Below are 144,179 nucleotides of genomic sequence, written 5' to 3' on the forward strand. Positions count from 1 at the left end.
CGTGCCAATGGCTTCTACAAGTAAGTAAAGAAGGCAGCATCTAAAATTGTTGCCAGCTGTTAGTAACCACACACCCCCCCCCCCCCGCCATGTTTCATGGTAGGACAGATCTGGGCTGGGGACAGCAGGACATGGGACTGGTACCTTTGTTGCAATAATATTAGCAATTATTATGCACATCTATTTATGTGCCAAGCACTATTTTTAGCACCATACATACATTAACTCATTTAATGCCCATAATATCCCAACCGTCTCCTTATTTTTATGTCACAGAGGAGGAGACAGAAGAATGGAGAGGCGAAGTGAAACTTACCCAAGGAAACCAATCTAGTAAGTGGTGGAACTAGGATGTGTACTCAAGAAGTCTAGGCTCAGAGCCCATGGTCTTAAACATTATGCTATTTTAGAAAAACACTGGAATTGGAGTTAGCCCCGGTTCTGCCATGAGTAAGTTGTTTTAACCTGGGAACGGTTCTGCGTCTCATAAAGATAGCATGCTGCTTTTACCTGTGTGGTAGATTGTTAAAGTAACCTATAATCTGCTCAAGCCTCCTTGTATTCAGAGCCTTGGGCTGCTCCCTCAAACACTGACTCTGAACTTTGTCTCATGACTTGCTGTGGTCAATACAACCATAGCAAAACTGATGCAGTCGGGGGCTTCCCTGGTGGCGCAGTGGTTGAGAATCTGCCTGCTAATGCAGGGGACACGGGTTCGAGCCCTGGTCTGGGAGGATCCCACATGCCGCGGAGCAACTAGGCCCGTGAGCCATAACTACTGAGCCTGCGCGTCTGGAGGCTGTGCTCCGCAACAAGAGAGGCCGCGACAGCGAGAGGCCCGCGCACCGCGATGAAGAGTGGCCCCCGCTCACCGCAAGTAGAGAAAGCCCTCGCACAGAAACGAAGACCCAACACAGCCAAAAATAAATTAATTAATTAATTAATTTTTAAAAAAAAGGAATGAGGGGTAGAACCTTTAAAAAAAAATGACGCAGTCATAAACTTGAAAAGTGCTTGTGCAGTGGGAATTGTCCTCTCTTGCGCTCTTGCAAACCCTGCAACCATTATATGAACGAGTCTTGACTAGCCTGCTAGATGATGAGACACACATACACCACCCCAGCTCACATGGAGACCAACCTATAGACATGTGAGTGCTATAGTGCTAGTTCATCCAGTCCCAGGTGAGCCACCAGCACACCCAGAGATCAGTCACGCCAATCCAGACCAGAAGAACCACCAAGACAATCTATAAAATTGTAAGAAAAAGAATACATGTTTGTCATTAAAGCCACTATGTTTTGGGGTTGGTTTGTTATGCAGCAAAAACTGTACGATACAATCAGTTACGATTAGTTTCTGCTGTGATTGACAGATAATCCCAAATAGCAGTGATTTTTTTTTTTTAATTTTAAAAACGGAACACTTATTTAGGTTGTTCCACACACAGCCTTTAGCGGTAAGGGTTTTGTTGTTATATTTCTTTTTTTTTTTACATCTTTATTGGAGTATAATTGCTTTACAATAGTGTGCTACTTTCTGCTTTATAACAAAGTGAATCAGTTATACATATACATATGTTCCCATATCTCTTCCCTCTTACATCTCCCTCCCTCCCACCCTCCCTATCCCACCCCTCTAGGTGGACACAAAGCACCGAGCTGATCTCCCTGTGCTATGCGGCTGCTTCCCACTAGCTATCTATTTTACATTTGGTAGTGTATATATGTCAATGCTACTCTCTCACTTCGACCCAGCATACCCTCCACCCTCCCCGTATCCTCAAGTCCATTCTCTATATCTGAGTCTTTATTCCTGTCCTGCCCTTAGGTTCGTCAGAACTATTTTATGTTGTTTTGTAGATTCCATATATATGTGTTAACATACAATATTTGTTTTACTCTTTCTGACTTACTTCACTCTGTATGACAGATTCTAGGTCCATCCACCTCACTACAAACAACTTTATTTCATTTCTTTTTATGGCTGAGTAATATTCAGTTGTATAAACGTGCCACATCTTCTTTGTCCATTCATCCGATGATGGACACTTAGGTTGCTTCCATGTCCTGGCTATTGTAAATAGAGCTGCAATGAACATTTTGGTACATGACTCTTTCTGAATTATGGTTTTCTCAGGGTATATGCCCAGTAGTGGGATTGCTGGATCGTATGGTAGTTCTATTTGTAGTTTTTTAAGGAACCTCCATACTGTTTTCCATAGTGGCTGTACCAATTCACATTCCCACCAACAGTGCAAGAGTGTTCCCTTTTCTTCACACCCTCTCCAGCATTTATTGTTTCTAGATTTTTTGATGATGGCCATTCTGATTGGTGTGAGATGGTATCTCATTGTAGTTTTGATTTGCATTTCTCTAATGATTAATGATGTTGAGCATTCTTTCATGTGTTTGTTGGCAGTCTGTATATCTTCTTTGGAGAAATGTCTATTTAGGTCTTCTGCCCATTTTTGGATTGGGTTGTTTCTCCTCCGTCTTTTATAAAATCATTGTCTGTGCTTGACAAACTATAAGTTAATTGCTCTCTGAAAGAGAGGATTATGATTGGTGAGTTTTCTGGGTGAGGAGAGGGTCCAGGTCCCCTTGTATAATTCCCAAAGTGTACACTGAGGGCTTCTGCCACCTGGTGGACCAGCCTGTGTCTCAGGACATCGGAAAAGACTATAAAGATCCCTGCATAACTGGGTAGGACAGAAAAAAAGAAGGGAGAAGGAGGAGGAGAGGAAGCAGGAAGGGACCTGCACCCCAGGGCAGGGGAACTGAAGAAGAGGAGAGATTCCCAAATTCGGGAAACCCCCTCTCCGACGGGGAAATCGATTGGGACAGAAGGGAAGCATTTGAGGCTGTTGGAAGAGGGTGAAGCGGCCAATCTGTGGCAGACAGGACAGAGTGAGAAATATACAGATGGTCTATACCACAGCCCTACATGTCCCAGACTGGGACGTGTGTTCACAGGTGTGCAAGGGGCTGGGAGCTGGTGCGTGGGGACTGGAGAACAGGCCTGGGGTGAGAACTGCTGTTGGCTGTGGGGAGACGGACTGGGGGTCGGGAGGGAGGAAATCCACAGCAGGGAATGCCTGTGGAGGAAGATCGGACTGCCCTGGAAGCAGGGCACGACTGCTGAGTCACACGCAACGGGAGGAGCCACTGCTGTAGCCTCTCTCTCCCCACATGTTGGCACCTGCCGACGACAATAAAAGAAGCCCGCTCAGGGCTGGCTCTTGTGTGCTGGCTGCCAAGCAATAAAAAGAAGCCCCCTCAGAGCTGGCCCTCATGCACCTGCTGCCAGGCGCCAGGAAAAGCCTGGCCAGGGCCAGCCCTCACACGTCTTATGCCGGGTGCCAGGAAAGGGCCTCACCAGGGCCATATCTCTTGCGCCCATGGCTGCCAGCTTCCCTGAGCATCTGGTGCTGCTGGGGCTCCCCTGATCAAAGCAGTCATACTACGTCTGCAACCCTGTCCTCACAGGGCAGACCCAAGAGCTCCAAGGCAGCCTCAGGCCCAGAGTCCTGTGGGTGGACCACACACAGAACACAGAAGTAGGGATAAAACCAAAGCTGGACCCCAGGGACGGGGTGACTAAGGAAGAAGATCGAAAATCTTTCCATCATCTGTACCACCTGCAGGTAAAATCCCTGTGATCAGCTAGGTAGACCCTGTGTCTATGGAATATCTGAGTAGACAATGAGTGTTCCCACAAATGAAAACGGTCCAGCTCTGGCAGCTGTGGACTTTGGGGGCAGCACACGCGGGAACTGGGCCACATCAGAGTCGGAGGGGTCCCCACAGGGCCCACAGCAGGTCCAGAGACCAGCCCAGAGGCAGAGGAGGGGCTCCTGGGGAGGCGGAGGTGGGCTGTGGCTCACGGTGTGTGCAAGGGCCCTTACAGTGGAGATCCCAGGGAAACATAATTATTACTATTAATTTTATCATGTTTTGATTCATTTTGTTGTTGGTTCTGGCTTTTTTTTTTGGTTTCTTTTTTGTTTGTTGTTTTTTCTAATTTCTTTTTATTTAGTCTTTTGGGATCTCTGTGTTTTATAACATATTTTTTATTTTTATTTTTTAAACATTTTTCTACTTTTACTTTGCTTTTCTGTTGTTCTGTGTTCTTTTCCCTATGTTTTCGTCTTCTTTTTCTTTCACATATTTTTCTTTTTTAAAATATTTCCATTTCTCCTTTGCTTTTCTGTGGTCCTCTGTTTTTTCCTTTTTATATTATTATTATTTTAAATCATCTTATCCGTTTGTTCCGTTTCCTTGCTGTATTCTTCGGTTGGCACACGGCTTTGGATTTGGTTTCAGGTTGTGTGTTTTTGTTAGTTTTAATCCTCATTGATTTCATTTTTGAGTTCTTCTACTTGTCTGGTTTTCTCTTGCTTTTTATTTTATTTGACTCTGTTTCTTTTATGTGTGTGTGCTTCCTTATTTCTGTTTTTGTTTGTTTGATTTTTTTTACCATTTCTCTGGGGTTTTGTCCTTTTTTTTCTTTAAGATATTTCCTATTTTTTTGATATATTTCTATTTCGATGTTACTTTGCTGTCGTTCTGTCTTCTTTCCCCTTTCTCTTTCTCTTTCCTTTTTTTTAAATCCTGTTTGTGGGTTTCTTTTGTTTCCTTGCTTCATTCTTCAGCGGGCACTCTGCTCTGGTTTTGTTTTCTGGTTTTGTGGTTTTGTCAGCTTTCTTTTTAATTGTTTGATTTCGCTCTTGGGTTCTTTTGTTTGACTGGTTGTTCTTTTGCTTTTTGATTTATTTGGTTCTGTTTTTGTTTCTTTTGTGTTTGTGATTGTTTCCTTGTTTCTCTTTCTGTTTGATTTTACTTTTTACCATTCCTCTGGGGTTTGTTAGTCTTTTTTTTTTTTTTTAATCCCCTTTATTGCCGAGATGAGCGACTAGCGGGGTCTTGGTCCCTCTACCAGAAGCCGGGCCTGGGGCTCTGGGGTGGGAGCACAGAGTCCAGGATGCTGGAACACTGGAGAATCCCTGGCCCCAGGGAAGATTAATCACTGAGAGCTCTATCTGAATCCAAGACCCAGCTCCTCCCAACTGCCAGCAGCTCCCAGCGCTAGACACCTGACACAAAACAACAAACAAGACAGGAACACAAACCCACCCATCAGCACACAGACTACCTAAAGTCATACTAAGCTCACAGACACCCCAAACACACCACCTGACACAGCCGGGCTCATCAGAGGGAAAAGACTCAGCTCCACCCACCAGAATTCAGGCACCAGTCCCTCCCATCACAAAACCTATGCAAGCCACTGGACCAACCTCACCTCCAGAAGCAGAGAACAGAAGCCAAAGGAACTATGACCCTACAGCCTGAGGAAAGGAGACCTCAAATACTGTAAATTAGACAAAATGAGAAGACAGAGAAATATATTGTAGGCAAAGGAGCATGCAGCTCAACATCAAAAAAACAAACAACCCAATCCAAAAAAGGACAGAAGACCTCAACAGACATTTCTCCAAAATAGACATACAGATGGCCAACAAACACATGAGAAGATGCTCAACATCGCTAATTATGAGAGAAATGGAAATCAAAACCACAATGAGGCATCACCTCACACCAGTCAGAATGGCCATCATCAAAAAATCTACAAACAATAAATGCTGGAGAGGGTGTGGAGAAAAGAAAACCCTTTTGCTCTGTTGGTGGGAATGTAAATTGATACAGCCACTGTGGAGAACAGTATAGAGGTTCCTTTAAAACTAAAAATAGAATTGCCATATGACCTAGCAATCCCACTACTGGGCATATGCCATGAGAAAACCATAATTCAAAAAGAGACATGTACCACCACGTTCATTGCAGCACTATTTGCAATGGCCAGGACATGGAAGCAACCTAAGTGTCCATCAACAGATGAATGGATAAAGAAGATGTGGCACATATATACAATGGAATATTACTCAGCCATAAAAAGAAACGAAATTGCGTTATTTGTAGTGAGGTGGATGGACCTAGAGTCTGTCATACAGAGTGAAGTAAGTCAGAAAGAGAAAAACAAATACCGTATGGTAACGCACATATATGGAATCTAAAAAAACAAACAAACAAACAAAAAATGGTACTGATGAACCTAGTGGCAGGGCAGGAATAAAGATGCAGACGTAGAGAATGGACTTGAGGACACAAGGGGTAAGGGGAAGCTGGACGAAGTGAGAGAGCAGCATTGACATATATACACTACTAAATGTAAAACGGATGGCTAGTGGGAAGCTGCTGCATAGCACAGGGAGATGAGCTTGATGCTTTGTGACCACCTAGAGGGGTGGGATAGGCGGGTGGGAGGGAGGCTCTAGAGGGAGGGGATATGGGGATACATGTATACATATAGCTGGTTCACTTTGTTGTACAGCAGAAACTAACACAACACCGTAAAGTAATTATACTCCAATAATGATATAAAAAAAATACAGATTCTAACTCAGTAGTTCTAAACTGTCTCTCTGGAATTTGTATTTTTAACATTCTCCCAAGGCAATTCTCATGCACACCAAAGTGTGAAAACCAGTGATGTCTATACAGACATCTCTCTTCTCTCTTGCTTCATGCTTCCATGCTATGGGCTCTTTCTCTCTCTCTCTTCACCTTCGTCCATGTACATGATATAGTGCACTCGTTTCAAGGCTGGGGGCCAGCCAGTGATAACACTGGTATTTCTGTATAGAAGGCAGTATAAACCTTCATAGTTCTTTAGAATGTGCTACCTTCTCTATTATTCCAACTCTTCCTAAGATCCTCCCACTGGATATTGCCCATTGGGGGCCATTGGGTCCCCTAAGAGCAAAGCAATGCTTTGTGTGTTGTTGATATTGTTTTTTGTGTAATGACCTCTCAGGAATCCTGTGAAGAGGCAACAGAATTGTAAGAGCAAGAGGCAGACACCCTGCACCCTAGCTGCATTCTATCAGAACCCCTATTATTTTTATCAGTACTGTCTAGCCTGGTTTGTCAGGTGGTGGCCAGAACTTGGACTCTGTGAAATATAGATCATGCACCTCATGGAATTAGGAAGGATGTCATCACCCATAGGAGGCAGCAGACTAAAACTGGCAATTGTGGATCTCTGCGAGATCCCTATCATGCTAATATCTGGTGCAGTTCAGCAGAAGGAAGGGTTGTATTTGGTCTCACATCTGTGTCCTAGGCAAAGTCCCTTGAAGAGAGAGCCTAGATCTCAATTGGGAGATCTTGTTCACTGCTTATAGTGTGATCAACCATATTCCTTTGTAACCTACCCAGGCTAGGTTCACTTTAACCCAGCCAGGACTATGAATAGGAGCTAGGGATTTGGGGTGTACCACATGGAAATACCTACCTCGTGTTCTTCTCCTCCTTCTCTCTCTCTCTTTTTTTTTTTTTGCTTTTATTCACATCTGAGGAGCTAACACACTACTAACCCTTATTCAGGATGGTGGGGTTGGGTGATCCACAGGGTAGGTTCAAGCACACAGGGTGGAAGATTTTATAAATAAATGGATAAATTGGAATGCGGATATTATTGTAGGCAGAATCTCTTTTTCTATTAGACTGACCCCCAGGGTCCGCATTTGTAAAGCAGGGCCAAAACTGCCTACCACAGAGTGCTTAACTCAGTACTTGGCTCGTAACTAGCAACAGACGGCACCCTGATATCGTGGTTGTGATTGCTGTTAAATTTTCAACAGAGTTATCTCAAACCCAAGAGATGAAACAGAAATAAAGCGGTAAGTTCTTGTACCACTTTGGCTCCAGAGGGCAGGTTTGCCCAGGAACCTGGAAAAAAATGTAGTCAGCAGAGGAGAAGTCTTCAGTGCTAGTAGGCAAACAGAAAACCATGGCTTGGACTTTGAAAGGAGCATTCTAATGAATGAAGTTAATTTAAAAAAAAAAGTTTTATCTTGTAGTTAGAGAAGAAACAGCAGGAAAGAGAAATGAAAGGGAAAGCCGATGCGGCAGATCCTAATAGGCTCCAGCAAACAGCCTTAGCCCTGCATGTGGGATAGGAAAGATGGGGCCAATTTGAGAGGCAGCTTTTAGTTTTGAAATCCTAGCAGGAGTCCCATGAAAGAAGTAGAATGCCAGAGGGATACTGAACTGGAATGTCAGAGGAAGTAGAGAAGAACCACTCTGCACAGGAAAAGAGCTGGCCACAAAGAGTGTACATGCTCACATCTAAGTAAGGAAGCTTTCCCGAGGCCTGAGAAATTCAGAAGTTAAGAGAGACAAAGTTGTAAAGTAAAAGAAGTCATAGAGAAAATTGACCCTCGGGAAATCCAAGGAAGTGCCTACTGGGAACGCGTCACCCAACGATAGCCCTGAAATCGGAGGACCTGGGGGCCAGGACCTCGGACAGCGCTCACATACACAGCTTGGCATTGGGATGCCATGAGTTCAGGGGACAGAGGAAAAGATCATTTTAAATATAAAAAATACGCAATATGAGAGACAAGGGTCAAAAGGAAGATGGGAAATCGGAGGCATCCCCGTTGCACATTTCCAAACGTGGCTAGACTCATAACCAAGAATAGCTAATATGCACTGAGTGAGCATTACTAGGTATCTGACACTCTTCTAAGCCCTTACATGGATTATCCAATTTCATCTTTAGGAGTATGCAATTTACACATTTCAGTAGAAAAAGCAGACAGGTGGTAAAATGTTTCTCTGGAATGAGAAGTGTGATGTCACAATCAATCTTTTGATTAGAGATGTTTGCTTGGGTTTTAAGTTCACAAGGTTCCTGTCAACTCTGGACAATTGACCCAAATGTACTGAAACCAAAATATTCTTCTCTTTTCACTTACTCTGTTTTTCCCATCTGGTTGCTGCCCTCAAATAAAAATGAGATTTAAAAAAAATAACTTATGGTTGGTAACAGCAATCAGAGGGAAATTGTTAGCAGCACTTAGAGTCTGTCTGGAAATAGCTTCTTTTCCCCTTTCTGAGAACGATTCTATTGTACAAGGAAATCTGTATTCACCTTATGGTCCTAATAGTTCCAAAACTTTGGAAAGCTGGAGTATATAAGAGACATGGATTTTGGAGTATCTAACTTTAGGAGGCTAAAGGGATAATATCAGTTCAAAGGGGGAAATAGTAAGATTCCAGCTGCCCAATAAGGCAATCAGAATCTTACCACATATCAGGGTGAGGCAACTTTGGGTGTGACAAAAGCAAAATAAGAAGGTTAGGGGGTAGGAGAAATGACTTCGTATATTAGTTGCATCTTTGATGCTTCCCTGGAAAAAGAGGACTATTTTGAAAATGTATAGTGTTAGCTTTAATAAAGTAAAGAAATATAGTGTGCATCTTATATTGCTAATATCCTATTATAATTCGGCCATTCTGTTATTTCAAGAACATCGTATAACTCTCTCTGGAGAATTTGCACAGCTATATAGCTGAGCCTAATTTGTACAAACATCCCGGATCATTACTATTACCTTGAAATGCAGAGTAGAATCACCTGGAAAACTTTTCTCAAGTTAGAAAGGAGTTAAAACCCAAATAGATTCTAGGGCTCCATGTGCTCAGGCTTGACATGAGGTCACTTTGAGATAATCGTAGTTGCCATTTGTTACATGCTTACACTACACAAAGCATCATTCTAAGACCATTCACACATTATCTCATTTAATCCATACAACCACCCTATGAAATAGGCACCATTATTAGCTCTGGTCCAAGTCACCTGCTATCTCTTGCCCAAATTACTGTAACGGTCTTCTAATTGGTCTCCCTGATTTCCCTCATGCCCTCCTAAAGGTTTTTGACAATGCATTTCTCAGAAGGATCCATTTAAAACACAAGTCATAGCATATCCACCCCACGCCCAATCAATAAAACCCTCCGATGACTCCTGACTGCGCTCAGCATAAAAGCCAAATTCCTTATTTTGGCCTACAAATCCCTGTATGATTAAATTCCCCATGACCTGCCCAACCTCACCTCCTAATGCCCTCCTTGCTCGCCCCACTTCAGCTTCACTGGCTTCCTCACTGTTTCTTCAATGTGCTCTGATGTTAGGGCTTCCTGGCTTCCTGGGTGGCACCCCCATCCGATAGCCACATGGCCAACTCACTCCGCTCTTTCAATTCATTGGCTCAAATGTCACCTTCAGAATAAGGCCTATTCAAATAACTCTACTTTTAATATCTAATTAAATATTCTAATATTTAAAATTACATCCCACCTGCTAGGCCTTCTCATTTTCTTTACCCTGCTCTATTTTAGCATAGCACTTAATTTACTAATTTATTATATTTGTTACTCATTATCTCTCTCCCCATATAAGCATATAATTTCCAAAAGAATAGAGATTTGGGTTTGCATTATGCAGCAATGTATCCCAAGCACCTAAAACAATGCCTGGCACATAAAGATATTCAATAATCATTTGTAGGAAGAATGAGCTAATTCCAGTTTTTAAATGAGGACAAACTGTGGGACTACAGCATGGAATGATTTAAGAACGGGCCAAGATCAAAACTCAGGCTGACCCATAGAAACTGCACATTTATCCCCTCAAAGAATGACAATCCAGGGCTTCCCTGGTGGTGCAGTGGTTGAGAGTCCGCCTGCCGATGCAGGGGACATGGGTTCGTGCCCCGGTCCGGGAAGATCCTACATGCCGCGGAGCGGCTGGGCCCGTGAGCCATGGCCGCTGAGCCTGCGCGTCCGGAGCCTGTGCTCCGCAGCGGGAGAGGCCACAACAGTGAGAGGCCTGCGTACCGCAAAAAAAAAAAAAAAAAAAAACAACAATCTATTGACCAAAATGTGAGTTAAAGGTGATTCCTACCAAAAATCCCCTTCACTCCATAATCTATCTCCATAGACTCCTATCTTTTCTCCTTCTTGCACAGGTAAGGATCTATGTCTTGTATAGAGATAGGAAGATAGATAGATAGATAGATGATAGATAGATAGATAGATAGAAAATGGATATAGACATTGATAGAGAAATTCTTGGCTCTTTCATAATCACCCTGATTTATACAAAAGGACCCAGACTCACCTAGTGAGAGAGCTGGAGGCTGAGAATGAATGAGGGGTAATTAAGGTCAGATACTTAGTGGGACAGGAAGGAGACTATGAATACCAATAAATTTTAAGAGTTTTTTCCTTTTAAACTTAAAAATTTAAAGTTTTGTTCACGTATACTCGTATGCTGATTCAGCAGGTCTAGAGCGAGGTACAGGCATTATTTTTTTTAGAAAATTCACGGGTGGATCTTGAGTGTACCTCTGACTGAAAAGCCCTAGAGAGAGAGTGGCCTCCTTATTCTTCTCTATAGTACCTGTGGAGTGGCCTTAATTGAACTAACCAACTGGTGACTTTTAGAGACTTCTTGAGACAGAGTCACCGAAGTACATGAACACTCAACTCATTGACATGCATATAAGGTTCGCTGTAAAGACTGGAGAAGAATCCCACAAAAGAGCAGGTAAGACTATTCTAGGGTTCCATCCGTCTCCCTCCCTGAAGGGGCAGCAACACACCTGGCTGGTCAATGCTCTGGTTGATAAGACCACATCGATCATAGGAGAGAATAAAATATGGGTAGAAATTTCAGTCCTCCTTTCAACCCGATTCCAAAAACAAGGAGGGCTGCTGTGTGGAGTTAAGACCTAACTGGATCATGGTCCAAGGATGTGGAATGTTTGATTAAACATCCTTTCTGCCATGGAGAATGCTACCTTGAATGCAGCCTTCCCCTGTGGTTTGCTTCTCTGTCTTATCAACATGTCCATCTGCAGCTGATTCTAAGAGAGAAAAGCTCGCCTTCCTCCTTAGCTTTAGAGAGCCAGGCAGGAAGCAAATAGGACTTGAGAGCAAAGGAAATCTGGGACCAGCCACCTAGGGGTTTCATGACATTTTCCTCGTCTCCCAAATTGAGGAGAAGGTTCACCCTTCAGCTGGGCTTTCTCAGTTCTACACAGACCAGAATAATTAGGTGTTAAACCATGTGCAGTCCAGCACATCCAAATGACCTGGGGGCTCCTCAGCACAGCTCAGCAGGATGGCTGGTGATCGACCCATCTAGGAGCTGTCCTCCCTCATTCCTGAGCAAATTCCGACCAGGGAAGGGGCCAAGGAGGCAGCTTTGCCAGGGAGGTAGGGACCTGAATTAGTTTTGTGGTCACAGGTCTGCTATCTTTGTGCCTAGAGTGGGTCCTGAACACTAAGAACTTAGCAAACTATAGTCTTCGCCACCGACACAAACATACAAACCTGGGAATCCTGAACCCATGCCGACCAGCTAAAACCACCCCCCATAACATAACACACATACAGCCTTCGCTGGTCACCTCCTTCCTACAAGGGGTAGCTTTCCAATGCAACTAGCCACCAATGGATGCCTAATCCAAATTGGACTGGAACTCCAGGATGCTTTCAGCCAGCCTGACATTGAAAACCTCATGCTGCGGCCCTCACACCCTGGACCCAACATTCTGAATATTGATGCCTGCACAGTCAAACCCAGAATCAGATTCCTTCCCACTTATTCGTATACAGCTCCTGATGCTTCTTCCACGTCTCCCATAGCCCAGCAGTTAAAGCTGTGACCACTCCCATAAAGATACTCAGTTCACCCAGATAGAATAACTTCCCTCCAGAAAGCTGCAAATCCTCCAGCCCCCAGCCCTTCCTTCTCTTCGTCCCAGGAGCTTGGAACCATCAAGCCGCCCAGATGGAAGGTTTCTCCTAGAAGCGTCCTACAGAGTGCAGTCTCGTACGGGGAAGCTGACACAATGTCTTCAAACATTTTTAATTGCCCTGTCAAACTGACAATTATCGAACTAATTATTGAGGAGACAACACCAGATACACTGACTGAATCAAGCATCAACTGAGTTTTTATGTAATTATGCAATTTAATGAATTGAAGGCTGCAGTAATGGACGATTACTAGTTAATTAGGAACTCCCTTTATGCTAATAATGCCGTTTATTTTCGACTCACGGTATTTATTTTCAGCGTCTAAAGCATGGGACACATCTTCCTCTGACACGGGCATGATGAGTGTTTTTCGGGGGGTTTGGCTGCCAATTGTGCTATTTATAAGCAGCAAGTTTCTTCCATTCACTGACTGGAGAGCTCCAACTGGTTCCTATTATATTACAAGCATCTCATTTAGACCTAGATTTTAATTATTCTGCTTCCGGATGAGGTTCCTGTGTCTTCCTTCTCCTGAAATCTGGGAGAGAGAAAAGTAAGGGACTGTGGCAGATGGTCCTCAAGATGCACCTCATCAAGGTCACCTTGTGAAAGGTACAGAGGTATCCCTCTTTCGTGATTTATTTTTATCCCCAAGCCCTTCCTCGTGTCTAAGTATTGCTTTCCTAGCACAACACATGGCTAGAAACCAAAGTGCATAGCAGTGGTTCTCAATCAGGGGAAACTTCCCCCCTCAACCGACACTTGGTGATGTCTGGAGACACATTTGTTTGTCCCAACTGGGAGCTCACTACCAGCATCTAGTGGGTAGAGGCCAGGGCTGCTGCTAAACATCGTCCCAGGCACAGGACGGCTCCTCACAACAAAGAATTCTCTTGCGCAAAATGTCAACAGGGCTGAGGTTGGGAAACCCTAGCACAGAGCATCAGTAATCAAGAAGCAAGTGGATTTTCACCACCCCAGCTTCACAGAGGAAAACAAATATTTCGCAGCATCTAAAACATGATAGAACTGTCAAAAGCATGTGAAGCGGCTACATAAATTGTGAAACATGAGTCACAGTTATGTTTGTTCTGCAACAGTGTAAAGACTTGGAGGGTTTTTTTTTTTTTCTCTTTATGAAAATAGAGAAGTGACAAGCACTCTCTCCTGGAAGAAGCTAAGGTCCTTGCCTTGTCCTTTGGTCTGCAAACACCCATCAATCCAGACCTGTCTGTGAACAAGTTGTTCATGGTCTGAAGCAAAATGAGGAAATAGAGGAGAATGTGGTCAGACCCTCATAATGCTAGATTCAGCCAATTTTTCACTTTCAGATGATGGCTTTTTTACTCTTCGGGAAGACATCTTGTGTTTTTGTCGGGCCAGCATCCTTTTTTACTCACTGGCTTTTTTTAGAATTATCCCTCACTCGTTTTCAGTCTGTGGGTCTGGGTGGTGCTGTGCTCGCTCCCAGGATCCATGGTGGGTATAAGATCCAGGGTGACCTGATTAGTCAGGCAAGCACGAGAGACCCAAGAGTCAACCTGGGACTTGTGATGGGGTAAGTGAATCCCACTCTTGTCTGTTGGGATGAAACGTGGGATGATGAAAACCTGAGGCCACCTTTGCCACCTCACGAATGAAACGTACGCAAGGTATGTAGTCAGCACAAGGATGGTAAAGAGGAAAGGTAAGGAGGAGAAGGAAGGGGAAGAGGAGGAAGAAAAAAAAGAAAATTTTATTTTACCTTTATTGTATTGTACTGTATTGTATTGCATTTTAGGTCCTGGTTCCAGTGATGTCTACAGCCTGATAATTGCCCGACTTTTCAGTATCATGGATGAATACATTATCTTCTGGTTTGAGCATCACCTCATTCTCCTCCTTTGGCTTCTCCTCCTCTGCCAAGCCCCTAAACATCTGGTTCCTCAGGGTTCTATCAAGGGTCCTTTTCCCTCTTCACTTGGCCCCTTCCTCAGTGAGGTCCTGTCCTCACCTCTTTCCTCAGCCACTATCCGTGTGCTGAGGACTCTCTCATAACCCAAGGCTTCATCTCTGTCTGGATATCACCACTGCCTACTGGGCATCTCCAGCTGGAAGTCCCACCAACACCACAAAGCCCACGTGACAGCCGCAATCCTCACCTTTCTTCCACCCTGTCTTGCCCTGCAATTCTTTTCTCATGGGCAGAACTGTGATCCCCCAGGGACCCAGATCAGGAAACGGGTGTCCTCCTCCCTCAAATCTTTCTTTTGTTCCATCAATGATGTCTTGCTCTGCCACCACTTCGCGCTTAATTCCCTCACCTCTATGCCCCTTCCTTACTCCTCCACAAAATAGAACCTTCATTCTCATCAAACATTCCCTTCCTCCCCCACAATGCTCACAGCTCTGCTTGCAGTGCCTTCGTTTTTATCCCCTTCTCCCTGAAACCTTCCCAGACTCCCCAAAATGGATTAGGTGCCCCTCCATTACACTCCCAACACATATCACTTTTCATGGAAATTACTTTGAAAACTAGTTACTGAACTTGCTATATATTGAGCATTTTACCCAAATTATCCTTGAAGCTCATGACATATCCTCAAAGGAAGACATTACTACGTCCATTCTACAGATCAGGGAAATCAGATTAGAGAGCTTGAATCCATTTCTCAAAGTTGGGAGCCAGGAGACAAGCAGGCCTGGGATGTGATCCAGGCAGGTCTGGCCACAAATCCTGGGTAGTGACCACACCACCACACTGCTGTTCAGCCCCGCAGGTTGAAAAATCAGGTCTTTGGGGATAAACTCTATAACTTTCATCTCAGGTCCCCACCAGCCAGGGCTGCCATATATTGGCTGTCAACGAATCCTGACCTGCTTAACTAAGAATGATTGCACGAGATTCTATTCCTCTCACTAAAGCTAGGTTTTCTTGTTTGCTTGTTTTGTTTTGTTCTGCAAAAGCAGGGCTGGGTCGCAGTCAACTTTCAGATTCTATGACACTGTAGTTCTAACAAACTCTATCCAGCTAATAACTTGCAAAAATAAGTGACTCATCTGTTTCTGTCCTTGTATCAGTCATTTTCTATCAAAAAAGAACTTGATCATGTGTAGTTTGCATTGTCCAAGGAGACACATGAATCAGCTTTAAGAAATCACTTTCTCTGCCTTCACTCCTTTCTACCTCAAACGTGGTAATCAATGAAACAAATGGTACTCAAAGTTCCAGATCACCTGGGCTTCCTCCTCCCAATACCTACCCTTTCTTTTATTAAAAAAAAAAAAAAAAGGCACAGAGAAGAAAAAACCAATATTTATCATAAAAGGTGGAGAAAAGTGATATTTGCTTGCTAGATTGGCAATGTCTTTTCTAACACTGGATTCAGAACAGATCTAATTAGCTGGGCTCCGACCAGGAAAGAGAATTCTTGCATGGTTTGCACCTTCACAGAATTCCATGGCAACAAAACCATCTGGAATGAGGGTGACAATTATAATATATTTAATGTTAGCAACCTTACTGGATCCAGGTGCAAAGCATGTTGGGATTTCAGCAGCATGAGTTGATGGGAAGTGGAGAAGCCTGAGGTGGAAGGAATGGAGAATTCTAGACATAGGTACAAGCCTAGTGCATCTCCCAAGGACATAGACCCATAGTCTAATATACATAATCCCAAGTGCCCTGCTGTCTTGGGCTCTAGTCTGGCTGGCATCAAAATCCAAACTTGCCCACAGTAATTAGTGGATAAAGGCAGCAGGAGCCCAGGTGGCAGGTGGCACTTAAAAGTCTGGCTTGTGGGAAGATCATAATTTCTGTTCATTTATAACACAACTTCAGTAAACAGTTAAGAAAACAAGAAGCACACTCCTACACCCCAGGTAGAAGAGGCCAGCAAAATCCAGAGAGAAGATTAGAAAGAAAACAAAGGGATGGAAAGACAAGACAGCCATCCAGTTCCAGTAGACAAGTGAGCACACAGGCAGGGAAAATGAGGCAGAGGCAACAGAGCAGGGGCCAAGGAAGGCAGGGCAGGGATAGCAAGCTCAAGTGCCCATGGAGACCAGGGAAGCAATCTAAGTGGGTCTGGTCATCCAGTGGAAACTGGCCACCTAGAAAACACGTGTCCCAACTAGGTGGCGGGGGGGCAGCTGCTACTAGCTCCAGCCCACTGATACCAGGTGGAAATATGATTCCCACATTTCTAGGTCTTGCAGTTTTTCAAGAGAAGCCAGAATTCCAAAGTTTGTATGAACATCCCACACATTGGAAATGCTGGCAACTGGTTTCAAGTATTTTAAGACATTTGCAGACCAAACAAAACTGTCTGCAGGCTAAATATGAACCCATAGGTTCACAGACTTCTGCAGCAAGGGCTTAGGAGAGCTCAGTGCTCCCCGTGGCACAAGGGATACCAGCGCTACAGTGACAGCACTAATATCAGAGGTTACAGCTGCTGGTGACTAAGGATTCGATGTCTAGACTACCCTTGGGGAATTGAGGGGAGAGGGCATCCTCAGACGAAAACCTCAGCGACTTTAGAAATATAAGACAAGAGGGCAAGGCTCCCACTAAGCCTGAACACAACTGGGTTAAGGAAAGGGATATTGGGGGAAACTGGAAAATCACGGCAAGAGAACGTGCTCGTAACTGACAGTCAAAAGAAAAATAGTTGTAGCAGGTTCTGAAGGGCTCTGCCCAGATCCACTCACCACTCACGCCTTACGCCATTTCTGTGCATGCACAGAGAACATTAATCCCCCTAAAGGAGCAGCCCCTCACTGACGACTGATGGGGCCTGATGGACAACTGCTCTAGATCCCTTCCCTCTGCTGAGATGAGGGCAGGGCAGTCCACACTGCCTCCCAGAGTTCTCTGCTGGGACTCAGCCTCAGTTGCTCACAGAAGTAGCCTTCTTGATGATACACTTTTACTGACTTTCTTCTCTTCCCCATTTCCCCGTCACTGCTTCCTAGAATCACCTCCCCGATAAACTACATGCACCCACATCCTTGTCTCAGGGGCTGCTCTTGGGGAGGAACCAACCTCAGCAGTAGCTTTTCATGTGTGAGGACCCTACCTTAGAGGCAGCGGATTGACTGGGTGCCTGGTGTCCACGATTCTATGGATTGCAGATGATGTTCTGGAAATAAGGGACTGGGTATAAAGCATTTTCCTGGGGATCCTAAGAGTAAACCCTAGGTTTTAGTGTTTATCCTACCAGCCCTGAGGAATCTTCTTGGTCTGGTCTGGATTGTTTCTCTCCTTCTCTGAAGAATATCTGAGCCAGTGGCATGTAATACACTGTCTTTAGGTATTTTTGCCTCTGGTTTCTGTGTAAATGAGTCTTTACGCACGTCAAGGAAGATCCTGCTCAAAAGAACCCGAAGGCGATCCCTTCTGCAACGGGTCAGAGACAACGATTGAGCAAATAACTCCTCTTCAATGTATTGAACTTTACATAATCTGTTCTAGGACAAGGGTCGTGTGTTATGAGCTGGTCACTGACACCCATCACTTATCTGAACTCAGGTGACCCAGAGAGTCCAGGAAAGTTCTCCAGGAAGCCAAAATTCATGCCACAAGTCCCTCCTCTCCCTCAAAGACTTTGCTCATGTGTTACACAGAATTCTAGCAACTTGGTTTTCTTATTTCCTTCAGAGATAATGTAAGTGAATTTGGCAGTGGGTATCCTAGAAGCAGGCATGGTGGCAGCAGGCAAAAGTCAGAGTTGGGTAGTCAACAGCAGAGAAGAAAAGCAGAAAATCCATGTGGAACAGAAAGAAGACTTCAAAAATCATAACATTTCTGAGCTATTTGTGTAGATGCAAACATCCCTGTGCACTTTCCCAGCACAAGTGTAGCAAACTATATAGAGAGTCTGTGAGGTTGCTGTACACACATGCACACACACACACACACCACTCACATTCGCACACATCACAGACACACATGTCACACACATGTGCCCCAGTCACCCACGCAGCCTCACTGGTTTCTTTCCACAGACTGAGAGGAAGATAGAGGCAGGGCAGTAACCTGACAGCTCCGACACAGCTGTGGCAGGAACAACAAGGCTCTAGTGAGCGGTTTACAGGGAAGTGGGTGGGAAACCAAGGGTATAGTTCTAGCACCTTCTTGCTGGGTGGGAGGGGGCTGGGGACTGCAATCAGAGTCCAAATCCTGAAATGTCTGGCAGATCCTGTCAGGCCCAGGACATGCCAAGCAGCCATGGTAGGAGTGTCCTGCCTCTGCTCACACCACACTTGTCCCAGCCCTGTCCATGGATGGGACTGGAAGTGGCAACAGTTCACTGGTCCTTATTCACCACATGCCTGGAATCTTGCGCACGCCAAACATGCAGTCCTGCTATCCGCCCAGTGCTCAGCGGCGAGGGGGCCACATCTCCATGTTCCCCCATCACCACCAAATAGATGCAAATCTCTGGAATAAAATCCTTTGCAAGGGTTGAAAACAGGAGGTACAGAAAGCACCTGCTGGGAGGCATTCTTGAGGCAGAGCCCAGGAAATGTAGCAATGATAACCTTTCTAGGAGCAGAAGCAGGAGGAGACCTTTCTGTTTCTAATTACACCAGGTAACAGGAGCAAAATACCAGAGAACCTTCTGCATCTGCTTCTCTGTTCAGCCCCCCTCCTCTGAGGACACACCAACCCCTCCAAGAATACACCGCATGTTCTCATCTAATCACCTGCTGCCTGAGCAAGAAAGTTAATTTCCAACAGTGGTATCTAGGCCATGGATAAGTTCCTCTGTTACCCTTTTTCCAGAACATTTGTCCCTCCCTGACGGGGGATAAGGCTGAATGTGTCCCACCTTGCTAATGCCTCATTCATCTCCTCCCTCTCTCTTCCCTCTGCCCACCATGGTGCAAAGTCAGCGACAGGGCCAATGTCAGTGTAGGAGGGAGCCACGGGACTCCGTGACATCTGCCTGGCCCAGAAGCTGCAGAAGCTGACCTGATTCTCATGGTGCTGCAGGAATGATGAAGGAAGATGGGAGAGAAATAGGGGAAATACAGCAGCAGTCATCAAGGGTGGACAGTCCAGGGCTTCCCTGGTGGCGCAGTGGTTGAGAGTCCACCTGCCGATGCAGGGGACACGGGTTCGTGCCCCGGTCCGGGTAGATCCCACGTGCCGCGGAGCGGCTGGGTCCGTGAGCCATGGCCGCTGGGCCTGCGCGTCCGGAGCCTATGCTCCGCAACGGGAGGGGCCACAACAGTGAGAGGCCCGCGTACCGCAAAAAAAAAAAAAAGAGTGGACAGTCCAGTGCAACCCAAGAAGGAAACTTGAGGCAGACAGATGGGAGACAGATCACTAGAGGCAGTGAGTTCCTTGACACTGGAATTGTGTGAGCAGAGTCAGTTCAACTCGCTGTCAAAGCTGTAGTGAGTATATCTGCTTTGGCTCTTCCTTGACTCCAGATTTTTCTGGGCTCCGATAACAGCATTTCCTCCATCTGTGACTCCAACACTAAGCACTGGCTTCTCACTGTAGGAAGACCCTGGTTGCCTCACCATTACTTTCTGCTCCCAGCCCTGCCTGGCCCTGTTTCAAAGTCCCCATGTTTACTTCTCTGCATTTCCCTAGAAGTGAACTACGTTTCCCACTCACCCTTGACTGATCTGACCCTGTACAGTGAGGCTACATCAGTCTCCTTCAGAGAAAATAAGTATGATTGTTTTATTTACTGTTAGGAGGAGTAAATTGACTCAGATTATTCCACATGCCTGGTAAAGTCACTTAATCTCACTGAGTTTTTGCATCTGCAAAATGGCCATAAATACCTCATCTCTTTTGCTCACAGAGGAAAAAAAATGGAGGATTTGAATATCGCTGGGGAGGGGGTGGATGGAGAAAAGCAATTAAAAGAAAATGTTTCTTACTGGAAAGGAATTTCAGCTGCTAAAACATGACCAGCAGCCCAACCCCAAGCCCAAGTGCCAAGTCTGAGGCCAGAGAAAGGAGAGAAAGAATTTGTAGCTTTTTTAAAGAGACTATTTGAGAGACTGAAGGTTCTTAATTCTTCATTGTGGAGGGAAAATTGACCCCTAAATTATTTATTGTATTTTAAATTTACTGATGGAAGCAGTTTTTAAAACTTTACTGTTCTTTTTGAAAAGAATTAACCTACTTAAATGTTTTAAATCTTTTAAAGTATTTCCTGTTAATGGTAAAATCAGACAGAAATTCTATTCACTGGAATAGGCTGTTAAGAACTGAGAAGGGAGGAATCCATGCCCCCATTTCCTCCAGGATCCTTGAGTAGGGGGACGGAGGGGTAAAGGTCATTCCCGGCCTTGATCTCTTTGCTGGGTCAATCTTAATCAGAACCAGTGAATAGCGGGGAAGACACTGCTATTTTTATGGAATTCAGTGGAAAGAACTAGGACTTCTGGGACCTGTATTCCAGGTGAAGCAACCTTTTCGGTTGCAAATAGAAAACCCAACACAAACCAGAGTAAGCAAAAAGATGATTGGTTGGTTTCTATACCCAGAATGTCTATGGGTACGGCTGGCTTTATCTTATTTCCCTGGCCACGGTGATTGGTTCAGAGATACACGCATGAGCCACTCAGAGGGGAGAAGCTCTGAAGTGCCTTGCCTTCAGAATCTGGCCAAAGACTTGCTCTCTCCTCCTGAGCTTCCTGTAGGGAAAAGTGGTGCAAATTTTGTCCCCAGGACATACTTCCCCTCCTTTCATCTTTCAGCCCTTCCTCCTCTGGGAGAACCAAACTCTCATACAAAGTTTCCTCTCCCTGTTACAAGATGGCAACTTTGTATAACTTTGTTTTAGTCTTGACTTTCTATAGACTGCTCTGCCACAGACTCTTGGGAAGTGGAGTGTGTCCTGAGCAAAATGAGGAACCTCTGAAGGTGTAATAGGTGTGAATTTCACATCACCATCATACTCAGGCACAAGAAATATCATCTTATTTCCCTTTTGTTTCAATAATCAAATTAAATCTGACTCTGACCCCTCACCTGGAAGGAAATTCAGTCTTAGTTATCACTGGGGCTTCTACTCCAACTCCTCAAAAAATTGTACAAATGTTCCCGGAGGCTTACACCATCCAGGCTTCTGGGTCACACTTGTCACTGACATCAGGACCAGTTACATGATTTGTGCAAAATAATAATCTTGTTTGAAGATTATTAAGAATTTTCAGATGATGACACAAAAGTATTAAACTAAGCCCAGGGCTATGTTTTTCCCAAAGCTATGAGATAAGGTCTTTGCCAAGGCTGGTGCCCCGGCATTTGAGCCCAGTGTCCCTAGATGTACCATGTGGCATCCTCCTTCTAAGTCATCTGCTTCCCAAGGGTACCACAAGGAATCAGGGTTCTGATAGCAGAACCCCAAAACCCTTCTTCACCCCAATCTTTGGGAAATTCTCTCCCAACTTAGGCTCCTTCTATCTCCAGGCACCAAGCATCGTTGCAGCTCCTAAATATTCCCTTAAGCAAAAGAAGCCCCAGGCTGCTAAGACTCACTTCAGACCCTGTTTACACATCAGTTCAAGAAGGTAGGCAGGGCTTCCCTGGTGGCGCAGTGGTTGAGAGTCTGCCTACCAATGCAGGGGACGCGGGTTCGTGCCCCGGTCTGGGAGGATCCCACATGCCGTGGAGCAGCTGGGCCCAAGAGCCATGGTCGCTGGGCCTGTGCGTCCGGAGCCTGTGCTCTGCAACAGGAGAGGCCACAACAGTGAGAGGCCCGCGTACCGAAAAGAAAAAAAAAAAAAAGAAGGGAGGCAAATAGTTCTCATTTTTTCTTTAACAGCAGAAAAAAATAAAAATAAAATGCATAGTACTAACTCAATACATTATCCTTCAGGGGAATGACATGGTCAGATTTCTGTTCTATAAAGTTCTCTCTGGCCACAGTATAGGGAACAGATTAAGTGGGAGGAAGGGGGAGTTAAGAGGGAAAGTGGAAGTACAAGCCAGGAAGATATTTCAGAGTCCAAGAAAAAAATAATATTGGCCTGGAGTGTCAGTGCAGATAAAGGGAAATGGACACATATAAAAGATATTTAGAAGACTGTGGCAGATACCAATAGTTGCCTACTCCAGTACCCACTTATTTATTACTAATATAATCTCAGAAATGTTCTGGTTGGCAAGGTGTGTATTTAAAAATATTCACTTCCCAATCTTCCTTGCAGATAAGGGTGACGTAATTCAGCCATGGCAAGTAAATAAATAAATACACTGGATGAGGTTTCTGGGCTTTTGAAAAGGAAACAGATTTGACTGGCTTTAGTTTTCTCATCTTCCCTTCATGTCATGCCTGAAATCTGATGTCTTGCCAAGAGGTGTGGCAGCCATCTTGGGACCATGAAGTCATAAGCCTAAAGCCAAATTCCATAAGCTAAGAATGGGAGAGATGAAAGAGAGTGTGAGACAGTGATCATGTTAGAGCTGCTTAAGCCATGATTTGACTCCCTCCAGATTTCTTGTCGCTTGCTCTTTGTTTGGTAAGTGTGATTGAGTTTTCTGTTACATGCTTTAAGATGCAACCCCTAAGTGATCCAGATATAGACCCAACAAGACTTAGGGTAAATTGTGGAAAGGGAATTCAGAAGTGGGCAGCATCACCTTTGGAGGACCCCAGCCAAACTCACTGCAGAAACCCCAAACCAACCATAAAGCAATGTTAAGTCAAATGCAAAGCTCAAAGAAGCTGTAACATTTAACAGGGAGAAATATATTGAGGTCATAAACCTATTTCCTCCAAAATTTTAAATGAATAGCAGGAGGACCCTCCAACTCTCTGGACCGATGTGTTTACGAGCAGGGAGAGGATTGTGATCCAAAGCTCTGGCAAAGAATGGATTTACTAGAAAGCCCCAGAGCTGCATTTTACTGGCTTGGAGCACAGGGTTTGGAGTCATAAATAGCTGGATTCTAATCCCAGCTCCGTCATACCCTAGTTGTGTGACCCTGGAAGTCAAGTGACCCTGTCCCTTTAGCACTCTAGATCCAGTTTGCTCACCTATAAACTGGATCTTGCAATAGTGACATTTCACAGCATTGTCTTGAGAATTAAAAGAACTAATGCATATGAAGTTAATAACTGAATCTCTGGCACATGTAAGTTCTCAAAAAAAAATACGATTCCTTCCTCCATTCCTTCTTTCCATTAGCTTCTTCCTCCCTTCCTAGATTTCTCCCCCCTCCTCACCTATCACTAAAGACTGAACTATCAATAATAAGGCAGAGCTCAAACCCTTCTAGGAATAAAAATGTCATCATTCCGTATTACAAAGAAACAAGACTCAGATAATTACAATGGGGACTAGAACTCAGACCTCCTGCCTTTCAGCCTCGTGTTCTTTATGCCTTCAGATGCTGCTTCCATTACCATTCCCCTACTGAGAGGTCAGAAAGCTGGGTACAGGGAGCAGATGCTGGGAAAGGACATGAGGAATGCTGAGAGGACCTCAGACTATTCATTGAACTTCATTCCTGCAGGAGGCTTTGAAAAGCTTGACTCAGTGAATATTTCTGAGTGTGACTGTGCACTAAAACTGTTAGAGACTATTGGCTATACATGGAACACATCTTCTTTCCACCTATGCATCAGATGTACTACAATTCCCAGACTCCCTTTCAGTGTGTAGCCATGCAATGAGTTAAAGCCAACAGAATGAGAGAAGTAAAGTGAGCCACTTCAGGTCTAGTCCATAAAGCCTCCCATGCTTGCTTCTCCATCTTTTTTCCTCCCTTCTGCTGAATGCTTAAGACTAGTTCTAAGATCTTAAGGGAAGGAAAAGCCACAAGATGGAAACAGTCTGAGTCTCTGATTGATTATGTACAGAGAAACCACCCTGCTGATTTGAATGCTCAACCAAGACTGCTACATAAATGGAAAATGCACATCTAATGCGTTGATCCATTACATGTTTGGGTCTGTTACTACAGTACAGCCTAGTTTAACTAACACATATGCGAAAGCCTGCACCAAAATAAGCTGAAAACGTGAGCATGCCCAGGCAAATTCTAATTTGGAGTCTTTTTTTTAACTTTTATGGTTTTGATTTTTTTTTGCGGGGGGGGGGGGATACTTTAAAAAATCGGTTATATTTGTGTAAAGTAAAAACATCAGGGGACTTCCCTTGTGGCGCAGTGATTAAGAATATGCCTGCCAATACAGGGCACATGGGTTCGAGCCCCAGTCCGGGAAGATCCCACATGTCGCAGAACAACTAAGCCCGTGCACCACAACTACTGAGCCTGCGCTCTAGAGCCCACGAGCCACAACTACTGAGCCCGCATGCCACAACTACTGAAGCCCACGTGCCTAGAGCCTGTGCTCCACAGCAAGAGAAGCCACCACAATGAGAAGTCTGTGCACCACAATGAAGAGTAGCCCCTGCTTGCTGCATCTAGAGAAAGCCTGCGCACAGCAACGAAGACCCAATGCAGCCAAAAATTAATTAATTGATTAATTAATTTTAAAAAAAGATCAGAATTACAAGTCCATATGCAGTAAACCTGAGCTTCCTGTCTATCCCTAACCCCAGTTTTCCCAGTTTCCTGTCCAGAAAAAGACCACAATAAATAAGTTATTGTATATTCTTTTTAAATTTAATAATTTTTAAACTAAAGTATAATTGACCTACAAACACTATGTTAGTTCAAGGTGCACAATATAGTGATAACAATACTTCTATACATTGCAAAATGATCAGACCAATAAGTCTGGTTACCATACAAAGATATTACAATAATATTGACTATATTCCCCATGCTGTACATTGCATCCTAATGACTCATTTATTTCGTAACTGGAAGTTGTACCTCTTAATCGTCCTCACCTATTTCACTCACCCCTCACCCCTTCCCCTCTGGTAACCACTTGTTTGTATCTATGAGTCTGTTTCTGTTTTGTTATGTCTGTTCATTTGTTTTGCTTTTTTAATTTCACATATAAGTGAAATCATATGGTATTTGTCTATCTCTGTGTGACTTATTTCATTTAGCATAATACCCTCCAGGTCCATCCATGTTGTCACAATGGCAAGATTTCAACCTTTTTTTATGACTGAGTAGTATTCCATTGTGTGTGTGTGTGTGTGTGTGTGTGTGTGCACATGTGTGTGTATCACTTCTTCTTTATCCACTCATCTACTGATGGACACTTAGGTTGCTTCCACATATTGGCTATTATAAATAATGCTGAAACGAACCTAACGTGCATACATCTTTTTGAATTAGTGTTTTTGTTTTCTTCAGAAAAGTGTCCAGAAGTGGAAATGCGTGATCATATGGTAGTACTATTTTTAATTTTTTGAGTAACTTCCACACTGTTTTCCATCGTGACTGAACCAATTTACATTCCCACCTACAGTAAGCAAGGGTTCCCTTTTCTTCACATCCTCACCAACACTTGTTATTTCTTGTCTTTTTGGTAACAGTCATTCTAACAAGTGTGAGGCGGTATCTCATTATGATTTTGATTTGCATTTCCCTGAGGAGCATCTTTTCATACGTCTGCTGACCCTCTGATGTTCTTTGGAAAAATGTCTGTTCAGGTCCTCTGCCTACTTTTTAAATTGGGTTGTTTGTTTATTTGATATTGAGTTGTACGAGTTCTTAGTATATTTTGGATATTAACCTCCCATCAGCTATAATATTTGCAAATATCTTCTCCCATTCAGTAGGCAGAGTTTTCCTTCTTTCTGTTGACAGTTTCTTTCACTGTGCAGAAGCTTTACAGTTTGCTGTAGTCCCATCTGTTTATTTTTGCGTTTTTCCCTTACCTGAGGAGACAGCTATATATATATAGTGCTAAGACTGATGTCAGAGAGAGTATTGCCTATGTTTCTTCTAAGAGTTGTATGGTTTCAGGTCTTACATTTAAGTCTTTATTCCATTTTGAGTTTATTTGTGTTTAGTGGTGCTGAACTCCTTTAGCTTTTGCTTACCTGTAAAACTCTATCTCTCCTTCAAATCTAAATGATATCCTTGCTGGGTAAAGTATTCTTGGTTGTAGGTTTTTTCCCTTTCATCATTTTAAATACATCACTCAACACAATTTTTATTTTTAACTGCATTGCTGCATGGATCAATAGCTTGTTCATTTTTACTGCTGAATAGTAGTATGTGAATATACCGTGATATGGTTATATCATAATCTGTTTATCCGTTCACCAGTTGATGGTGATGACAAATAAAAATGCTGTGAATGCACATGTAAAAGCCTCTGTATGAGCATATGCTTGTTAGGAGATACACAGGAATATAAAGTCCAACCACTTAACATTGCCATCAACAGTGTATGAGCATCCCAATGGCTCTATGTCTTTACCAATATTTAACACGCCTTTTGAAATGTAGGCGTTTGATTATCCCCCAATGACAAATGATGTGCATCTTTTCATGTGTTTATTTACTGTCTGTCTTTGCTAAAGTGTGTGCTCATTATTATCAGATTGTTTATTTTCTTATTTTTGAATTTTGATCGTTCCATGCTTATTCTAGATCATGTCCCTTTCAGATGTGTGATTTGTAAATAGTTCCTCCTCCTATGTAGCTTGTCTTCTCATTCCCTTAACAATGTCTTTCAAAGAGCACACTTCAAATTTTTATGAAGTCCTATTATTGATTATTTTCTTTTATGGATAGTGCTTTTAGTGTCATGCCTCCCCCCCTTCCTCCCCCTCTTCCTCCCCCCTTCCTCCCCCTCTTCCTCCCCCCCTTCCTCCCCCTCTTCCTCCTGCCCCTTCCACAGTCAGGGCAGGGGAGGAAGGATGATATCGATATTCCCTAAAAATATATATGCTTCAGACCCTCTGGGTACATTATCCATCTCATTCACTTCCAGGTAGGAGCCTTTATCCACCCATTTTACAGATTTAAGAAACTGAGGTTCAGATATCTTGACGTGCTTAGAGGTGCCCAGCCCAGGAATGGGAGGCCAACAGGCTTGGACCACACTGACTCAGAATTATGTGAGACATCCATGAGTCCACACAGTCTCCAGAAACCAGCATGACGCAGCCTCTGTCCTCTCCCACCAGGCCCGCACCTTGGCCCAGAGGGGCTCTGACAGAGCTGGCCTCAGTGTCAAACAGAGCTGGGTTCAAACTCCAACTCTGCCACTCGTGAACAGGCTGAGCCTGGGCAAGTACCCTCACATTTCTGACAATCCTGAGCAAGATTTTCTGAGAGAAAACAAAAGAGCTTTTTATAAACTGCAAAAAAATGCCACAGGAAGGGTGTCATAATAAAAATACCAATCTCATTACTATGTCATGGAAGGGAAAGTGAATTTTTAAAAGTAGATTAGGTCAGTATTCCCAGGCTTGCCATTATACTTATAATAAAGTTCAAATTCGGCAGCCTGGCAGCATAATCCCATATGTCCCTGCACCAGGGGTGCCTCCCCACCCCCCCTGACTTCAATCCTTCTCTTTTCCATTCCCACCAGGCCTTTGCACCAGCTGATTCCCCAACCCCACCTGGGCTGCTCTCCCTGCAGATCCTTCTCTGTCTGGCTCCTACTCATCATTCACATCTCAGCACAAATGTCACCTCCTCAGGGAAGCCCTTCCTGACCACCTCTCAACACTGTCATACATACACACCATCATGCTTTCTCACACTGGTTTATATTCTCCAGGATCTATATTGCTGTCCGAAACTCTCTTGCTTATATATTTCTTTGGATACTTGGTTATTGTTCGTCTTTCTCTTGTGGCAGATAAAGCCAGGGCCTCCACTGTCTTGTTCAGCATCTCAACCTCAGCACCTAGAACTATGTCTGACTCAAAGTAGGTGCTCAATAAGTATGTGTTGAAAGAATGCTTGAGATGAAATGAAGTATATTGAATGCTTGACATAAAGCAAGCACTCAGCTTAAGACAAGCCTGGAGAGGCTTCCGGGAAGGTGGCGGAAGAGTAAGCTGCGGAGATCACCTTCCTCCCCACAGATACACCAGAAATACATCTACACGTGGAACAACTCCTACAGAACACCTACTGAACGCTAGCAGAAGACCTCAGACCTCCCAAAAGGCATGAAACCCCCCACGTACCTGGGTAGGGCAAACGAAAAAAGAATAAACAGAGACAAAAGGATAGGGACGGGACCTGCACCAGTGGGAGGGAGCTGTGAAGAACGAATGGTTTCCAGACACTAGGAAGCCCCTTCGCGGGCAGAGACTGCGGGTGGCGGAGGGGGGAAGCTTCGGAGCCGCGGAGGAGAGCACAGCAACAGGGGTGCGGAGGGCGAAGCGGAGAGATTCCCGCGCAGAGGATCAGGGCCGACCGGCATTCACCAGTGCGAGAGGCTTGTCTGCTGCCCCGCCGGGGCGGGTGGGGCTGGTAGTTGAGGCTCGGCTTCGGTTGGAGCGCAGGGAGAGGACTGGGGTTGACGGCGTGAACACAGCCTGCAGGGCGTTAGTGCGCCACGGCTAGCCGGGAGGGAGTCCGGGGAAAAGTCTGGACCTGCCGAAGAGGCAAGACACTTTTTCTTACCTCTTTGTTTCCTGGTGCGCGAGGAGATGGATTAAGAGCGCTGCTTAAAGGAGCTCCAGAGACGGGCGCAAGCCGCGGCTAAAAGCGCGGACCCCAGAGACGGGCAGGAGACGCTAAGGCTGCTGCTGCCGCCACCAGGAAGCCTGTGTGCGAGCACAGGTAGCGCTCCACATCCCCCTTCCGGGGAGCCTGTGCAGCCCGCCATTGCCAGGGTTCCGGGATCCAGGGACAACTCCCGCGAGAGAACGCACGGCGCGCCTCAGGCTGCTGCAACGTCACGCTGGCCTCTGCCGCCGCAGGCCCGCCCCGCCCTCCGTGCCCCTCCCTCCCCCCCCGACCCCGATCTGAGTGAGCAAGCGCCCCCGAATCAGCTGCTCCGTTAACCCACTCCACTCTGAGCGAAAAACAGACGCCCTCCAGCGACCTACACGCAGAGGCGGGGCCAAATCCAAAGCTGAGCCCCTGGGAGCTCTGAGAACAAAGAAGAGAAAGGGAAATCTCTCCCAGCAGCCTCAGGAGCAGCGGATGAAAGCTCCACAATCAACTTGATGTACCTGCATCTGTGGAATACCTGAATAGAGGACGAGTCATCCCAAATTGAGGAGGTGGACTTGAGAGCAAGATTTATGATTTTTTCCCCTTTTCCTCTTTTTGTGAGTGTGTATGTATACGCTTCTGTGTGAGATTTTGTCTGTATAGCTTTGCTTCCACCATTTCTCCTAGGGTTCTATTCGTCCGTTTTTTTTCTCTTAATACTTATTTTTTTATTTTAATAACTTTATTATATTTTATCTTACTATATTTTATTTTACTTTATCTACTTTCTTTCTTTTTTCCTTACTTCCCTCCTTCCTTCCTCCCTCCCTCCCTCCTTTCTTTCTTTCTTTCTACTTCTACTAATTCTTTCTTTCTACTTTTTCTCCCTTTTATTCTGAGCCATGTGGATGAAAGGCTCTTGGTGCTGCAGCCAGGAGTCAGTGCTGTGCCTCTGAGGTGGGAGAGCCAACTTCAAGACACTGGTCCACAAGAGACCTCCCAGCTCCACATAATATCAAATGGCAAAAATCTCCCAGAGATCTCCATCTCAACACCAGCACCCAGCTTCACTCAACGACCAGCAAGCTACAGTGCTGGACATCCTATGCCAAACAACTAGCAAGACAGGAACACAACCCCACCCATTAGCAGAGAGGCTGCCTAAAATCATAATAAGTCCACAGACACCCCAAAACACACCACCAGACGTGGACCTGCCCACCAGAAAGACAAGATCCAGCCTCATCCACCAGAACACAGGCACTAGTACCCTCCACCAGGAAGCCTACAACACACTGAACCAACTTTAGCCACCGGGGACAGACACCAAAAACAACGGGAACTACGAACATGCAGCCTGCAAAAAGGAGACCCCAAACACAGTAAGATAAGCAAAATGAGAAGACAGAAAAACACACAGCAGATGAGGGAGCAAGATAAAAACCCACCAGACCTAACAAATGAAGAGGAAATAGGCAGTCTACCTGAAAAAGAATTCAGAATAATGATAGTAAAGATGATCCAAAATCTTGGAAATAGAATAGACAAAATGCAAGAAACATTTAACAAGGACCTAGAAGAACTAAAGATGAAACAAACAACGATGAACAACACAATAACTGAGAAATACTCTAGATGGGATCAATAGTAGAATAACTGAGGCAGAAGAACGGATAAGTGACCTGGAAGATAAAATAGTGGAAATAACTACTGCAGAGCAGAATAAAGAAAAAAGAATGAAAAGAACTGAGCACAGTCTCAGAGACCTCTGGGACAACATCAAATGCACCAACATTCGAATTATAGGGGTTCCAGAAGAAGAAGAGAAAAAGAAAGGGACTGAGAAAATATTTGAAGAGATTATAGTTGAAAACTTCCCTAATATGGGAAAGGAAATAGTTAATCAAGTCCAGGAAGCACAGAGAGTCCCATACAGGATAAATCCAAGGAGAAATATGCCAAGACACATGTTAATCAAACTGTTAAAAATTAAATACAAAGAAAACATTAAAAGCAGCAAGGGAAAAACAACAAATAACACACAAGGGAATCCCCATAAGGTTAACAGCTGATCTTTCAGCAGAAACTCTGCAAGCCAGAAGGGACTTGCAGGACATATTTAAAGTGATGAAGGAGAAAAACCTGCAACCAAGATTACCCTACCAAGCAAGGATCTCATTCAGATTTGATGGAGAAATTAAAACCTTTACAGACAAGCAAAAGCTGAGAGAGTTCAGCACCACCAAACCAGCCCTACAACAACTGCTAAAGGAACTTCTCTAGGCAAGAAACACAAGAGAAGGAAAAGACCTACAATAACGAACACAACACAATTAAGAAAATGGGAATAGGTACATACATATCGATAATTACCTTAAATGTAAATGGACTAAATGCTCCCACCAAAAGACACAGATGGGCTGAATGGATACAAAAACAAGACCCATATATCTGCTGTCTACAGGAGACCCACTTCAGACCTAGAGACACATACAGACTGAAAGTAAGGGGATGGAAAAAGATATTCCATGCAAATGGAAATCACAAGAAAGCTGGAGTAGCAATTCTCATATCAGACAAAATTAGACTTTAAAATAAAGACTATTAGAAGAGACAAAGAAGGACACTACATAATGATCAAGGGATCGATCCAAGAAGAAGATATAACAATTGTAAATATTTATGCACCCAACATAGGAGCACCTCAGTACATAAGGCAAATACTAACAGCCATAAAAGGGGAAATCGACAGTAACACATTCATAGTAGGGGACTTTAACACCCCACTTTCACCAATGGACAGATCATCCAAAATGAAAATAAATAAGGAAACACAAGCTTTAAATGATACATTAAACAAGATGGACTTAATTGATATTTATAGGACATTCCATCCAAAAACAACAGAATACACATTTTTCTCAAGTGCTCATGGAACATTCTCCAGGATAGATCATATCTTGGGTCACAAATCAAGCCTTGGTAAATTTAAGAAAATTGAAATTGTATCAAGTATTTTTTCCGACCACAATGCTATGAGACTAGATATCAATTACAGGAAAAGATCTGTAAAAACTACAAACACATGGAGGCTAAACAATACACTAGTTAATAACGAAGTGATCACTGAAGAAATCAAAGAGGAAATAAAAAAATACCTAGAAACAAATGACAATGGAGACACGACGACCCAAAATCTATGGGATGCAGCAAAAGCAGTTCTAAGAGGGAATTTATAGCAATACAATCCTACCTTAAGAAACAGGAAACATCTCGAATAAACAACCTAACCTTGCACCTAAAGCAATTAGGGAAAGAAGAACAAAAAACCCCCAAAGTTAGCAGAAGGTAAGAAATTATAAAAATCAGATCAGAAATAAATGAAAAAGAAATGAAGGAAATGATAGCAAAGATCAATAAAACTAAAAGCTGGTTCTTTGAGAAGATAAACAAAATTGATAAACCATTAGCCATACTCATCAAGCGAAAAAGGGAGAAGACTCAAATCAATAGAATTAGAAATGAAAAAGGAGAAGTAACAACTGACACTGCAGAAATACAAAAGATCATGAGAGATTACTACAAGCAAGTCTATGCCAATAAAATGGACAACCTGGAAGAAATGGACAAATTCTTCGAAATGCACAACATGCCAAGACTGAATCAGGAATAAATTGAAAATATGAACAGACCAATCACAAACGCTGAAATTGAAACTGTGATTAAAAATCTTCCAACAAACAAAAGCCCAGGACCAGATGGCTTCACAGGCGAATTCTATCAAACATTTAGAGAAGGGCTAACACTTATCCTTCTCAAACTCTTCCAAAATTTAGCAGAGGGAGGAACACTCCCAAACTCATTCTACGAGGCCACCATCACCCTGATACCAAAACCAGACAAGGATGTCACAAAGAAAGAAAACTACAGGCCAATATCACTGATGAACATAGATGCAAAAATCCTCGACAAAATACTAGCAAACAGAATCCAACAGCACATTAAATGGATCATACACCATGATCAAGTGGGGTTTATTCCAGGAATGCAAGGATTCTTCAATATACGCAAATCAATCAACGTGATACACCATATTAACAAATTGAAGGAGAAAAACCATATGATCATCTCAATAGATGCAGAGAAAGCTTTCGACAAAATTTAACACCCATTTATGATAAAAACCCTGCAGAAAGTAGGCATAGAGGGAAATTTCCTCAACATAATAAAGGCCATATATGACAAACCCACAGCCAACATCGTCCTCAATGGTGAAAAACTGAAAGCATTTCCACTCAGATCAGGAACAAGACAAGGTTGCCCACTCTCACCACTCTTATTCAACATAGTTTTGGAAGTTTTAGCCACAGCAATCAGAGAAGAAAAGGAAATAAAAGGAATCCAAATCGGAGGAGAAGAAGTAAAGCTGTCACTGTTTGCAGATGACATGATACTATACATAGAGAATCCTAAAGATGCTACCAGAAAACTACTAGAGCTAATCAATGAATTTGGTAAAGTAGCAGGATACAAAATTAATGCACAGAAATCTCTGGCATTCCTATACACTAATGAAAAATCTGAAAGTGAAATCAAGAAAACACTCCCATTTACCATTGCAACAAAAAGAATAAAATATCTAGGAATAAACCTACCTAAGGAGATAAAAGACCTGTATGCAGAAAATTATAAGACACTGATGAAAGAAATTAAAGATGATACAAATAGATGGAGAGATATACCATGTTCTTGGATTGGAAGAATCAACATTGTGAAAATGACTCTACTACCCAAAGCAATCTACAGATTCAATGCAATCCCTATCAAACTACCACTGGCATTTTTCACAGAACTAGAACAAAAAATTTCACAATTTGTATGGAAACACAAAAAACCCCGAATAGCCAAAGCAATCTTGAGAATGAAAAACGGAGCTGGAGGAATCAGGCTCCCTGACTTCAGACTATACTACAAAGCTACAGTAATCAAGACAGTATGGTACTGGCACAAAAACAGAAAGGTAGATCAATGGAACAGGATAGAAAGCCCAGAGATAAACCCACGCACATATGGTCACCTTATCTTTGATAAAGGAGGCAGGAATGTACAGTGGAGAAAGGACAGCCTCTTCAATAAGTGGTGCTGGGAAAACTGGACAGGTACATGTAAAAGTATGAGATTAGATCTCTCCCTAACACCATACACAAAAATAAGCTCAAAATGGATTAAAGACCTAAATGTAAGGCCAGAAACTATCAAACTCTTAGAGGAAAACATAGGCAGAACACTCTATGACATAAATCACAGCAAGATCCTTTTTGACCCACCTCCTAGAGAAATGGAAATAAAAACAAAGATTAACAAATGGGACCTAATGAAACTTCAAAGCTTTTGCACAGCAAAGGAAACCATAAACAGGACCAAAAGACAACCCTCAGAATGGGAGAAAATATTTGCAAATGAAGCAACTGACAGAGGATTAATCTCCAAAATTTATAAGCAGCTCATGCAGCTCAATAACAAAAAACCAAACAACCCAATCCAAAAATGGGCAGAAGACCTAAATAGACATTTCTCCAAAGAAGATATACAGACTGCCAACAAACACATGAAAGAATGCTCAACATCACTAATCATTAGAGAAATGCAAATCAAAACTACAATGAGATATCACCTCACACCAGTCAGAATGGCCGTCATCAAAAAATCTAGAAACAATAAATGCTGGAGAGGGTGTGGAGAAAAGGGAACCGTCTTGCACTGCTGGTGGGAATGTAAATTGATACAGCCGCTGTGGAGAACAGTATGGAGTTTCCTTAGAAAACTACAAATAGAACTACCATACGACCCAGCAATCCCACTACTGGGCATATACCCTGAGAAAACCAGAATTCAAAAAGAGTCATGTACCAAAATGTTCATTGCAGCTCTATTTACAATAGCCTGGAGATGGAAACAACCTAAGTGTCCATCATCGGATGAATGGATAAAGAAGATGTGGCACATATATACAATGGAAGATTACTCAGCCATAAAAAGAAACGAAATTGAGCTATTTCTAATGAGGTGGATAGACCTAGAGTCTGTCATACAGAGTGAAGTAAGTCAGAAAGAGAAAGACAAATACCGTATGCTAACACATATATATGGAATTTAAGGGGGAAAAAATGTCATGAAGACCCTAGGGGTAAGACAGGAATAAAGACACAGACCTACTAGAGAACGGACTTGAGGATATGGGGAGGGGGAAGGGTAAGCTGTGACAAAGCGAGAGAGAGGCATGGACATATACACACTACCAAACGTAAGGTAGATAGCTAGTGGGAAGGAGCCGCATAGCACAGGGAGATCAGCTCGGTGCTTTGTGACCACCTAGAGGGGTGGGATAGAGAGGGTGGGAGGGAGGGAGACGCAAGAGGGAAGAGATATGGGAACATATGTGTATGTATAACTGATTCAGTTTGTTATAAAGCAGAAACTAACACACCATTGTAAAGCAATTATACTCCAATAAAGATGTAAAAAAAAAAGAGAACACTTAAAAAAAAAAAAAGACAAGCCTGGGTTGGCCAGAGGATGCTCTGGTCCTTCCTTACTGCCCTGCCACAGGGTCTGGGATTCTTCTGTTCTGTCACAAATGCAGCCATAGACAATACACAAATGGATGGGCGTGGCTATATCCCAGTAAAGCTTTATTTTAAGGAATGGGCTGTGGGCTGATTTGGCTAGCAGGTTCTAGTCTGTTGATTCCTGGTTTAGGGGAGTCCCCCTCTGGGATACCTCTTGAACACGATGCAGGTTACAATCCAGGAACCAGCATTTACAAAGTGGTTGCGTCTTAGTCGAGGCACCTGAAGCAGCCTGCGTCAGCAGGACCCTGGGCCCGAATTTCAGCAGAGGTACAGGCATTAAACTTTATTTTTCAGCAGGACATCGCCCCCCCACCCGCAACTTAGCTTTCTGCTGATTTTCCAAAGAGCAATGGAGGTGGGCCCAGCACTGTGATCACTGATGCGTCAGGGAAAGGGAGCCTGCACATTTAATTAAATGTTATTCAAGAAATAAAATTCAGGCCCTCAGCTGACAACGCAGAATATTAAAGCATCAATTTCCTGAAGGAAACCTGCCTTAATGAGATCCTCCAAATAAATGGAAAGGGAAAAAAAACGGATTAATCCCAGCTGCTAATGTTAGCCCCATCAACACAGAGCAATGTCTTGATCTACAAAAGCTGATGATATTGGTTTATCGGGAAAAAGAAGGCATGGAGGGCTCTGTCAGGTCCACTAGATTCCAGAGGCAGCCAGAGCCCTGGAAAGCAGACCCTTTCTTCTCATGAGCCCCTAGAATGAGAAGCCATACAAGTCATACCCTCCTGGCCAAAGGCGCTAATAATTGAGTAGAGTGGAACTGGGAGGTCTGTAGTGGAGGGTCACAGTGCTCTGTCCTTGGTCCTGTCCCAGGCAACCTTTCCATTAGCAACTTGGAAATGTACAAGGGGAGATATTGACCTCATCTGTTGAATAAGCTAAAGTTGGAGTTCAATTAATTTATGTAAGATACCTGAAATCCTTAGAACAAAATAGATTCCTTTTCTTGTCTAACCCTTCAGTCACCTCTTTGCTAGAGAAACCAATGTGAATAAGATCTATTTACTCAACTGACTGCAATTTTCATGGTTTTTACCATTCTTTCACTCCCTGTTCTATTATGAACAATACGTTACCTCTAATTTGACTCATTCATTATCTCAAATAAATATATTTTTAAAGGACACTTGAGATCACTACTGTAAATGAAAAACTGGTATAACTTTCCACCAGCCAAAAGCAGCCGTAAATACGATGAAAACTAGCATTGTTATTGTGGCTCAATATCATTGCCAGAAAAAGCCTGGGATTCACTCTCCTTGTTAATTAGAGAGATGAGGAAAAGTTAGAGAAGTGTTAACCACATACAAGAACCAACTGAGATTTCCATATTATATGCTCAGCTATTCACTGACATTTAATGTCATGTCCCTGTACCATGATCTATGCCTTCAGGCAGCCTGAATCTGCTTCTGTTGCTTACAGTCAAAAGTCCCCTAACTGACAGTCTCCTGATGACCAGCTCTTCCCGTATCCCTGGTCCTACGACTCTTGCTTGCAAATGCCATAGAGAACCTTCATTCTGGGACATGAAATAAAACAACGTTCAGTTTTGAGCATAGCCAGTTAACAGTAAGAGGCTACTAAGGTCTTTCTTGCTGCAAGTCAAATTGGCCGGGGAGCCAGGGCAGGGCTGAGCCCTTTCTGAATCGTTCAGTACTCTCTCCCTCTATGCAGTGGCTGCCACCGTGAGCATCAGATCTGCGGGTGTTGGATGATGATTGACTAAACACAGCAATGCACTCCTCTACTGCAGAGCCAAAGATGACTGCTGGTGTTTGGGAGGAAAGTCTCTGTGTATGTATTTTCCCATCTAGTTTTGTACGTAGAGACTGGAAACATTTCCCAGAATGACTGGAGAAAATGTCAGTCTTTATTATGGGCGAGATGAATCTGCTTTGGGGAAGTTTTATTGAATGTCCAATAGTCACGATTAGTCTTCATTGAATACTAAATATAAACACGAAGAATCAGAAAAGACAACCAGATTGTGAAAAATCTCATAAATTTATTTTTGCAGTGCTGATAAACCCACTTCTGATTAAAATAATTCATCACTTATCTATAGCAAGCAATACTGGGTGGTTATCCATATGTGAATTTGTCTTAGAAATATGTACCAACTTAAAGTGATTTTTAATAAAAATACATTATTTTTAGCCAGCAATTTGGTTCCAAGGGCTGGTTGCTGACAGAGGGAAGGGAACTATTCTATGAGTCAGTGAATGTTTTCCAGAAAATAAATGAAGGAGAAAACAAGAGAGGCAGCTAGCTCCCGGTGTGATACAAATTCATTGTGATTACCTTTGCCTTGAGTTTCATTTTTCTTAATTTTTTTTGGGGGGGGTGGGAGTGGATTGTGGCTGTGGTTTTGTTTTTAATCAAGTCAATCGGACAGCTCCTGATAACTCTGGCTGGGTTTGTAGTTTCCTTGAAAGTGTCATGACTTGGAGAAAAATCTGAGAAATGGCCTAGAATATGCCCACACTCGAAAGGTCTTTAGGATGACATTCAAGGCCCCTCACAACCAAATCTCCACCCACTATTCCCTGCTTCCCAGGTCCCCCAAAGCTATGCTTCAGCTGCATTAAATTCTCATCTTTCTTCAGAGTAGTAGGCATGTTCTCTGTGAAATAAAAGGGGGAGATAAGAAAACTTATTTATATTTGCTTGCATTTGCGTAAAGCTACTCTGGAAGGATGCTTAGGAGACAAAAGAAAGTGGTGATATGTGGGTGTGGGGGGGGGAGTAGGGTGGGAAATGAATGGGTGGAGGTGGGGATGGAGAGGGAGGAAGATATTCACTATACACATTTTTTTGCCTTTAAACTTTTGAACTATGTGAAAATATCACCCATTCAGAAATAAAAGGGAAGGAAGGAGAGAAAAAAGGAGGGAAGGAAGGAAGGATGAAGGACAAGAGAGAAGCAGGGAGGGAGGAATTCTCATTATTCTAGGAACACATTTCCAGGCCTTTGCCCTTGCTATTTCCACTTCCTGGATGACTTCTTCAACCTCGCACCCACACACATACTTCCATATTTTGCCAGGAAAACTCCTGCAGATGCTTCAGAACCCAATTCACATGCCACCTTCTTTGTGAATATGTCACCCAAGAAGAGTTCCTCTGTGCTCCAAAGAACCCTGGTCGGAATGTATACTCCCCATAGGCACAGAACAGGAGATGCCTTGTTCTCTGTTGTAGTATCTGCCTTTATTATGGTCCCCAACACATAGTAGGAGCTTTATAAACATCTATCGAATGAATTAGGAGACATAAGGAGGCTGCATAACATAGTGGTTAAGAGCACGAACATGGATGTCAAGCAGACCTGACCGATAAGGGCTGTGTGACCTTGGAAATGTGAACTACCCTCTCTGAGATTCAACTCCTCCCCCCAAGGGGTGTAGCAAAGACTCAATAAGGTAACTTACGTGCGATGAACATGCAGTGTTAGCTATATTATAGTGGCTGTACTTGCCGTGTCAGTTGGCACACTGTATGACAGTCCCCTGCCACATTTCTGCCTCCACCTCCAGGCTAGAGGTTCTTGAGGGTAGGGACTCTGTTTGCTCCATCTCTGTTGCAATTCTGCAGCACCTAGGCTAGAAGCCCTAGGCAAGAAGTCAGCCAGAAAGCAGTTCTCAGAAGGGTTTGTCGACTGACTTTAAAAGGGAGCAAATGAATGAGGAGCCTTCTACCAGAGGGGAAGAAGGAAGTGAAACAAATGAACAGGTAGGAATCACTCTTGCTGATAACTGGGACCCCAGAAGCACAAAGCACCCAGAGCTGGAAGAGAACAGAAGCCAGACGTCGGCCCTGAAGCCATCCCCTTAATGGGGATTCAAGATGAGTTGAGAGCTGGAGCCTGAGCTTGCCCGTCCTTCAGTAGGAGCCCTGCTCAGCCAGCCCTCACCCACTCACTTCCTTCTGCAGGGCGGTGCCTGGTGCCTCCTTGCCCTGGCACCCCTCTCCTGCTATGGCTTTTCCCCAGGTGCCATCTGCCCCAAACCCAGCATGTGCAGCCTTCCTTACCCCGCTTCCCCATCCACTGGGCACCGGTCCGTTTCCTGCATTGGCCTTTGATCTTTTACAAACAGCATGGGTAGCTCCCGTTTGTCAAGCCCGTACACCATACTTTGCAGGTGTTATCATGTAAGTGTCATTTCCCCCGTTTTACAAAGGGGAAAACTAAGGATCAAAGAAGTTCAATGGGGGCTTCCCTGGTGGCGCAGTGGTTGAGAGTCCGCCTGCCGATGCAGGGGACACGGGTTCGTGCCCCGGTCCGGGAAGATCCCACGTACCGCGGAGCGGCTGGGCCCGTGAGCCATGGCCGCTGAGCCTGTGCGTCCGGAGCCTGTGCTCCGCAACGGGATAGGCCCCAACAGTGAGAGGCCCGCGTACCGCAAAAAAAAAAAAAAAAAAAAGAAGTTCAATGACTTCCTCACTATTGCACAACTATTAAGAGGTTAAAGCCAGGATTTAATCATACAAGTCTGTTTGATTCTGAGACAAGGGCTCCTAACTATACCCCAAGTCCCCTTCCCTATGAGACCCACGGCAGAAGCTTGCTGAGTTTCACACTTAGCCCATCCCAATAGCTCTTTCAGATTGCCTATTCCAACTGGGAATGCAGCATCTCGGGCAAGGCATCTTCTATGATCTTCTTGAATACCTTCCTAGATGGGGAGCTGACTCCCTCACTGCCTCTTCCCCTCTAGTTTCCTTCCACTGCACTGGTGGGCAAGCTGATGCTCCTTGGAGCTTCCTAGACCAACTGGAGGGTCTCTGCTGCCCTCGCCCTGTCTCCTGTCTCCCAGAGTTCAGCCTGCCACTCAGCTTCAGAGGGAAGCCTCAATCCCTCGTGCCCTGGGCACAGTGCTACACATATAACAGATGCTTGAGATGGCTGTCTCTGAGTTTTTGCCTGGGCAACCAGACCTCCAAAAGAGGGACCCTCCCCTGCCCAGGCTGTATCCGATGTGCCCAACTATTCCTTCAAATGACTGTGTTGACACATCACAACGTACCTTGGGTAGCTTGGGATGGCAGGCAGCTCTCTGGATGAAGAAGTATTCATTGTCCTGGGTGTGTGAATCCAGCTTTCATTTACTCCATTCACTGTTTTTCATTAAATAGTCACTGTGAATATACTGTGCTGGACACCGAAGACCCAGACATAAATCAGACAGTCTCTGACCTCAGAGAGATTCCCATGGAGTCAGAGTCCTAGAATTGGAAACAGAGACACAAATGCAACGTGGAAAGAAGAACTGATGACGCTGTAATTAACAACACTTTGCATCATTCTTAACGCTGCCGCCTTGCCCTGCAGACTGTGCCCTGGCGCAGACCGTGTCCGCCTTGTTGATCACCGTTTTTTCTTGCGCAGAGCCGTGCTCAATGGGAACTCAATGCTGATCTGGTGAATGAATGAATGAACAAACAAACAAATGAATGAATAAATGTCCTAGAAGTTTACACAATGTGTTGCTGGAACACGGGGGCTGACACCAACTCCTTGGAAAAAGAGTGCTGAGCAACGAGTTTAACTTCATGGCTCATGTGCCAGTGGGGGTGGGAACTGGGGGCTCAGGAAACTGCAACGAGCAGAAGGAACTGCCCAGACGAAGGCAAAGAAATTCAGCAAAGGCTGAAGTGTTTGGGGAGCTACAAGTGTCTTCGTGTGACTGCGAAAGCAATTCAGGGCTGTGCCAACGCACTTAATTATCTGAATTTTGAGCACAGCACTGAGCCTGAAATAGAAGCCACTGTGGTTTACACGTAGGAAAGGGGAGGGGCTGTGTCCACACCCGTCAGGAGTAAACTCCCTACCTATTCCCTCTCCTTTTGCCCAGCCTGGGTCCCTGGACCTGCAGACATGACCTTGAGCATCTGCCTCCCATGGGAGGGAGACTGCCAGTGCCTCTCAAGCAAACAGGCGTGTGCTTAAATTCACGGCACTCTCTCCAGTGACTGGGCAAGTGACGCGCCCTTTCCTGGGGCTGACAGATCCCTGGGCTGCTCATCGACCAGCGTGCCTACCCCCAAGCACTGTGATTAGCCAGGGTGTGGTGACAGCTGGCTGACATTAATTATCTGTGAGTTAGAGGCATCTGAAAGCACAGGCAGAGGGCTGTCAACAGAGCAAGACAACAATGATGATTGCTCCTGGGCTTTGCAGCGGGGACCATGACCGGGGACAGGGGCTTTCAGGTTCAAGGAGGGGTGGGCAAGGCCAGCAGCCCTTCCCAGCAGTCTCCAGGGCTGTCCACCAGCAATCTTTGGGTTAATTCACAAGTAGGTCAGGCATGCGGTGGCGATCAATGCATTACCCATCACCCTGCCCCAACACCCCGTCCATCACCACATCCTGGCAGTTTGGCCTCCTAAATAGTTTTCACATCTGTCCACTTCTCTGCAGCCCAGTGATGCCAGCCCAGTCTCCTTGCATTGCAATTGCCTCCTCTCTTGTCCTTTTCTGTACTCAGGCCCCCCTCTACACAGAGCAGCCAGAGCAGACCTTCAAAGTCCAAGTCAGACCCTGCCACTGCTCTGCTCAGAACACACCCTCCCTGCAAACCCAGCCTGTGGCCCTGCTGGACCCTCCAGCTTCATCTCCACCCCAGACCTCTGCTCTCCTATCACAGTCACTTTCAATCGTTTTCCCAACCATGCCTCTTGCCATGTGGCTTTTGCCCATGCTGTTCCGCCTGAGTGAAATGCTCTTCCCTCTCTCCCCTATGCTCTAGTGTTCCTTAAATCTCATATCATGTGTCTCTTCCTCCACAGAGCATCCCTCAACCCCAAACCAGGACAAGTTCCTTTGTCTCACAAGGAGGCAGTGCAAGGTAGTGGCCAAAGGCAGGGAAGCTGGTGTCAAACAGCCTAGAATTCAAGTCCCAGTCCCTCCTTGACTGTGTGACACTAGATAAGGTACTTAACCTCTCTGAACCTCAGTTTCCTCCTCTATATAATTGGAGATGACAATAATGCCAATCCCACCGGGTTGTTTTAAGGACTAAGTTAGTAGAGGTAAAGGCACTTGGAGCCAAGCCTGGCAGTGTGCGCTATAAAAGCAATGGCTGTTGATGTTTATACATTTCTTGTTTCTCTGTTTGTAACCACACCCTCCTGAATGGAATAATTTGATGAATTCTGTCTTCTTCAATATGCTCTAGGCCAGGGCATCTCAATAATCAGCACTATTGACATTTGGGGATGGATAACTCTTTGTTGTGGGGCTGTCCTGTGTATTGTAGGGTGTTTGGCAACTTATGTGGCATCAACACAGGAGATGACAGTAGCATCCTTCTCATTGTGACAACCGAAAATGTCTCCAGACTCTGTGCAATGTTGCCTGGGGAAAATCAACCTGGGCAAGACCCCTGCTCTGGTCCCTCTGACCAGGGAGTGTAGGTGGTCTCCTTCACAATATCCTCACAGCACCTCACGTTTAGCCCGCGGTAGGTGCGCACTCAGTAGATATTAAATGAATCAATGAATGAGGGAATGAATGAACACATCCCCAGAGACATCTGTAATATAAGGGTCTCAGGGGATATGAAATCAGAAGGTCTGGGGCCAAGTCTTGCCTCCACTAGTCCAAGACGGGGGGCACCTAGGGCAAATCATTTCAGTCCTCTGAGCCTCAGTGTTCTCCTCTATGAAATGGGGGTGTTGACAATGATGCTGATCTCTCCCATCACATGGGGAGGTAGTTGGCCCGTTTGAAACTGATAGAATGACTTTGCTCCTATCACCGCAGCCCGCCTTGTCTGGCATCATCTGGGCCGTGATGGGCATGGGCATGTAATATATGTAGTACATAAGGAACGTAATATATCCCTTCCTCTCCCTTTTAATATTGCTGTAAATACGTCTTACGGGGGAGATAATCGAGATACAGCGCGAGTAATGGTGATGATGGAGTCAGACGGATAGAATCTCTCACCTGTCAGGAGGGCAGTTCCCCTGTCATTGCTCCATTATGAATGGTGTCTTGGGTAGATTGCTGTGTAGTGTATTTTGAATTATGGCAAGCCCCGAGCACTTAATTACATTGTGTTTCTAATAAGGGGAGGAGCCACATGGTAGCGGGAGAGCATTGTGCTCCAGAGTTTTGCCCACCCAGTTTCAAATCCTGGCTGTGATGCTCCCCACTGTGTGAGCCCAGGCACACCACCTACCTTCTCTGGACCCCAGTTACTTTACCTATTAAATGGGGGCAGAGATGAGTGTCACAGCACAATAAGATATTTGGAAAGGACATGGGTTTAGAGGAGGGGCAAGGCTGGGTGGGAAAACGGGATGACTCCAGTAAATTCCAAGTATCTGTCAAATGTGCTAACAGGGTTTATTTGCAGGAAATGATCCCATCCAGGGGACCTAAAAGATCAATGATTTGACTTCTAAGATGAGCTGATTCTTCAGCTCTCCACTAGTTCTTCAGGGGTCACATGGCGCAGTTTCTAACATCCCTAGAAATTGGGCATTGGGCTGGTCTCTGTTTTCATGTTTTCATCACCCTGGTCTCTGTTTTCATGTTCCCAAAATGTGAACTGGAAACGATAAGGACTTCTGTGTCGCATGGTTTTAGTCCAATGGCGTGGAAGGTACTCCAGTCAGTGGAAGATTGGATGCCCCACGTGTGAAACCTCTTCCATCCCGTAACAAAACTTACCTTTCCTGTCTTCCTTGCAAGCCCTTAGCCCCTTCCCAAAAGAACAAAATACAGAGCTGACACACACACCCAAAATTAAATCTGGGGGGCTCTCGTAAAGGCTCAAGCTACCCAAGATTTTCCTGTCCGTGTCCAGAAGTAAGTGTCTCAATAATTCAATTCTAGTACCTGGTTGCAGCCCAGAATTAATTCAAGACACTCTAAGTGGACACCCCAGGGCACAGGGCTGCTCGCTGGGCTTCCTGGGCCAGAGTCATCTCATTAAAAACCAGGTCCACTGCTCCCTGGGCTCCCCCACTGGGCTGAGGCCACTCCTCTGAGCTTCAGGCCACTTAACCAGCACAATGCCCCAATGTCCCACCCAAAGGAGGGGGCACAGCCCACAGTTTTGCTAAATGTTACCATTGAGGTAAAACTGGGAAAAGTATACAAAAGATTTCTCTGCATTGTTCCTTACAACTATGCGAATTTAGAATCATCCTAAAACAAAAACTGATCACCGGGCCCCATTTCCAGGGTCTGATCCAGTAAGTCTAATGTGAAACTTGCATGTTTCATCACATTTCTCTTTTCCCCAGCTTTACTGAGATTTAATTCACATATAACATTGGGTAAGTTTAAGGTGTACAACATGATGATTTTTTTCACATTTCTTTTATTTTTTAAATTGTAGTTGATTTCCAAAGTTGCATTAGTTTCTGGTGTATAGCAAAGTGATTCAGATATAGATACAGATATAGACATAGATATAGATACTTTTTCAGATTCTTTTGCATTAAAGTTTATTACAAGATATAGTCCACATATAAGTGATATCATATGATATTTGTCTTTCTCTGTCTGACTTACTTCACTTGGTATGATACTCCCGAAGTCCAGCCATGTTGCTGCAAATGTCACTCTTTCATTTTTTTTATGGCTGAGTAGTATTCCATTGTGCATACACATACCACTTTGGAGACCAATCTGGAGTCCATGTTGTCACCTGGGCTTCGGACTTACCACTGTGACTGACTATACATCCAGAGGTTCCAACAGCCCCCTCCTTGGGTTTGATCAATTTGCCAGAGTGGCTCACAGAACTCAGAGAAACATTTTCCTTACTAGATCACCAGTGAGTTACAGAAGCATTTAATTCAGGAACAGCCAGGGGGAAGAGAGGCACAGGGCAGAGTATGTGAGAAGGGGTGCAGACCTTCCATTCCTCTCCAAGAGCTCCACTCTCCCTGAATCTCCATGTGTTCACCAACCCAGAAAGTCTCCAAACCCAGTCCTTTTGGGTTTTACGATGACTTCATTACATAGGCATGATTGATTCAATCACTGGCCATTGGTGGTTGAACTCAATCTCCAGCCCCTCCCCTCCCTTCCCTGGAGTCTGAGGATGGGCCTGAAAGTTCAAAGCCTCTACTCGCAAGGTTGGCTCAACTAATCATCAACCCCCAAAAGTCACCTCGTTAACATAACTCAAGACACCTTTCTTGCTGTCATAGCTTAGGAAATTCCAAGAGTTTTAGGAGCTCTTTGGCCAGAAACAGGGACACAGTAACAGAACAGAAACAGTAACACAGAAACGTAACCAAATATATATATATATATATATCGTATTATAAATCACCATATCACAGTGATGGTGATGATAAAGAAGAAGCTAACAATGACAATGACAGCAACCGTTATAGCATTTATTGGTTACATACTGTGCACCAGGCTCTTTACATTGTGAGTACACCGTGCTCTACGTACCGTCCTTATAAGTGGAGCCTCGGAAGTTAAAATACGTGCCAAGGTCATGCAGCTGGTAGGTGATGGTGCCTGGACATTGATTCCAAGCGTTCACTTTTCACCAACATGTCAGGGATTGAAAACCAGTGTCCACTGCTACACTCCAGCCTGCAGATGTATGTTGTTTGACCAGCAAAGTGATTTAAATGTTTGGAAATTTGTTTTCAATATTTAAATATAAGATTTGGGTGTTTTTTTTAAATTTTCGTATTACTCGAAGTCCTTGTTTCTGGCTTTTGGAAAATTCAGGACATTGGCCACAGCAAGCCAGGGTTCCCACGTGATAACTATTGGCCTAAAGGGCTGCCCACTTTAGACCCAGCTTGGATCCACCATTTTGCCAAAGTCCATACGCGGGCTATTTCTCTTCTTAGGTTGTAGGCCGGCTCCAAAAGCATTTGCATTTTCAAACTTACCATTTCCACAACATTGACCACAGGCCGGTGGTCAGCCATCTGGCTTTTAGATCCTACTGAGTGACCTTCCTCTGGCCCAGGGATCAGAGGCTGGCTCTGGGACCTCACTGACTTTCCATATCTCTGGGAAGGCCCGCTGGAGGTCCGGTGTGGGCTGTGCCTGATGGGAATCCAAGGAACTGGTCCAGAAGCTGCCACGGCATCGCCCTTAAAAAGCATGACATGAACTTAGATCCGAAGATGAAATTGGTTTGGGAGGTGGCAGGTCCTGTGCTCTCCGCACCGTGGCTGCTGGGAGAAAACAATCCATCTGGCACGAACAAGATCAATGCCAGCTCAGTGAATTCCCCCAGAAACTGTGAAATTGCGTAAAAGATTTGATCAAAGTCCCCATCAGCCACCAAGCTGTAATGACTTCTGTGATTTTTCTTAACCGGATTTTAATGTTTATGTTTATTATTTAGGGACTGATGGAGCACAGGAAATGCCTCAGCCTCTGGACGCCTCTCACCTCTCCCGTGAAGCACTTTAAGAACTCGGAAAAACTCAATTGCAAAGGAAAAGCATTTGGCTCTCAATGTTTCATGTTCTGTTCCCGCTCCCCAGGCTTGGAGACAGCTCAGGAACTTAATTAAAATCAGCGGAGAAAAAGAATTGAATAAATCACAACATGAATATCTCTGAAAGTCTATATCACAGCGCAGCGGCATGGAGGTGAACAAAAGATGCTCTGTTCCCTCTCTCCCTCTGGAAAGGGGAAATATTAAAATTATCTCAGAGCACACTTGATCTCTCTCTCTCTCTCTCTCTCTCTCTCTCCCCCTCTCTCTCTCCCTCCCTCCTCTCTGATAGCAGGAATAGGAGACAGAGACTGTCAAAGAGGTCAAGGGCATGGATCTGGCCCTCATTCCCAAAAGAGGTCACTAGACACAGAAAAGACCCCCAACCGTCACTGAACGTAAGACATGTGACATATTTCTCCCTCCAGCAACGCTACAGAGTCATCGTGCTTAAGCCCCATTTTGCAAATTAGGTTAAGAAATTTTCCCCAAGTTTACCTGGCCTTCAGGTGGCACCTGATGCCCATTATTTACCTTGAATTCAGCAAGACATCCTTCCCCAAATAGCCCAGTAGATTCTTCCTAGCACTTGTGGACAAATTACTTCCAGGGCATCTGAGTCACACCCAGAAAGGGATGGGAGAGGACTCCACAGGACCACCAGCCTGGCCCCTGCCTCTCGGCACAATCACTTCACCACTCAGTCCCCACGAGAACTGGGCTCACTCCTTACAATTGCCAGAGGAGGAAACTCTCCTCCAGCCTTGAAAATGCACTCAAGCGTCTAACATCCCGCATTGTCCGTGGAGCAGACCTTGCTCACATCTAATCTGAATCTCTTGGGCTGCAGGCTGGATCTCGTCCTTAGGGTAAATCGGAAAATGAGCGATGGATCTTTTCCTTCTTTCATCCCTCCCTCCTCCATCCTTGTCAAAGTTCTGCCCTCTTGCCTCCCAAAGCAGGTGAAACACCCAAACCAGTGCCTGGCACAAAGCTTGTGTTTCTTAAATATTAATTCCTTGTGTTTGTTTCTTCCTTCCACCGTGCCTGTGCTCTGGGGTGGGGGGCACTCACCGGCCACCCCATCCTTCTCTTGGAGTTATTCACAGTCTCAAAAGAAGGACCATGCTTAAACACAGAGCTGCAAGGCAGGGACGCAGATGTGATAACAGAGCTAAAACTACTGTGGGATCCCAGGGAGAGACCTGCTCTGCCTTTCATGACCCAGTCTCCAGCATGCCCCTACCTAAAACCTTCTGGTTGCCTTTAGGACAAATGTTGGATCCCTGGGTCCCCCCCCCACACCCCGATCTGGCTCCACCTTAGGGCGTCCTCCCTTCTCTCACGGCAACCTCACTCCCTGCCCTGAGGGTCCTCACACAAACTCTTTCTTCCTCCTGAAGTATTCTTGCCTCTCCACTTTATCTGGCCATATCCTATTTCTCATCCATACTCTGCTTTAAATACCACTTTCCCAGGAAGCCCTGCGGGACCCCCAGCCCAAAACAGGTGCAGGTTCCTTGCTCTGTGCTCAAGCTAGTTTCCTTTTTAAACACTTGCAACATTGAACGAATAGTTACTCTTCAATAGCTGTTTTCTGCTTGACCAGAAGCACCCTGAGGGCGGGGAAGACGTCATACCAGCTGATATTTTAGCTGGGGCTTGACGGTTAGATAGAACAGACCAGTGGGAGAGGGACAGATGAAGCAGGAACATAAAAGGTGTTCCTGGGCTTCCCTGGTGGCGCAGTGGTTGAGAGTCCGCCTGCCGATGCGGGGGACACTGGTTCGTGCCCCGGTCCAGGAGGACCCCGCGTGCCGTGGAGCGGCTGGGCCCGTGAGCCATGGCCGCTGAGCCTGCGCGTCCGGAGCCCGTTGCTCCGCAACGGGAGAGGCCACAACAGTGAGAGGCCCGCGTACCGCAAAAAAAAAAAAAAAAAAAAAAAAAGGTGTTCCTGGGGTTGGATCATTGCATTTGTGTTAGTGAACCCTTGCCCCAATAACGCCATAACACAAACAGCTCGACGCTCAGCAGCTTACAGCAAAAAGCATTTATTCTCATGCTCCTGGGACTGCAGCTAGGCTGATCTAGGCTGTCCTTGTGCTCTGCTGCAAGCTGTAAGTAGGCTGCACTTGGCTCCAGGCTCCAGGTCGGCTTCAGTTCACACCTGGCTCAGGCTCCAGGGTTCGTTCAGGGTCCAGACGGAAGGGGTTGTAGCCACCTGGAGCACGTCCTTCTCATGGCAGATCATGTTATAGCTAAAACCGACTGGACTAGCTAGGTCTCCATCGCCTTACGCTTCACTTGCACGCCCTCTTTCCATATGTTTTTTTCCTTCTTTTGTTAATGATTCCTTTGCACCTAATAGCCTAGAGTAACTCATTTGTTAGTTAAAGCTATATCAGGCACCCGGTGTTTATCCTCTTTGAAACAATCCCTTACATTCTTCTTCTTTGAAGCTTTCTTCATTCCAGAAGAGAAGGTCACTGTACAATAACCCCAAAGACCACCAGAGCCCATCTCTCGACCTCCCGATGCTGGCCTTGACGGCTTTGAAATGTTCCATGAGAAGAGAAGAATGCAGACCCCACACCTGCCCCGATCCTTATGAAGAACCCTATTTTGAGCTAACACTGTAAGTTTTACTCACTGAACGCTTTCAGGGAGGACACAGTCTTGAGGGCATTAGCCTGCTGTGGCCTCCTTTGCCTGGCAAAGCAATAAAGCTACTCTTTTCTTCTTCACCCAAAACTCTGTGTCCATGATTTCGATTCAGCACTGGTGTACAGAGACCAAGATTTCGGTAGCAATCACCTGAGCGAGGCGAACACTCGGGAACATGCGAGTGTCCAGCCTTGGCCCAGAATGGGCAGTCGACACTCTCACCCCCGCTCCAGGCCACGCCCAACATGGATGGGGTGGGGCAATGTGTTCTGCCTCTACTGGGAAGAACTCAGAGTCATGTGGCCAAGAGCACAGATATAGAATTTAAACCTGGGAGGGTGTGAACACTGGGAAAATGACTCCATCCCTCACAGCAAGAGCAGGGTGAGCAAGACAAGGACTGAGACGGCATCTAGGTTTTTATTTGTGGCAGAAATGTGGGACATGCTGGAAAACGTGGGAAGAAGCACACACTTGAGGACGACGTTGAGTTCTGCTCTGAGCATGTGGACTGCGTACAGTGCCCAAGACTTACCCAGCTAGAAAGGTCTGACCTCCACTGTTCTGTATCTCAAAGGAAAGGTCTGAACTGAAATCTGGGAGCATTAGTGTAAAGATGGCAGCCAAGGCTTTGGGGGACGGAGAGGGCTGTTCAGGGGCAGTGTGTGGGGTGGCAGACTTCACTGACTGACTACCCCCTTCCCTGCTGCCTTTGCAGCCAGGGATAGACATGTGACCCTGTTCTGGCCAATAAGGTGAAAGGAAAGTTTTCCCAGGAGGATTTTTGAAAGGTTTTGTCCTACCTGTAAAAGGGCAGATTCACAGAGTGAGATGCTGGCATTGTTCTTCATCACTGTCCCTGCTTTAAACTCAATAAAATGCTCATCACTACAGTATTTTGTAATTATGAGATTGACAAGTATAGGGGAAAAGCTAACAAGCTAAAAATGTTGAGGAAAAAGCATAGAAAGAGCCCGAGTCCTTAATGACACCACTGGGTAGCTCTAAGACACCCAAGGTCATTTCAAGGAAACAATGAGTATCCTTATGGCTTAAGCCACTGTTCCTCAAGCAATCTGTCACTTAAAGCTGAATGCATTTCTAATGGATACAAGGGCTATGAACTAAACCCGGGGAAATAACAACAAATATTTAATTGGTGGGAATAAAAGGAGGAGCTAGTAAAATAGGAAGGAAAGTGAAAAGAGAGACCTTGGAATGTGGAGAAAATATTAAAATATAATCAGAGCCCAATTCTGCAGGGAATTTCATTAAGATAATGCATGAAAATTATCCACTGGATTTCACAGGCAGGAGGCCACTGCCACAGACTAAAAGTTTGTGCCCTCTCAAAATTCATAGGTTGAAATCCTAAATCCCAATGCAACGGTACTTGAAAGTGGAGCAGTTGGGAGGTGATTAGGGCATGAGGGTGGAGCCCTCATGAATAGGATTAGTGCCCTTATAAAAGAGACTCCAGAGAGACCCCCTGCCCCTTCTGCCATGTGAGGACATAGTGAGAAGATGGCCATCTATGAGTCAGGAAGTGGGCTCTCACCAGACACCAAATCTTCTGACACCTTAATCTTGGACTTCCCAGCCTCCAGAATGGTGAGAGACAAATGTCTGTTGTTTATAAGCTGCCTAGTCTATGGTATTCTACTATACAGCCCAGACCAACTGAGACAACCACTGATGTCCTTAGTGAGAGAAAGGTTGTTGCAGGCAGGAGATAAATGGAATGAAAGATCACAGGGAACGGGCGTTTGGGGAATATCAGCGTTCATTCACTCCCTTCTCCATTTTGTGTGGGACCTTGCCCATGACTCTGGGGCTGAGGCATGTGACCCAGAACTGGCCATTTAGCCCAACCAAATCCCCCTAACTATAGCCATTAATTCAGAGGTTGGCATGTGCCCCATCTTGGGCTAATCAAAGTGGAATTGGGGACTCTGTTAGGTGACAGGAAGAGAGAATCCCTCTATACATTTGTAACTGGTTACATATTTAATTTAGGAAAGATTGCTATGGTAACAAGGGAAAGAAATAAGAAAATATATTGCTCTTTATAAAAATGCAGTAAAAGATAAATCACAAAGAGCCCCTCTGTTGTACTGAAATATTGTTGCTCTGTGATTAACACTCCACACATCAACCTGGTTTTGCAGATACTCTTTTTTTCCTCACTGGACTTGAATTTGGAAGGATGGGAGGATCGAGCCATGTTGCCAACATGTAGGTAGAGACTCTGAAAATGGATCCAACAGTAAAAGCAAGAAAGAGGAGAGATCTTGTGACATTATGTGAGCATCTGAATCAAGCCATACCTGAAGCCAGACAAATCCCCTGACCATTCTCCTTCCAGTTTGGGCTAGAGTTCCCACCACCTGTATAGAAAGAATGATGATAAAAGGAGTGAAATGGAGTGGAGGAAGTGGTGATTAGTAACTGTCCTTTTTACTCAAATGCTGGAACTAGCAGGCAATGATTAAATCCCTCTTCAGCCCTCTCAAGGATTACCCTGTTTAGCCACCATTATTCAGTCAGCAACTGTCATTTCTGCCTTACATGATGGAAAAGGAGGGGAGAGGCTGTTGACTCTTTTAATCTCTTTCTGTCTGAGCACACTGGGGTCTCATGTTCCTTTCCTCCAATTGGAGAAGATGAGCCATCCACCTGATTTATCTCTCCCTGTTTTTATTTGCTTTTGTTTTCATCAGCCTCCAGCAAGATGCTACAAGTGTTCCCCCAAAGTACGTCCAAGAGAAAGTACTGATTTCAGAGTAACCAGCAGTCTCTGTGCTATGATGCAGTCCCACCAGGATTGTCCAGTGGGGCCAGAGGCTTTTTGCCAAGACCTCCCGATACTTCTCTGAGCATGGTCTGCATTGAGCTCTGAGTCACCATGGGGCTGCTGCTGGGGGCTAAGTGGCTGCAGCTGAGCAGGTCAGAGGTTTGCAGGGGCAGGGAGCAAGCAGATCGTTACAGTCATAGGGACCCTAGATGTGTTGTTGGTGCCCCACCCATCACCCCAGGACCCTGCTCAGGAGAGAGGTGGGGAGAGGTAAAGGGGCCAGGAATATGCAGATGCCCTGATGTGAGAACCTTCTGATTTGCCCAGTCATCCAGCCCAATTGAGATAAGCCTGGAGAAACACAGTCTGATCTGTTTTTAGCTTCACAAGGGAGATCAAAGACACCAGATCTGGACTAGAGAGAGAGGGAGTGCTACATCTGTCATGATATGGCTCAGAACTAGGAGTCAATTATGAGACCAAATACAAAACAATAAACCCAGGCAGGTCAGAGAGGGGAGGGCTGGGAGAAGAGCAAAATCTAAAGTAAGAATCACAAACTCAAATGACTCCAGGGCTAAGGTAAGAAAAATAAGAGGATGAGCCATGCTGGGAATAGATCATGGAGAACCGGACAACATATGTCCCGCCAAGATAAGCATCAACTCAACTTGCTATTCAACTCAAACTTGGGAGAAATAAAGGGTAGTGTTGTCCAATTATTCTAGAGAAGCCAGAAAATGATTGGATGTTATTAACTGGAATTACTTCATTTTTAAATACTGGTCACTAATTCTATTCCTCTTCTTTTTTTTTTTTCTCAACAATATGGACTTTTGGTTTCTAGCTGGGCATGTAAGAAGTTTAGAAATCACCACTCAATTCTAACAACAAGTAAAAAGCTGAACAAACTGAGAAATCAGCAACTCTTCCTAAATTCTTCAGAGACACAAGGTCACAGGGAAAATTGCTGCCCCCCAAACAGACAGGCTGATACAGAGAATCACAACTTACTGAGCAGAAACCCAGGCACAGCAACCGCCCTGAAAGTAGTGCCTAGAAAAAAAATTTATGGTATTGAATATATCAGAAAAGAGAAGTATCTAAAATCAATAATCTAAGCTTTTACTGTAGGACACTAGAAAAAGAAAAGTAAATTAAATTCAGAGTAAGTAGAAGAAAATAAATAATTAAAATCAGAGCAGAAATGAATTGAAAATGAATATTGAAAATCAATAGAGACTATCAACAAAGTTGTAAGGTGGCCCTTTGAAAAGGTCAGTAAAATTGATATGCCTTTAGCCAGGTTGACTAATCAAAAACAGGGAAGACACAAATTACTAATACCAGAAATGAAAGAGGTGACATCACCACAGATCTCATGGACATTAAAAACATAATTAAGGAATATTATTAACAACTCTATGCCCACATATTTCATAACCTAGATGAAATGGACCAGTACCTTGAAAGACACAATCTGCCAAAAAATACACAGGAATTAACAGGTAATGTGAATAGGTTTATATCTACTAAAGAGATTGAGTCAATAATTAATAACCTTCCAAAACAGAAAGCACCGGGCCCTGGTGGGTTCACTGGTGAATTCTTCCAAACACTTAAGGAAGAAATTATACTAATTCTCCACAATCTCTCCCATAAAATAGAAGCCAAAGGAATACTTCGTAACTTATTCTATCATGCTATCATTACCCTACTACACCCCAAGATCAAACACATTACAAGAAAAGAAAACTACAGACCAACATCACTCATACACATAGATGCAAAAATCCTCAACAAAACATGAGCAAGTAAAATCCAACACTGTATAAAAGAATTATACACCATGACCAAGTGGGGTTTATCCCAGGTATGGAAGGCTCGTTCAACATTTAAAAATCAGTAAACGTAATTCATCAAATCAGCAGGCGAAAGAAAAAAATTTTCATGATCATTTCCATTCATGCCTTTGACAAAATCCAATATCCATGCATGATAAAAACTCTCATAAACTTAGGAATAGAGGGGAACTTCCTCAGCTTGATAAGGAACATATATAAAAAAAGAAAACTTACAGCTAATAATGGTGAGAAACTCAAAGTTTTTCCACTACGGACTTCCCTAGAGGCACGGTGGTTAAGAATCCACCTGCCAATGCAGGGGACATGGGTTCAAGCCCTGGTCTGGGAAGATCCCCCATGCTGCGGAGCAACTAAGCCCACGCGCCACAACTACTGAAGCCTGCACGCCTAGAGCCTGTGCTCCGCAACAAGAGAAGCCACTGCTATGAGAAGCCCACACACCACAACAAAGAGTAGCCCCAGCTCACTGCAACTAGAGAAAGCCAGCACACAACGAAGACCCAACACAGCCAAAAATAACTAATAAATAAATAATTTTTTTAAGAAAACTCAGTCAACAGCAATGCCACTGAACAGCATCTCAATATAGGACAGAATGTGGTTAGACAACAAGTATTTGTGAAGTGCCTATGATATTCCAAACGCTATCCCAGGATCCGGTGTACAATAGTAAACAAAAATAAAATATCTTCGCCTTATGAAATTCACAATCTGGTGAAGAGACAATGAGTAAACAAGTAAGTTTGATAACATATTAGGGGAAAGTAGGGTGGGGTAAGAGGTACCATTTCAAATAGAGTTGGTAGGGATGGTGTTGAAAGATGATACATGAGAAGACTTAAAGGAGGTGAGAGAAAGCCATGAGGATAGCTGTGAGAGAAGTATTCTAAGCAGAAGAAACACATGCAAAATCCCTGAGACAGGAACATGTAAAAGTAACAGCAAGGAGAGTGACAGGAGGTAAGAGCAGAGGGGAGCAGATTATTTTCCAAAGTAAGGACTTTGGCTTTTATTAGGAGTGAACTCAGAAGCCTCTGGTTTCAAGCAGAGAAGTGATATGACATGGCTTGTTTTTTTAGTGTAATAGGTATTAGCTTCCATCCTCAAAGTCAGAAAGAAAAGGAATATCACTTTATTTCCCTTAAGGCAACCTAGCTGTGACCCTTCTCTCACAGGAAAGCAATTCCCTCTCCTCCACAACTGCATCTCCCTCCTTTGCCTCATATCACTCTTGATTAAGGGCAGTGTATGAAGACTGGAGTGCAAAGGTCTGCCTGTAATGAGTTACATCATGGTCATTGCCGGTGTCCTTGCTGTCTGATCTGCAAGAGGTCCCGAGTCATGGATAAAGCATTGCTTGAGATCCCTTGCCAACAACCCTATCCTCCTATGTGGGGTTTGCAAACTGTATTTGTTCAGGTAACTCCAGTTGCTGTAACAAATAAATTCAAAATGGCAGAGGCTGAATGAAATGGGAGATCATTTCCTGCTCATGTGATATTTCAGATACCCTGGTGCATGGGGAGCATTCCTCCGAGTGGTGATGCAGGGACCCAAGCTTCTTGCATATTAACCTCCACAAGCCCCTAGAGAATCAAAGTTCCTCTGCCCCCAGAGAGAAGGGAAAAGAGAGGAAAAGCACATCCACTTCTTAGCCACCTTGACCTAGAATTCATACACATCACTTCTATTCACATTCCATTAGGGAGAGAGAGTCACATGACCTCACATGGAGACAAGGGAGGTTGGAAGAGGCTGCCAGCCAACACTGGGAGAAGATCTGAACGGTAATGAGGCTGACATGGGGCCAATGGCACCCTGATGAACCGTGTGTAGGTTGAGTGTATATGAGTTAGGTTAATGTCAACGTACTCCATAGAACATGGACTACCAGGTGGGAAAGGCTGTCTGAGTTTGAGTTCCCACTCAGTCTTGCTGGGAACTTGCTGAGTTCCATAGTGCAAGGCAGGCAACCTCTCTGAGCCCCTGTCTCTCCCATTGGAGTCAGTGATCTATAAACCACTTAGCACAGTGCCTGGTACATAGGAAACACTCAGTAAACATTATCACATGTTCTCACCACAACCTGCAGGCACCTGAAATCCAGAACTTCCGTCCTATCCAAGGCCTGTATCCACGAGGCCTGACCCTGTTAGAGGCTCTGTGCTAGAATTAAGAGGTTCTGGTCTCCTTACAACTCCACGTGTTTGTCTTATTAGGACCCCTCTTGGGTGGGCCAGTGTGAGTGGGCCTCTGTTTTGGGGAACGAAATTCTCCCAACAGAAAAGCATCAGGCTCAAGTGAGGTTAAGGGATTCCTAGAAATTTAAGGCAGAGAATGAAAGTTGGTGTTTTAATAAGATTTCAGGGAAGGGAGAGAAGGAAGAAGAGAGAGAGGTAAAAAGGATGGAGGGAAGAGTAGAAAGAAGGGAGAGAGCGTGTTAGGTAGAAATTTGCGAAAGGGAAGATATAAATTAGAAAGGAGGAAGGAAGAGAGAGAGAAAGAGGGACGAAGAAAGGGAAGAGGGAGGGAATTGGAAGGAGGAAGAGCTGGACTCTGAAGGCGCTTGGAGGATCTACAGATTCCTTTGGCCAGAGGCAAGTGTCACTGTGATCTGGGCTTGGTGCCAAACGCCCATGAGCTCCCACCTACCAGCCTCGAGGGCAGCAGCAGGCCCACTATATGCACAGCTTCATAAAGGACTCATCATTTTATTGTCAAGAGCACGTGCCGATCTCATCCAAATCAATTCATTCCTTAATCACACTGGGAATGGAGCAGAATGTGAAGCACCCATGTGGGAGCGATGAATATTAGCAGTATTTAACGTCCAAACACTTCTGATACCATAAAAGCATCCTCGAGGTTGCACGATAAAAATCCAAAGTTTAATTCTTGGGTAACAAGGCCCCAGGCAATTGTGCCTTATTAATTCTGACAACAGGAATATGTATGCGAGGGCGTGACAGCCGGCTACTCAGAGCCATGCCAGCTGCCAGCCCCAGGACCTGGAAGTGACTAGTGTGCGGCCCAATTGCAGAAAGATTTAGGATCCCTTTCACTATGGGATCTTTCTCAAACACCAAGCTGTAAATACATCATCTTCCCCACCCACCTGCACCTCAAGGGATGTTTTGGAAAAGGCAGAGGAATTGAAACTAGAGGCTTATGGGTGCAGGGAGGCAGACACTGGAGAAAGATCTGATGCAGGCAGGTTGGGACAAGTTATGTACTGCACAAGGCCTCCAGCTGAAGAGGGGTGAGCAAGGGCTGAAATTCTGGTCTGAGCTCTGCCCACCAAGCCATGTGCCTTGGCATGAGGCTATACCTGCTCTGAAAAGGCAGGTTTTTCCTTAATCCAACCACCCAGAGGGTGAGCTGCATAAACTCTTTGAAACTCAATTTCTCCATTTGAAGAGACTGGACTAGATGAGAATGTGCCTTTTGAATGGAACATTGCTTAATCCCAATTTGTTCTTTCAGTCGTTCAACACACATATATACAGGTGCCTATTGTCAACTGTATAATAGATAAGACTCTGGAGATATGGAGATGGCCTCCTCATTTTAGAGGAAAGACAGGTCCTAAGGCAAATATTTACACTAGCAGTATATGGGGGGTTATGGTGGGACCACATCTCTGTTCCAGTACAGGAAATGCCTGAGGCCTTATTTTTGTGGCGTCTCTCCTGCAGCCCAGAACAGCAAGGGCAAACAGTAGGATATTAATAATGCATTTCTTATATTGCTTTGATTTTTTTTCTTACCCAATTTCCACCTCTACCAAGCTGGGATCTCCTGGAAGTCATAACTATGCCTTATTCATCTCTGGCACCCCAAAACCTAGCCTAGTGTCTGACACACAGCACAGGCTCATAATGGGTTAAGTATTTGCTGTATGTTAAAAATCTCTAGTAAGTACTTTATACATACTAACTCCTTCAGTCATCATTTTTGTTCTGCAAGGGGTCATTTATTATCTTACTTATTATCTCTCAGCCCCCAAAACACTCTCTAAACCACACTGCACACATTTTCTGTAAAGGGCCAAATACTAAATATTTTAGGTTTTGCGGGCCTAAGTATTTGTCACAAAGGCTCAACACTGCCACTGTAGCACGAAAGTAACCATAGGCAACACATAAACCAGTGAACCTGGCTGGAATTCATGGACGCTGAAATTTGAATTTTACATAATGTTCCCATGTCAACAGTATTATTCTTCTTTTGATTATTTTCAACATTTAAAAATGTCAAATTATTCTTAAGTTGTGGGCCGCATGAAAGGAGGCTAAATTTGGCCTGTGGGCTGTTCTTTGCCAACCTCTGCTCTACTCTGACATTGTGGGGCTGGCTGTCTTCACACTTCATATCCCAGAATTCCTTGATGCCTGGCTTCCTTTGGGGTTTTGCCAGAAGGAGGCATTGCTGAAAGATCGGTAGAACGGGAGAAGGGACTCGCTCTCTCCAGTTTCTGGCAGCATCTCTGCAACAGCAGAGGACAGTCAAGGCTCTAGCCACTCCCAGGAGTTGTCACTTACTGCCCCCATACGTGTAAACACCAGTGACCCGGTGTCCCCTAAGGTGTGAGGACCTCCTGGGGAGGACTTCCCTTCAAGATCCAGAGGCCCACCTACCAGGTATTCTCCCACGAGCACCTAAATGCTGTGGCATCACCTCTTGCCTTTCCTACCCAGCACTAAGGAACAGTTACTGCTGTCTACATTTCTAATATTTAGGATACTTTCCCTCCCCTTTTTCACTCTTCTAGGCTCCTAACACCTGTGTAACCAATCCCCTGTATTAAATCTTCTCCATTTGAAATACCTAGCATGATGAATGTTTTTCTAACCAAACCCCAACCAATATATCCCCATTTTATAGATGAGAAAATGAAGGCTGCTAGAAGTATAGGCCTTGTCCAGGTCATTGTAGCAAGTAAGTCAAGAATACTTTGTCCAAAATACCATTTCTATTCAACGTTGGGCAAAAGTTCATAAAAGATACAAAAATTGAAAAGAAGTAAAGATACCTTTATTCAATTTGACATGATTGTGTATGCAGAAAATCCAAAGGAATCTACCCCCAAAGCTACTAGAACTAATATGAAAATTTAGCAAAATTATTAAATACAAGTTGACTATTAAAAAATCAATTATATTTCTATATAATACCAATAAATAATTGGAAAATTAAATAAATATTTAATAGCATGAAAACTATTAAAAAAACGTAGAAGTACATTAAATAAATGCTATGCAAGAACCCTTTGCGTGCTAAAAAAATTACAAAACATCAATACATTGCTAAGTGAAATTAAACAAGACCTAAATAAATGGAGAGGTATACTATGTTCATAGGCTGGTGGACTGGAGGACTTAATTTGTTAGGATGAGATCTCTGTACATTGATCAATAGATTTGATGCAAAATCAAACAAAATCTCAGCAGCCCATTTGTAGAAACTGATGAGCTGATTTTTAAATTTGTGTATAAATGAAAGACCTAGTATAGGCAAAATAATCTTGAAAAAGAACAAAGTTGGAGGACCTCCACAACCTGACTTTAAAACTGATAATAAAGCTACAGTAATCAAGAGACTATGGCATTAGAATAAGGATCATTGCAACAGAAGACAGAATCCAGAGAAAGACCCATAATTACACGGTCAGTTGTTGTTGTTTTTCTTTACTAAGGAGCCCAAGCAATCCAGTGGGGGAAAGAAACAGCTTTTTAACAAATAGCACTGGAACAACTGAGTAAACATGGGGGGGAAGATGAACTTTGACCTCTATCTCACACCCTGTACAAAAGATCAAGTCAAGAAGGATCATGGATAGAAACCTAAAAGCTAAAACTATAAAATTTCTGAAAGAAAATATAGGAGAACAATCTCACAGCTTTGGCAAAGATTTCTTAGGAAAGAAAAAGGGCTAACCATGAAAGAAAATAAATGGAACTTCATCAATATTTTAAAATTTTGCTCATCAAGTTATATCATTAAAAAACAGGTCAGCCACAGACTGGGCGAAAATATATATCTGACCAAAAAAATAGTATCCATACTACATAAAGAACTCCTACAAATCAATAATAAAAGACAAACCACCCGATAAAAATTGTCAAAAGACTTGAACAGACATTACAAAAGAAGATAAATTAATGACATATTAGCACATGAAAAGGTGCTCAATATCTTTAGTCATCAGGGAATTACACGTTAAAACTCATTGAAATGCGTTAAATACTCATTAAAGTAATGAGATAAAACCTCACACCCAATATAATGATCCCTGTGTAAAAGACTGAGAACACCACATATTGCTGTTGGGAGTGTAAAATGGTTCAGCCACTTCAGAAAACTGTTTGGTGGTCTTTTACATGATAAAACATACACCTACACTATAATGCAGCAATTCTACCCCTGGACATGTGCCCAAGAGAAACAAAAACATATGTCCACACAGAGTTGTTCAAGAATGTTATTGAGAGCTTTACTTACCACAGCCCCAAACTGAAAACCACCCAAATGTCCTTCAAGAGGAGAATGGACAAACAAATCTTGATATAGCCACACAATGGAATACGATTTACCAATGAAAAGGGACAAACATTGATAATAGCATGTATGAATCTCACAGACCTTAAATCAATCAAAAGAAGTCAAACATTGAGCTTCCCTGTTGGCGCAGTGGTTGAGAGTCTGCCTGCCGATGCAGGGGACACGGGTTTGTGCCCCGGTCTGGGAAGATCCCACATGCCGCGGAGCAGCTAGGCCCGTGAGACATGGCCGCTGAGGCTGCGCGTCCGGAGCCTGTGCTCCGCAACAGGAGAGGCCACAACAGTGAGAGGCCTGTGTACGGCAAAAAAAAAAAAAAAAGATGTCAAACTCAAGAGAACACATCGTATTTATATGAAGCTCAAAAACAAAAATCTATGGTGATAAATATCAGAGTAGCAGTTGCTTCTTGGAGCAGGAGACAAAATTGGCTAGAAAGAGGCCTGAGAAAAACCTTCTGGCGTGATGGAATTTGTCTTGATTGGGGTGAGAGTTTATGCAACTGTCAAAACTGTACAGTGAAGGTCTGTGCATATCACTGTTTATGAAGCATACCTCAATTTTTTAAAGCCCCCGAAATATTTGGTGATAAATTGTTTGCCAGGGTGTGAGGAAATTCACTAGCATACATGCCTGGTGAGAGTATAAGTGTGGTGCAGTCTCCCTGGAGGGCAATTTTGACAATACCTATCACAATGAGTAATACAGATACGCACTTGACCCAGTCATTTCACTTCTAGAAGTCATCCTACAGATATATGCATGCATGATGTAGAGACAGTTGTAGAAAGATATTCTTTGCAAAATCGTTTGTGATAGCAAAAGACTGCAAATAACAGCCAACCATTTATAAAAGGCAGGTTAAATAAATTACAGTGCTATATGTTAATAGAATACAATGCAGCTGTTAAAATAATAAGGGAGATTGCTATGTACTGATATGAAATGATATTCAAGATGTATGATATATTGATACACAGGAAAAAACGTGTAGAACAAAGTTTATAACATTCTTCCATAGGTGTAAAAATAAACGTGCACATGTAATATATCTTGAGAGGTACATAAGAAACAGAACATAGCTGTTGCCTCTGGGGCTGGCAGGCTGGGAAGTGGGAGATTAGACACTGGGGGAGAATTATTTTCAATGTATTACCTCTTTCATTGTCTGAATTTTTCTTTTTGTTTTTTACCATATGGGTGTTATATAAATCAATAAATTTTTAAAAAACAAAGAAAAAGACCAGCATAATGGGGTCAGTCCATTTTCCCTGGCGCTTGACCCAGACCCTTTAGTTCCTGTGCCCCATATACTCTGGGGCTGTCCTGATTCCTCCTATAATAATCACCCCATCATTTGTCTCCATGGCCTCCAACCTCAGATCTGACTCCAATCCACCTACCGTCTCGGTTTTGCTTTCCTACAGGACCACCAGTGCTTGGGTTATCAGATATTTCCACCCAGCACTGCCCTCCACCACTCAGCATTTCAGTTGTTGGATTTTCCAGGCTTTTCTTTATTCCTGACTTTTCCCAAGCAAAACAGATCTACCCATAGCTAGCACCATGCCTATGCCCCCAAATGAGACTATGAAATATCCCTGTAATTTCCAGATGCCTTAAGATATACACTCTTAAACAGTTAGTAGATTATAGATGACCTACAGCTTTAGTCCAGCTTTTAAACATAACTTCTTAACGAGGCTACCTGGACAGTTCGCCTCCAGGCAGAGCGTAAAGATAATTGTGACCTCCCTGATGAATACAAGGGTGGGCACAGGGGAATTACTGTGCATTGTTCATGAAGGCATCCTGGGGGCCTTGCACCCACTTCAGGGACAGATGCACTGCTCCCAGCTTCCTCTCTGATCCTGCAGTCTGTAGCCTGCTGTACAGAGATTTGTGGGCAGAGAATCAAAGAGCACGGTCTGAAGCCTGACTCTGACTTCCTGCGTGGTCTTGAGCACATCCCTTCTTTGGGCCTCTGGGCCTTTCTCTGTTGCATCAGGTAACCTCTCAGGCCCTTGCAGCATTTAACTTGAGACTTCCGAGTGTCTGCAATTATAACTATTTAGTAAAATTTATTTCACAATCAAAAAGTGAAAAAGGAAGCAGCAAGGATTTTTTTTCAACTTTTAAAAATGGGTTAAAAATAAGAAATATTATATTTCTTTTTTTTTTTCTTTTTTTCGGTATGTGGGCCTCTCACTGTTGTGGCCTCTCCCATTGCAGAGCACAGGCTCCGGACGTGCAGGCTCAGCGGCCATGGCTCATGGGCCCAGCCACTCTGCGGCATGTGGGATCCTCCCGGACAGGGGCACGAACCTGTGTCCCCTGCATCGGCAGGCGGACTCTCAACCCCTGCGCCACCAGGGAAGCCCAAGAAGTATCACATTTCTTTTAATCTTTGTTTTTCCAGCAGCACTGGTACCACCATGGAGCTCCTTAAAATGCAGAACCTCAGGCTTCATCCCAGACCTACCGAAGTAGAATGTGAATGTTAACAAGATTCTAAGATACTATTTTTTTTTTTTTTGCCTCTGAGCCCCCAAGGGAGATAGAAATGCATCAGAGATCTTATGTAAAACTGGCAGCTCTGGGAAAGAGTCTTCTCTGTATCTTCAGGTCTCTGACACAGTAGATGAACTAGATGTAAAGTAGGACTCAAAACATTGGATGCCTACAGAGGTCAGGAAAGTAACAAAAACTAGCAAAGGAGCCTGGGTGGAGCAATAGGGAAGGGTGGCAACTGTGGTTAAGTGAAGTGCTTGTTTCATCTTAAGTGGCCTAGTATCAGTTAACGGTTGCCATATGGAAATGCAGGATCTGTGTTGCCACATACTGTGTTTTTGTTTTTTTGTTTGTTTGGGGGTTTTTTGGTTTTGGTTTTGGTTTTCGTTTTTTCGGCTGTGTTGGGTCTTCTTTGCTGTGTGTGGGCTTTCCCTAGTTGCGGTGAGCAGGGGCTACTCTTTGTTGTGGTGCACGGACTTCTCATTGTGGTGGTTTCTCTTGTTGTGGAGCACAGGCTCTAGGTGTGTGGTCTTCAGTAGTTGTGACACACGGGCTCAGTAGTTGTGGCTCGCGGGCTCTAGAGCGCAGGTTCAGTAGTTGTGGCGCATGGGCTTAGTTGCTACATGGCATGTGGGATCTTCCTGGACCAGGGATCAAACCCATGTCCCCTGCATTGGCAGGTGGATTCTTAACCACTGTGCCACCAGGGAAGTCCCTGTGATTTCTTTTATAAGTTAACCTGGATATTCAGATTTCTATGTGGAATCTCTTAATGATAAAAACATCATCAGGTCAAACACAGCACAGTTTAAAGCCAAATGTAATAACCATTTCAAAAACCCTGAAGCAAGAATAAACTTGAGTTCAAAACACAAAAGGCAAATAAGCTGGCTGGAGTGTGATGAGTAACAGGTAAAGTAAAACAAGCCCAGAAGGGGAAAGAAGGGGTGTTGGCTGCTGACAGGAGGAGGCAGAATGATGTGGGGTTTATTGGTGAACATGGTGGTTAAAGGCGCAGGGACTGGAGTCCAAGCCTGCCCTTTTCTATCTCTGTGACTTTAGACAAGTTATTGCATGCATATGTACCCTCTCTTTCTTATCAGCAAAATGGATTTAATAATGGTATGCACCTGAGAAGGTCAAAGCAAAGAAGCAGAGATTAATGTAACAAGGTTCTTAAAATAGTGTGTAAACCAAAGTAAGCCTCAATGATTGTTGTGATTGTTATTATTTGCCTTCTTTCATTAGCACTACAAACGTCATGAGTACCTGCTGGGGGGCCAACCCACACATTAGACTTTTTACAATGGGCTTACCAGCTCTTCTCCTCCAAAACTTTCAAATAAGGAATGGGCACACAAAGATCTGTCTTCTCCCCTCAAGATGCCTCAGCCTGCCCTGACCCAGACCCAGCCAGGCTGTTTGTCCTGAACATTCTTTCTCCCCCTCCCCCCATAATTTGTTTTGTAGAGTAGCTCAGTGTTCAAGGCCCTCTGCAGGCTGCCCACTATCAAAGCAAGGCCATTTATTCATTGAACAAACATGTATCTGGCATCAACAGTGTGTTAGGCACTGAGCTAGTTCTTAGAGATTCAGGTGTGAACAAGATTCTGACCCTGTGGAGTTCCATTCTAGTACAGGGGATGGATGATAGCACATAAGAACATAATAAATAAGACAATGTCACAAAGCAGTAAATTCCACCAAGATGATGAGATCAAAATAGGGGTGGCCATTTCAGAATGGGCATTCCTGCTATACCTCTAGATAGAGAATTAATTTGCCTTGACCAAAGTTTGAAGCCCTGAATGATTTAGACAAGAGCCCATTTGACACTCACTCATTCATTCATTTATTCATTCATTCCACAAATATCTAATGAGACCAAAGATTTGCCAGGCTTTTTACTAAGCAGTAAAGAAACAGGAATGAAAACACATGATTCCTACCTTTAGTGGACTTCCCAGTCTAGTGATAAATGAAGACATATTAATAGACAAGTAAAGTCTGAAAGAATCTTTTTTAAGCAAAGTTTTAAGGAAGGAGTTTATTTCATTTTATAATAAGCAAACTTGCCTGTGGGTTATTATTCTTGGAGAAATTCAATTAACCTTAGCTTTCTCAACTTCTTGACTCTTAAGGTCCAGCTGGTTCAACTAATAGTAGTTCCATCTAGTGACTACAAGGCAAAACTGCAGACACCAGATCCCCTGAGAGATGAGCCCATCTCATCTAGAGGTGCTATCATAAAATGTTAATGCCTGAGTTTATGCTTGTATAAGGATCACTACGGTTTAAAGTTGTGTTTCCTTAAGTGGTCCTGGCTAATGAAAAATGTACAAAAAGCGATGGATTAATAAAAAACGTTTTATCCTAAGTGATGTTTCCTCTCTTGTATAATACCCATGAAAACATCAAACGCTCATAAAAGTTTACTTTTATAAGATGATTTAATCACGATAGCAACACTGTGATGTATCTATTATCATCCCATTTTGTAAATAAGGAAGCTGTGGGCACAGGGATATTAATAACTTGCCTGAGTCCCTAGCTAATAAATGGTAGGAACAGAATTTTAACCCATTCATGTTGGCTTCTCAAGTTCATAGTCTTAACTATCATGATGCAGATAAAAGAATTTTGCAGTTGTCAGAATTTGAAAAGATTTTTTCCATCATAACACTGACAATACACTCAAAAAACCTTTCCCTAAAACTGTCAATACCATATTCACATTGCCAATGAAAAGCTATTTAAGCAACTCCACATCATCTGTCATCTTTAAATTAATGTCATCAATTTGAATATATGCTGAGTGAATCTTGAAAGATAAGAAGGAAATATCCAGGCTCCATGCATGAGGAGCTATACGGACAAAGGCAATGATGCAAAAGGAATGATGGAAGAAGGCGTGGGGTTCAGGTGGAGAAGCAAAGGATGATGAGGGAGTTTTTCCTCCTGACTATAATTTTCTTTGCAAAACAGAAGAATGGTTAGTTTGCTGAGGGAGGGGAAAATGGTGGCGGTGAGCTCGTTAAGAGGAAAGGCTTGAACTTGTGTTGAGTGTGGTCCTGCAGGAGGAAGCGTTCACCAGCTGAGACTGGAAGCCAGAAATTTGTACATGCGCTCCACGAGAAGATAAATTCCATGAGGGCAGAGCCATTCTCTGTGTTGGTCACTGCCGTATCACCAGGGTTAAGTTTGGTATACTTGGTAAATACTGATATGAACAAATGTGCTGAGGCACCAGTCTGACATTTTATTTCCTCGACAGCAATTGAGAGGCCAGGGATAAAAGCCTTGAGGCGACTCAGTAAAGCTGGAGTTCAGGGTTCAAGGATATGAAAGATGTGTCCTGATCACAGAGCATCAGATAGACCACCTGAAAGACCATGGGTTTTATCTTGAGGGCAAAAGGCAGAGAGACAGGAAAGATCTGTGTTCCCAAAAGTCCACTCTGGGCTTTGAGGGGATTATCCAAGGGAAGAGAGAGGCTATTCTCATCATCCAGGTGAGCAATGAGGAGTGAGGTAATCCTGGAAGACTGATGAAAACGGAGGGTCAGTTTCAAGAGGGCAAATTCCAAATCGTTATCAAGGACAGCTTTACAGTCGTAAGAACTGCCCAAACACGGCTGCTTTGAGGGGCAACGAGGGCCTACATGTACCTTGGGGGGATGCTGGGCTGAGAGAGCTGAGAGCACACCGTGAATCTGTGAAAGCCAAGTTGCCAGCTTCACTGCCTGCCTCTTTGGGAGGCCTTGTGGCCTCAGCCGGATGGGAACCGTATCCCCTCCTCCCGCTTACCAAATTGCTGTGCTGTATTTAAAAGTCAAAGAGGAAAACAAACCCCAGCCCAAGGAGGGAGCGATTTTGGCATTAAATAAAGGGAATGTTTTTATCCTGCAATGAAACCACTGCGATCTTGGAACACAATTTGCATAAACAGACAGTTTGGCTATAAACAACCTCACCAGTAACTGGTATTTACATATAGAACAACTCAGTCAAAACCCAATTAAAGGCTCTGATGGATTGGGGATTGTCAAAACATTTAAAACACTTCACAGCAGCCAGGACATTTATACGCCTCAGTTGGACCAGGAGCTCCTGATTTCTCCTCCCATCTGCTCTTTCTCCTACCCCCAGTCGCCTACCAGACTGGTGACTCCCAACCCAGCCCCCAACCTGGCAGCCTGGCCTCCGACAGGAGGGAGAGGTCTCTAAGTGGAAGACTCAGAGGAGAACAGAACAGGATCCACCTGGGGTCCCTGACCTGCCTATGGAAAGCTGAAACCAGAGTCCCATGTAGCGTTTGCACATATGATGCTGTCGAAAGGGTCTGCTCAGATGAGGCAGGATTTCAGGATGATCCAGACAATACGGCACCTGATGTTGGGCAATCAGTACCCAACCTGTGGTTCTAGGTTCCAAAGTTCTAAGCAAATGGTTGAGGAGCAAGATGGAAATTAGCCCCCCACCACCACCGACCCATGGGGAAAAGAACTTGCTCATCAGGGACTGAGGCCAGCCATAGAAACGGAGTAGACATGCTGGGAAAATTGCAGACAGCTTTAATGGGAGGGGGAACCATGGAGCGAGAGGTTCCCCTGGGGCTTGACGGAGCCCACCAGGCTTAAGGCAGAATGATGACTTGGGCTAAGCCTCCAAAGTGTTCCTGTTCTCGGCACAACTGTATAGCTTACAGGGCCACCCCATGTTTCTATAAATGCAGTGTGATTAGAACACAGCCAGCTCATTCATTTATGTGTCTTCTGTGGCTGCTTTCACGCTGCAAGAGCAGAGCTGAGTAATCGCATCAGAGACTTTAGGTCCAGCAACGTCTAAAGTATTTACTATCCGGCCCTTGAAAAAAATATTTACTGACCCCTGGCCTAGATGGTCTGAGGTCTTATCTGGATGTCGCTGGTCATGTGTTTTGTTCTGAATCCAAAGAGAATTCCAAGGCAGAAGGAATCTGGCCTTCGATCTCTTCTCTTCCAGCTCTCCATGCAGGTAAGGATAATAGAGTCTTTGATTTCCTTTCCTCGACTTGAGTTGGGGTCCACTGAAACTGCCCCTATCTTCACAGCCTTCTTGCAGGAGGGAGCCCTCTCTGGCTAGTCTTCTCAGCCTCCTTCAGTTAGATGTTCTATCTCTTCCTTCCAGGAGCCCATAGATACGAATGGGGGAAAGGGGAACCACACCTTTCAGAATGGTCTCTGGGACACTCAGAGATAGAAGGAAGCTATAAAGTAGTGAGACTGGCAGTGTACAAGCAGAGAGGTCTGCTGTGAAAGGCCCTTTGGGCCTCAAATCTTGCATTTAGCGGCTTCTCAAACACTAACTCAAGTCCATGCGGTTACTGCCCTTGTTGAGTTCAGTGGCCCCCTCTGTGACCTCCCTGCCCCAAGCTTGGCAGCCTCTAATCCACCCTCCAAGAGCAGCAAGGGCCAGCTTTGCAAATTCAGATTTATCCTTGTTACTTCCAGGATTAAACTCCTTCAAAGGCTACACATCACACCCAGGATAATATCCAGACTCCATCTTAGTGTTTACTCGTCCTTTGGCCCTGCCGAATTCTCCAAGCTCATCTCCTACACAACCCACCTCCCATGCTCCAACCAGCTCCAACAACTACTTATTCTCCAACCATGTGTGTCTCTCTACCTTTCCTCAGGCTGTTCCCTCTTTCAGGTATGCACGTTCCCTCACCTTGCGCATATGACGAACTCCTATGTATTCTTCAAAACCCAGCTCAGATGCCCCTCCTCCTGTTTAAAAGCTTTTCAAGATTTCATTTCAGATTAGTTTCTATTACTCAGTTCCTATGATGTACATCTTGATCACAGCCCTATTTAGAACTTATGACATTGTACTAGAGTAAGGTATTTGCAGGAATACATCCCCTAGCAGATGGAGTTCCTTGAGGGAAGAGACAGTGACTAACTCATCTTCACAAGCTTAGTCCAAGGTCTTGCACGTAGCAGATGTTCAATATATGTTCCATAAATAATTGAATGAATAAATAAATGAATGGGCTTTAACAAAGTCAAGATTCTAGGAGGTCAATCCACCTGATCAAACCAGGCCTTCTACCCACTTGAGGATTTCACAGCCATACTTTGTCTTTTTCCGTTAAGGCCAGATTTAGGACAATCTCTCATTCCAGATCTTTTTCCTTCTTTCTGTCAACTTCCTACTACTTTTCTGAATCCTGAGGCAGAACCCCTTAGTGGAAAGATGGGATCTATAGAGTCCAACGGAACTGACTCTAGACCCAGGTCTGCCCCTGGTCCCGTGTGTGGTTTTGAATAATGATCTGCATCTCCCAAGTGGTAAAATGCAGATAGTCAATCAACCAAGCACAGCTGCAGCGGGACCTAGCGGGTTAACATACATTCAAACACCAGGCTCCAGGCTCATAGTCACTACCTCAGAGATATATACTCCCTTCATCAAGATTCCTGAAGACCATAAATCCTAGTAACCTATCTGCTGCTTGAATTTGATACCTGGGACAGGTAGGCATTTGGCCTCTCTGTGATACCCAGCGATGGGGAGTCGTAATAAAAGTAGTAACAGTATCAGTAGCATGTTCACAGATCTTATCATTACAAAGCATGGCTGTAATTTCTGATTCTCACCAAAAAAAAAAAAAAAAAGAACCATAAATCAATGTCCCCAAGTAAAGATGTGGCTCTGAGGCCCAGGGAGGTTGAAGACTTGGTCACTCAGAGATGAGCTGCTGAGCCAGAATTTGGTCCCAGGTGCCCTGCCTTGAGCCCTGGTTTCCAGGTGACTTCTGTGATCAGCGTGAGGTTCTTTGTTGTGTCTTTTTCTCCATGTTTCCCCCTCAACATACACAGTGGGGACAGTGCAGACTTTCAGATCTGAAGGCTCCCACAAATCATCATTTTCACCATTCCCTCCATTCCCACTGCTCTAGCTGAAGGACTGTATTGATCAAGGCTCTTGGTTAAGTGATAGAAAATACTACTCAAAATGATATAAGGGTACATGTGTCTTTTTGAATTATGGTTTTCTCAGGGTATATGCCCAGTAGTGGGATTGCTGGGTCATATGGTAGTTCTATTTTTAGTTTTTTAAGGAACCTCCATACTGTTCTCCATAGTGATATGGAGAATTTACATTCCCACCAACAGTGCAAGAGGGTTCCCTTTTCTCCACACTCTCTCCAGCATTTATTGTTTGTAGATTTTCTGATGATGGCCATTCTGACATAATTCAAAAAGACACATGCACCCCAATGTTCACTGCAGCACTATTTTACAATAGCCAGGACATGGAAACAACCTAAATGCCCATCGACAGATGAATGGATAAAGATGTGGTACATACATATAATGGAATATTACTCAGCCATAAAAATAAATGAAATTGGGTCATTTGTAGAGATGTGGATGGACCTAGAGTCTGTCATACAGAGTGAAGTAAGTCAGAAAGAGAAAAACAAATACCGTATGTTAATGCATATATGTGGAATCTAGAAAAATGGTACAAATGAACCTATTTGCTGGGCAGGAATACAAAGGCAGATGTAGAGAATGGACATGTGGACACGGGGGGGAAGGGAAGGGTGAGATGAACTGGGAGATTAGACTTGACATAGATACATTACCATGTGTAAAATAGATAGCTAGTGGGAACCTGCTATAGCACAGGGAGCTCAACTCAGTGTTCTGTGATGGCCTAGTTGGGTGGGATGGGGGCTGGGGAGGTCCAAGAGGGAGAGGATGTGTGTATGCGTATGGCTGATTCACTTCGCTGTGCAGCAGAAACTAATACAACATTGTAAAGCAATTATACTCCAATAAAAAAATGATATAAGGAAATAATAACAGTAATAATAATGATGATAATATAAGCTCTTTCTGTTTCATGTAACTGAAAGGTACAGATGTGGGCTCTTGAGGAATGGTTAGGTCCAGGCCTAGATGTCATTAGATCTCCATCTCTTCTTAATTCTCTTTTCCTCTTCACTGGCTTCAGTTTAGGCACCCCTCCCCTGTGGAAGCCCCCAACAGCCCCAGTCTTACACATATTACAACCTCACTGTTTCAAGCCCCATCAGAGAAAGGGCTTCTCTCCCACAATCTTCCTAAGCAAAGCTCCAGAACTTAGTGGCATTGCGCTGGTCTAGGTCAGGGGGCCATTCCACACATGAAAAGTGACTCTGGTCAGGGGACTAATCTGTACCCATCAGCCAAACCTGGTCGTATGCCCACTTCTAGAGCTGGAGGATTCATCAATCTTACCCCAATTTCATGAACTGAAAATGGAGGATGGGTGATTTCCCCAAAAGAAAACCTGGCTTCGGTTACCCAAAGTGTGTGTAGAGTGGATGCCAGTCTAGCAAAAACAATAGATGTCCTCATCTGTGACTTTTTGAGGCTTCGGTTTCTGCCTGTGAAAACTATGGTATAAAAGTATCTACCTCTTTTTGCTGTATCAACCAGAAACAGAAATAAAAAGGATTGTACAACTCCTATTATGCTACTATAGCCCTGTGGTTTTTACCCCCTTCAAACACTCTGCCCTCTGAATCCATTCCACTGCCTCTGTTCTGGTTCAGGACATTACTGCTCACCTACACTGTTACAACCCCTTTGGTGCTCTACAGCCAGATTAATCGTCCACTTCAGCAGAGTTCAAGGAGCTAGAGAGCTCAGTGGTATTTAACTTGGCTTGTACTCCACCTCATGAATTTAAAGCCCATCTGATGGTGAAATAAATGAGTTAAACTGTTAAAAAAAATAAAAAAAGAAGAAGATCTAAATAACTGGAGTGATAGCCCATATTCATGAATTGGAAGACTCAAAATTGATAACAAGTCTTCCCAAATTAGATTCTCCCCTTAGATTTACTGAAATCCCAATCATAATCCCAACAGATTTTTTTAAAAGAAATTGACATGCTAATTTTATATGAAAATGCAAAGAACTTAGAATATCCAAAGCAACCCTTTAAAAAAGAACAAAGTTGGAGGGCTTATGGTACTTGTCTCCAAGACTTATTATAAAAGCTACATTAATCCAAACTGTATGAACTGACGTAAGGATCCACCAATAGATCGGTGGGACAGAATAGAGAGTCTGGAAATAGACTCATATATCTATAAACATTTGATTTTCACCAAAGGCACCAAGTCATTGTAATGGAGAAAAGGAAAGTCTTTCCAGCAAAAGGCGCTGGAAGAACTGGATACTAACATGGAAAACTGAATTTAGGCCCTTGCCTTACACATATACAAAAATTAATTTGATATGGATCATAAATTCTAGAAGCTTCTAGAAGAAACTGGGAAAATATCTTTGTGACTTGGAGGTAGCCAGGATTTCCTAGACAGAATTAAGGAAGACAATAACCATAAAAGAAAACATGGTTAAATCAGACTTCATAAAAATTAAAAACTGCTCATCAAAAAGCACTATTGAGAAAGCGAATAGGCAAGCCACAGATTGAGGAAAAGATCTTCAAAACATATATCTGACAAAGGACTAGTGTCCAGAATATATACATCATTCCTGCAACTCAATAATAAAAAGACAGACAATTCAATAAAAATGGGCAAAGATTTGCACAGACATTTAACGAAGGAAGATTAATGAATGGCCAATAATCATATGAAAAAAGATGCTCAACCTCATTAGTCATTCGGGAAATGAAATTAGAACTACTGCACACCCATGTGAATGGCTAAAATTAAAATGACTGACATGACTGACGGCACCACTGTTGATGAGGATGTGCAACTGGGATTCTCAGATGTTGCTGATGGGCATGAAAAAAGGTACAATTACTTTGGAAAGTTCTGGCAGTTTTTCATAAAACTAAACACGCATCTAACCCATGACTCAGTAATTTCATCCCTGGATGTTTACCCAAATGAAATGAAAGCATATGTGCACAAGAACTATTGTATAGAATGTTTAGGTAAGCTTTGTTAATAATTTCCCCAAACTGAAAACAGTCTAGGTGCCCATCAGCAGGAGAATGAGTAATCAAAACCTGAGATATTGGTTCAATGAACTACAACTCAGCCAGCAAAAGGAATAATTTACTGACTCACACAGCATGGATGAGGCTTTAAAACACGCTACGTGAAAGAAGCGTTATGCAAGAAAGTATGTACTGCAGGCTTATGCTTCCACATGTAAAATCCTAGAACTGGCAAACAATTCTATGGTAAAAAAAATAAAAAATCAGAAAGTGCTTACCTTTTGCAGGGAATGGGGATGGTGCAGAGATTGACTGGAAGAGATATGAGGGGACTTTCTGGAGTGATGGTTTGGGTTATACAGACATGTGCATTTGTCAAAACACATCAAATGGTATATTTAAGATAAGTGCATTAACTATACGTAAATAACACCCCCAAAAAAGAACTGTAAACAAATAGTAAACTCTAGTTAATGGTATGTATACTAAAGTAATTAAAGGTGAATTACATTGATGTCTGTAATAGACTTTGAAATGCATCAAAAATAAGATTAATGGATGGATAGATGATAGATATATGACAAAGTAAGTATTCTAAAATGTTGATTGTAGAATATAGGTGATAATTATATAGTATTCATTGAAAATTATTTTTTGGACTTCCCTGGTGGCACAGTGGTTCAGAATCCGCCTGCCAACGCAGGGGACACGGGTTCGAGTCCTGGTCCGGGAAGATCCCACATGCCGCGGAGCGGCTGGGCCCGTGTGCCACAACTACTGAGCTTGCGCTCTAGAGCCCACGAGCTACAACTACTGAGCCTGCGTGCCACAACTACTGAGCCCGTGTGCCACAACTACTGAAGCCCACGCACCTAGAGCCTGTGCTCGGCAACAAGAGAAGCCACTGCAATGAAAACACGTGCACCACAACAAAGAGTAGCCCCTGCTCACCGCAACTAGGGAAAGCCTGCATGCAGCAACAAGGACCCAACGCAGCCTATATATATATATATATATATATACACATATATATATCTTTTTTCTTTTCAGTCTGTTTGAAAATTTTCATTAAAAACTGTTGGAAAATTAAATAAATAAATAAAATAAATAAAGGCCATCTGAGCTGGAGCATTCATCTGCTCCTTCTTGACTCCCCATACTGAGGACATTTCCACACCCTCCTTGCCAATACCCAGCCACTTGAGCTGCTTACACGTATTTCTTTCTCAGGAAAGCTCAGAGGAAAAAAATATCTATCAAACCCCAGAATTTGGAACCTTTCTTCTATTATCTCATAAAACATCATGTTCATATCATAATTTCAATCTAGAGAGAGGATTTGCCGTGTGAGCTATGAGATGCATACAAATTGCCCTTCTCAACCTCTGGCTACAATAAGCAAACTTCAGAAGCTGACAGTTTACCTGATACATACCTAATAAAGCTTAAATAATTATTGAAAGCAGACAAATGAAAGAGTAGAACAGCAACAGGTGTTGTGCTGATAAATCATAGGGAAGAAGGCAGAGCCCCAGCAGCTCAGGGTGAAGCAGATTCCCAGAAGCAGAAGAGAGAATCAGAAGCAGAGACCCAGGACTAGAAAGAGTCGGCAGTGCGTAAGTGGCTGGGGAGCCACTGATGTACAAGATGGGCTTCTTTGGGGGGACCAATAAGGACCCAATGTGTGACCTTTCTCAACTCTTCTGGAAGAAAGAGAATCCAGGAAGATTAGTGCACCTCATTGTCTGTCTCTGTCTACCCAGCTGTGGAGGCGGGTCAGGACTCCAGATATCACACCTCATTTATGAGCTCACCCAGCCCCAATTCCAATCTTGAGGCTGGAAGAATTCAAATCCTTCTAGGATGCCATCACCTGAACTTGACCTAGAGTCACCATCCCTGATGGACTTCAGGAAGGTATCCCAAACTCTTCATTCCTTCAGTTGTTCAACAAACTTTAAGTGCCAACTACATGCCATAAATAATGCTCAACAAACTTTCAGTCTAACCAAGGACGGTTGTGGGAGCGGATCATTAAACAAACAATGATACATGATGAAAATAGAAGCTTTGGGGGTTAGTAGAAGTTTAATCTGGTCTGGGGCAAGTGTGGGGAGCAGAAGGCTTTGTAAAGGAAATAGCACTTAAACTGAAATCTGAAAGATAAATAGGAGTTGGAGGAAGGGTGTTTCAAGCAACAACGATAGCAAGTACAAAGGCCCTGGGGTGTACAAGTTTTGTGGAGAGAAATCCTGAGACCTGAGCTCCCACGTTGATGCTAATATGTGATTATTCCCATCCCCTGAGCACCCTCCCCACAGGAAGAGGTTCTGACTCCCATGTTTCTGAGTCCGTTACTGGTAAGTTGCCATTAACTGAGGTAGGTTTTGGATGCCCATTTTAGAGATCAGGATGCTGAGTCTCAGAATTGATATGGGATGGCTGTCACCTATGTGGTCATAGATTGTGTTTCTATTTTGGAATCTATCCTCCAAACACTCAGACCTGCCTTTTCCCTTTCCTCACTCTTCAGCTCCAGCCTAGCCAACCTCCCTAATTATTCAGAATACTTCTGGGAGAGGATGCTTCCCTGTCCTGCCAGATTCCCAGCAGGGACCAGAGTTCTCCTGGATTCCCAGCTAAGTGGGTTCTCAGTGACAGGATGCTTCTCTAGTGCATCCCTGGATGTCCAACCATCACTACACAAATGCACACACACGCCACCACTGCCACCACTACCACCACACACAGACTATTTGCCTAGACTTCACAGGCCCTCCACGTATGCTGGGCCTTCCCCTCCCTCCTGACCCCCGATGTCAACCTCTGCAGGTGCCTCTACATCCACAGCTTTATCTGCTGAGGTGACAAGAAGGCAAAACCGGATGTGAGCACTCATTCTGTTGGGATGACCCTTCCAAAGACAAACTTCACAACATTTATGATACATTAATTAAAGGGCATACTATTAATTTTTAATGATTCTGATGCACATCTATATACACTGACATGGAAAGAAATGCATGGTATGTTAAAAACTTTTTAAAAATCAGTTTGCAAAGAATGTTTAGTCAAATTTTTGGTTTTTAAAAAAGAGCATGTTTACCTTTGGGGGTAACAAGTGGAACAGGGAAAAAGGAGGATTCCTTGAGTGTAAGAATGTTCTGTTTCTTGATATGCTTGCCAGTAACAAGGGTATATTCACCTTATGAAAATTGATCAAGCTGTCCATTCATGATATGTGAACTTTTCTTCATGTATATTATACTTCAGTAAAAATATTTTATGCAGATGTGTATGTTTAAAGAAAAAGATTTAGGGTAGTTTCCTCTGGATGGTGTAATAATAGTGAGTGAAACTTTATCTTTGTGCAAGTCTTCATTGTCTGTTTTCACAATAAGCATGTATTAATGTTGAAGTCGGTAAAAAACAAAAAAAAGAAAACTATTTCCATTGGGAGTGGGAAAGTGAAGAATGGATGAGATCAAAGAAGTAAAATCTCAGTAGATAGTAGGTCTAATTAGTTTGCATAGAACCTGAAGACATACACTAGACATGCCTACAGAGATAAGGCATGATGGAATGTATTGGTTAGAAGCAGCAAAAGTGCTGTAACAAATAGACCCAAATATATAATAGCCTTAATACAATAGAAGTTTCTCCCCTACACTGTGCGTCTAGGGAAGGTATTTCACATGGGCAGGGGCTCTGCTCCACATTGAGATTCAGGGGCCCAGGATGATGGTGACATTTCCTTCTCAAACACTTCCAAGGTCTCACTGATCCTTACCATTCACATCACAGCTGTTTACCTTCCCTTGGAAAAGAACTCAGTCATGGCCACACCTAATTGCAAGGGAGGCTTGGAACTGCGGTCCCTGGCTGGGCATCCACGTCCGTCTGTGATTCTGTGGCTGTGGGAGAAGAGGAGAACGGATTTTAGTGGCAATTCACAGTTTATGCCACCTTGGGGAATGGGGAGTAGAAGCAGGAAGGAGAGGTAAGGAAGAGAAAGTTGACTTCAGCACACAACCACGACAAGGTCTACATCAAAGAGGTCCAGATACATGGCATGTGGCCCTAGTCCATTCCAGGTCATGGTGGTTCTCAGAGTTCACAGGTAGCAATGTCGTGGTTCCAGCGGAATGTCTGCTTTGGTGTGAGCTTCGCAAGGGCTTTGATCAGAATGCAAAACAGAAAGACAGGCACCTCCCTGGGCAGAAGTCTGGAGCACATACTCTATGGCAGTAAGACTGGCTGCAGGGCTGCCCTTCCCCAGGGACCCGTCCTGATAGGCTCCCCTCAGAGTCTGAACAGGGCTCAGCTTCCAGGTAATTCCAGTGATTCCACCTAGGGTGGAAAGGAGCCAAGAATCCATCTGATAGACGAACAAAGGTGAGTGGTATAAATGCCTTCATTTGCCCCTCCAGTAAGGGGTAATAATAGAACGAAGGATTGGATTTGATGTTTTAGAAGTCGCCATTCTTCCCAGCTTCCCCCCACCCTCCGCCGAATAAATTGTGCACAGAAGAGGTCTCCACACCCCTCCCCCTCTGCATTATTTAACCCTTGAGGAAGGACATTCCACAAACCCCAGCCTCTTTATCTACAATGAGGGCAGTCAGCGCCAGAACACTTCCGGCAGCACCTGCAGGCAACGTGTGGCGTGCACACGCAGGAAACAGGCAGCTGATGAATATTATCCAGAATGTATTAGCTGATAACAAATGCGCCCCCAAATCAATGAGGAAATCATCTCCTCCGCACCATCGGCACAAAAGAAGGACGTTTGCAGTGTCCCTCCAACACAGCCCAGCTATTGTCAACTCTGGCCGCGTGCGAGATGATTAATGCACATGTGACTACGCGCCCAGATTTCAATTCCTAGGATGATGTGCACGGACAGCTTTTCCCCCTTTATGGATCCTCGACACTTAACCTGCTCAATGGTTTTTATTTGCATTGATCCCATTTTATGGTATGATTAAATTTGTATGGAAGAGAACCAATTAGTTTTGTTTTACACTTATTGAATGCCCTTTATAGTTAGACGAATTAACTCTCCACAGTTAGGTTGATTTGCGGCGGGAGGCTTGATGGGCCATGCAGGGTCTTGTGGGCTGTGGGAGCTAGAAGGGCTGATGCCTCCGAGAAATGGGCTTACTGTGCTGAGGCTAATGGCCCAGCCGATCACCCGGGTGTCCAGGTGGGATATCTCTCAGGAGAGTAAATACAGGGCTGTAGCTCGATGTAAATTTCAGGAGCCGATCAAGGATTTGTCTGAAGAGGAAACACTTTCTCTTACAAAATGGAAAGATCAATGGAGTAGAATTCAGTTCTAGCTTTGACTCTTTTACTCTGCTGCTGTGAGATTGGGCCAATCATTTAACTTCTCTGAGCCTCAGTAAACAAAGATGATAAGAAAGCGGAGGGGGGCGGGCGCAGGGGAGCAGAGGGGAAGGAAGGGAGATCATCTTCCTACATAAATAAATTCGCTGTGATGATCAAATGTGAGAGTATGGATGAAAATAATGTATAAACTGTGAAGCATCATCTCTATGCTAGTCTTCCCTTTAAATAAAAAAACAGGAGCAGCACAGCACTGTGTAACACAAGAGTAATATGGAATCAAAAGACAGAGGTTTGAATCCCTGTTGCTTCCCAGCTGTGTGGCTTTGTGGATGGCATTTAACCTCTCTGAGCTCACATTCCCTCATCTGTAAAGTGCAGAGCATCACAGGATCTGATGAAATATTTCCGAGGGCAGTGCTTTCTTGACCGTCCTCATAAAATACCAGCCTCCTCATTTTCCATCTCTTTTTTCTGTTTTATTTTTCTCCGCAACTGCTGTATTCGTTTGCTTAGGCTGCCGGAACAAAAGCCCACAGACTGGGTGGCTTCAACAACAGAAATTTGTTCTCTCACTGTTCTGGAGATTAGAAGTCCAAGAACAAGGTGTCGGCAGATTTGGTTTCTCCTGAGGCCTGGGCCCCTCCTCACTGTATTCTCACGTGGCCTTTCCTCTGTGCACGTGTGCCCTCATCTCTCCTTGTGTGTCCAAATTTCCTATTCTTATGAGGATAGCGGTTAGATTGGATTAAGATCCACCTCAATGGCCTCTTTTGACTTAATCACTTTAAAGACTGCATCTCTGAATGTAGTCTTCTTCTGAGGTACTGGGGCTTAGGGCTTCAAAATACAAATTTGGGGGGACCCAATTCAGCCCATAAAGGCACCTAACATTATATTACATATTTCTCTGCAATCATAAACTCCACGAGAGACCTTGTTTTCTTCACTACATATGCCTAACACTTAGTGCCCGGCACATAATAGGTGCTCAATAAATGTTTGTTGAATGACTTAATGAAAACTGCTTAGAATAATGACAGTTCCAACATGGAGACACCCACCAAGAGGTGGGCTGCTAAAGGGCCTTCTAATCATTGGTTCCATGATTAGCTTCTACTGCACTTGGCTTGTGACCCTAGAATTCAAAGAAAACTCCACGACATGCTTATTTAATATTCCCAAACTCAAGAAAACCTCCAGCTTCAGTGTTGTAAGGGAATTTACACATCATCAGATTCAACTTAAAAACCAGTGAAGGAAACCCCTTTATAACATTCCTTGATAAGCTTCCCCGTGATCAACTCCAGGGACTGGAAGCCCTTGACCTCTGGAAGCAGCCAGTTCTATGGTTAGAATGTGTTATTCTGTGCACACGATGAAGCATAAACAAAGACGTGCTTTTCAGAACTAGTTATCACAGTGAAAAATGGAACTGAGTATCTCTAAGTAGGCAAACAGCAAAGGGTTTATCTGTACAGTAGTGGTAGTCTGCAGTCATTCAAATAAATTCTTTAGATCTACATGCAACTGAAAGGATGTCTTAAAAAAACACTATATTGGTGCATACAATATGATACTATACACACATATCTATTCATTTACATATCTTTCATATGTGTAAATATTCATTTAACAATAATGTATGTTACCTCTAGTAAAAGTACAAACACGTGCATGGGACGGATACACACCCACCACAAAGCAGTGGTGGCCTCTGAGAGGGGCGAGGGAGGGGGGAGGGAGGGGCCTCTAACGCTATCTGTAACATTTGTTTCTTTAACAAAGAGGCCTGAAGCAAATACGGCAAAATGTCAACATCTGATGCAACTTGCTGGTAGGTACATAGTATATGTCTTTTATTATCTGAACTTCTCTGATGTTTAAAACATGTCTTCGTTGCTTTTTTATTTTTTTTAGTGTATTTTAGTGAAGAGGGGAAATTGTCATCTTTAACGGAACCGACATTAGGCCCCAGATCATTCCAGCTACTGGTCCCAGTTGTGACCTCTGGGACCACTCAGAATACATTTTCTTCCTCTTTCATGTCGCATCCATGGCCCTCCTAGAAGGGGTGAGGGGAAACATAAGTGATCTCATCACCAGCCTGTGGCCAACACTTTGGCTGAATTGCATGTGGACATACAGACTCCCTGTTCCCCCTACTTATGAGTCAATCTGTGCATGTTGAGTACCTGCTGCTTACACACGTATTCATTTATATGTATTTCGTATATGTAAATATGCTATTTAAACAATAATACTCTTCTCCTCCCAGCTCATCGTCTAGTGAGAAAAACAGATACACAACCAGATAACTACCGCACAATGTTCTAACTGGAGAGCTTGCACCAAGAGCTTTAAGCTAGAGGAATTCATGACTAACCTGCCTTAGGAGCAAGGGAGCCAGAAGGTTGGAGAAGCTTAGCTAGAAAGAGTGAGCCCTCAGTGAGCTCTGAAGGATGACTAGGGCATTTCCTGGAGGGTAAGACAGGGAAAGTGTCCCACGCAGAGACACGATGGCGTGAAAAGGACTGGGTCATTTGACAAATAGAAGGGTGTTTGCAATGGTTGTAGCAGAGGGCAGGTAATGGGAAAACAGCAGAAGGATGCCTAAAGATTCTCTTCTAAAGCAGTAAGCAGTGACTAGGCTCACCCACTCTGTATCACTCCCACGGACGTCTTTATGTGTGACCATGGTTCCATGTGTTCCATATGCCATCTCTTGTAAAACTTGTTAATAGAAAATGTTATAAATAGGTGGGCCCAAAGGCAGCCGGGGTCTGGGTGTATGAATGCGCTGACCTCTACAAACACAACTGTTCCTTAAACTCAGTGAAATCCAAACTCACCTGCCTGTGTCATAGTAATTGCCTGTATCCAATTCTTTATGCAATAAGTAACATCTATGCTCTCTGTTGCATGGAAATCATATTTTAGTGTGCTCTGTTTTTTTTTAAGATTTTGCAGGGTTCACTGAGGAGACAAATAAGAGATAAAATAAAAGATGCAGGAAGGGCCAGCTAATAAAGACTTGAACTTTATCTTGTAGGCATCAGTGAAGGTTCTTCAAGCAGAGACGTGCGTGCGTGACCGTGGTCAGCCTTTGTTATTTGGATTATTGCTTTGGAAGCCATATGGAAAGAGAGCTGGGGGAGGAAGACCCTTGGAGGGGCTACTGAAGATAAAGTGGATTACTGCTGGATCTCGGGCAGTGCAAGTGGATTCTCTAGACTCAGGATGATTCCTCTAACGAACCACCCCTTAGACATCAGTGGCTTGGCACAAGGGACATTTATACTCAGTCCAAGGCAGCTGCTCCTGGCTGTCTACCAATCCCTCATGAGTGTCCCGGAACTCAGCCTCCTTCCAAGCTTCCTTCCTGCTTTGCCATCTCCAGATCTGCCTCCCACAGTCACCGTGTTCATCGGTCTCAAGCTGGCAAAAGGGGAAGGAGACTGGACAGGCTCCCAGGAGAGGGTGGGATGGACCTGGTCTGGAAGTGGCTCCCATCGCTCTGCCCACATTTCATTGGGCAGAACTCAGTCACATGGCCACACGCAAGGGAGGAGGGGAAATGTGACCCAGCTGTGTCCCCAGGAGGAAGAGGAAATGGGTTTGGTAAGCTTTTCCCGTCTCCACCCCAAGTACTCAACAGAAAGGGCCAGATGGGAGGGTTGTTTTTAAACTACTGAGGGCAACCACAAGCACTCTGGATGGAGTTGTCGGCCGATGGCTGGGGCTTCTCAGCAGATAATTTGGCCTTTTCAAGGAAGAAAATTCAGAAACTGACGCACAAGAAATCAGCGATGCAGCCCCTTCCCTGGCAAAGTCTCACATGAGGAAAGTAACAGAGTCTCAGAGAAGCAGGGAGGGCAGACTGAGGTCCAGAGTGGAACACAGAGGGACAAATGGGGGCTGTGACTCAAGAGAGAGGAAGGGAGATGGGGTGGTCCTCACGTGTCAGGTCCAAGTACTGTGGGGAATTAAATAGGCTAATATTCAGGGAGCTGGAAAAACAGATTCTGAAGAGAGAAACAGTCTGAGGATCAAAGGCCAGAAAATATCCGGTTCTTTACTCAAAGTAAAAAAGTTTTTAATACAGAAAACTGCATTCACAGGGGCTGAACCCTCAAATGCTAATGCTAATAAATAATATGCTAATAAATAATAATAAATAATGCTAATGCATTAAATAATGCTAATAAATAATCCCAAATGCTAATAAATATTTATTGAGCACTTACTATGTTCCAGGCATGCATCTAAGCACTAACATGCAATTATCTCATTGATTTTTCATGGTAACTCCAGAAAGTAGACCCTATGGTAAAAGCCTCTTCCCAGGTAGGGGAAATGATATACCAAAAGTAAGTAAATAATTCGCCCAAGATCACAAATGTGGTGTCTAGCATTCAAATCCAGCGAGCCTAACTTCACAACTTGGCCCCTTCACCTTATCCAAGAAAATGACCGGAAGCAACGCATGTTTTTCTTCCCTGCAGTAACTCCTACCTGTCAGCTTCGCCATTTGCGTCCCCAGATTTTGTTACTGTTCATTGTTCTTTCACATTTTTCGTGGCGCGCTCACAGTTCTCACCTAGTCCACGCTACAACCCTACAGGGTGATTTTTTATCACCCTCCTCCTCTTGTTCATGGTGAAAGGAAAGCCCAGAGGCAGCGAGAGATGCACCCAAGTCACCCAGCAAATTAGCAACACATTTGGATGTGGGTCTCTGGCTTCCTACATCAGTGGACTTGTGGCCATAACTGTGTTTCCAAAAATGTGCTGCCCTATTTAAAAAATAATATTAATTAATTATCACAGGTAAACATTTTTTTTAATGTATCGCCCACCCGTCTGGTAGAGCATGAGGTGACTTAGGGAGTTGAGGGATGCAACATTATAATTACATCATTTAAGATAAAAATTTCTGGGACTTCCCTGGTGGTCCAGTGGTTAAGACTCCAGGCTCCCAATGCAGGGGGCCTGGGTACGATCCCTGGTCAGGGAACTAGATCCCATAGGCTGCAACTAAGAGCCCACACGCCACAATTAAGATCCCGCACGCAGCAACGAAGACCCCGCGTGCCACAACTAAGACCCGGCACAGCCAAATAAATAAATATTTTTTTAAAAAGAGATAAAACTTTCCATCCTCCTCTCCCAAAAATCCAAACTGTGGTCCAGGAACTGATCTCCAAAGAAAACCATCTGCGTGAAGCTGAAGTAAGGAGTTCCTTCTGTGCCAAAACCTTTTTCAGGCGCTGGGGGAGTAAAGCTTTGATATGTTAATCGATGTGTACCTTTTTTTCCTCCATTCCTAGAAATGCCTGCGGCCCAGAGAGGCCTCCTCCATTCACAGAGCATCGAGGGTGTCCAACATCCTGCCTCAGAGGAGGGATGTCGGAGCTCTGGCAGATCTGAGCACAAAGACCAGAGAGTGGAAAGACCTTAGATGAACGTATAGTAAGGTAAGCATCTCAAAAGCATACAAAGACACACTCCCAGACCAGATAAACATTTGGCAGGCTTGGCAGAGAGAGGAGAATTAGAGGGTAAAAGAGTGTGACTTTGGTGAGTGAATGAGAAGGGGCTATGTGCCCTTCCCCCAAGGCCAAGTTCAGAGTAATGGTTGAGAAAATTACAGAACCCCAAGATACCTGTGGGGACCCCAAAAGAGAGAGGAACCATGCTGTCTATCCCAGGAGGGAAGTCCCAGAATACAGCAGGATCCCCTGATCTCCCTACACCAAGCCAGCGTGAGAGCAGAAAAACCACCTGTGTGCAGTCTATGATGGAGGCCCTGTGACCCCACCCAGAATGAGGACCACAGAATGTTCCCATGCACCCTGGATGGAGAGAAGGGAGGCGGGGAAAGATGTGAGCTAAAGCAGACTTGAAGCTGGGTGTGAAAAAAGACACAGCAGCAACCGGTAGGGACCAAAGACCAGAGCAGAAGGGACCACACACAGCACAGGGGAACCAACAGACAGATGACAGCACCAAGTCCAAATGCTCCCTCCTCCGCGCTCCCACCGAACCCCGCTGAGATCTGGGCACTTCCAGACTTGGGCAAGACCCTGGGAGAAGAAAGACGCCCACCTGACCGAGGTTCAGTTCCTACCATCCGAGTCAAGCTCAGCCACATAATTGTTTAGACTCTATGTCTCACATTGCTAAGGTGATGAGATGAGATCTGTACCCACCACGCAACCAGGACACGTAACCATTTTGCTCCCTGAACCACCAGGACCCAGCTTCCCCTGCCCCCGGGGTACCAAGCGACGCCGGGATAGGATTTCTGGGGAAACTGATGCTGCCGCCCAGCTCTCACTCCCTCTGCACCAGGGTTATTTGACTGCAGGTGACAAGAACAAAGGGCTCTGTCAGAGCATTTGATGCACAGGTCCTGGCAGAGGGACCTGCTGTAGAAGGGTTGCCATTGGCCCACTGGGCCTGCTGTGACCTAGATGGGGACAGAATGCCAATCCTGAGAGGTTACTTCTGTCCCTGGCATCCCCTCTCCTCTTCCATAGAGCAGCCCTCACCTTCACCTGGGGAAATATGCTGCACCCCCCAGACGGCCCTCTTAGCGTGGCTTGAAATGGGGCTTATATGCTTCCCTCCCCCCTCTTGCCACCCCCAAGGACAAGCCCACTCGCCCTTTCCATAATTTCAGGGTTCTACCTGTGACCTTTGGGAACAGACAGATTGGAAGCACTATAGTCACAGTGGAGAAAAGTGAGACAGTTATTATCAGTATTATAATGATGATTAATATAATGTTTGAGGCACGCCAGGCCATGTGCTAAGTGCTTTACCATGTGGTTTTCTTTAACCCTCACTACAACCCCAGGAGGTAGATACTCTTATTTGCCACATTTTATAGATACAGAGACCAAGGCTTTGAGAGGCAGGATCACAAGGCTCGTATGTAGTGAAAAGAATATTATGGGCCTCAGGGTTTTCTGACTCCAAAGCCCATACTTTAACCACTCTACGCCACAGAAAGGCTGCACTTGCACGTACCTAGGGCTCATCTCGGACACAGTCACCTGGCTGTGACAGCAAAATAATTCTGAATCCTACTGGTAGAAAAGCTGCCTCTTCCCTGAACCAGCCAGGTGATGGGCTGGAATAAAGCTGGCTCTGAAAATTGTAGGAATCTGCACTTATGGCTGAAAGGACCTGGGAACAGTTCAGTTGGGCAAGTCATTCTTCTCTACCTGTGCGTTCCAGCTGCCAGAATAGCTAACGGAACACCAGGAGTCCTGCCATCCGTCAGGCTGTCTCATCTAAGCAGCTAGAAGACTCTGCAGATGCTTGCCTGCACTGTGGGTTAATGCGGCAGCATCACCACCTGGCTCTCGCATGCCGAAAGAATTACAGAACAGAATTTGCTCTATGTCCCCCTAAATACTTTGCATGAAAGGGACTTATGCCATAGCTGGAGAGTTAGGCGTTGACCCTCAGGAAAGATTATCCAGGAGGCATAACTTGAAGACGTTAGATCATTTGCTGTTCTACAGGGAACAAAACAAAACAAAGGAAAAAAGGAAGCAAGGGAGAGGTGGGGGGGAGGGACTTACTAGCTCATGTAACTGAAAGGTCCAATCAGGTTTCAGGTGCGGCTAGATCCAGGAGCTTGAACTATGTCATAAGAACTCTATCTCCTGGTCTCTTACATCTTTTTCTCTTGTGCTGTCTTCACTCTCTAGCAGATTCTACTCTCAGGATGGTGAGGTAGCTAACAAAAGATCCAGACTCACATCCTACCAGCTCGGAAGCCCTAATGGAAAGAGTGTTTCTCTTTTCCAGTAGCTCCTGGAAAGTTCCAGGGCCAATTTATTGGTGCAGTTTGGAGCTCTGGGTCTCGGTTCTGGGTCTCAGGTTCGGTTCTGGAGCCAGAGTGATATATGCTGACTGAAGGACAGAAAATGAGTGAGGAAATTGGGATTCTTCTGGTGAAGAAAGGAGAGTAGATAATCCACTGGGTCGTCCACTCCACCAAGGAAGGCGAAGTGGTGGGCCAGAAGTGACTGCCTCTGTAAGCCTGGAGACTTACGGTGTGCTAACCCACAGAGCTCCACAGCATCCCCATGGACTCACTCCTATCTTCCCAATATTTTCGTTGTTAAGGAAACTGAGACTTTAAGAAGAAGAATGGGTTGATCTATGCAACGTGAACTCATGTTCAAACTCACATCTGGCTGATTCCAACAGCAGCTCCATCTTTCATTCTGTGTCTTGGCTAGAAAGACAACTGGGAGGTAAAATTAAAAGTGGCCGCAGCTCCGTGATAAAGGCTATTTGGTTGGGCTCCTGTGCACCGATTACTCTTCTCCTCTGAGTTTTAGTTTCCACTATAAAACGACATTTCAGCATTGACAATGTTGTCCTAAATTAGTGGTGCTACCAGGTAGCAGAGGGACCTAGGGGTGACAGTTTTCTGAAATCCTATAGGATTCTGTCTCTTTCAGCCAGCACGACCAACCCTAAATGTGACATGCGGCTTCCTCTGCATCCAACGGCCATGACCTGGGGCAGTCAGTTCAATAATCACAATTATAATAACCCCATGTCACCTCGGTGCTTTGGGTACATTATCTCATTTAACCTTTTCCTTTTCCTAGTTCTGTTCAAACACACAGAAAATAATGTGTCAGACACATATACCCTAAGATTAAACAGATGTTAACATTTCACCATATTGCTTTCAAACACTTTTTAAAGAAACAGAATGTTACAGACGCTAGTAAACTCCTCTTCATCAATACCTTTTATTCTTTTCTCTATTTCTGTCCTATCTCAGAGGTAAACTTAATACTGAATCGCTGTGAATGAACCACAAATATGTTAATGTTCATTGAATTTTTCTATATAAGCATATACTAAATTATATATGTATATTTATATGCGTGTAATATACATATATGTGTATATGTTAAAATTTTTGCATGTTTTAAAATATTACATGTAATAGCCTTTAAAACTTGTTCTTCCTTCAAACATATTTTTCTTAATTTATCTGTATTGATACATGAGTCTCATTCATTCATCCAAACTGTGATATCATATCCTACAGTGAATAAACCATAACTTATTTACCATTTCCCAACAGAGATTCAGTCAAAAGTCATCATTCCAACCATTTTCCTTTGTCCCTTAGTCCCAGAGCTGTAAGTAATTCCTGTAGTTGCTGTCTTTGTGCTATCTTTGTGTCCTTTATTGCCTTTTATTTACCTAACCAACAATTTTACAACCGGTTTACAGTTCCTTATATTAAACTCTGTTAAAACAGCTGGTGTGATTTCTGTCCCTTGACTGGACACTTACTGATAGAGCAACTTCACAGTGAGTCTTGATGTCAAAGAAGGAAACGTTCTCTCTTTATTTTTCTCCTTCAAAATTGCCGTGATCTTCTTAGCCTTTACTTGTCCACACCGGTTTTATGGTCCTTCTTGTGAAGTTCCACTAAAATAATTAATATTAAGCATTTGGATATTTAAATATCAATTGCATAAATTTATAGCTAAATGTGTAAAGAATTGACATCTGAACTGCGATTTTTCTGATCCATGAACACAGCATGGTTTTCCCATTTTTTTAGGTCTTCTCATATATTTTTCAGAAGGATATTATATTTTGCTCCACAAATTTTGCGTCTGTCCTCTGCTGGATATTAATTAATTTATAGGTTTTGTCGTTATGGTACATTGAATCTTTTTAATTACTGTTTTTAATTGTTTCGACTGGTGTTTAAGAACACAATTGATTTTTTTCTGTATATTGATTTTTTCTGTATATTAAGCAACTCACTGAACTCTTATATTTGTTATTAATATGACTATATTCTGTAGCATTTTTCTTTTTTTTTCTGTAGCATTTTTCTATGTAATCACATTAACTTCAAATAATGACAGCCTCATTGCTTTCTTTACAAATCTTATACCTTTTATTTCTTTGTGTGTATGTGTGCAGGTATGTGTGTGTGTGTGTGTTTTGTTACACTATCATTGTTCCTTCAGTTCAATACTGAATAGAAGCACTTCCTTTTCTGGCCAAGATGGAGCTACAGGAATTGGATTTACCTTCTCACATTTTTTAGATGTTTAGAAACATCTAAAAAAGTCATTTAAAACTTTATGAAACAATGGTTCTCAAGATATTGGAATTAGTCAAAGAAGGTCAGTGACCTCTGAGAGACAGGAAACAAACCAGGTAGGCTCTGGATTGGCCCAGCTTACCGCCAGGAGAAAGTTTCCAGGCTGCAGCATGAGGGGGTGGTGACCCCAGGCAGAATGAGATCCACCTGAGATAAGAAGATGGCGCTGAGAGACTAGGAAGGCCAATGTGGCTAGAGTTCACAGGGCTATTCAGAGATCTTCGGAAATCTGCGGAAGGCCCCCAGTGAGTCTTCAGCTGAGTACTGATCAGCTCATGAATGTGACAAACCGTCCCCCCCTCCCCAAAGTGAAGTAAAGAACCACCATAAAGGATTAAGACATATAATACTCAGGAACTACACAAGACCAGGAAAGAATGCCTATCGTCACCAGCCACGCCAGAAAACCTCATCATTCACAGAGCACTGGGTGGAGTACCAGAAGGATTTTGTCACAGTGGTGGGGCACAATTAGCCCTAAAAGCTGCTCTGGCCCTGCCTAACAGTGCTTAAATGCAAGACACAAAAGGATCAAATAGGTTTCAAGTAACGTAATTACACGTAAGAACAAAGCTCAAAGTAGTCATCGGAAAGGAAAATATCTAGTCACAGCAAGGTGAAATTCAAAATCAAAAGTGGCACTCAAAAATTACTGAGCATACAAATACGCAAGAAAATACAACCCATAATAAGGAAAATAATCAACTAATCAAAAGCGATGCAGAACAGATACAGCTGATGGAATTTATAAATAGAAGCTAGAGAAAACATGGAAGAGGTTAATTAAGCACATGGAACAAAGAGAAACCACCAAATCAACTGCTAGAGATGAAAACTAAAATGGCTGAGATGAAAAATTACACTCGATGGGGTGGATTAACAACAGACAAGACATGGCGCAAGAAAAGATTAGTGAAACGGAAGAAACGGTAAAAGAAACTACCTGCAATAAGACGCAAGGCTTTTAAAAAATAGACAGCACTTCAGTGAGCTGTAAGACAATGTTAATTTCCCTGATATACATGAAATTGGAGTACCTGAAAGGAAGAATGGAGAATAAAAAATATTTGAAGAAATAGCAGCTGAAATTGAAATGTACGAAATATATGAGTAGACATTTTGCCACAGAAGATATACAATTGGCCAATAAACACATGAAAAGATGTTGTATATAATGAACAATTAATGAAATCAAATTCAAAGCACCATGAGACATGATTTCACATTGATTATAATGGAAATCATCAAAAACACAGATAATACAACTATTTGGAAGCTTATAAAGAAACTGGAACCCCAAATTATTGCATGTAAAATGATGCAGCCACTTTAGGGAAGAAAGGTTTGGCAGATCCTCAAAAATTTAAACATAATTTTTTTTTTTTTTTTTTTTTTTTTTTTGCGGTACGCGGGCCTCTCACTGTTGTGGCCTCCCCCGCTGCGGAGCACAGGCTCCGGACGCGCAGGCCCAGCGGCCATGGCTCACGGGCCCAGCTGCTCCGCGGCATGTGGGATCCTCTCCCGGACCGGGGCACGAACCCGCGTCCCCTACATCGGCAGGCGGACTCTCAACCACTGCGCCACCAGGGAAGCCCCTAAACATAAATATAACATAACATGCTATAATTCCACTCCGAGGTATCTACCCAAGAGAAATAAAAGATTATATCTGGACAAACACTTAAACCCAAATACTCACAGCAGCATTATTCATAATAGCCCAAAACTTGAGACAGCTCAAATGTTCATCAACTGATGGATACCGTTCAGAAATAAAAAACAATGAACTACTGATACATGCAACAACGTAGATGAACCTCAGAAACGTTATGCTAAGTGAAGGAATCCAGACCCATCACCACACACTGTAAGACTCCAGTTATATAAAATGTCCAGAAAAAGCAAATCCAAAGAGTCAGGATAAGATTAGTGGTTGCCTGGAGCTAGCGGTGGGGACAGGGAATGTCTGCAAATACGCAGAAGGGATCTTTATTGGTGATGAAATATTCTAAAGTTGAATTGTGATGTTATCACACAGGTGTGTAAATGTACTAAAAATAATTCAGTTCTGTACTCAGAATAGGTGAATTTCAAGATATATACAGGATACCTCAATAAAGCTTTTAAAATGACTATGAAAAGAATAAAAGACAAAATACAGAGAAATTACTTGCAAATCACATTCTTGATTTTTTAAGATTGCATCCAGAACATATAATAAGAAAACAAAATGAAAGCAGTATTTGATAAAAAATTTGAACAGATACTTTACCCAAGAAGATAGAGATGGCAAATAAGCATGAAAAGATGCTCAACATCATTAGTCATTAGAGAAACATAATGAAACCCCAATGAAATACCAGTACACACCTATTAGAATGTCTAAAATTTTAAAAACTAACCACGCCAGGTGTTGACAAGAATGTGGTACAGCTGGAAATTTCATACACTAATGGGAATATAGGAATGTGGAATGGCTCCAGGCACTTTGGAAAACAGTCTGGCAGTCCCTTAAGAGTGAAACATACACCTTACTTGTGATCCCGCCATTCCACTCCTAGGTATTTATACAAGAGAACTGAAAGCACATGTGTATACAGGACTTGTATACAAATGCTCACAGGAGCTTTATTTGAAATAGTCAAAGCTGGGAACAATACAAATGTTCAACAGATGAATGGATAAACAAACTGTGGTATACCCAGGATGGAATACTTCCCAGCAATAAAAAGGAGTGAACTACTTATGCATGATACAACATGGATAGATTTTAAGGCGGTTATTTGAATAAAAGAAGGCAGATGCAAAAGGCACATATTGTATTATTTCATCGGTACTGAATTCGTTAAAAGTGAGCAGCAATCTATAGCAACAGAAAGCAGATCGGTGGTTGCCTGGGGTCGGGGATGTATGGCAGGCAAGGACAGGCAGGAGGGCGAATTACAAAAAGCACAAGGAAATATTCGAGGGGTCAGGAACATGTTCATGATCTTGATTGTGATGGTGATTTCATGTGTGTGCACATATATCCAAGCTTATGTGCAATTTACTAAATATCAATTATGCTTCAACAAACCTGTTTTTTAAAGTAGCAAAAATATGGGCTAGAAGCAGAAATGCAGGCATACTTGTTCCATTGCCAGCTCCAAAGAAAATGCCGCTTAAATTTCACCGTTATGTATGTTTGCTCTTGGATTTTGGTACTTGATGCTTTTGGATGAAAAATATTACATCTCATGCTCTTTTTTTTTTTGCGATACGCGGGCCTCTCACTGCCGTGGCCTCTCCCGTTGCGGAGCACAGGCTCCGGATGCGCAGGCTCAACGGCCATGGCTCACGGGCGCAGCCGCTCCGCGGCATGTGGGATCTTCCCGGACCGGGGCACGAACCCGTGTCCCCTGCATCGGCAGGCGGACTCTCAACCACTGCGCCACCAGGGAAGCCCTTTTCATGGGTTTTGAACTTTAAATCAATAGAACCATACTGTATTATTCATTGACAATTTGCTTTTCTCACTCAATGTATTATGTTTTTGAGATTCATCCTTGTTGTTACTTGTAGCTGTAGTCCATTTTCACTACTGTTTAGAATCTCATTGTATGTACCAAAATTTGCGTTTCCATTCCAATGCTGATAAGTATTTCCGGTCCTTCTGCTGTTATTAAAAGGGGTTGCTACGTACATTCCTGTATGCAACTCATGCTGCCCATCATCTTTATCAGAGAAAGCCAAAGTGTTTTCCAAAGCAGTTATAAATTTATAAATTTATCCTCCCACCAGAAACGTGTAAGATTTGCCATCATGGCCTCACCAACAACTGATATTGTCTGTTTGTTTTTTTTTTTTGGTGGGGGGGAGTTTGGCCAATTAGGAAGTATGATATGAAATCTTATGGTTGTTTTAATTTTTATTTCTCAGACTATTAATGAAGTTGACCATCTTCTTCAGTGTTTAATGACATTTGTATTTCCACTTCTGTGATAGCCTTTATAAGTTGATTATCCATTTTTCAATCTGATTATTTGTCTTATTCATGCTGACCTGTAGTTCTTTATTTTGCCTAATACTCATCTTTTACCAATCTTGTTGCAAATATCTTCTCCCAGATTTTGGGTTTTATTTTAACTCTCATCTTTGTGTGTTGGTTTTTTTAACAGGAATTTTTATGCAGTCAAGTTTATTCATTTCTCCCTTTATGATTTATACTTCCCACATATTGTTTTCAAAATATTGTTCCCTGATGCATAGTCACAAATATATTCTCCAATATTGTCTTCTAAAAGATGTTATGTTTGCCTTTCACATTTAAATCTTTAACCCAGCTGGAATTTACTTTTGTGTATAGTATGAGGGAGGGATACAATGACTCGTCCATCTCATTGTTACACTGTCTTACTTAGTACAGCTTTTTCATGATTTTAACCAATAATTTTATACTAGTTCTTAATATGAAGTAAGCCAGGTTTCCTCTCATTTTTCCCCTTTATGGGTATCTTATTCTTAGCCCTTTACTCTTCCATAAAATTTAGTATTAGCATAAAATGCTACAAAGAAAAAAAAATCCTGTTGGACTCTTAATGAGAATAGCATTGACTTTTCAGATCAACTTGGGAAGAACTGGCAGCTTTGTGAAACTGTCTTCTTATCCATGAGCATAAAATATCGCTTTATGTCTCCTTTAACATCTTCCAATAACATTTTATAATTTTCTCCTTAAAGGTTTCTTACAAATCTTTAGATTTCTATTTCTTTATAGATACTATTATAAATGGTACATATTTTATTACAGTTTCTACCTATTGATGGCTGGTAACTACCAATGCCATTTATTTTTATAGATTAAATTTTTGTGCAAGAGTTGTGTTAAATTCTCTTACTAATTCTAAGAATTTATCTGTAGACTCTTTTGTGTTTTCTACATAATCATACCATTTTGGGAATACTGAATTTTTCTTCATCTCTATCTTTATAGCTTTTATTTCTTTTCTCACATTACTGTGCTGTCTAGGACTTCCAGTACAACACTGAATACAAGTAGTGACAATAGATATTACTTTCCTGTTCCTGATCTTAAAGGGAATGCTTTCTTCAATTTTTCTTTAAATGCAAGGTTTCTTAGAATATTTTTATAGCAGTCTAAGAGAAATTCCCTTCTATTCTTCTTTTGCTAAGAAATGTTATCAGTTTTTTCTATATATACTGAAATTATCACAAGATATTTCTCCTTTAATCTGTGAATGGGATGAATGACATTAATCGACTTTCTAATGTGATCCAAACTCACATCCCTGGAATAAAGCCAAATCAGACATTACATATTATCTGTTTAATGTATTGATGAGTTCTTTTTTGATAAAACTTTGGGCTTTTTCCATCTACGTTCACCCATGTGATTGGCCTGTAATCTTGCTTTCTTATGCTGTCCTTGTTAGCTTTGGGTGTCGATGTTTTGTCACAGAAATGAGTGGAGAATGTTCTCTCTTCTTCCATAGTCAGTAAAAACTTCCAGAAAAGAAAAATCTGAGACTGCTGTTTCATTTTCTCAGCTTGAGTATTCTCAGTATAAATTTGAATCTCAAATGTATGTGAGGAACAGCCAGCCTGTGGTTTTGAAGATATACAGGGACTCTTCCTACCCAGACATCAGATGGAAATAGACAAACTTGTTGTCTTGCCCCTTTACTGGCAGGTGGATTTTTTTGTCTACTCTCTCAGAAGATGCAGCCTTTTTAAGGGTTCTGTTTTACTATAGGTGTGGCCTCAGTCTCAACACCCCACCTCAAGGTTTTGTGTGGCTAAAAACCTTGTCTCTTGTCCTCGCTGGATATTAAAACCCACCTCCCCAAGTTGCTAAGATTGACACCCCACCCAAGATGGTCACACTGCCCATTTACATGCTTATTCTTCTAGTTTTCAGCCAATTAAGGATCCCCTTTATTGTCTGCAAACTCATTTCTTCATTTAAAAGTATACCTAACTATTTTCAGCACTTCTAGATGTTTCCAGTGGGACTGTCTTTAGGTTTCTAATCAGTCACACTGTCAGTACCACAAGTACTCCTTCAGTGACTCTCTACAATAACTTTGTAATAAGGGATTATCATCCCAAATTTACAGATGAGGAAAATAAACTCAAATAGGTCAATACTCTACCCAAGGTCATGCAGCTAGTAAATATGGGAACCAGGAGTTGAACCAAACTATGTCTTGAGACAAAGTCTATGTTCCTGACCACAACTCCAAATTTCCATCTTTTATTAGTTGCTTGTAATCTGAGATCACCCATTCTTTACCAGGAAATGGTGGGAGGGTCACAATCCTGTGATGCAGGCACAAGCTCAGTCACAGATGTGGCCTAAAGAGGAAATCCTTTTTTTTTTTTTTAAATCCCTATAACAAGGAATCTGGTCTCTTTGCTTATTATATGGTTAAAAAATAATAATTTTTAAAAGTAACTTTACACAACAAGCAAAATTAAGAGGCAAAATACAAACCAGAAAATAAAATTGCAGCAAATAAGACAAAGTGCCAACAACCAATATATAAATTACTTATGAAAATCAGTAAGATAAAAACCAGCCTAATGGGAAAATGAACAAGGCAAATAAGCAGAAAGTTCACAAAAGACAAATTGTGAATATGCAACCTCGATACTCACTTTTTTATGCAATAGGCCTAAATGTAAGATCCAACTCTATCAAACTCCTAGAAGGAAACATGGAAGAAAATCTTTCTGACTTTGGGTTAGGCAATGGTTTCTTAGCTATGACACCAAAAGGACAATAGGCAAAAGAAAAAAATAGATAAATTGGACTTCATAAAAATTTAAAACTTCATGCTGCAAAGGGTATCATCAACAAAGTGAGAAGACAATTCACAATTTGAGTGGAAATATTTACAAATCATATATCTGATATATATGATTTTTATCCAAAACATTTAAAACTCATACAACTCAAAAATAAAAAGACAATAACCCAATTCCAAAATGGACAAGAACCTGAATAGACTGTCTCCAAAGAAGCTATACAAATTGCCGCCCAGTGCATGAGAAGATGCTCGATGTCATTAGCCGTCAGGGAAATACAAATCAAAAACACAATGAGATACGACTCCACACTCACGAGGATAACTGTAATCAAAAAGACAGACATGAAACTTATATAATGTTATAAACCAATGTTACCTCAATAAAAAATAAATCTGAAAAAAAGGAAAGACAGTAAGTGTTGGCAAGGATACGGAGAAATTGGAACCCTCGTTTATTGCTGGTAGTGATGTAAAAGAGTGCAGTTGCTTTGGAAGACAGCCTAGCAGTTCTTCAAAAAGTTGAATCTGCAGAGTTACCCTATGACCCAGTGATTGCAATCCTAGGTTTATACCCAAGAGAAATGAAAACATACATCCACAGAAAAATTTCTACATGAATGTTCATAGCACATTATTCATAATAGCCAAAAGGCGGAAACAACCCAAATGTCCATCAACTAATGAATGGGTAAATAAAATGTGGTATATCCATTGAATAGAATATTATTCAGCCGTAAAAAGGAATGGAGTGCTGCTACATGCTACAATGCAGATGAACCTTAAAAACATTACACTAAGTGAAAAAACAGTCCAGTCACAAAAGACAATATAATGTATGATTCTAGAATATATATGAAGTGGAATTTATATGAAATATTTAGAATGGGCAAATATAGTTACAGAAAATGGATTAGTGCTTGTCTTGGGAGGAGAGAGGAAACAAGGAATGAGTCTAATGGGTACAGGGTTTGTTTTTGAGGGGGCGAAAATGTTTTAAAGTTAGTTTATAGTGATGGCTGCACAACCTTATAAATATACTAGAAACACTGAAGAGTACATGTTAAATGAGTGAATTATATGGTATGTGAATTATATCTCAATAAAGCCATTTATAAAAAGAAACAATGAAAAATGAGACACTTCTTTGGCTATCAAGCTGGCAGCTTTTTTTTTTTAATGATGCTAATATCATGCCTCAGCAAGGGCACAAGAAAATAACTATTAGCAAAAGTATAAATGGATGCATATTTTGTGGAAGACAGTTTTAAACACATATCAAAATCCTGAAAATTGGAACAGGCTTTGCTCCAGCAATTCCCCCTCAAGGAGACATAGCCTAAGGATATATCCAGAGACCCACGCAAGCTTTATATGTCACAATGCTAATTACATTAGGTTTTTAAATAGCAAAACAAGAAAACTAGAGGCATATTAAATATCCAACAATGGATAAAGACAATATTATACAAATATATGAAAAAATATTACCCATCCATTAAAAATCATGTTGTAAAAGGCAAACGGCAAGAAGTCACCACAATGTTTCATAATAAATGAAAGACCAGGCTACAAAGTAATGTGTAGAGAATCATTCTAATATTGTAAAAAAAAAAAAAAAAAGCATTACTGAAAATACATACTTTAAAATATTAACAGTGATTTTCTTAATGTGACAGGATAATGGAAGACCATTTTTTATTTTCTTCTTTTTTCTATAGTGTTCTAATTTTCCATAGAGAACACTCACAGGGCTTTTAATGACAGGAAAGTAGAATTTTAATGTGTTTTGGATTTTCCACTTTCCTGGCCCATCCTCCCCTAAAATGCAATGATTGATGGGTTGTAAGACTTGAAAGTCAAGGACCCCTAAGTTAGATAATTTCCAAGATGCTTTCTATTCTTAAGACTTTGATATTCTATGCTTAGACTGTTTATTTTCACAGCTGGCCTAAGAAATTCTCAGAGACACATTCTTCCTATTTTCTTATAGACTGTGGGCCCCCATTTCCAGGCAGGAAGAAGCTGCAGTCTTGAAAAATAAGGCTATTCAGCAGTCTGGGGACCAGGACACCACAAGATGAGACAAGGCAACCCCTGCAGAGACCTGGAAACGATTTTTCTCTCTCAAAATATAATTAATCAATTTTGTCCGAAGAAGTGGAATCAATATTTTTATAAATGAGATGTTCATATGCCAAGAAGGAATTGTTGCAATGGTCACATAATCTTTCACCTGCTAATCCAATGTAAATTTTATGGGCTTTTTAGCCAATGTCTTCAGCATTTGCCAACCGAACTTTTTTCCACTTTGGCATTCTGATCACGACCTTCCAATCCTCTTGTCCAACCCCCCGGCAGACGCAATGTGCCAGGGTCTCAATAAGCAATATGCCACCAATGACAAAACCTCGTATTCACTGGCTGCCCTGCTCTCCCAGGCCTTTGTAATATTGTCACATTGATCTTCCCGCCCTCCTCTAGGACACAGGGAAATGATGTGCGAGGGGGAACACTGGCAAGGCTTAGATAAATTGCAGCTTGATTGAATCCTTTTAATGCAAGAAACATTTATTAAGTGCCTACTATGCACCACAATGACTCCAAGCACTAGAGCTACAAAGGTAAATCGCAACAGTCACTGTCCCCGAGGCTCACGATTTAGTAGGGGAGACAGGCATGGAAATAAGGAGTCACATTACATCATCAGAGGCTCCACGTTGTACATCAAAGCACAGCATCACGGGAGCGCAGAAGAACAACGAACTCTTCCTGTAGCGATGAGCATCAGTTCCCCGAAATTCTTAAGTGTGAAAAATTGCTCAGTAAACAGATGAGGGTAAGAGATGTTCTGGCAAAAGAAGGGAAGCTGAGAAAAAGAAAATCACATTCAGGGAATGGGATGAGGGAAGGTTCCAGAGAGATGGGCCAGGGCCAGGGCAGGGCACGCTTCATTCACGTGCTCTTTTTACAGACATCTGTTGTTTTATCTACCCTGCAACCATCCCTCCTTCTTCCGGTACAGTACTCCAGTTTGCCTGTGGGGCTCCGCCCCTTCCATCTCCCAATCAGCTGAGGCTAATGGCACCCACTCCCATCATCAACTTCAAGGCTTGATATGCAACGTGGACCACCCTCATCCTGGTCACAGTGATAGTTTCAGGGGTGGGCACATGGCCCAGTTGAGTCCTGGAGAAGCAAATCCTGGGATTTTTAATAGATGATTGGGAAAAAAGGCACTGACTGTACGTCAATTATATCTCAATAAAACTGGAAATTTTTTTCAAAAAAATAAAAATTTTAAATTTAAAAAGAAAAGAAAGAAAACCACTGTCTTCCACCTGTGGTTACTAGGATGGAAGACTGAAAACCCAAAGCTTGCCAGCACCTGGGAAGAGCCTGCCTGAGAAGGAAGCCAATACAGAGAAAAGGAAAGCCAAGAAGAGGACGGAAATGTAGTCCTAGTGACGTCATTTTGTAAACCAAAAAAAAAAAAATCCCCTTTTGCTTCAATCGATTTGATTGTTGTTTTTTAATTACTTACTGCTGTAAGAGTATTAGTGAACTGATACACCATTCCAGTATTTTGGGAATTAAGCCGGTGTAAAACAAGGCAAGTTAAAGAGGCCTTTGGGTTGACTTCAGATGGGGAAATTGAGATCCAGGGGTATTAAGGGGCTTACTTCAAATCACAGGGCCTGGGAAGAATTAGGGCTCGTGACTCTGGGGTAAGCACTCTGCTTTACAGCACTGTGTCCTGGAAGATTGATAACAACAGCAACGGCAAGAGTAATACCATTGGGTATGACATGCCAGGCACTGTTACAAGCCCTTTACATGTGTTAATTCATGGAATCCTCCGAACTACTCCACAACGTAGGAATTATTTAGTGAAGTAAGGAATTTTGGGGAACATTTCCAACCATCTGAAATGGTTGAACCATCTTTCAGCTTCCCATCTGAAAGACCAAGTTGGGACAAGGTCTAGGACTGAAGTTGCACTCGATCCAGGATGTCCTGGGGTCACCCAGGGAGAAGGAGACCTCAGGGTGACACTGAAGTTCAGGTGATCAGAGTCTTACGACTCTATTAGAGACTTGGGAGTCACTTTTGGGGGAGCAGGACCCCCCACGAGGAGTTTAGGAATATAGGAAATGGAGTCCTTGGAGAAGATCAGGGCTCTAGCCCGAAATGACTTGGGCTTAAGTCCAAGTTAAAGAAACAAAGGCAGAAATGTAGTCAGAGGGCTGGAACTAATGTGACCTCAGCTGCTGCCATCACATGGCCACGAGCAAGGTTAAGCGCTGGAGCCCTGGCCCAGCCCCCGGAGATGAACTGGCTTGCCCGCTGCAGGGAGCTGCACACGCCCAGCTCTAACGCTGCTCAGGCTGCCTGCGCTTTACCAGCAGTTTCTTCTCCTTGATGAAAACCTCACAGGTTTGACGTATCAACCCTTTAGCTTTGTGTCCCACCCTGCCCCCTACCTCTTGACCGAAAACATATTTTAAACTCACATTTTGACACTTCAATATTCTCCTTCAGATAGGACTTAGATATTTGCCCACTTGTCCTGTGATGGCAAATAAGTGCATCTCCTATAAATTTTGAAAGGGTGGCAGAATCAATGAATGTGCAAATGAAACTCCACGGTGATTACCGAGCGCCTGATACATAGTAAATCTTTAGAAGCCTGTCATCCTGAATGACTACTAGATAGAGTGGATGGACGGATGGATGGATGGATACATGGAAGGGTGGACAGATGGATGAGCAGTTGGGTGGAAAGATGGATGAGTATCTATGGGTAGAGGAAAGACAACGATCCTTGGCCATTGTTTTACTCTTTAAGATCCCTGGCATAGTGTACCTTTTATTTTTTTCAATAAATACACTGTCTATCCTATGGCGTTTATAAACCAGTGAGAGAGAGGTGGATGGGAGACTAAGCAAATAACTACCCCAATAAGTAATGAATTTCAACTGGATAGGTGCTAGAGGAACTTCTGGTGCTAGGCGGACATAAAATAGCAGCTAGAAAATCAGGTAAGACCTCCCCAAGGCCAAGATCGAAAGTACAACTGGGAGCTGGCCTAGGAAAGGGGGATCAGGCTGGGGGCAGGGGGGATCAGGTGGGAGTTTTAGGCAACAGGAATTCAGGCTGAAGAAATGCCAAGTGCACAGGTCCAGAGTGACTGCGGCCCTGCAGTCACTCCAAGCATCTCAGTTCTTTTTGCCTGGAATGTTCCTTCCCCAGATGTTGGCAGGGGTGGTTCCCTCCCTTCATTAAAGCCTCAACTCAAATATCACCTCCTTAAAGACAAGTCTCCTTAGTTTCCTTCCTAGCATTTATTACCGCCTGACATTAAAATTCACTTGTTTATTCTGTCTCTGCTGCTGGAGTGGGAGTTTCCTTGAGACAGAGCGTTTGTCTTTCCGGAGCCTTGTTACCTACAACAGGCTGGGCGCATGGTACACACTCTATAATACTGATTGAATGAATGGACGGATAGATGAATATCCAACTTACTAATAAGAATCTCCACTTAGATGACCTATCACGCATGGAACCCGAACTCAGTATGCCCCGAACTAAACTCTGCACGCGCCACATCAGTGCTCTGCCCACACCCCCTGGATCCCTTTACTGGCTGTTCTGGGCATGCCGTCCTCCCGTGGCTTCCACACGCGACAGCCAGCACCAGCGTCGCTTTGTTGGAGGGCTGCACACAGGCTGCAGAAGAGACTTTTCCTGTAGGTGCACAGGGCCAGAAGTGCCCAGGGATTGATGTCGCCACCGAGGGCATTCTTTAACCAAAGACTGACAGGTGCAGGAGTATAAATACTCCGGGTCCCCTGCCCATGACAGGGACCCCTCTGAAGCGTGAACTTCAGGGCTCCCCTGTGGGTCTGAGTAACCATTGCCCTGGACTTTGCTACTTATCATACCACTGCTTGGTCTCCTTCCCTTCCCTAGGTTCCTACTTCTCTACCAGTTTTTTCTGGGATCACTTCCTAATGAAACACTTGACATGAATCCTCCTCCCAGAAAGAGGCCTCTGCTTCCCAAACCTGGTCCTCCTGTCTCTCCATCTCAGTGATGATACCTCTGCATATTCAGTGATCCAAGCAGAGACCAAACCCACCCTACCCTCCTTCTCTATCGAACCCCACCCATCAGTCTCCCTCATCCTGACCGCTCTCAGTCTTCATCCACTTTCCTCCACCCCTCTCCCACTGCCCGCCTCAGGCTGGCCCCAGTCGTGTTGCTGGCTGACTGAAGCCTGATGGTCACAGGAATGTAAACATTCTGCAGACTGCTCTTAGCTCACCAACCAGCGCCATCACAGCGTAGCCCTTAAAATCATCCACAAGGTCATCTCCACCCTCCCGCTTTAGAAGACTTAACACCAAAGAGTCTCCTTAGATTCCTTGCAGGTTACTGTCATTTGTATGTTATGATAATCGATTCCTCCTTTGCTTGAGGAGAAACAATTAACTAGCTACATAGCAAGGCACTGTGCAAGAGCCGCGTGGTATGGTTATAAAAGGCACAGCTCTAGACTTCAAAAAGCTCATTGTTTGGGGAAGAAGACATACATGCAAATACTTCATTACAATGGTGAAAGTGCCCCTCAGGCTAACTCTGGAGATTCCACATGGACCTGAACTATGTCACGTCCATCTTTAAATCCCTACCGCACTGCCTAACACAGAGTCGGCTGGTAATAAATGAATGGATTTAAGTCAAGCAAGTCAAGTGGAAGTCTTTCCAGAAGTGACATTTTTGCTGGGCTTTGAAAAATGAGAAAGGAGAAAAAGGGCTTGCCAGGCAGATGTCAGAGTATGTCAAAGACATGGGGAATGAACGAATGAGGTGTTTTAAAGAATGAGAAAATTGCACAGAATAGCTGGAAAATTATATGCATAATGAGGAATAGCTAAGATGGGTTAGAACCAAGAGTGAAGGAAGGGGAATACAAAGTTCATGACTCTACACTGAATCTTAAGGCAAGACGGAGCTGTGGAAAGTTTTTGAGCTTCGCCGCTGGGTAGGAGCCCAGGGAAGCAAAATCATTAGCCTGTACCAGTCTCCAGTCACATAAATGACTCTTAAAAACTCCACTGGTGGCTCATATTCTTTCGGCCTAAGTAGCTGTGCCCCTAGTTCTGTCGGCACTGTTCTAATCTTGCATCCTTAAAAATCCATCACGTGACACTGTCACCAGGGTTGGCGATCACGAAGCAGAGTCATCATTTCTCCAATTTTCTACCCCAAATGGACAAGAAGTGGGTTCTGCCATCAGATGAGAACAAACCACTATCCTCAGCACCGGGAGACAAGTGTGTGCTTGTGTGCGGATGCACGGATGGATACATGTGACTTTGTCCTTGGGTCTGGGTGTGAGTCCAAGGATGGGTTTGGGGTGTTTGAGTGCGTACGCATGTGAATTTTCATGTGTGTGCATTCGCCTGGGCGTGGTGCCCTTTTGAATGTGTGTGCTTATACGTAAATGTTTAGCATCTGTTTGCATGTGGACCTGTGCATGAGGTATGTACACACGTTTGTGTTTGCATGTGCACGTGCCCATGTGGAGGCATGCCCACACGTGCACATCTCCACGTGTGCTGCACACATCTTCAACCTGGCATATTTTGCTTGCGAGGGGCCCAGAGCCTGCCTTGGGGCATAGCCAGCCCCATCCCTTCCTACTGCCGGCCCCGCCCACTAACGCAGTCTGCATTGGCTAGGCCTGTGCAGCCTCTGCAGAAAGCGTTAAGATATCGCAACTGAAGTCCTCAAATTGCTAAATGCTAACAAATAAAGTACTGCTTGGGCAGTCTCTTTGTAACCTTTGATCTGGAAGAAAATAATAAAAGCTCCCTATTATGTGTCAGGCATGAGCAAAGCACAGAGCATCTGCTAATTTAAAGAAACCCAGTTGCGCAGCCCTTACTATGGGCCACGCCCTCTTTTAAGTGCTTCACTCACATTACCTTATTCAATCCTCCTAGTTACCTTAAGCATCCCCTTTTTCTTTCTTTTTTTTTTTTTTTTTGCCGTACGCGGGCCTCTCACTGTTGTGGCCTCTCCCGTTGCGGAGCACAGGCTCCGGACGCGCAGGCTCAGCGGCCATGGCTCACGGGCCCAGCCGCTCCGCTGCACGTGGGATCTTCCCGGACCGGGCACGAACCCGTGTCCCCTGCATCGGCAGGTGGACTCTCAACTACTGCGCCACCAGGGAAGCCCAAGCATCCCCTTTTGATAGAGAGGGAAACTGAGACACAGAGAGGTTAAGTCACAAAGCTAGCAAGCAGCAGAGCTGCGATTTGAACCCAAGAGCTCTCAGTCCTAGTGCTGGTTCTCAGCCACTCCAACTGCATTGCCCCAGTGACTTCTCCCAACACATTTCACAGAAGAAGAAACTGAAGCCAGAGAGGAATAGCCACGGGTCACGGGGGTCCATCTGACACCAGTGCTGGGGTCTTCCTAAAGAAAACTCAGAGAACTTGCACAAGGCAAGGGTGGGGGGCGAGGGACTATTAGACAGGATTGAGCAAAACATTTCTAAGAACGCAAATGTTATCTTTTTCTCGAAAAAAAAAAGCTACTCTAGCTGTCAGACCATAAGCTGCAACCTTTATGTTTACAAAGCAAAAAGGGCAATTAAATGAGACAAAATAAATCTTCTTGGGTCTCCGTCAATGGGCCTTGCAGGTCTGCGGTCTGACGCCTGATTGACAGGACACATTACATTCGGGAGCAGACTCAGCCTCTTGACATTTCTTTGATGCAGCACTGAAGCAGGAGGGCCAGTTTCTTAAAGGGCCCCTGCCCCTTTCCGGGCTGCAGGATCCCCTCCAGCAGAGGAAAGAAAGGGCCGGTGCGATGCTTGGCCGAGACGGGTGGCGACGGCCACATTCACAGTGGAGACGACAATCACGATCACGGCGACGCCTTGACAACTGGCACGATTTGACAGTAAGGGCTCACTATGTGCCGGGCACGTAGCCACGTGCTCGTCAGTGAGGGGGGTCCATTTGTGGTCGCCATCTGTCAGGTGCCAGGACCTTCAGGGAATTCCACAGAGTCACATAGAATGGCTTTATTGGAGACTTAGAAACCGGGGTCGGTAAGAGGGGCCAAGGTTCCCCGGGCCTCTCATCGTCCTCAGACAGATGTGTGCCAAGGCCAAGGTGCTCTGCTAGACCCTCTCTGTGGGCTTACGTTCTGGGGAAGGACCCCACCCCCACTGTTACTCTCCCTTCTCACAGCGTAGGGTGAGCGCAGCCTTGGCAGTGGGGAAACACAGCCTGGCATCAGGAATTCTGGTGCTCTCTGGGAAAGACCCATGGAAAGTTGGGTTTGCACACAGCTCCTTCTTCTGGGAGGAGGAAGCCACGCGTTCCATGAGAAAGGAGGTTTGACCCCAGCTGCTCCCTCTGGGCGAGGAACACCCCTGGTCCTGGTTGACAAATGTCCAGGGTTCACTTTGGACCATCCTCCTTGGATTCTGTTATCTCATGTGACCGTCAGTCCTCCCCAGTTGACACAACCAGTCCCTGTTTTTCAATGCTGTCCTGCAGATACAGCCAGTTTTTCTTTCACGTTCCCATCCCTGACCATAGGCTTTAGGGACGTGGGATGTTGTGGCACAGGGGCTGGATTTCGATTCTATTGATTCACTGATCAATTGATCAATCCATGACTGTTTCTGCTTCCATCTGGAGAGGCAGCATAAAACTCAGGCTCGGGGCCAGAGGGGCCCAGGTTCACATTTCTGGCTTCTGCATGAACTCCAGGCAGGAGTCCTGTATGACTCCACAAAGCCACTTAATGTTCTGTGCTCGGCTTCCTCTTCTATCAATTGGGGATAACATCAGAACCTATTCATGGGGCTGTTGTGAGAAGTCAAATGAGTTAAAGTGTGTACAGTACCTAGCCACTCACTGAGCACATAGGGTGCTTGGTAAGTGTTGGTTCTTGATATTCTAATTGCTGTTGATGACGCTCTGGAGATGACATTGATGATGACAGTGACAATGATGACGATAAGATTGAAGTTGCTGTCCTCCAGACATCTTGTACCACATTCTCAGAGGAAAGACTTGAGCTGGGAAGATGCATGGCATCTGGGGTTTTGCATGTTCTCAGTAAGAAGGACAGTAAGGCCATCTTTGGCTCATGGGGGCTTTAGGCGTATAGATAGGACTTGAAGACAGTTGAGCTGGGAGAGCATAGGATCTGAGCAGGCACTGGGTTCCTTTCCTGGTTTTATTTGAGAGCCAGAGTTATTCTGGGATCCAGACTGAAATGATCATTCCTTTAGGGCTGTCCCTCACGTCTGCTGCTTGTCTGGGCTAATGAGCAACGCTGGACCAGCCTAATCACACCCAGCCCTCTGCCCTTTCAAATGCCACAAAAACCACGGTGGTGGTGGAATCCACCTAGTGATGTCCCAGCCACCCCATTGTCTTGGGTTTAGAGGCCAGGACACAAGATTCCTACAGCCCAAGATGATGACCACTCAGATCCCTAAGTGTGCTTCCTGGCATGTGAACGTTCACGTGGGCTTTGGCTGAGCCCTAAGGAGCCTTGCTAGTCATGAAATTGTTACAGGGCAGGATGACTGCAGAGTCCTCCCCACTGGAAATGAGTAGAGAAATGAATAAAAATCGAACACCACCACCCAACGTCTGCTCCAAATAGGACATTGTGGTTAGGGATACTAAAACCGAAGTCTGAAGACCTGGGTTTGAACATCTGCCTCTCCATGTCCTCCTGGGTGACCTGGGGCAAGTCATTTCCATTGGAACCTCATTTTTCTTGTTCATGAAATGGGGTAAGGACCTCAGCCCAGACCATCTTGCTAGGTTGTAGCATATATATTTTATATATTTACACCATATATAAAAATTAACTCAAATGGGTCAAAGACCTTCACCTAGGTGAAGGTCAACTGAGATAAAGGATGTGCGGGACCTTTGAGAGCTGTAAAGCATGGTGAAAATGCTATTTATTAATAGCTTGTCTATTCTCTCTGACAGTTACTAAGGTGGAGAGAGAACCCCATTAAGGAGAACTCCTCCGCACCCAGCAGCAGTCTTGAAGATCTCTGTACCTGTGCTCGAACTACCACCCAATGTCATAATGAGGAGGAGGGTGGTGATAAACAGCAAGGCGTGAGGGAACATAACTGTATCAGTAACGTTTTCAGCAGCAAGTAACTGACTCAAAATGGCTTAAACAGTAAGACAATTTATAATCTCATAAGGTTGTATGAGTAGGAGGATGGGCCCCAGGTGTTATATGATCCAAGGCTCAATGAAACCATAAAAAACCCCATGTGTTTTCCATCTTCCCCACTCTGCTCTCCTCGTGGACTCAAGATGGTGTCCGCAGTTCCAATATCCAGTACATCGTAGGGGAAAAAATGGAGGGAATGAAGAAAACAATGTAGGGAAAAGAAAAGGGAGCACCTCTTCCTGGGCCTCCTTCTTAAGAGTGAGGAAGACTTTCTCAAGAAGAACACCAAAACGCTCCCCTATTGTTTTCACGACCTGAATGGATCCTTGCTCACTGGCAAGAGGAAGGGATCCCCAAGATTGATCTAGACCTGTGCTGTCCAACACAGTAGCCACCAGTCACACGTGACTATATTTGAAATTGAAATATGATTCACACACCGTAAAATTCACCCTTCTAAGATGTGTAAGTCCCTGGGTTTTCAAATATTCACAAGGCTGTGTGGCCATAACCACTATCTATTTCCAGAACATTTTCATCATCCCATAAAGAAACCCTGTACCCATTCCCTCCTCCCTCAGCTCTGGCAACTGCTAATCTTCTTTCCATCTCTCTGGTTTGCTTGTTCTTGACATTTCATACAAATAGCAACATCCTGTAATATGTGGTCTTTTATGTCTGGCTTCTTTCACTTAATGTTTTCAAGATTCATCCACACTGTAGCAGGTATAAGCACTGCAATTCTTATCATGTCTGATTAATTTCCATTTATGACAATTTCCATTTATGAATATACCACATTTTCACTATACCACATTTATCAGTTGATAGGCATTTGGGCTGTTTCCATTTTTTGCCTATTGTGAATAATGCTACTGTGAACATTCATGCACAAGTTTTTGAGTGAATGTATGGTTTCAGTTCTCTTGGGTATATACCTAGGAGTGGAATTGCTGGATCATAGGGTACTTCTAGGTTTAACTCTCAGAGGGACTACCAAACTGTTATCCAAAGTGGCTGCACCATTTTACATTCTTACCAGCAATGCATGAGCATTTCAATCCCTTCATATCTTTGCCAACACTTGTTCATTTTTTTATTATAGCCAATGTGTAACTATTTAGTTTTAAATTTACAATAATAAAAATTAAATAAAATTTAAAACTTCAGCTCCTTCCTCAGATGGACTAGGTACATTTCAAGTACTCAGTAGCCCCATGTGACTACTGGCTACCATGTTAGAAAGCACAAAACATATCCAGCATCTCAAAAAATACTCACTAGAAGTCCCAGCCAGAGCAAGAAAAAGAAAGAAAATAAAATATTTAGGAATAAACTTAACAAGAAGGCAAAAGATTGGTACACTGAAAACTGCAAAACACTGCTGAAGGAAATTAAAGAAGACACAAATAAATGGAAAGACTTTCCATGTTTATGGACTGGAAGACTTAATATTGATATGATGTCAATAATACCCAAAGTAACCTACAGATTCAATACAATTCTTATCAAAATCCCAACAACACTTTTGCAGGTAGATAAAAGTCCATCCTAAAGTTCAAGAGATCCCAAAAGGTCAAAACAATCCTGAACAAGAACAGACTTGGAAGTCTCACACTTCCTGGTTTCAAACTTACTATATGTCCATGGTAATCAAAACAGTGTGGTACTTGCATAAGACAGACATATAGACCAATGGATTAGAATAGAGAGCCCAGAAATAAACCTTTGCATATACGATCAAATGATTTCAACAAGGGTACCGAGACCATTTAAGGGGGGGGTAAAGGAAAGTCTTTTCAACATATGGTAAAGGGAAAACTGGATAGCTATATGGGGGGAAAAAAGTTGAACCCTTATTTACACCATATATAAAAATTAACTCAAATGGGTCAAAGACCTAAATGTAAGAGTTGAAAGTATAAAACGCTTAGACTAAAGAAAACATAGGGGGAAATTTTATGACATTAAATTTGGCAATTATTTGTTGGATATGACACCAAAAGCACAGCAACAAAAGAAAAAAATAAGTAAGTTGGACTCTCAAAATTTAAAACTTTTGTGCTTCAAAGGACACTATCAAGAGGATGAAAAGGCAGCCCATGGAATGGGAGAATATTATTTCCAGAATATATAAAGAACTCCTATGACTCAACAACAGAAAAACAAACAACCCAATTAAAAACTTGACAAAGGGCTTAAACAGACATTCTCCAAAGAAGATATTCAAATGATCAATAAGCACATGAAAAAGTGCTCAACGTCATTAATCATTAGGAAAACGGAAATTAAAACCAAAATAAGATAACCTCACATCCATTAGCATGGCTACTATCAAAGAAACAGGAAATAACAAGTGTTGGTGAGGATGTGGAAAAATCTGAAAGCTTTGTACATTGCTGGTGGGCATGTAAAATGATGCATCCGCCGTGGAAAACGGAATGGTGATTCCTCAAAAACTTAAACATAGAATTACCAGATGATCCAGTAATTCTACTTCTGGGCATGGACCCAAAAGAACTGAAAGCAAGAATTTGAACAGATGTTTGTACATCTATGCTCATAGCAATATTATTCACAATAGCCAAAAGGTGTCCATCAACAGATGAATGGATAAACAAAATGTGATGTATACATACAATGGATTAGTAGTCAGCCTTAAAAAGGAAGTTGTGATACATGCTACAACATGGATGAAGTCTGAAGGCGTTATGCTGAGTGAAATAAAGGAATCACAAAAAGACAAATATTGCGTGTTTCCTCTTTTATGAGGTTCCTAGAATAATGGCATTCATAGAGACAGAAAGTAGAATGGTGGTTTCCAGGGGCTAGAGGAAGGAAAGTAAGGGGATGCTGAGGTTTAATGGTTACAGAGTTTTAGTTGGGGAAGATGAAAAAGTTCTGGAGACAGATGTTAGTGATAGTTGCACAAAAAATGTGAATATAATTAATGCCACAGAACTGCACAGTTAAAAATGATTAGAATGGCAAATTTTACGTTACAGATATTTGGCCACAATTTTAAAAATCCAGCCCCCATAGAGCGCTTTTGCATCCATTCAGCCATTCTAAAAGTACAAATAAAGGTATTCAAATAGGAGGGAGGAAAGACACCCACGAGGATTTAATATAATCCTACCTTTCCTAAAAATGCAGCAACATTAATACTCAGCAGATAAAAGAGGCGCTCATGTATATTGGTTTAAAACATCCTTAACATGTTGAAAATGATGAACAAAAAGGAAACATGGGCAGATGCAAACCTTCCAGAGGCGGTTCTCTTCTAGGTCCGCTAGTCATTATGGTAACTGATCATTAAAGAAGTTGATGTCTTGTGAGGGACTCCACCAGGCCCACTCCGGAAGATGCTCCTGCCCAAAGGGTGGAGCCAACAGAGGACGTTGGGAGAGGGTGTGTGCTGTGGCCAAGTCCAGCGGAAAGAGCTACAGGAGAAAAGAGACAAAGAGTCGGGGATGTTGGACTTACCTGAACCAAGGATGTTTCTTACGTCTGGCTCGAAATGAGTTTATTCTTTTCTGGCCCAACTTCCCTTCACCAAGGTCTCCCTCAATTTCCAGGAGAGAAATTGATTAGGAAGATCCCAGCTGGGACAGAGGACACCTGGGACCCATCCTGCCTTTGGCTCAGTTTCACTTGCTGATGGGGAAGAAGGCCTCTCCCTTCCTCTTTGCTAAGCGAGGATGCTGCTAATAATAGCTGTCATTTACAGAACCCTCACTATTCCAAAGCACAGGTTGCAACTAGACCATGCCTCAGAAACAGAGGACCAAAGTGGAGAAATGACCTGTTCAAGGTCACGCTGAGGAAGGAGTTCCAATTTTAGACAGGGTGGTCAGAGAAGGCCTCCCTGCAAAGATGATACCTGATGAAGACCTGAAAGTGGGGCAGAAGCAAGTCATGAAAGGGGAGCATTCCTGGTAGAGGGACCAGAGAGGACCATGCCTGGGTAGAGGGTATGCAGCAGGTTTAAAGGACAGTAGGGCGTCAGGCGTGGCTGGAACGGAGTGAGTGAAAGAAAGGCAGTAGGAGATGGGGCTGGACTGTGCCGGGCCATGCAGGCCAGTGTAAAGACTTGGCTTTTACCATGAGCAAAATAGAGAGCCATTGAGTGTTCTAAGAAAAGGAGGAGTGAGATCTGATTCGGGTTTGCATGGAATTCCTCCGGCTTCTCTGTTGAGACCAGACCATGCGACGCTCAGGAAACAGAAAACCCAAATATCACACAGGCTGTTAGAAGCAGCTGGGGAAAATCACAGGGTGACAAGCCAGAGGTCTGGATATCTGTGCCCTTCCAGGCTGGGTGCCAAGCTCTCCCCAGCAGATTTCCCACTGTTGCATTTGATGACTAAAAACAGATGTTAGCAGTACCTTCCCCTTCCCTCCCCTTGGAAAGAGAACACACAGGTAGCTCATCTCAGAGGCCACCTAACCTCTGCCTCTGATGGTGGTACACACTGGCACCAACCAACTCATCAGAGATATAAATAAATTTGAATTCACTTGTTGAACGAGTTCAGGTAGGGAACAGGGTATAGACTTCTGGCATTTGAGTCGAGAAAAGGTTGCCTTCGTGCGCAGATGGGCACACCCATGTGCACAAACACAAACCTGGTCTCCATCCCTCCTCCCCACCAGCTGGGCGGTCTCTCATCCCTTCTGGGGTGAAAAGGGTGCAAGACTTGGGCTCCCAAGGGGCAATGGAAGGCATGTCATTCGATAAGCCTGTGTTTGAATACTGACTCTGCCAACCACTCAGTTTACTCATCTGTAAAATGGACGTTTAAAATACCAGTCTCGCAAGGTTGCTATGGGGATTCAATGAGATGAACAAGTAAAGGTTCAGGAAGCAATACCTGGTCTCTAGCAGTTTGCCCACGGTCACGATACACACTCCCTTGCTCAGATCCCGTGTGTAGATCTCAGTGGCCTCTCCACCACACAACTCTCCCCCACCAACATACTCTCCGCACTAACTACTTAATATCTGAATAGGATTGTCTCTGGAAAAGAAATACTTTGGAATGTTCATTGTTTGGGCTCTTTATATTTCCACCTTTCTTTTCCCCCGCGTTATTCAAGCAGGAAAAGCAGGACCAAAATCAAAACTTTCCTGCAATCCTCTGTCTTCTATGTTCCAAGAAGCCCAAGCCCTTAGGAAAATGGGGTTTACTGGCAAAGGCAAAGTGAGAACTATGACGGAAAAGCATTTCCCCCAGCTTAAAAGAGAGGTACTGAAAGCAGAGAGATTGGTGGACCCCGGAGCACGTGTGACTTGAAGCCTACTTCCTGACAACACTAATGGACTGACAGCAAAATCCAAGTAAGAAAGGTCTGCATGGTGTGTCTGGAGGAAGCCATGATCACAGCTTGCAAAATATTCCCACGCCTAGCTTGGCCACTGATGGCCGCCGGAACACAGGGGTCACTCATGCGAAGATGGTGGACACCTCATCATCCGTCATCCTCATGACTGGTCAAGAGTGGACAGACTGCCTGAAGACCAATGGACTTCCCCAAATTCCTTGACACCATGTAAGACCCCAGAACATGAGATCATCTCAGGGACCTTCCTTAGAGGACCGCCCCCCCGAAATGATTGGGATTAATGTTGAAATGGGAGGGCTCAGATTCAGAAATTAAGTTGAGTTATACAAAAGAATTCGATTTTTTGTGCACATTCGAATTTGTGAGTTGAGATTCACACCTGCTACATGATTGGATCCCTCCTATGACCCCTCATTGCCCTAGAACACCAAACCTCTCAGCTATCTTTAAAGTCCCTCAGTGGTCGGGCTTCTATTTCCTACCAGGCTCATGTCTCACCACCCCCAACAGTCAACATGTTACCTGCCAGTCGTACTAAATTACTCGTATTCCCTAGAGGTTCCTGTCATGCTCTCTCACCTCCACGCCTTTGTGTTTTTTCTTTCCTTTGCCTGGAATGCCCTTACACACTGAGGCCACCCTGAGAATTCCTATCATCTTCCGAAAATCAGCTCAAACATGAGACCAGCCCATGACCCGGGATGAATTAGGGGCCCCACCTTGATGTTCCTACAACATTAACATCGTTGTCATATCATATACCAAAGCTCGTTGCAGTTGTTGACTCACTCGCCATTTCCACCACCTGTTAGAAGTTTATTGGGTGCAGGAATAATATTCTCTTCATTTGTGCACCCCCATTGTCCAGCACAGGGCCCAGCACCAAATACACTCTTGGTAAATATTTGGTGAAGACCTAATTGAGTAAAGTAAAGGACATCTCTCTATTGCCTCAATGTCCCCATTTGTTAAGCTGTGAAAGCAGACGATATGTTAACAGCTTTGACATCCTATGATTCCATGAACTTTCACTTGCTTGATAGAACCATTAGCAGGGGTTCAAATAGATTTTTTTTAAAATAGATTTTTATAAGCTCTTATGAGTCGGGTAGGATAGGAAGGGGTTAAAATAGGGGAAATATTCATGCTTATCTCTTTCAAACAGGATCCTTACCAAAAAGGGGAGTTAACGATTCATGGAACTTGAAAACCTAAGGCTTCTGGGCTGGTTTAAGACAGAACTAAATGCAGGGGCTCAAATGATATGGCTAGGACCCTAACCTCTCCATCCCTCACCTCGCTTTGCATTCCCCTTAAATTCTTAATCAGGTTCTCTGTTGGGACGAGATGGCAGCCCAAGCTCTAGTTTCATGTTTAAATCAGTGGGAGAGTGTAATCCACTTCCTCAGTAGCTCTAGTTCGCTCTGATTGGCCTGACTTGGCTCTGGTGCCTATCCCTGAATGAATCGCTGAGACAATGGGACTGGCGTAGGCTTGGGTCATGTGATTCCCCCTGAGACCGGGAGTGCAGAATCACCATGCTGCCGGGGAAGAGACTACAGTACGGCTACTCAAACCAAAATCAGCATCTGTTGGTGCAGGAAGGGGAAACCCTGTAGACCTCCAAGTCTCTACACCCTCACTCGGGTCCCCGAGCTCTACGCAGCCAGGACGTAGAAACTAGAAATCCCATCTCCATCAGCAGTTCTGGAATTAACCTTGCTGCTCCAACTCCATCCCCCAGGATAGGGACAACCCCCCACGTACCCCTGAGCTCCCAGGATCTTAAGCTCTTCTGATTGACCCCCACGCCCTCCTCCATATATCTCTGATGTTTAAATCCTGCTCTAGAATCAAGCCAGTAGTCTCAGGCCCACCTCCCTGCTACCCTCCCCCTTATAGTGGCTTAATCTGGTCTCCCATGTCTGAATATCTGTCTGCCCGGAATAGACCAATCACCTAGAACGATGGTACTGCCACCAGCTGAACTGGGTACCACTTTCTGCATTTACCCCAGTGCCCAGCCCATTTTGGACCTTGGTTGTTAAGTGGTGACCACCACCCTGGAAGCCAGGCAAAAGTAGATTTTTTTTGTCCTAAATAAGCCCCACTGATTCCTATTGCCTCTTTCTCCTGACCAGCTGAGCCACCAGGTTACAAGAATACACAGGTGCACATGACAGCCGCAGCTCCAAGGGGCTATCCTCCGGTTTCTCTTGGCAAGCATGCACTCACCCATCAACATGTCTTTAGTGTCTCCTGTATGCCAACTGCTGTGCTAAGGGCTGGGAATACAATGATGAACAAGACTGGCACTAGCCCTGCTTCCCAAGAAGAAGGTTTTTAGGCTAGAGAGGGAAGTGAATATTTACCAAACAATTATGCAAATGATTATTTAATTTCAACTGTGACCAGTACTCTGAAAGACTGGAACAGGTTGCTATGAGAACATACAACTGGGTCTGGAAGATAGCCTTGAGGAAATTTTATTTAAGCTGGAAGCATAAGGTTGAGTAAGACTTAACCAGGTGAAGAGAGGGAAGAGGAGTGAGGCAAAAGAAGTAGCCCATGCAAAGGCCCTGAGGCAGGAGAGAGATGCCAGAGGACCAGCAGCTGTGTGAGCCAGGGGAAGAGGACCAGACTGGGAGGTGTATTTAAGTCAGTGTCTTCCAGAGATGTGAAGTTTTAAAATTTCTACATCTCATTTCAGTAGAAATGGAAAATCTCTGTAAAGCAGCCAGAACTGATTTTTTTATTTTCTTTTACCCTTTCTTCCCTATTCTCATCCAATTCACACTTCAAACAGCCATCCCTCACACTGCCTCAGGGCATTTAACCTGAAGCATCCTGAAACTCTGCCAATTACAGCACTCCACTTGTTAATTCCTCCACCAATAGGGCTTCCCTAAGAAGCAAGCCTGGTGCCTAAGGGGGCTGGAGAAGTTGCCCTGTCCCAGCATATACCCTCCCAGGAGCTGCCAGAGCGTTGAGTCCACTGATGTGATCTTGCTGCTCCCCATGCAGTTAATAATGCAATGTCTGAACGTCTCTCCCATTTGTGGGGGAGAAAAAAAGGTTCTGCTAAAAACAAACAAATAAAAACAAAACAAAAAAAAACCACACACCCTGCCACTCAAACCCTCTCCAAACATGCTGTCACGGGCTCTGTCCCTTTCTGTTGATGCTGTTGGAATGATCCTCCCTCCCTGCCTGGCTGCCTGGGCGACCTCCATTATTTATGATGGGGCGTGAAACTGATTGTGGTTGAAAGAGCCACACTGGAATCAAATGAGCTCTTCAATTATCGCTGCACAAATAAATCTCTGTTTCCAGAGTTCCCCTGGGGAGCAGGCATCTACCCCCAGGTTCAAGGTAATAGATATCTCTAGATGGCAAAGTACAGATGACTCTATTGTAATGACTGTCAAATTATAAGATTCCCAGGGTCAAGTGATTCTTTCTCTCCCTCTCTGTCCCCCCTCCTTTAACAATTCCAAAGGAAGCGTATTCTGACGGTCCTCCCATCGTGTGCCAACACGGCCTTTCCCCGGCTGCTGCGTACATGACAGATAGTTCCATGCTGCGGGCTCTGGTCATTTCCAATCCTTTTTCACAGGAAATATGCAGTGAGTGTTAATGGGGTTACAGAAAGATTAATAGAGCTTTCAGGGTGTTCGGGCTTGGCTGGTATTTCTTCCACAGAAAGCCATCAGCTCAGGAAAATTTAATGATGAGACTCAACCCGTTGAGACAACAAACAGACAACCTCCACCCATCTTGGGCTTAATCTTATTCTCCTTCCTCATCATACAAACCTTTCTGGAGAGGGAAGGGAGGCAGAGAGCTCAAGGATGCTGAAGGGTAACTTCACGCCAGGTGTTGAGCTGCGTACGTTCACAAACATCTGACAGCAAAGACCAGTGATCGTGGGCTACATGTGGCCCACAGTCGCGTTCTGTTTGGTAGGGCCGATGTTTTTGGAAAATAAGAATTGGTGAATTTCACATACAAATCTGGATTTCCTTAAAATAAGATTTGGCTACATCTCACCTGCATATCTACGTGGCCTCAGTTGGCAGGAACTGAGGGGTATTGCCCCCTTCAGGTAGCAAAGGGCAAGTACCTTTTCCTATGCCTTAGTCCCTGCCTGGCTCAGTTCATTCATTTAACTGTCTGGACCCCATAAGCATTTGAATATAAAGGCCCTGACACTTCCCATGTCATCAAGTTGTCACCACTACCAAGTTCTCCCCTCAGTAGCTGTGACCACATGTTGCCCCAACACAAGACAGAGAAAATGGAAGTGAACCTGCGCACATGACAGCTGGAGTGAAGAGACTTCATGACAGCTTTGGGCTCTATGGGACCGTAACCGAGCAGGACACTGTGGGGTCTTCCAGGGGCAGACCGCTCCCCTCCCTATCCTCTGCTGTAGCTCCTCTCTGAAGTACCTAGATAACAGCATCTGGTGCACATTCCTGAGTGGTTTTACAGATGCTAAAACTCCCACAAAATGGAAGACGCTAACTACTTGATGACCCTGAGCACGTAGCCTCCACACCTACTGGAGCGTGAGGATTGACAGTGTGAACCCCTGTGACACCGCCCTGTCACCCTGTTACCTCACCATCAACCAATCAGAGAATGTTGCACTTACCCTGCTACCCGCCCCCCTCGCCTGGCCTTTAAAACTGCTTTCCTAAAACCCATGGGGGGTGGTCGGGGGGGCGGGGGTTTGAGCGCTAGCTGCCCAGACTCCTTGCTTGGTGTCCTGCAATAAACGCTGCACTTTCCTTCACCACAACCCGGTGTCAGCAGATTGGCTTCACTGCGTGCAGACAAGCAGACCCAAGTTTGGTTCTGTAACAGGACCTGGACAGACAATGCCTCAAGCCTAGCTTAAAAAAAACAAAAACTAAAATTTAATAAAATAAAATATATCCTTATTTTTTATTTCCACTGAAACATTTTATAATCACACCCCAATTTCAGCCTCTCGTGTCACCCTAATGGCCCCCATTTTATGGGCTGGTTTTGAACTGCGAGGATAGGGAGACCAGGAGAAGAAGGTCACAGGACTGTGTTAGTGAGATTTGGGGGCACATGTGTGCCTGCTGTGGGGCCCAGGGGACTAAACCAGTTATCAAGCTGCCACCATCTTCCCCCCGTCAATTCAGAGGGGCCGTCCTCGCTGCTCTCATCCGGAAACCACACCACCTTCTTGTGGAATTTGGCATTTTGTGCTAGGCAGCATCTTCTACCCATGCAGGAAACTAAAGTTTCTAGCTGTTTCCAGGTGATCTTAATGTCTTATGAGCAAAGATTTCACTTGCATCTTTCACGGTGTTTATCATCAAGAGATTCAACTGGCAACCATGTGACACAAGGCCACATGGTTTAACTGTTGCTTTTATGCTATGCCAGTCATCAGTTTCAGGAGCAGGAACATGATAAAATCAGGTCCATTCGCATTTCAGAAACATATCCACTGCGAAACTGTGTACAGGACTCACCTGTAAAATTTAAATTGACTAAAGTGGAGTGGACACTCTCTAGCCACTCTTTTTGTTTTTGTTTTTGTTTTGGCGGTACATGGGCCTCTCACTGTTGTGACCTCTCCCGTTGCGGAGCACAGGCTCCGGACACGCAGGCTCAGCGGCCATGGCTCACGGGCTCAGCCGCTCCGCGGCATGTGGGATCTTGCCGGACCGGGGCACGAACCCGTGTCCCCTGCACCGGCAGGCGGACTCTCAACCACTGCGCCACCAGGGAAGCCCTCTGGCCACTCTTTTTCAACATATTGCTATCATTTGCCTCTTACGTAAGCCTCTCTGGACCATGTGCTTTCAAGTAAAACCAGACATCACGGCTCTCCCTGGCTGGACTCACGCACAAGGCAATGGTCATCATACATGGGCTGGGCAGGTGACCTGGAAAGAATTCTGTCCAAGAGGGGCATCTCATGATACACGACGGCATCCTGAGCCAATCAAATCCTCTCTTCTGAGCAGGTTAGTGCTAAAGGAGTAAAGAGGAAACATGTCCCTAAACCCCAAACTGTCACCTCGAGTGACACAGACCTCTTCCGCCTCTTCTACATAAAGCCTATCGTGCAGCTCAGCCTATGCTAGCTGGAATCCAACAGAACAGTGCAGCCCAAGGAATGAGATCCCTCCCAATTCTGCTTTTCCCCTAATCAGCCTGTCTGTGCCAGCTGTACCACCCAGAGGACCTAAGTTCCCCTACTCTTGGTGCCCTGAGCCCTTACCTGCTCATCTAGCAGTGAGTTTGGTCTTTCCTCTGATTTCTCCATTCGAAACATCCCTCATAATTACCAAAGATTCTGACACTTGCCCCGACATTGGTCCTGCTTCTGTTCTCTACCTACTAATGAACCAGGAATGGGGTAAGCCCTGGAACACAGATTCTGCAACTTCTGACCCTGCGACAGCCTAGGGGGGGATCTCTCCTGCCTTCAGGATGGAGAAGGAAACCTGTCCTCACTCACCAGCAGTGCCATTACCAAGACATCACAGTCTAAGCCCCAGCAGCCACGTCACCAATGGAGCGTTCCAACGAACCTCCCGGGAACGGATGACTTTTGCACAACTTACGATAAACTCATCCAAGTGAGGATGGGTGTACGAACTGAGGGGAGACCACTCCCTCCCATCAATTATAGTCAGGGGGCCCTACACAAATTGTCCACCAAAGTCAGCTCCTAATAGAGTAATTCTTTTACTACACATACACACACGCACACACACATTTTCCCCTAGGAGAAGCCATGACTAGCGATGACATCTAGGTAAAGATGGCCACATCCAGTGCTCCTGGAACAATCAGACTCTTCTGAAAGTTTGCCACAGCTACTTAGTGAGCTATCGGCTTGGTAGTGGTGCGAGGTTCAAGCCTGTCAGGTTCTCCTGTTTTCTAGAAGGAGGTCACTCACCCATCAGCCCTCAAGGGAGGTCCTTGGCCAATGAGAGCCTTTTCTGTACCAATACGCTTCTCCCAGGCCCTCTTCTGAGCACTGTAATGCCCACTGGTGGTCACCCTGAGCCCACAGGGGCACAGAAGCTACCCTGCCAGGAGAATGGCCAAAGAATGACTCTCTTCCTAACTCTCGCTCTTGGTCACCTACATTTTCAAGAAGCCCTGGTTGAGCCCATAGCGTCACAAGGTTATATATGAACATAGCTTTCCTGGGTGTCCAGCCTGGAGAGAGGGAGAACCAATAGGACATATCCTATCGGCTCTGTTTCTCTGGAGACCCCTGACTAATACAGAGGCTGGCTAGAATGACAATGTACAGTCTGGCAGGAGCAGAGCTTCCTGAAGTGTGCGGAGGAGAGAAGAGACTGGAGATCCCACAGGGGCTGCTTGTGAAGGGTTTTGTGTACCATCCTACACAGCTTGGTTCTCATCCTGAGGGCGAGTGAAACTGCTGGAGGGACTTGAGCTGGTAGTGACCTGGTCAGGTGGATGTCTTAGAAAGATCACTCTGTCTGTAATGCCAAGAAATTGGAAGGAGAGAGGCTGGAGGCAGGGAAGGCAAGCACACTGCTGGACTGACTTTAGGCAAAGGTGAGAAGGACTGCTTAATGCAGACCTGGAGATGCTGACTAGCTATCAGGTCTTAGCAGTATTTCTAGGGTTCTTGCAGCTTTGAATCTTAAGGAAATATTCCCTTGTTATTCCTCTTCTGTGGTCAGAAATACTGGAGAAGGGGCTAAGGCACACTTAAAAGCAGAGGTTCAGAATCCCTGCATGTGACTGCAGGTATATCGATGCCTGCTTTACAGATGGGGAAGTTGAGGCACAGGCAGATAAAGTGATGTGCCTGAGGTCACCCAGTGAGTGAGTTGAGGGATCAGGAGAAGAAATGCCTGGTTATCGGTTACTGATCAAGAGTCAGCATCGTGTAAGGCGTTTCCACTGATCTGAAGTCTCAATGAAGGTTCACAACCATCCTGTGAGGTAATTGTATCTCTATATTGTAGATGGAAAAACACGCTAGAGGCACGGGAATCCCAGTGGAAAGGAACAAATAGTAATATTCATGATCACAGCTTAGCATCCATCCTCCCTCATTCAGTGTGTGTCAGGCACAATGCCACGGGCTTTACACAAGTGAACTCACCTAATCCTCACCAAAACCCTCAAGAAAGGAAACCGAGGACAAAGAGGAAATGTCGCCTACCTGAGGCCACACAGCAACCGCCGAAGCTGAGAGCAGGCCATCGGACCCCAGAGCCCGTACTCACGGCTCTGCTAGTCTGGCTTTCACATTGTGGTGGAAACAGTCGGGGCCTGAGGGCCAATCCGTGTCCCTGCTCAGATTTCCCAGCTGTGTGCACCTGGGATGTCCATGGTCAACTTCACTGGTGTGGTTTTGGACAGCCAGCCCCAAGTGGTTGGCTTGGGTTGCTAGACACTTCGCTGGAAGACTTAAAGAGTATTCAGAACTCAAGTCATGGAGCTGGAAATGCCAGACCATTCAGTAAATGCCTGCCCAGCTTATAGACAGAAACAAAACTTAAAGGGCCAATAGGTCCTATATGTCAAATACGGGAACTGACACCCAGACAAAGATAAGATTTGCTCTGGACACCCTAGCCAGGCCCCTCCTTGTGCTTTTTGTTCTTATTAGCTCTGGATTCAAGACAAGCGCATTTCATCCACTTGCCCACACTATTCGAAGCCCTAGTTAGCTTGTCACGACGGTGTGGCAGTCATTCTCGCCATTAACCAATATTTCTGGTTTTCTCCTTCGAAAGACTAAGTACATTGAACTTCCCCAACTCCTTCAACTTAAACGGAGCCATGGGACTTCCTTTGTCCAGTGAAACGTGAGCAGAAGTGTCTTGCAACTTATAGGCAGAGCCTTAAGGTCCCGTGTGAAATCCACCATGTTTCCATCCCACTTCTTTGGCGACTGGCAACAGCCCAGAAGTTCCATCAATCAGCCTGCAGGCCAGAGCACGAGGGACATGGAGCCCAGCCCAGCGTCACCCGTGATGGACACACACATAGTGTGAGCAAGAAATCAGCCCTTGTCATCAAAAGCCACTGAGGGTCCAGGGTGGTTTGTGGTTGCAGGACCACCTAGCCTGTCTTGATGGTTACAGGTGACGTGATGAGACAAATACAAGACGGCTCTGCCCTCAAGGTAATCACAGTCCAGTGGATAGAAAAATCAGTCCACAAATACCAGTAACCCCGACCTGACTGCAGGGGATCTCTCTCAAACACAATGTTCTCCTGCACAAAAGTACTCACTCACGGGACACATACGTCCTAGAACTGGCCAGAGGGGGACGGGAGTATGTGAGTGCACTTCTCTGCAGGGAAGAACAAGCTCTCCCCCAAACGTTGTCTCCTGAAAGGCCCATCGTGTGGATGTGTGGTCCATCTAGAAAATTCATTATTCTCCAGCCGAGTGATATGGTCCTATTTACCCTTGAGTCAGGAATCGCCCTGTGGGCAGCTGTGTAAACTCCAAGGGAGATGGAATATCGATTTGCAGTCTCTTAGATACAAACACACACACACACACACACACACACACACACAGCCTCCTTCAAAGCCATGGCTTCCAGCCTCTTTGTTGCCAACACCTTCTGATTCTTTTTCTCCTTCAGCTCAAGTTTGGAAAGACATTTTCTCCAAAACAACTGGTCTATAGTAGGTAATAGTTCCTTTCTTCCAGGCAGGTAATATCTCCTTTTTTTCAATGTCATTCCAGATTTTAATCCACAATCCTTAGTCACCAGCTTGTCTTTATTTCTCTGTCAGTGGTTCACAAATTGATGTGCATATAAGCACCCCTGGGTCCCAGCCCCAGAGATTCTGACACATGATGCTTGCACTGGCACCTGGGAATCTGCATTTCAGCAAAACCACCCAGGTCGATCTGGTGCTGGAAGTCGATGAGTCAGACGGAACAAATGCTGATTTTAGTGCTCCGTCAGAAAGGCACTGTACACCCCCGACTCCAGTAACGGCTGATGGCCTGAGAATGTCCCTTGACTCTCTCCAGCCCCACTGCCAAGGCTACATCCGCCTCCCCATCAACTCTCCGTATCATACCATTTAGGCTCGTAACTGATCTCCCTGTCTTTAGTTCCCCACCCCTAGTCCATCTCCGCACAACATCCCACATCCAACATGCCACCCAGCTGCAAAGCCTCCCAGAGAACCCTTTGCCTACAGTAAGCCTTTATTGAGCACTTGCTGAATGCTGGGCAGGTACTACGCTAGCACTGTACATCTGGTGCCCTATTTAATCTGCACAAAATCCCTGTGACATAAAGTCTACTGTTAGTCCACCTTACAGAAGAGGTAACTAAGAAGCAGGCAGTTGAAGTAATGAGCCTTCCCTTGACAGTTATAGCCCTCTGGCAAGGGCAAGCTGTGAGCCCACAGCCCAGGGTCCTTCTCTTTCCATACTGGCTCCATCCCATACATCAAGGGGCTTCATCACACACGCGTGTGGACACCCCAGCCTGCCCATCAAAGCTTCATCCATATCCCCTGAAAACTGCCACACCTTGGGCACTGCTCAGAAGTGGGAATGTTCACACCAGTAGCAGGATGCATTCTCAGGGGGATGGGCTCAGCAAAGTGGTTCGTGCAGACCCTCGAAGTAGGTTAGGGGATGTTTGAACAGGAATCATAAAGTTGCATGGTCTAGAGTGGGTTCTGGGCAGGCATGGCCCCTCGACCCCCTGCTTCCTCACCCCACAGAGGGCAGGGTCGGAGGAAGACCAGAGCCAGCCCTCTGCAGTCCTCTTTGCCAGGACCAAAGGCACTGCTGTGAAGGTGTTGCCACAGGGGCGAAGATCAGAGCACAGCTGGACTCCAAAGCCCATGACCTCAGTTATCACTTCCTTCCTCCAAGTTCAGACTTCTCAGCACAGAGTCTGCAGTCTGGTCCTGGCTGCCCTTGGCAACTTCCTGCTGCATCCACTCTCCTCTGCGCACGGAAGCTCCTCTCTGCTTCAGACCCAAGCTCTGTGATTTGCCAGTTCCGAACCATGGCATGCTCTCTCACTTCTCTCTGGCTTTGTAGCTCTAATTCATATATTTGAAATGTCCTTCTCTTTCTTTTTTTTCTGGACAACTTCTAATTACCTAAAGCTCAGATCAGATGTCCAGAGCAGAGGTTTCACCCCTCTCTTATGGTCATTATCACGTAAAACCCTCATCGCAGTGGTGTGTGGATGGACTTGAGCTTCTCTATAACCTCAGAACTGAGCACAGGGTCTGGAACATTCATTGCCGAATAAATGTTTTTGACAACAATCATGACAAAGCTGTTGACAAATCACTCTTAGCTGTTTCCCAAATACAAATAATTTTCAAGAGATAGAAACCTATCTTATATGGGAAATTCAAAGTGTATATATCTTAAGTAGAAAAAGAGGTTCATCATTAGCAAAATAATTGGAAATAACCCAAATGACCATCAAGAAGACAACTGGTTCATCAAATTAAGGACACACTGTATAACGGAATACTATGCAGATGTTAAAAAAGAACAGGGCTTCCCTGGTGGCACAGTGGTTGAGAGTCCGCCTGCCGATGCAGGGGACACGGGTTCGTGCCCCGGTCCGGGAAGATCCCACATGCCGTGGAGCATGTGACGTCCTGGCCGTGTCTGCCGTCAGCCTTCCCCTGTTCACACTCCTCCCCCTGACCTAAACAATGTCCTGATGGATCATGACCAACACCTAAGGGAGTCACCGGCATCGACCAGCGCCTAACCTCTCGGACTACCAGGCCAGACCCCAAAGCCATGGTGCAGAGGTTCACCCAGGCCACCTCTGCTCCCCCGGCCTATCCCACTTCCCTTGCGTGAGCCTTAAATTAGAAAGTCACTATTGACTCCTTTGAAATTCTGAGCAATGTAACTGCATCTTTCCCTGCAGAGAGAGAAACAAAACTGAATAAAATTAGAACAAAAGGACGCTGAGTATGGTCTTCAGGCCTGGGAAATGGACCCTTAAGGGAAAGTTCCAGTCTTGGAGGGAGTAGGGCCGGGACCTGGGTTGGTCATCTATCCCATCCCCCATGGTCCTCGTCACCCTCCTCCGGATGTGCTCTGTGTTGCTCCTATCCCTCTTAGCGAGTTTTTATTTATTTTTAAATTAATTTTTATTGGAGTCTGGTTGATTTACAATGTTGTGTTAGTTTCTGCTGTACAGCAAAGTGAATCAGTTACGCACACACGTATACCCACTCTTTTTTAGATTCTTTTCCCATGTAGGTCATTACAGACTACTGAGTAGAGTTCCCTGTGCTATACAGGAGGTTCTTATGCGTTATCTAGTTTATATATAGTAGTGTATGTATGTCAATCCCAATCCCCTGACTTATCCCTTCCCCCCTTCCCCGTTGGTAACCGTAAGTTTGTTTTCTACATCTATGACTCTGTTTGTGTTTTGTAAATAAGTTCATTTGTACCAATTTTTTAGATTCCACATATATCATAAGATATTTGTCTTTCTCTGTGACTTACTTCACTCAGTATGACCATCTCTATGTCCACCCATGTCACTTAAAGCGGGAAACCCAAAGCAAGGAGTAGAGTGTAAGCCTGGTGTTGTTCAAACTTTTAAAACTATAATTTATGGTAAGAAATACATTTTTTATCACAAACCAATACAGTCATATGTGTATATACGTGTCCACATACGTAGCAACAACACAGGGGTTCCTGGATCAAAAGATTTGCAGAGCAGCTCTACTCCTTGCAGTGAACTCTGGTATTTTCTGAATCTGACCATGACTCGTAAACATGACTGCCTAACTCGAGGTGGAGCATGGCCCTTGGACTGAAAACCATTTCTTCCTGGTTAAGGACATTAACTTACGTATTGTTGGGAGCTGAGTAAGTGACTTATCTAAGCCCCAGTGTCCTCATATGTAGAGTTTAAAAAATACAGTTTGGGGGCCCATGTGCTGTTGTGAGAATTAAAGGAGGTAACGCACATGAAGCGCTTAGCACACACAATGCCTGGGATGATATGCAGTCAATAAATAAAAGCTCTCGTCGTTATCATTTTATTCTCCAACTGTAATCTCATCCCCCTAGAGCAGAACGAGGCCATGCATCCCCTACTTCTCTTAAAGCAAGTGAGGATCTTATTTACGGCCTTACAAGCACAACGACATCGTCATTATTGGCTGATACTGACCTTGCTCTCAGTCAAAAACTCTTAAATCCTTTCAAGCATGCATTGTTCTTTCTCCAGCCCTCTCCCATCCAGCAGGTGAGCTGAGGATGTTTTGAACCTAAATGCGTGCGCCTACGTTTATGCTAGTCACATCTCATCTCAATGATTTTAGCATCTCATTCCATTTTGAGACACAGGCTGGCCCGCCAGGCGGCAGAAGCCCTCAGTGTACACTTTGGGAATTATACAAGGGGACCTGGACCCTCTCCTCACCCAGAAAACTCACCAATCATAATCCTCTCTTGCAGAGAGCAATTAACTTGTAGTTTGTCAAGCACAGACAATGATTTTATAAAAGACGGAGGAGAAACAACCCAATCCAAAAATGGGCAGAAGACCTAAATAGACATTTCTCCAAAGAAGATATACAGACTGCCAGCAAACACGTGAAAGAATGCTCAACGTCATTAATCATTAGAGAAATGCAAATCAAAACTACAATGAGATATCATCTCACACCGATCAGAATGGCCATCATCAAAAAATCTATAAACAATAAATGCTGGAGAGGGTGTGGAGAAAAGGGAGCACTCTTGCACTGCTGGTGGGAATGTAAATTGATACAGCCACTATGGAGAACAGTATGGAGTTCCTTAAAAAACTACAAATAGAACTACCATATGACCCAGCAATCCCACTACTGGGCATATACCCTGAGAAAACCGAAATTCAAAAAGAGTCATGTACCAAAATGTTCATTGCAGCTCTATTTACAATAGCCCGGACATGGAAGCAACCTAAGCGTCCATCATCGGATGAATGGACAAAGAAGATGTGGCACGTTTATACAACTGAATATTACTCAGGCATAAAAGAAACGAAATTGAGTTATTTGTAGTGAGGTGGATGGACCTAGAGTCTGCCATACAGAGTGAAGTAAGTCAGAAAGAGAAAAACAAATACCGTATGCTAACACACATATATGGAATCTAAGGGAAAAAAAATTTTTAAAGGTCATGAAGAACCTAGGGGTAAGACGGAAATAAAGACACAGACCTACTAGAGAATGGACTTGAGGATACGGGGAGGGGGAAGGGTAAGCTGTGACAAAGTGAGAGAGTGGCATGGACATATATACACTACAAAATGTAAAATAGATAGCTAGTGGGAAGCAGCCGCATGGCACAGGGAGATCAGGTCGGTGCTTTGTGACCACCTAGAGGGGTGGGATAGGGAGGGTGGGAGGGAGGGAGACGCAAGAGGGAAGAGATATGGGAACATATGTATACGTATAGCTGAGTCACTTTAAAGCAGAAACTAACACACCATTGTAAAGCAATTATACTCCAATAAAGATGTTAAATAAATTAATTAATTTAATTTAATTTAATTTAAAAAAAAAAGACGGAGGAGAAGTCATTTCCCCCATTTTACAGATGAGAACACTGTTTCACACAGCATGGTTAGAACACTTGCAAAAGAAAACCCTGCTAATTAGTGGCAGAAGCTAGATGAATATTTCTGTCTCCTGAGGCCTAGTCTAGGAGAAGCGGTAGTGAGTATGTGAGTGACTTACAAATGGCTGGGAATTTCTGACTATATTCCAAAACCAGTCGGGAGTGGTTCTTGGGTTGTCCAAGGCCATCTACTTTTTCGGGCCAGAATACGTACGACATAACTACATACACTGATCAATGACTTTTCTTTGCCTCCCCAAGGGCCCAGCTATCCATTATCCCTTTGCCCACTGTCACCACAGACAACTAGTCCCTGGCCCTCCAGTCAACACTGCTTAACATTTCTGACCCCCAAAGAAGAGAAAGGAAGAAAACATTTGATGTTCAAAATATCTGAGATCAACCATTTAGAAAGATGACACGCCGCCGTAATTGCCAGAAGCACGCGCTTTAGAACAATTGCTGGATTTGACTCCTGGCCCTTGTACCTGTCCAGCCACGTGACCCTCGGCTGGCTCCTAACCTCTCTGAGCCTTCACAGCCACGTCTGTAAATAAATAATACTACTATGTCAAAGCGTTGTTGAGAGGGTTAGATGATATGAAATATATCAGACACTTGTCTTAGGCTGAGTTCTCCAGAAACAGAGCCTGAGACGGTCTTCTGAGATGGGGAGCTCTCTCCAGAGAAGGGGAGTGAGGGAAGCAGAGTAGGATGAGGGAAGAGAGAAAAGCAAGGATATGATCTCACCCCAAGACTGGCTTCAGCCTGATCCCACAGGGAGCTCTAGAGCACAGAGATAGTCCCAAATCAAGGCGAGGTGGCCAGCCTGGGTCAGTCGGTCATCAGCTGCTGGCAGGGGCAGGTGAGGGGGGACAGCTGTCCAGCCAAGGGGACAGATGTGAGCTGTTAGCAGCTGGACAGTGGGTGTGCAGCCAGGGTAGGGTTTCTGCAAGGCACCGATAGCATCTGCTACAAAACAGAGCCTGGCAAAATCAGTGTTCATTTGATGGTAGTTATCACTATTATTTTAAATTGTCCTCACAAGATCCAGGCTAAGCCAATTTCACATTCTATAGCAGAAACCATTACAGATCTTCGGCATTTGTTTCTGGTCCCAAGACCTGAAGCAGTCAAGACCCGGTCTGCGGTGATAACCTAATGACAGGAAGAAAATTTCCCTTCTCTGATCTGGAAACCAAATGCCCTGAAGAGTCCCAACATCAGAAACCTCAGAAAACCCTAACAGGATGTTTTGACATACATAGTTCAGGCTTCAGACAACTGCTTCCCAGTGGAAATATGAACTATGTAAAGAAAAAGGCAAGGTTTAGGGAGTCAAAATGACAGGACAGATCAATTTGAAAAGCTTAACGTGCAGAGCTTGGTATGCAGAGTGATTATGCTGAAGTGATGGTTTTTCAAAGCAGATTTTCTTTGCCCTTTCTGGGACCACAGGAAATGGGGATATTTTCCCAAGTCACTAAGAAAATAGCCTTGTGTCATCTGCACCTGTCATATCTGGGGCCCAGACCTTAGAAGAGCAAAGAGCTACAGATGCAGGTCTAGCCTCAGGCAGGCAAGAAGAGAGACCCCAGCTTTATGCCCCCCTCTGTCTCTTGTCTGTTCTTCTAACACTATCTAAATGCTGATGGTTCCTGTGTTTAAGCCCTGGTTGGGATCTACCACATGAACTCCAACCTCAATATCCAGGAGTCTACATAACAACCCCACTGGGATGTCTAACAGTCATCTCAAAGTCAACACAACAAAGAGGAACTCCTGATGCAAACCCCCATCTGCTCCTCCCACAATTTCCCCATCTGTATATAGCGCAATGCAATTTTCTTAATCGCTTGGATCAAAAACACCATCTCCCTCATTCTTTTTTTTTTTTGCGGTGTGTGGGCCTCTCACTGTTGTGGCCTCTCCCGTTGCGGAGCACAGTCTCCGGACACGCAGGCTCAGCGGCCATGGCTCACGGGCCCAGCCGCTCCGCGGCATGTGGGATCTTCCCGGACCGGGGCACGAACCCGTGTCCCCTGCATCGGCAGGCGGACTCTCAACCACTGCGCCACCAGGGAAGCCCTCACTCATTCTCTTGCATAGCACATATCTAATCTGTCAGCAAATTCTGCTGTCTCTGCCTTCAAAATATTCCCAGAATCTGACTACATTCAACGTAGAAGCTGGATTCCCAGCAATGTCCCCCAGGACCCTGCATGATGCCACCCCCTCGCTAGCTCTCTGATTTTATGTTCTACTACTCTCCCCCAGCTCCCTCCACTCCACATAGAACGGATTCCGTGCTCCTCTTGGACCATGGCAGGCATGCTCTGGCCTCAGGGCTTTTGTCCCTGCTGTTGTCTCTGCCAGGAATACACTTTCTTAAAGACCAGTGTGGCTAGATTCCTTGGATCTTTCCTCAAATGCCACCTTCTCCAGGAAGCATTTCCTGCCCACCCTATTTAAATTGTACCACGACCAGCACATTACTTCCAATTCAGCTTTTCTGCTTTCCTTATTCTTTAGGACTTATCAAATACCCTCCTTTTACCTATTTACTTTGTCTCTGCCTTCACTACTAGACTGAAAGCTCCACCATGTCCCAGGGTTTTGTCTATTTTTACTCACCGCTATGTTCCCAACACCCAAGACAGCGTCTGGTAAATAGCTGACACTCAAGAAATATTTTCCAAATGAATGGATAAATAAATTCACTTAAACCTTTTTGTGCTAAATTGATTCCCATTTTAATGTAAGTAAATTCATTTTTAAAAGGAAATGTATATCTAGACTGTAAATGAACCAGAATCAATAGTCATACAGAGAAGTTACCCAGAAAAAGAAATACAATGAAAAGAAAATGCCATTATTAAATCTAGCTAGATATTGTTGCCAGCCCAAGTCTCTAAGCCTGCAGCATAATCTCTTTTCCAAAAAGGGAGATCAGCAGGTGTTTAAAGACACACTAACACCAAACCGAGACTGTTTTTTAACTAATCAAAAGAGTCAATAAAGAATTGAAAGATAGGGCTTCCCTGGTGGCGCAGTGGTTGAGAGTCCGCCTGCCGATGCAGGGGACACGGGTTCATGCCCCGGTCCGGGAAGATCCCACATGCCGCGGAGCGGCTGGGCCCGTGAGCCATGGCCGCTGAGCCTGCGCGTCCGGAGCCTGTGCTCCGCAACGGGAGAGGCCACGACAGTGAGAGGCCCGCGTACCGCAAAAAAAGAAAAAAAAAAAGAAAAAAAAAAAAAGAATTGAAAGATAAATAGTTTTCTAACTCTTTGATTCAATGTTAACTGTTCTTGGGTCTGTGTATCATGTCCCTTCCACCCATAAATATAGAGCGTCCCACACTTCTGGAAGCAATAAAATAGATATTCATGACCTTCCATTTTCTGAGCGTCAATTCCTCCCACAATTTCCCCCCTGTCTAGGGCAACTCAATTTTCTCAATTGCTCAGGTCAAAAACAATATCACCATCTCCCTCATTCTCTTACATAGCGCATACCCAATCTGTCAACAAATCCTGTTTGCTCTGCCTTCAAAATATACCTAGAATCTGACCACATATTACTATGTGTAGTATCCCCCTTCTAGGTTGATGGGTGGAGAGGTAGCAAAAGTGGTTGCATATGAATACTGCCTGGAAGAAATTCACAGGGTGGGTGGGAGATAGAGCATACACGCAACTGCCATGCACGTAATAGAGAGCAGAATGTTGTAAACTCCGCAAGAGATGCTTAGATCATGTGCTGTGGGACCTGTGGTTCGTTAATGTTCAGCAAATATCTGTTTACATACATACACGCACATCCTCACGAGAAGAATGCGCTTCTTTGCACACTGATATCAAGCTTGGATGTGTGGCTTGCTTTGCCCAATGAGACGTGAGTGGAAGTGACAGTTTGTGAATTCAGAGCCAAGGCCTTAAGAAACATTGCACATTTCTGCTGGTCCTCTGGGAGCATCCAACTTCTTTCTCGAGAAAAGCATCTCACCCAGCCATTGCCCTTCCAACCTGAAACATGGGGAGCAGGGCTGCCACCACTAACCTGCAAGTACGTGGGCAAGAAACAAATGCTTATTTTTATGAGCTGCTGAGTTTGGAGGCTGTTTGTTATACATCATGATTGTGGTGAGAGCTGACTGAGATAGAAACTGACAGGAAGAAGAGATGACTTTGACTGGAAATCAGCCAGGGATATTTCCTGATCAAGGTGGTGTTCCAGGTGGGTTTCACACCACACACACCATACCCAAAGCAATCTAACTGGGTTGCAGACCAATGGGGTCTCCGAAGAAAACAGCCCCAGTAAGACTGTGCCAGGGATGCAAAAACTCCTCTGAAAACTGCTTGTGACCTCACAGCTCAAAGAGGTTAAGAAGCTACGATAAGGATAAGAAAGAAGGGAAAAGAAGAGAAAGACGATGAGGTTTGGGTTTTTTTCCCCCTAAGTATTCGGTTGTCGGTGTTTGCTCTTGGGTGATTTGTTCATTCTGTGTGTTTTTAGGAAAACCCACTCTTCTTCCTCTGCCTGCCTTTTAAGCATTAGTGTTCCCTCTTCTGTTCTCATGCCTCCCATTCTTCCTGGGAAATCTGCTGCGGCCTGGTCAGCCAGCACCATGACGTACATTCTCACGTGTGTGCCCTCGGGAACTGGTAAAGAGTCTGTCCAGATTTGGGTACCACCGAAGGCAGATACTGAGACAAGGACTCAGCGCAGGGAGTTTGAGAGGTTTCTTTGAGAAAGCAGGAGTGAGAGAGTGGCGGCAGAGTGAAGAGAAAGGCCAACTGACATGTACACTGGATAGCAGGTGATGCTGTGGGCACCCAGGCTCAGTTCCACTGGAGATCCTCTGAGGAACCCTGGAGAATGTTCCCTGGAACTGCCCCCCTCCCAGAGAATGGGAAGATGGAGGCTTTTATCCACCTCCTCTCATTCTCCTTCGTTTGTTTGTTTGTTTGTCTGTTTGTTTTGGGTCACACTGGGCAGCTTGCGGGATCTTAGTTCCCAACCAGGGATTGAACCCTATACCATGGCAGTGAAAGTGCTGAGTCCTAACCACTGGACCGCCAGAAAATTCCCTCATCCTCCTTTGACTGAGGGTCTCCCCAGCGATGTGAACTCCCCTCCACCACTTCCTGGTGGCAGCTGCCTTGAGCTGACGTGCCTCCCACTGAGGCTGGCACGGAAGAGACAGCAGCACAAGCTTGGCTGGACACTGGCCACACCCCCAGCGCTGACATCAGAGGTGCCGAGGGGATGCGGCTCAGAGCATCACACGTGTCTGCTGTAGCTGGGAGTGGGAGGGGGCATTTCAGCAGAGGCTTTTCTCCTGAGTGCCACATACACACCTCGGATTCAACATGCTCCCAACTAGGTCAGCATCCCTTCTGCGTGATCCTGCTCCTTCCCTCAAATTCCTAGGCTCAGGGAATGAATGGCTCATCATCTCCTCCACTTTTGAAACTTCAAAGGTATCATCCATTTCTCCCTCCCCACCTATCAAATCAAAATATGGACTCTGAGTCCGAGTTCGGATATTCCCTCACCACCCTCACCGCGGCTCTGGCAGTCACCCTCCCCCATCACCCCGGCTCTGTTTTCTCACAGCGTCTTCAGGCCCCCAAACGCACTTGCTTACTGACTGTTGAAGTGTCCGTTGTCTGCCTTCCACACCTGGGATGTAAGCTCCGGAAAGTAAAACCTTCTCTTCCTGGTTCACCCCTGTATCTCCAGCGCCCAGAACGGTACCTGGTACGTGATGGGTGCCGGATAAGTGTCTGTTGAATGAACAGGTAAGCTGATGGGGAGAGGGGTCCACAAGGGAGGCTTGTCTGGTGGCGCCAAGGCAAAGGCCCGCTCACCATCGCTGGGTCTGTCCCCTTCTGGCTGGCCCCACGTGTATGCGGCATACGTGAAGCATGACATCTGAACCCACCCTTTGGACAGGGAGGAAGCCTACAGGAAAGGGAAGTAAACAATTCTGAGCAGGCCATCCAAGCTGAAAAGAAAGTCTGCTGTGATCACTGAGGTTCAATACATAAGCTGTCATTCTTTTCAGCTGTACAGTTGTGCATTTCAGTGACCGGCAGGGGAGTCGCCAACAGCCAGCACTCCGGCCCCGACCCACTCTGCCTTCTCTCCAGAGCTGCAGCCTCCCTGCCTTGCCCACCAGCTCCTCCATCAATACCGGACCCGGGGGAACATTCCTCTTGCTGGTGCAGACGGCATTTCCTCCCTGAGAGGGGAACATAAAGATTAACTAGGTGAGGAATTTTTCCCTTGGCTCTGAAGCTCAAAACATTTGTCTGATCCAACACAAATTCTCCTGGAGACAGGCTAAATTAAAATACTAATGGACTGCTGTTTTTAAAATATATTTACGAATGATTAACAGCTCGGTGGGTGATGTATGTTTCAATAATTTCTTATTACAATGTGTGGAAACCTCAATAAATATTCTCAGGGTAATTAGCGGGTGCTTATTTAACATTCAGCTCTGTTTTCCTGCACACCCAGAAGGGTGTCATTGTGTCAGCCAGGCCCCTCCCTCATACAGAGATGGACCCAGCCCTCGGGAAATAGTCCTCCTGCAGAGATGTTTGGTTTGGGCCAAGTTATTGCTGAGTAAGTTTTAGGTGATTCGTTGCTATCATTCAAAAAAAGTGCACATGAAAGTTTTCACTTGCAGCTTCTCTGACATTTCCAAAAATCTGGCAATACCCAGCTTTCCCCTGGAGACACCCTCAGTGGAGCCTGAGTCACAGCCATCCACTGCACCACTGTGTTTATTGAAAGATCAGCCTGGACCCCTAGATATTTACGTTTGCAACTCTGACATGCTCTGACTAATCTTGCAGTGAGCCACCCCGAGGGTGATGCCCAAACCCTGCACAAATGCCACAGCCAGGGATGCTAGCAAAGGAGTGGGTGGAGGGGCAGCCTCCAAGCAGAGGGCACCCCGCTCAGACCTCTTGGACATAGGCCAGCTGGACCAGCTGGAGCTTCTCTTCCCTTGACCCCCAAACCAAGCAGTGTAGAGAGTGCTGGGTGGTGTACAGTCCAGATTCAAAGCCAAGAGGGTCTGGCTCAAAACCCAGTGCCATTAACCACCACTGACTTATTGTCTGGGCAGCTGTGGTGATTGTGACTAGGTGCCTACCACACGCAAACACACACACAGATACATACACACACACACACATACACACACACACATACACACAATATATATACACATGCACACATACACATATGCACACACATACACCTACACACATACATACACATGCACACACACACACACACACACACACACATCCAAGCACAGATTTTGTCCAGGGTAGCAAGGTGCTCAGCTAAAACATGAATCTCACCATCTCCTTTGCACATAAAGGCACCAATGTGGCCCAGTTCTGACCAGTGGTTCTAGGTGTGCATCCCTGGAGACAGCCTTCCTTCCCCAGTAGCCAGGCAAAGGCTTCCTAGGGTAAAACCCTTAGCCCGAGGGACGTGGGCACACTGCTGTGTGCCACTTCCCAGCCTGATCCAAAAACTCCCACGCAATCCTCTCACTCTCTTCATCCGTCTGAGCTGAGAAGGCAGAAGAGTCCAGAGCCGTGGACTGGTGGACATTGGGTCCCTGACAGACGGCATGGAGAAGAGCCCCTGTGCAGCCCCTACTGGACTTTGATGTGAGTAAGGAATCTTTGTGTCTCACTAAAGCCGCTGGCATTTGAGGATTGCTTATGACCACAATCAGCCTATCCAGTTGAACATACCCATTTATCTCTCTTATCAAAGGAGAGGCGGGGAGACAAGATTTTGAAGACCTTCGCCTTGACAGTAGCACTGATCCCCACTGTGCAGGCTCCCAGTGTGGGGAAGCAGTCCTCCGTCTGCCCCTTGAATGGGGCTCACCCAACGGCCCACCAAAATGAGAGAGGAAGCTGCTCTTCTGAGTCAGAAGCGCTCCCCTGGGGTCAGCCTTCACAGCGGTCCCAGTCCTGGCTAACTCAGGTCAGGACCCTGGGAGGGAAGCAGAAACACTGACCCTGCTTCTCTCAGCCTTGAATTGCAGAGTCCTGACCTCACCTCTCACCGGAAGGCTGCCCTGAGTCCTCCCTCCTTCAGGTCCTACCCCTTGGCTCCACTTCTCCTGCAGCCAAGAAGGGAATCGCCGTCAAATCTCCCAAGGAAGAGGCAAGGTCAGCTGAGCTGCTGTGGGCTCCGTGAGCAGCTGCAGCCCAGCGGACAATCTGGGGGGGTCTCCCTGTGCCAACAGCTGGCTTTTCTCAACCTCGTCACTCCCAGGGAAATAAATATGCTTGGATGCACTTTCCACGAGCATCAGTATTGACCAAGGGTGGCAGCTTCTAACTTGGACGAATGGCTTCATCTCTTCTGGAAATCCCTTGGGTAAGCTCTCTTCAGGGCAGATGGCTGGTCCTCCCCAACAAGCCTCACCCTGAGGGGCTCAGAACTGTGACCAAAGAGAAGGTTTCCAAAGAGATGGAAACGCCCAGCCAGGGAAGTCCATCCTCTGCACAACCCCCGTGTCATCCCCCCAACCCCAGTGTGACCGCCCTCCCCTCTTCCATGAAGCTCAGCTGTCTGGGCAGTGCCCCAAAGGAGAGCAGGAGGAGAGGGAAGCTAGAAAGACTCTGGCTGTTAATGGCGACCCAGAGAGGAAGCAAAGACTGAATATTAAGCCCAGGCTGTCAGTCCAAGGGTGAGGGGACTGCTGTGCAGGGAATGTCCCAGAATGAAAATCCAGTGGGTGGGAGGAAGATGCTGCACCCTCAGTCCATCAACCCGTCCCATGCCATAAACTTCATCCAAGAAGCTTCCATCCAAGGAGCCCCCGCCCATCTCCCGACCTCTCTGACCCTTGCAAAGTGACTCCATAACAACTTTTGTTGGTCCCTACCCAGATTCTGCCCTCAGGGAAAAATGGGCAGTCGTGGCATCACCTTACCCCTCACACCTGACTTCCGGTCTTCTTCCCCAGTGCTTCTCTGCCCTCCTTACCTGCCTTTAACCACTCTGGAAAACATCCCACCCCATCCATCCGAGCCCTGGGATCTCACAGTATAGCACAGAATGGAGTCCAAGAGCCAGCAGATGGAAGGCCACCTCCACGATGGGTGAAGAATCAACCCCTACACCCAAGTGATCCCTGGGACCTCAGTCTCCAGTGTCCCCCGAGAAATCAGGCCTCAGAAGAAACAGACTTTCCTTTTAATGTACAGTTATCCCTCCATATGCACAGGTTCTCCATCCGTGGGTTCAACCAACCACGGATCAAAAAATATTAGGGAAAAAAAAATTCCAGAAAGTTCCAAAAAGTAAAACTGGAATTTGTCGCATGCCAGCAACTATTTACATAGCATCTACATTGTACTTACAACTATTTACACAGCATTTACATTGTATTCGATACTAGAAGTAATCTAGAGGTGATTTAAGGTGCATGGGAGGATGTGTGTAGGTTATATGTTAATACTACCCCCCTTTTATATAAGGGACTCGAGCATCTGCAGATTCTGGTATCCCCCAGGGGCCCTGGAACCAATCCCCGCCGGATACAGAGAGATGACTATTATTTGATTAACAGGACTGTAGAGATTTCTCATCTGAATCTTGTTCAAAGACTGCCTTTGTAGAGAGCCAGGACTTGTGAGGTAACTCAAACAGCAAAACACCAAAGGGACTCACCTTCCCTTTGGTTGCCTTGGCCTCTGTGCGGGGTGAGGAGAAACTTCCAGAGAGACAGATCTTTGTGCCAGTGTCAAGCAAGGAGTGTGATCAAGCAAGAAGGAGCCTCAGTTGGAGAAAGAAGGATTCCATGTGAATGGCACTGGTCCTGGCCAGCTGGTCACCTAGAAGTAGGTCGGATCTAGACTGTTAGAAGCTCTAACCTCTGGAATGAGGTTGCTCAGGCGTCTCTGCAGGCGTCAAACATCCTCTTGCCCTGATGAAGAAAAATCCTTCCAGACGTTCCCTCCCTGAAGAATGTGACCACCCCCAGCCCCGCCTCAAGCCCTACCAGAACCATCTCCAGCCCTGATTTGCAACGGCAGAATCAAAAGGGAAAAGGAGGGGTCGGAAACCCAAGGACCCAGAGCAAGGCCTGGCCTCCCCTCTGTTGGTTGCTATGTCTGAGGTCAGAGAGAGGCTTTGGATGCAGGTCGGGTCAGATGAGCCCCAGGTCACTGACTTCCTAGCCAAGTGACAGCTCAGTTTCCCCATCTTTAAAGTAAAGGCAATGATGTCTCTAGCCCAGGAGGCTGTCACAGGGTCAAACAAGAAAAAAAATAAATATTTGTAATCAACAAATATATATGGAATCCACCTTGACATACGAGGTCCTCAAAAAATATCAATTCCCCTCTCTACCCCTTTCCATAGGCATGCTCCCCAGATCCCTGCATCCTATCTGGAGCTCTCTCTTCCTGTCTCACAGCTTCCATCTCTGTGCCTCTCTGTCGCCCCCCTCTTTGACCTGAACTACATTCTGCTTTGTCTCTCTGGATTATTCTTTTATTTCCACATCACCTCCTTGTCTTCTCGGTTTGCCTCTCCCAACTCCATAGTTTTCTTTCCCTCTAGTTTTGTCTTGGTCCCTAGAAAGTTATCTCTTTGTCTGTCTGTCTGTCTTCCTTTCTGTCTCTGTCTATCTCTGTCTGTCTCTCTGTCTCTCCCTGTCCCCCCTCCCTCCATCCATCTTTCTCTACCTCTCTGTTACATTTTCTCTCTGTCTCTCTCTCTTCCTCTTTTTTTTTTTCTTTTCTTTGCGGTACGCGGGCCTCTCACTGCTGTGGCCTCTCCCGTTGCGGAGCACAGGCTCCGGATGCGCAGGCTCAGCGGCCATGGCTCACGGGCCCAGCCGCTCTGCAGTATGTGGGATCTTCCCGGACCGGGGCATGAACCCGTGTCCCCTGCATCGGCAGGCGGACTCTCAACCACTGAGCCACCAGGGAAGCCCTCTCTCTTCATCTTTATCTCTGTCTGTCTCTGTGGCTCTTAGCTCTCCCAAGTCTGTCTCCTTCTGTCCTCTCGTGTCTCTTTGAATATCGCTATTTCTCTAGATCCCTGGCACCGCCCCTACCCACCCCTCAACCCTCCCTCATCACTCAAAATCCCATCTCTGGGGGAATGAGGGGGAGGCCAGTAGGATGAGAAGCCTGAACAGAAGGCAGTGTTTTATTTCTCTGCAGAAGGGCTGTAAAGTCTCCCTGCCACTCTCTGCAGGAAGACACCTGTCTTATTGGGTCTCAGTGACTGGGGGTGAGGACAAGAGGCACAGACCCGGGCAGGCAAGAGGCTCTAACCCAGGGTAGGTGTTGGAGGAAAGGGGGTGCAGGCCCAGGGGCTTCTCTTAGGTCTGTTCACATCAAAACCACGTCTCCCCTCTTCAGCCACTTCTGCTCAGCTTAGCCCAGCCACCAATGAATGGTGTCCAGTGGGACACCGAGGAACATTCAGGTCAAACTGTGGACCCCAAAGAACCCCTCAAAGGACTCCAGCTGTTAATCACTCCCAATCACCCTCTGGGTTTCTCTCCACGTTTCCGGGACTCCACTTCGGTGCTCTGCAGCCCTCATTAGCATTGCTCTTTACACACCTAAAACCCAATTCTATTGTGCTTTCTCTGACCCTTGATAGCTTTGACGGATTTGGCCAAGGGACATGCTTTGAGCAGCCTGCAGTATTTTAGAATCATTTTAATTAATTGCCAACTTTTAAAGACTGGAAAATTCCATGTGAAAATTTACTTCTCAGGTTCTGCGTCAGTGTAGTCAGCCCAAACAGGGAGTCTCTCACCCTAAAAAGAGAAAACTCCAAATCATCTACCAAGTCATTTTTCTCAAGCCCATCAGAGAACTGAGGCTGAACGGCTTCCACGTAGCTTGGAATCTGAGGGCACAGAAGCCACTCCAAGGAGAGTCGGGACAGGAAGTTGGAACAGGAAGCTCGGCTCAAGAGGAAGGGATGGCCCCCATCCCGGTGACACAGAAAGACCCAGCTCAGTTTAGAAAGCCGCTCGAGTTCCCATGTGGGCCTGTGACTCTCAAGACCCCCTGGGAGCCCTGATCAAGAGTTCAGCCTCATTGGAAGGCTCTTACCCGCTGACCCTCACGGGGCTCACAGGAAGGACAGAGGGCAGGGTGGCAACCAGAGAGGGCAGCCTCTCCTTGTAAGTGCAGGCTTGGGGAGGGGATCCAGTGCCCCCATGAGAAAGGCCGGAAACCCACCCCTCACACTCCCCACTGTCTGGGCTCAGAACCTCCTCTCATCTGGAGCAAACCTTGCTGTCCCTCGGGCTCAGATGAGGACCGCTGTCCTCTGCGAGGGAGGGCAGCAAAGAATAAACCTTCCACCTAACAGGGATGGGCAGGAAACAGGGCACCATCAGCCAGAATCGGGCCACAGCAAGAGCACCAGGTAGAACTGTCTCCACCTCCAGAATCCCTCTCAAGCCCTGGCAGTCCCAAAGCACCCGCCCCCACCCCACGCATCGTCCCGCACAGCATTCCCTGAAGCACCCGCCCCCACCCCACGCATCGTCCCGCACAGCATTCCCTGAAGCACCCGCCCCCACCCCGCGCATGGCCCCACACAGCATTCCCTGAACCTCCAACATTCCACCTTTACTGCACTCATCACAGGACTACTCACTAATGGCTATAACAACCCTAAAATATCTGGGGGTTGACACAACCAAACGTTTGCTTCTTCCTCATGTTACAGTCTGATGTGGGTGCAGAAGCTTGCTCAGAATCAAGCAGTCAGAAAGAGGCAGAGGTGAGACCAACCCAAACAGCCTGGCCCACAGCTCCTGCCCTTATCTGCATCCTAGGATCAATGGCTAGTAAGGTCTCGTGTTTGTTTTGTTTGCACAACCAGCTCTACCAGCATATATGGCACACATGGAGAGGACACCTAATGGTCTCCCAGATGGATATGTACCAGGGGCCTGGGGCATCCCCTACCCCAGGGCAAGGAAATATCCTGTTTGCCTTCAAGCTTTCCAACCACAGAGCACAAGTCAAAGTTTTCAGAGGCCTGAAAAATAACTAGGTTTGGACAAGGGCTTTGATCAGAGAGATGGGCCAAAGACCGTGGACATAGGTCTCAGCTTTGGACAAGTTAAATGCTGTGTCAGACCAGGAGACCAGGGCCCCTGGTGACGCAGTCAGAGGCTACATCACCCCTTCTGTGGCGTCCCTGCCTCTCCGCTCTGTTCTCTCCTTGAGTGAGCAAATATTTTTGAGTGGCTAAGCTAATAGTCATGTTAGCCAAGCACATAGTAGGTGCTCAACAAATACTTATGGAAAAATTTTTATTTACTTAAATAAATGAATAGAGGAACAAATGATCTGCATATGGAGTCCATAATCTGCCTTTTCTCCTCTGTAGACTTGGGCTTGAGCTGGGCTAAATGTGTCTCCAGAACCAGACAACAAACTGTTTCTAGAACATTCTTTACTCTTTTGCCATATCCTCCCCCCCGAGGGGGGTCTCGGTTAGGGGTTCTAATGAAACGAAAGGAATTCATCAAATCGGGTGGACGTGAGTGACAGGTTAGCAACAGTGACAACCAGCAGGACAGACAGCGACAGGCAGAAGAGCTTTTTGGGTGGTTTGGATAGGACCGCGAATTCGGGAACCTGGCGCTGGAGTGTGAATCCTAACTGAGGGTGTTACAATCCATTCTTCTGCTTCCTCATTTGTCAAGCGGGGGGAATAATGGTTTCTACCCCACGGAGTTGCCGTAAGTATTAGGCAAGTTAATGTTAACTGTGAAGAGTTAAACGTTGAGAACTGTATGTGGCTCATCAAACATTCTACGGAAGTGTTCTCTGCTATTGTTATTGAAAAACTGATCTATGCCAGGCAAACACCCACTGTTATTTCAAGCCATATCTCTCAGAAACCAAACCCGTTTCCTGAATGCCAACAATCAGAAAGCCTTATCAAAGATCTGACTTCAACAAGGACCTACTGTATGGCACAGGGAACTATACTCGATATTTTGTAATAACTTAAATTGGAAAAGAATCTGAAAAAGAATATATAAGTATATATATTATATACAGATGCATATACATATATACGCATGTATGTGTGTGTAACTGAATCACTGTGCTGTACACCTGAAACTAACACAGCATCGTAAATCAACTATACTTCAATTAAGATAAAAAGATCTGACTTCAGAAAACCTAACTGAGAACAGCCATTTCTTTCTGTTTGGCAGTGAGAAGCCATTCACCCGTCCAGGGCCACAAAATGCTTCAGCTTCTGCTACGTCCCCCGCTTTGGGAAACCAAGGATACATTCATCAGAGAGCCCAGGAAAAACACTGAGATACCAGCCCAAAAATAACAACTCCTGGGCAGTCTAGACAAACATCTCAGTCTTACTGTTCCCCAGGAATCTGCTGTCCTGTCTTCACCCCAAAAGGCATGAAGGTCCCGTCTTGATCCCTTCTTCTGCAGCCCTTGAATAACAGGTACACTGCATGGGTCTTCTAGGACTTCAGAGAGAGCTACTCTGAAAATATAAAGTGCTGAGATCAATGCCTTTTAGGAGTCCCTGGGGAGAGAACTCTGGGATGCCCAGAGGTCAGTGCCCCTTTCCCACCCACCATGGCAATCCCCTCCCCTCCCCCATGCCTTCTCCATTAACTGAGAGCCCTGAGCTGGTTAAACAGCTGCAGCTCCTGTGAGACACAGAGGTGCAAAGGCCATTTGTCCAGCTGCATGGGGCTGAGAATCTGAGAGAAGCAAATGTCAGGCAAGATCAATAAAGCTCTGAATGGATTGGAGAAATGAGGTTGGAGTCTTGGAGTACATGTTTAACCAAAGCACTGGAGACTGGGATGGATGACAGGTGATGAATGCCACAGTCAGCAAGTGTGGCAGCCCCCAGAGAGAGGGCAGGGAAGCCAGGCCAGAAGGAAGATCTGGAGAGATGTTAAGAACCTGAGAAGGGGAGACAAAAGATATGGGTTCCAGTCTGAGGTCACCACTAGTTTCCAGTGCAATGAGCACCTCCATTCAGCCTGGAGTTAGGATTAGGGTTAGGATTAGGGTTAAGGTTAGGGTTAGGGTTAGGGTTAGGGTTAGGGTTAGGGTTAGGTAGGGCAGCATAAAGAGTTCAGGCTCTGGAACCAAAAGTTCAAGGTTCAAATCCTGACTCTACCGCTCACCAATAGTGTGACATTGGGGAAATGACTTAGCCTCTCTGACTTTCAGTTTCCTCATCTGAAAAGTGGGGTTAATAAAAATACTCACTTCATAGGATTGACGCAAGCATTAAATAAAATCAATGCATGTAAAGCTTTTAGAAGAGTATCAGATGCATAGGAAGCATTACTAACATTACTGGCATTACTAACATTAGCTTATGTTATTGAAAACAAAGAGAAAGAGTCAGAGAGCAGGATTGTTCTGGAAGAGAGATGGCAGGCACAGTGGAGGACCATTCCTGTGAATTTTCCCTGTGCGATTCAAGGTAAATATCACAGAATGGCTTCTAATTGCCGCTCATTTCCTTCATCCAGTACCCAACAAAGAAACAATCATCTGTACCAAAGTTAGGAGAAAAATTGGCTGAGTCGTACTCATTGAGAAAAAACACAATGTACACAAAATAACAGGCATTGTACTTCATGAGCAATTTGATATACTTTTCCAAAATTTTAGCTCTCCATGATTTTCTCCTTACATTCTGGCTTAGGAACCTAATCTCCACGCACAAAGCAATTGTCCAGGATTCACTCACCTGCCTACTCTGGAATTTCAACTACCTAGAATGTTAGGTGGAGGGTGATTTTAAGACTTGGTGACCAGGAGTTCTGAGATTGACTGGCGATGTCTGGCATGGGCAGTGGTGGGACAGGTGCCATGTTATGTATGCCTGGTCAAGTTAACCTCCCAAGGGGCTTCCACTTCTGAAAATCTAAGAGCTTATGAAACTCACCAGTGGGATGAAGTGTAAAGATGCAGGAGCAGAGAAACAGTAAACTAAGGGCCTGTGTTTAAGTGGCAAGGTCCACTTGCTAGAGCCACCACTGTGCCTAGAATCTGGTGCCTACTCCCACTGCCACAGAGACCTATGAAATCACCTAAGCACAGAGAAAGGAGGTGAGCGTTCTGCCACTAACACACTGTGTGAGCTTGAGCAGGTCCCTTCCTCCCCAAGCCTCAGTTTCCACATCTGTAAAATGACGTAGATCAACCTTGAAATTTAAGGAAAGGGTCAGATATTATATATGCTTGACCTCACTTCTGATGCCACAGACTGAGGTGACACGACCTTGACATGGGAGCCAAATGTCTGCAGGGGACATAAGAACAGGGACAACATCATTAACCCCATGACAGTAGGTGGCATATATATGTCCAAGCTCTAGATTTGAATATCGAGTTACCCACTGGAATTTCTTGGAGTTCTCAGAGGCATCTGCAATATGCTCTGTCCAAAATGAAGTTCTTATTCATAACCTCTGCCAAAACGACTCCTATCACATATTAGTAAAAGCAACCAGCTCCTGCCAAGATGCTCAACCCCAAAACCTTGCAAGAATACTTGGTGAATGAATGAATGAACGAATATGCATATTCTACACTCACATTAATCTACTTAAAGTTCCATCAAAGTCCAAATAAACCCACCATTTGGAACACACTCCTTCCTGTCGTGCCCTTCTCCTGATTAATGCCAACACGGGCCCCTCATGGGAAGCTTCATGGAACAGTGTTTAAGAATGTGGAGGATCCAAACTAAAAATAGAGTTGCTATATGATCCAGCAATCCCACTCCTGGGCATATACCTGGACAAAACTCTAATTCAAAAAGATGCATGTACCCCTACGTTCATAGCAGCACTATTCACAATAGCCAAGACATGGAAACAACCTAAATGTCCGTCGACATGTGAATGGATAAAGAAGA

The 144,179-nt window shown here is 44.6% G+C and overlaps 1 long non-coding RNA gene across 1 annotated transcript; it reads right to left on the reverse strand.

Moving 5' to 3' along the window:
- Positions 1-51,928: 51,928 nt before the first annotated feature.
- LOC307198305 lies at positions 51,929-110,747 on the reverse strand. The gene is made up of 3 exons (XR_013831608.1): positions 110,481-110,747; positions 77,438-77,561; positions 51,929-52,344 (listed from the first exon to the last, which is right to left on the reverse strand). It is a non-coding gene; the product is annotated as an uncharacterized lncRNA (long non-coding RNA).
- Between the last annotated feature and the right edge of the window lie 33,432 nt (positions 110,748-144,179).

This window comes from Stenella coeruleoalba (genome assembly GCF_951394435.1).
Source record: "Stenella coeruleoalba genome assembly, chromosome: 15".
Classification (NCBI taxonomy): Eukaryota; Metazoa; Chordata; class Mammalia; order Artiodactyla; family Delphinidae; genus Stenella; species Stenella coeruleoalba.